This window comes from Oryza glaberrima, chromosome 5, assembly GCF_000147395.1.
Source record: "Oryza glaberrima chromosome 5, OglaRS2, whole genome shotgun sequence".
NCBI classification, from domain to species: Eukaryota; Viridiplantae; Streptophyta; class Magnoliopsida; order Poales; family Poaceae; genus Oryza; species Oryza glaberrima.
In genome coordinates this window covers 20,847,063-20,950,121 of record NC_068330.1, presented here as the reverse complement: position 1 = coordinate 20,950,121, position 103,059 = coordinate 20,847,063, and the positions used below count along the sequence as shown (strand labels likewise).

At 44.6% G+C, this 103,059-nt stretch overlaps 14 protein-coding genes, 2 long non-coding RNA genes and 1 other non-coding gene across 18 annotated transcripts; 8 read left to right on the top strand and 9 right to left on the bottom strand.

Annotated features, from left to right (window-relative positions):
* The first annotated feature begins 8,461 nt into the window (after positions 1-8,461).
* Positions 8,462-9,609, top strand: LOC127773174 (protein LURP-one-related 8-like). The gene has a single exon (XM_052299204.1). The coding sequence runs from the start codon at positions 8,579-8,581 to the stop codon at positions 9,281-9,283; it is 705 nt and encodes a 234-aa protein (XP_052155164.1). The 5' UTR covers positions 8,462-8,578; the 3' UTR covers positions 9,284-9,609.
* A 7,120-nt stretch (positions 9,610-16,729) lies between these two features.
* On the bottom strand, positions 16,730-23,328 carry LOC127774261 (uncharacterized). The gene is made up of 4 exons (XM_052300507.1): positions 22,178-23,328; positions 21,943-22,004; positions 19,230-19,716; positions 16,730-18,293 (listed from the first exon to the last, which is right to left on the bottom strand). Exons 1-4 carry the CDS (start codon positions 23,326-23,328, stop codon positions 16,730-16,732), a joined length of 3,264 nt encoding a protein of 1,087 aa, XP_052156467.1.
* Positions 19,199-20,410, top strand: LOC127772830 (uncharacterized). The gene has a single exon (XM_052298811.1). It carries the CDS (start codon positions 19,220-19,222, stop codon positions 20,408-20,410), a length of 1,191 nt encoding a protein of 396 aa, XP_052154771.1. The 5' UTR covers positions 19,199-19,219.
* A 1,514-nt stretch (positions 23,329-24,842) lies between the features above and the next one.
* LOC127772826 (uncharacterized) lies at positions 24,843-26,036 on the bottom strand. Its single transcript, XM_052298808.1, has one exon. It carries the CDS (start codon positions 26,034-26,036, stop codon positions 24,843-24,845), a length of 1,194 nt encoding a protein of 397 aa, XP_052154768.1.
* A 2,175-nt stretch (positions 26,037-28,211) lies between these two features.
* On the top strand, positions 28,212-29,570 carry LOC127772825 (uncharacterized). Its single transcript, XM_052298807.1, has one exon. The coding sequence runs from the start codon at positions 28,212-28,214 to the stop codon at positions 29,568-29,570; it is 1,359 nt and encodes a 452-aa protein (XP_052154767.1).
* A 2,209-nt stretch (positions 29,571-31,779) lies between these two features.
* LOC127772831 (uncharacterized) lies at positions 31,780-33,267 on the top strand. 2 transcript variants are annotated; one of them, XR_008017473.1, is made up of 4 exons: positions 31,780-32,154; positions 32,239-32,333; positions 32,423-32,492; positions 32,599-33,266. It is a non-coding gene; the product is annotated as an uncharacterized LOC127772831 (long non-coding RNA). The 2 variants fall into 2 exon arrangements; XR_008017472.1 differs by having other exon boundaries at positions 31,784-32,333; positions 32,599-33,267.
* An 11,287-nt stretch (positions 33,268-44,554) lies between these two features.
* LOC127772827 (uncharacterized) lies at positions 44,555-45,745 on the top strand. Its single transcript, XM_052298809.1, has one exon. It carries the CDS (start codon positions 44,555-44,557, stop codon positions 45,743-45,745), a length of 1,191 nt encoding a protein of 396 aa, XP_052154769.1.
* Positions 45,746-48,658: 2,913 nt separating this feature from the next.
* Positions 48,659-49,891, bottom strand: LOC127772828 (uncharacterized). Its single transcript, XM_052298810.1, has one exon. The coding sequence runs from the start codon at positions 49,850-49,852 to the stop codon at positions 48,659-48,661; it is 1,194 nt and encodes a 397-aa protein (XP_052154770.1). The 5' UTR covers positions 49,853-49,891.
* Positions 49,892-50,693: 802 nt separating this feature from the next.
* On the top strand, positions 50,694-54,865 carry LOC127775074 (uncharacterized). Its single transcript, XM_052301387.1, has 3 exons — positions 50,694-51,968; positions 52,996-53,132; positions 53,319-54,865. The coding sequence occupies exons 1-3, from the start codon at positions 50,737-50,739 to the stop codon at positions 54,863-54,865; spliced, it is 2,916 nt and encodes a 971-aa protein (XP_052157347.1). The 5' UTR covers positions 50,694-50,736.
* A 5,642-nt stretch (positions 54,866-60,507) lies between these two features.
* LOC127775275 (small nucleolar RNA Z247) lies at positions 60,508-60,646 on the bottom strand. The gene has a single exon (XR_008017946.1). It is a non-coding gene; the product is annotated as a small nucleolar RNA Z247 (small nucleolar RNA).
* Positions 60,647-61,681: 1,035 nt separating this feature from the next.
* Positions 61,682-63,140, top strand: LOC127774770 (uncharacterized). Its single transcript, XR_008017811.1, has 3 exons — positions 61,682-61,820; positions 62,025-62,175; positions 63,051-63,140. It is a non-coding gene; the product is annotated as an uncharacterized LOC127774770 (long non-coding RNA).
* A 4,394-nt stretch (positions 63,141-67,534) lies between these two features.
* Positions 67,535-69,921, bottom strand: LOC127774260 (uncharacterized). The gene is made up of 2 exons (XM_052300506.1): positions 69,867-69,921; positions 67,535-68,796 (listed from the first exon to the last, which is right to left on the bottom strand). The coding sequence occupies exons 1-2, from the start codon at positions 69,919-69,921 to the stop codon at positions 67,535-67,537; spliced, it is 1,317 nt and encodes a 438-aa protein (XP_052156466.1).
* Positions 69,922-74,473: 4,552 nt separating this feature from the next.
* Positions 74,474-75,694, bottom strand: LOC127775027 (uncharacterized). The gene has a single exon (XM_052301329.1). The coding sequence runs from the start codon at positions 75,692-75,694 to the stop codon at positions 74,504-74,506; it is 1,191 nt and encodes a 396-aa protein (XP_052157289.1). The 3' UTR covers positions 74,474-74,503.
* Positions 75,695-77,087: 1,393 nt separating this feature from the next.
* Positions 77,088-81,799, top strand: LOC127773255 (2,3-bisphosphoglycerate-independent phosphoglycerate mutase-like). The gene is made up of 10 exons (XM_052299287.1): positions 77,088-77,204; positions 78,028-78,201; positions 78,683-78,810; positions 79,418-79,568; positions 79,695-79,898; positions 80,049-80,473; positions 80,716-80,908; positions 80,991-81,086; positions 81,191-81,346; positions 81,464-81,799. The coding sequence occupies exons 2-10, from the start codon at positions 78,040-78,042 to the stop codon at positions 81,626-81,628; spliced, it is 1,680 nt and encodes a 559-aa protein (XP_052155247.1). The 5' UTR covers positions 77,088-77,204; positions 78,028-78,039; the 3' UTR covers positions 81,629-81,799.
* A 738-nt stretch (positions 81,800-82,537) lies between these two features.
* On the bottom strand, positions 82,538-86,654 carry LOC127773256 (uncharacterized). Its single transcript, XM_052299288.1, has 8 exons — positions 86,236-86,654; positions 85,144-85,288; positions 84,922-85,072; positions 84,714-84,839; positions 84,555-84,635; positions 83,990-84,182; positions 83,627-83,897; positions 82,538-83,081 (listed from the first exon to the last, which is right to left on the bottom strand). Exons 1-8 carry the CDS (start codon positions 86,425-86,427, stop codon positions 82,873-82,875), a joined length of 1,368 nt encoding a protein of 455 aa, XP_052155248.1. The 5' UTR covers positions 86,428-86,654; the 3' UTR covers positions 82,538-82,872.
* A 3,667-nt stretch (positions 86,655-90,321) lies between these two features.
* LOC127774259 (uncharacterized) lies at positions 90,322-90,957 on the bottom strand. The gene has a single exon (XM_052300505.1). The coding sequence runs from the start codon at positions 90,955-90,957 to the stop codon at positions 90,322-90,324; it is 636 nt and encodes a 211-aa protein (XP_052156465.1).
* A 721-nt stretch (positions 90,958-91,678) lies between these two features.
* On the bottom strand, positions 91,679-101,647 carry LOC127774994 (cytochrome P450 714D1). The gene is made up of 2 exons (XM_052301291.1): positions 101,009-101,647; positions 91,679-93,223 (listed from the first exon to the last, which is right to left on the bottom strand). The coding sequence occupies exons 1-2, from the start codon at positions 101,373-101,375 to the stop codon at positions 91,836-91,838; spliced, it is 1,755 nt and encodes a 584-aa protein (XP_052157251.1). The 5' UTR covers positions 101,376-101,647; the 3' UTR covers positions 91,679-91,835.
* Between the last annotated feature and the right edge of the window lie 1,412 nt (positions 101,648-103,059).

Sequence of the window (103,059 nt, the reverse complement as noted above, 5' to 3'; positions counted from 1 at the left end):
CACGATGGTACATGCTCTGTAAAGAAGAAAGGGATAACAAAACACCACTCTGAATATCACCAAGGCTCACAACTTCGACGAATTTCACTATAATTTTTTTAATTCGAGCCTCCCGAACCGGATTGAAATGATCTCTTAAAAAAGACTACACAAATATCCAGATTCGCGTACGAAAGATGTTATTCTTCTAGGATTTTCTTAGTAATTTTTCTTGTTTTTTTTATGATCTCTTCTTTATGATTATTTAATCAAAGCTATAATTCTGTAATTCGCAATTATTAGTTCTGCAAACTCTATAATAATTGGTTATAGCTTTTTCGAAGTTAATACCAAAATGAATTATATTATCTAACAAAAAAAGAGGAATTATCTTTCTAGGGCTCGCATTTCGAAGGCTCGACGAGACTGTAAACCCTGAATTGCACGCGACGTGTGTTTTGTCTGAAGGAAACGTGGTACTGCACCTAAGCTAGCTACTGAAGCGACAGAGCGCCGCGCTGCGCTTGTTTCATCTCACCCTACGCGCAAGATGCGTCGAGAAACGCATCTCGCATCATTCGCATGGGGCGCATATACATGCAAACACAAATGCCCAAAGGGAATGTACGTATCATGCCCATATGTAGCTGGGGATATACTGCTTTTATCCGGGCTCAAATCCAGAGCCTTTCTTGGATCACTAAACCCTCTCTGAATCTGATCCCCTTTACCTTTACCGCTTTATCACGTCCATCCTACTACTCCTCCTCTTCATCCCTTTGCATCGATCGATCTCTTTATTTCTATAACCCAATGCACATGGCTTGCTCGATCGATCATCTAGCTTAGCTGCGTGCGCCATCCATGGAGCCCGCCACCGGCCGCGCTTTGTGCACTGCTCCCCGTATTCTCTCGTGGATTTTTGTCCCCTCCCAACCAGATAACCCTAGTGGCACTCGGGCCCAGACACGCATACATACATACCTCCACTCACACACAAACCATGGTGTACCTAGCTACTAGTACTACCAGTTATCGTTCAACCGGAATCTGTTGTAACGCACGGATACTTAGCTGATAGGATGTACTTCCGCTGGTTTCATTTTAATTGACGTTTTGGACAATGATACGGTTTACAAAATATATTTTTGACCTTATTTTTCTATTATAATATATATAATAAATAAATGTATGTTACTTTTATCATAGTGCTTTGAAAGACAAATATATATATGTTGTTCTAATTTCTTTAAACTAAATATTTTTAAAGTTATTGATGGTCAAAGTTATAAAAGTTTGACCTCAACCTTGTCTAAAACGTCAGCTAATATGGAACTGGAGGGAGTATATCCTCTCTCCGTGTAAGGATTAATCCTTAGCCAGTTCCTCCTGCTCTGGGACATGGTACAGCCTATCCAGCTGCAACCTCGGATGGAGGACAACCTTATCTGGCGGTGGTCGAACAATACCGCCTTCTCGATCTACCTCGTCGGCTTATAAAGCTTTCTTCACGGGGCAACACTTGTTCGCATGTACCGACCCCCTCTAGCATGCGCAAGCGCTTGCGAAGTGCTGGTTTTTCCTCTGGCTGGTGCTGCAAAAGTGTTGTTGGATCGCCGATGTCATGTTGCGTCGTGCCATGGAGAGCCACATTGCTTGCCCCTTCTACACCCAGGAGCAGGAGACGCGAACCATATCATCATCGCTTATGTCTTCGACTCTTCGCTCGCTAGGTCTAGTTCCAAATCCTCGCGCCGCTGGATGGGCTGATGTTGCCCTGAACCATCATTTTTGGGTCCAAGACCGGTGGCCGCAAACTTGGCATCGACTTGCGAGGGACCATCACCGCCCCTTTGATTCTATTGTTTCGTTGACATCCTGGCAACTATGGTAGAAGTGTAATGCGTATCTTCGACGCTGTCCTGTCGTCAGTTCCGATCATCGTCGAGAGGATTAAGCAAGAAGGAAGGCTATGGACCACAGCGGACGTATCTCAGTTAGGAGGCTTCTTAGGAGGATATGCTTGTGCTCGTTTGTTTTCCTCTTGTTTTGGGGACCAATCTCGAAATAGCACTTCTTTGTGCGTCTAGCTAGTCCGCCCACCCTTGCGAGTGCTCCGACGTATTCGTGGTATACAAACTTGCTTTCATTTGATCAGAATGACGTGTAATTATTTTGCGCGTTCCCCAAAAACGTGAGGGGAACAAGAGGGCGTGACACAACATGTCATGGTTGGGGGTTGGTTATTCCATCGGCGGAGAGGTATATACGTCGAGGAGACGTTGGTTAATTTGGTTGGGGGTGCATATGAGTATATCATCATCCATGGCCCATGGAAAGGTTTGTAGGGTAAGGGGGGATTAATTGGTGTGTGGAGACTGGAGAGCGACGTTAGCTGTTGCAGTTGGAGACAGGATTGGACTCCTGGGGGGACATGCCGCCTTGTTTCCAGGGCCGTTGAAAAGCCTGGCTCCCCATAGGCTCTCTCCAATATGGACACCATGATGATGATGATGATGATGGTGATCTACTTAATTACTACCACTAATCATGCCATCAAGTGCAGTGTTCCCCCGCCCTAATCACGCAATTAAGTACTAAATGCACTAGTGAGTAGTGACAGATAAAGGTGGGGGGTTTACACATTTGGTGGCTTCAGCCTTCAGGATTGTTCAGATCAGCATGCACGGCTGCACATTTTCTGAAAGAACACTGATGATCTAGTACAATACTACTCCACAATGGCTAGAAGTGAGCACAGAATAGTGTAGTGAGTGACTGAGGTCCAGTTACAGCTTATCCTAGAACCTCCAACTTTCTCAGACCATATTATCATCTACTGGTAGATTAAGTAGAAAATGAACAGAAGTAGAAAGTTCTCACCAGCTAACTATTCATCAAACAAAACCTAAGTTCCGTGCCAAGTTGATATGTCTCAAGCAAATGGCTTGAATCATGATGATTTCAGTAGACTGATACTTGCCTGGATTGGAGTACTACTAACATGGCAGCACTACACTGTTCTTTTTCTTTTTTTCACGCGTTGCCAACTTAAAGGAGAGGAGGCCGTGTGACAATGTGACATGAGTCATCCGGAGACTTAGAAAAACTGCGAGATAGCTTAGCCTCCTTTACGAAGTTTCAGAAAGATAAAATGGATCGAACTGCCTCCACTGAAGCCTGATCTCTTTTTCTTTCCAGGAGATGGTCTACATGTATGGGCAGTGGCGAGCAGGTTGCCTGAATGATGATGCTTCATCTGATCATCTCTGCCTCTGATTGATAGTAACATAAGATGAGCGAGTACATCGAGTTTCTTTTCTCCCTTTTGATGTCAACAGGTTCAGAAAGAAGAAGATGATGAAAAGATTAGTGGGAAAACGCCCACTTTGGATCGATAAACCGGATGACAAATCTCGCTCTGCGAGATCTCAGGAATCAAAATGGATCTGAACCGAACGTGTTCTTGCTTATAGTATACAATTAAGCTTTTCTTTTTCTTTCCTAAAGCTCAAGGAGGAAGAAGTTGCAAAGCATGCATCTGCACCAAGAAAAGTCGCTTAGAGCCCAGACGCAAACACCTGGACTTAAATGCAGCATGGACATCTAGGTTCTAGTCATCTTACTGTTAGTTATTCATATTCATGCTTATACTCTCCTTCCTAAAAAAAGAACAAATTATATTCGTAGCCAAAAATTGATAGCTCTATCTATATTTGTTGCCGGCAACTGTTTTTTATGTGACGGAGGGAGTAAGTGGTTTGCATCTAGTAACTGTCAAAAACTGTCGAGGACTAGTGAAATCCTGAAAATCTTCTCTGTGACTAATGCATGTCTCATCTTCAGGCCTGAAAAGAAAATTGGCAATGTAGATTGCTGACGGATAATGTCTCTTTGTCAGTCCCAATCCACTCCAACCATCTCTGATTGACCGATGTTAAAGGCATTACAGTTTTTCTTGGACTCTTCCAATCATCTGAGCAGCTAGCTAATAGCTGTGGATCAGTGGATAGTATAGTAGGAGTAGAAGGTACTCCAGGGTTGCTCGATCGAATATCATGGACATTAGTCACTTCGCAATGGGCACCACTGTCCCCCCAATAATCTAATCATGCTCGCCCATTCGATGCATTGGCTCGTCAGCGACTGAGACTAGATGCCCCCACTGAGAAACCACAAGGAACAGGAAATTAATGGAAGATTTGATCTGAAAGCGAGTAGCTGCTCAAATGTGACCAGAAATGAAATGTTCCTCTCGTGCTGTTCATGTTCATCCAATCAACTTAATGGCGGGTTTGTATGTGCATCGGTCCACCTACTCTCTCCGTTCTAAAATATAAGCTTTATGATTTGTTTAACAAAGATTAAGGTTGATGAGAAATATTCTTTTTATTCGTCTCATTACTCAAAATTTAAATTTTGAATGGCTTTGGTTCTCTTCCTAAGTTTCTGATTGGTTGAAAATACATGGATTTTCATATACTAAAATCAATGTCCCAAAAATATTTATATTATGGTATAATTTTGAATCCTAGAAAAAAAATGCTAATATCTTGAAATGGAGGTAATAAGTAGTTGAAACCTGTTTGTCCATGATTATCGGACTCTGTCAAATCTTGTAACGGCCGTTTACCGGATTTTACATGATAGAAATTTAAATTCAGTTTTTTTTATTTGGACAAAATAGTTCTTAATTCAATTTTAAAAACAACCATATCCTTTTGGTCACTTGCTCGAACTGATCGTCAACTCCGGACGGTTACCGGCCGGTAACCGCTGGTTTTCAAGAACCATGTGATTGACATCATATAAAGTTATAAACCGTCTAAAAAATTTTGATACCATTCAGAGAGCAGCCAAGAACAAGAGGTTAATGGTTAATGATTGTGTCAACTGCTAAGTCAGCCAACTTGTTTACATCTTCATCGAAAACGAAGAAGCTAACGGGGAAGGGCCGGGGCAACATCAACAGGACAGAAGGTCAGAAGTCATGGCAAATATCCCAACTACCTTCAGAGTTTCAGAGCCCAGGTAAGGAGAATGCTCTGGAACATCGGTGCAAGATCAGTTTATTTAGTCCTGGATATGGACGTGATAAATTGACTTAGAACATCATTTAATCACTTTCATTTGGGGTTTAGGAAAAATACTAAATTCCCTTCAAAGTTCCTGACCAATTCATCAAACCCCCATGATGGAATTATTTTTGCCTGATACGGCTGATAACGTTGCCATCTATTCAGCTAGCAGGTAATCTGTACATTTTTCTGCATATACACTAATGATAAGAGAATATCTAATGATTGGTTATATAGTTAGTAATATTGATTCTTCAAAGATTTGTATCATGGGACTTATATTAAAGAAATGATAATGAGGTCAATTTTTCTTAAGAGGAAGATCTGCCGTAGCAAATTAAACTAATCAATTATTCTCTCATAAAAAAAATCATTTGATCTGTCTGCAGGACAAGAACACCAATTGATCTGCACAAATAAACAACCTGTAAATAAATGCTAATAATTTTCCCCATTACAGGCTACAATAATTTAATTTAGCAACAAGCAAAAGCTAACAAACTGATAGCATATATATAAAAAATACTTTTAAAAGTACTATAATACTAGTTAGCTGGATCTCACTTTCTTTCCTCTGAAAAAAAACAAGTACAGATATCGATCGAACATGTACTACACCTACTAGTTACGATCAGCTACCAGCCGAAGGATCTACGTCGGATGCAACCGAAAAATGCTCTGGTCGAGTCACACCAGATCACCAATGATTAATAATTAGACTATAGTGTTAGCCAAAAATTAGTTAGATTAACTATATTATTAGCTTAGCCGATGGCATCGCTGAGCATTTCTTTTTCTTCTTCTTCTTTAGAGAATCATGTGCAAAAGCATGCGTCGCACTATGTAATTATCGCCGTGTTAATTTGTCCTATATAGCCATCCGTAACCTGGCTTTCTCTGATACCCTGACTAATTCAAGATGATCTTTTTGATGGTTCATGCAGTGCTCGCAATGTGATCTGATCATCATCAGGTTAAAAATATCAGCCTCTTTGCATTATTTTATAATCACGCTGAATGTACGACAGGATGATGTTTAATTGCGTTTTATTAGATTTGTGGATGTGTGGTTTTCAACGGCCAATGTACATATCGGGTTAGTTGCCATTACAAAACAATGTACTTAATAAAGTAAGTTTGAAATCCTGTAATTATGCCCAAGCTGGAATTGTTGTTTTCAGCATTCAATCGACAGGGTGGATGATGCAATGTTGAAGAAGATCTTTTCTGTGCGTGCGTCTTAAAGGTGGTTAACTGTGAGGCCCAGCTGCCCTCTTTGTCCACACTTTCAAATTTAAAAAGTTGTAGGAATTTTTTAGCACGAAAAAGACAATACATTGTTTTAATAAGAGAGAGAAAAACTCGGTCGACACACCTAAAATAATTACATTGTATTAAAAATATAACAAGAGACATGAGTATACTCTAGTAGGAGAAAAAAAACATAAACATGAAAGAAAAAAACATAAAAAAAGAGAAAAATAAAAATATTTTAAATTCCTAGAAGAAATTAAACCAGAATTTGTTGTCGCGGATTCGTACCATTGGACGACTAGACCATTGGTCATTTAGCTTCACCCGATAAAATACGAATTACCAGCTTCCATATTCTTTTAAGTCTAAGCCTCAACTAATGTAATTTACGTAGCTTTGCCTTTAATTTTCTGCTTTTTGAAGTTTTAAAGTACAGTGCTAATGGATATTTAGATTCATGTGTAGGGCTGCAGCCCTAGCTACCTTATTTTTGTCTCTGCCCCTCTGCTAGCTATGACAGTTGCATTTCTGATCGATATAAACTCGTATCATATCGTTGTACTACAAGTTTGATATAGTTGAAATTTATGAATAATTGATGGGTTATTATATGACCGTATGAAGTAACTTTTACAAAACTGAAAAGATATTATTCAAAAAAAGTTCCAGATAATTTTATACAGAAAATATATAAACGAAGAATTAACTTTTACAAGGTTGGCAAGCTTGAAATGAAAATCTAAAATAATAATAATAAAAAGAGCTGCACCTAAATAACAGAAAAAAATCAACGCAACTTGACTACCCGTTCTTGGTCAGCTAACGATATAAATCTCGGACTGTGATTGGGTGTACGAGTCGATTGATGGGATCATTTCCTTGGCTTCCACTGATAATAATAATAATAATCTCCCCTAATAAAAACCATGTTTAGCCATCGTAATCTCCAGCCGACCACGCCGCGTGCTGACGCCGCCGCCGCCGCCCCCACGCGCGTCGTCTACCTCATCGTCGCCACCCGAATCTCCCCCTCGCGCCACGCGTCGACGCCGCGCCGCCCCTCCGGTTTCTATCCGATTCCGCGAGAGAATTTTTGACTTTTCGCCGGTTCGAGACTCTCTTGGGTTCATGTGCACCACAGGATTTTGGGGTGTAGCAGATCCGGCGCCGTAGTCAATTTAAGATTTTCAAACTTCATTTTTGCATTTTTTTCCGTTCATTTCTATATTTGATTTAATTTTTTAGTTACACGACAGACATGTACACGCGCACACACACCAACGCCACACTCACACTCCCACGAATATGTCCCCTTAACACATGCTCTCATAAATGGAAACCAACGTTACATCCCTGCTCTAACTACAATCCTGTTGAAAACTCACTTGAATATGCGTAATATTCGTGTGCATCAAGATTTAAACTCTGATAGATGAAATAACATCATTAGAGGTTTCCCTGTATTCGATTTTAGTTTAGAGCCAATAAAAATAGAAATGTAAACTTTGATATCATGCCTTCGACTAACGAAAATATGAACCGCAACAAATAGGCTCGAACAAACAAGTCCATTGACTTTGACTACTTATCCTTTTCATTGATTTCTATCATAAATAAATATTTAATGTTCAGAATAAGATTTAGTTAAACTTATAATATTTTGAGAATCAAATCTGGTCCTAAACATCAATATTTTTTTTACCTTAAGGAGCATTTTAAGGACTATGATTTTTCATTTTGTAATGCAAAAATAGGGACTAAAGTTTTGAAAAGAAAATAGTAGAATTTAAACAGGGGTTTACTGACTTTGAAACCCTTTTTTGCTAAGTTAAAAAAATCGATATTTTTCTTTTGCTAGAGGCACATTAACATAACGCGAATAAACCTGAATTTTTTTAAAAAATCGTTTCAAAATTGGCAAAAGCCTGGATCTAATATGCTTGTCAGTTAAGCTTCCATCTAGCTAGAGTCCTTTGTCCAAAGCTTCAAAGTACTAATCTTATTAAAAATCTCACTTAGGACTAATCTTCCTTTGCACAAAGGTGAAAGGTCATTATTAGTTGATGGCGTCCCATGTCCCATACACACGTGACAGCCATCAGCCACATAACCCTTCCAACCCAACCTAATTATCCCAGGGGCATTCCTGTCCATCTCCCGTGTATATATACTCACTCACCACCACCCTTCTCGAACCCTGACCTAATCACCACCTCGCTCTTTGCATTTCTTGATTTCTCCTCGATCACCTAGTAGTTGATCGAGCAATGGCGGCCAAGGTGCACCCCAACCTGGCCGTGCCGTCGCTGATCCAGCCGCCGATGGCGCCACCGGCGGCGATGGCGGCGGGGGACAGCGTGATGAAGACGAAGGCGGCGGCGGCGGGCGGGGATGTGGTGCTGACGGTGTGGAGGAAGTCGCTGCTGTTCAACTGCAGGGGGTTCACGGTGTTCGACGCGAGCGGCGACCTGGTGTACCGGGTGGACAGCTACGCGGCGGACTCGCGCGCGGAGGTGGTGCTCATGGACGCCGCGGGCGTGCCCGTGCTCACCGTCCGCCGCAAGAAGGCGATCGGCAGCCAGCTCGGGCTTGGGGGCGACCAGTGGCTGGTCCACCCCGGGGAGGAGACCCGCCTCCCGCCGCTCTACGCCGTGAAGCGGACGCCGCAGTACGTCCGCGGCGGCGGCAGCGTCAAGACCATGGCGCACGTCGCGCCCTGCGGCGTCGCCCTCGGCGGCGGCGGCGGCGGTGGCTACGAGATCGAAGGCTCGTACCTGCGGCGGAGCTGCGCGGTGTACGACTCGCGGCGGCGCGCGGTGGTGGCGGAGGTGCAGGCGAAGGAGGCGGTGGGGACGGACGTGTTCCGGCTGGTGGTGCGGCCGGGGATGGAGGTGTCGGTGGCCATGGCCGTCGTGCTGGCGCTGGAGCAGATGTTCGGCAAGCCCTCCCTGCTCAGGAGCTGGTCCTCCTAATAATTAGCCTGTTTCTTTCTTTCTCTTTTTTTTTCTTTTTTTTTTCTGGCCTTGAATTTCCAACATTGTTTGGGCCTGAGAGCAGAAGAGTTGCTCTTGGCTGCCTCTTTCTCTCTGATCCTGAAATGAAACCTCAAATTGGGTGTCACTGTACACTGAAAAGAAAATCCCTCTTGGTGAGTATGGTTTTGGGTCATTTTTTTAGCAGAAAACCATGCACGCACTTTGTAAAAGAGGGATGAAAGTGTAAATATTTCCAAGAAGAAAAAGAAGAAAAGGGGGTTAATTAAAGCAGGCAATTCTTGGCCTGTCTATCTTTTCCTCTAGCCTTCAAGTGTTGCGAGGCAAAGTTTTCCCCAATTAATACGAGAATTAACTAACAATACATTGTAAAAATTCACCCAAAGATGCACATGCCCAAAACATGGAAACCATTTTAATCGCTACTACTACTTACATTTCTGCATCTTCTTCGCACAGCGTCTAAAACCACAAACTGCATGTCTGAATTGTGAACATCAAAACTCTGTCTGTTCTCCACCTTGCAGAGACTGTACATGCCAACTCTGAACCAGAGAGACTAGACCTACTACTGTCTCTGAACTCTGGAAGGAAAAAAAAAAAAAGAGAAGGCGTTTGGTGCCTTGTTCCTTTCCAGAATACCACGGACCGACGTCGCCGCCTCGCCGGCCAAGCACTCACTCGCACCAGCTCAGCTGCATATGAGCTAAGGATGATATCTGCAAGCAGGCTGATCATCATGAGGCTGGCTCCTCCTCCTCTCCCCTCGCCGAAAGTTTCGCTCAACCACCATCCATGACGACGGACACGGTCAGCATCATCTTCTCGCCTAGCATCACCCTACAAGGATTAATCGCGCACATAAAACGAGATAAATTATTAGCATATGATTAATTAGATTGTAATTATTAAAAATTTGAAAATGGATTTATTTGATTTTTTTTATGGTAACTTCTGTATAGAAAATTTTCGTACGAAACACACTACTTTTTAGTTTGAGAAGCGTGCTAACGGTAATGAAGAAAAAAAATCTGTATCTTGTTAGAGTTTAGAAGGGGACCAGCTTTTGGACTGAACGGTTTGCATCTTGCTCTTGCGAGCACGCAGCAACCACGGCGCGTTAGTGCGTTACGTTGGTACGTACGTACGCTAGGAGCAAACACGGCGCCGGTATTGCCACAGTGAGGCAGTGGTGACCACTTGTTGCTGCTCGCGGTCACGGATCGCGGCGAGGCTGGGTCTATTTGTGAATCTTTAGATTTTGAGAAGTGACGTGTGGGAATTTAAATTGTGAGAATATGCAAAAAAGAAAAGAAAAGAAAAATCAGTTTCATGGATTATGTAACTATATCTTCTCTTAACGAAAAACCGAATTGTTTGGGAGAAACTTTTGATGTTGAAAAAGATGCAACTGTAAGCTATCCATTTGGGACACGGGAATATTTTATCGACGGCAAAATTTGCTACAGAACATTCAAAAAACGTGTAATTAGCTGATGGACACTGCAAGAACGTGAATTTGCTTTCGGACAAAAAAAAAATGGTAATTAGCTGACGGACAATCGCGACCATATTTTATTATTTCTGGAGGAATTGAAAAGAGAAACTGATGTAAGAGTACGATTCTACCCCTGCACGGCTTCAATCCATCTCTGCCCTCGCCGAAGCTGGAAAATGGTTGCTGGTCGCCGGTCGTCGACCACGCCGCCGCTACTACTTCGAAGTGACGTTGCTGGACCCCAAGGCCTCTTGCTCCGGTCGCTGAGCACGTGGTGGGACGCTGAGCCGGTCAGGCTCTGCCTCGTCGACACCCTCGCCGCCGCCGCCAAGTACTGCAGGCTCAGCCCACGCGTCGGGCCGCTCAAGTCTAGCGTCACTGCCCAAGGACCGCGGTGGCGCTGCGCCCGGAGCTCGCCAACACGACGTCCTGCGTGGCGGCGCCGGCGCCGGCCGCCACCACCGCTGTCGGCATGTCCGTGTCGTCTCGTCCGTCACCCACATACACTGTACACACAACAAAACCATAAATTCCCAAAATTACAGAATCAACAGCACACACTACCTCGCTGGAATGGCTCACCACCGACGACCACCACAAGCACAATCAAATACAAGGCTCCAAATCTTTCATATTTGGAAAAGCAAGCAAATTCTTCGAGATAAAAAAAAAACAAATTGAGCCATCCATAAAGTGTAGATGTTTGCAAGATTGATGCTCCCATATGCAGCAGTAGCCATCGCCATTGGAGTATAGGCTACTGCCATCCGGCGGCTACTAACATTGCATGAGGATTGTGCGCCATATCACCGGAATGCACTGTGGCCGCCGCTAATACCGGTGTGCGTCACCACCTCCACGATCTCTATTGCAGCCTAAGAACAAATGCGTTGCTCGTGTTGACTACGGATTTGGATGACCGTTGTAGAGGAGGCAGTGGCAAATCAGGTGGAAATTGATGGGGGCTGTGACGACACTGAGTAGAGCCGTAGAGGGGACAAGCGTTGGTCGATGCTTACTGGTCGGGGAGAGATGATGAGAGTGGCAAGACAGGCAGCATCGACCTGCAACTCAACACGGATGAAGAAAGTTGCAGAACTTGTGGCTGGGATGGCGATGGTGCTCATCGAGGAAGCAGAAGGGTAAAATTGTCTTTAACGTGTGTTTCTCTCTCCAATTCTTCTGAAAATAATAAAATATAGCCGCAAGTGTCCATCAGCTAATTACCAGTTTTTTTTGATGCCCGACAGCAAATTCACGTTTTTACGGTGTCCATCAGCTAATTACATGTTTTTTAGATGCCCTTTGCAAATTTTGCCTTTATCGATTCTCATGGGGAATTTCGGGTGGAATTCCTACGGTTTTTTGAGATGCATGTGGCCCTTTTCACTTTTGTGATCAACTAAGGGCCACTTTGATTTGAAGAAAAAATATAGGAATTTTGGAGGATTTCAATCATATAGGAAAAAATCCTATGAAGCCCTTTGAAATAAAGGATTAAATCCTATCCAATCCTTTGAAATTCCTATGTAATGGACAATTCTATAGAGATTTTGGAGGAAATTTAGCAAGAGCTCCAACCTCTTGGAAAATTTCCTTTGAGTCTATCTCTCCCATCCGTTTCTTGCGTTTTTCCTGTGCTCCAATCAAACGACTATTCCTGTGTTTTTCCTATGTTTTGCGATCCTATGTTTTACACTTACATTCCTATCAGAATTCTGTGTTTTTCCTATTTCTACGTTTTCTCAACCCTACGATTTAAAGAGGGCCTTAATCACTTCTACTTGCTGAATTATTGTAGTCTACGGTAGGATGTTAGGAAACGATAGGCGAACAAACGATAAATAACAATAGATCAATCATAAAAGACACGAGATTTAACGTGGAAAACCCTCCCAAAACAGGAAAAAAAAAAACCACGGGCGCCAACCAGCAAAATATCTTCACTGTATCTGAGGTGAGGTTACATCGCCGCACGGCGGCTTACAAGAGGTATATATATAGTGAAACCCTAAAAGGGATGATGATCCGTACCTTTATTAAGCTGGCCTTTATTAAGTGCAAATGAATTTGGATCACAACTCAACAAACTCCACATTGAGACAAATTCCTTCTTGTAGCATGAATCAATCCTTCACCCTGAACACAACAAAGACAAAAAAAACACTTTCGGCGCCAAATAGCCTCTCGGGCTAAACCACTGTACCAACTAAGCTTGAGCAAAGCTCAAACTTAGCAACAGGAACAGGCTTTGTCATCATATCAGTAGGATTATCATGAGTACTTATCTTGCATACCTTTAGCTTACCTTGCGCGACTACATCGCGAACATAATGGTACTTGATATCAATGTGCTTTGTCCTCTTATGAAACATTTGATCTTTGGTGAGACATATAGCACTTTAACTGTCACAAAACAAGTTAGTGCAAGAATCAACTCCACAAAGCTCAACAAACAATCCTTTCAGCCAAACTGATTCTTTACATGCTTCAGCAATAGCCATGTATTCTGCTTCAGTGATAGACTGGGCAACAACAGGCTGCAATGTTGCCTTCCAACTCACAGCATAACTACCAATGGTAAACACATAACCTGTGAGTGACCTTCTCTTATCCAAATCTGCAGCAAAATCAGAATCCACATATCCAACAAGCCCCTTATCAGTCCTGCCAAACTTCAAGCAAGCATCAGCTGTGCCTCTGAGGTATCTGAAAATCCACTGAACAGCTTTCCAGTGTTCCTTACCAGGATTAGCCATGTATCTACTAACCAAACTCATAGCATGAGATAAATCTGGCCGGGAGCAAACCATGGCATACATCAAAGAACCAACAGCACTAGAATATGGAACTCTAGACATGTATTCTACATCCTCATCAGTACTAGCACATTGTAAAGCTGATAATTTAAAATGAGGTGCAATAGGAGTGCTAACAGGCTTTGCATCATGCATGTTAAAACGCTGAAGAACCTTCTTAATGTAGCTTTGCTGACTAAGAAATAACAAACCAGAATTTCTGTCTCTAGTGATTTCCATACCTAGAATTTTCTTAGCAGCACCAAGATCGTTCATATCAAACTCACTACTCAACTGTTTCTTCAATGTAGTGATTTGTTCCTTGCTCTTGGCAGCAATCAACATATCATCAACATATAACAACAAGTATATAGGTGATCCATTAACAAATTTAATATACACACAGCTATCAAATTCAGACCTCTTAAAGCCATGTAACAACATAAATGAATCAAACCTTTTATACCATTGACGAGGAGACTGTTTCAAACCATACAAAGATCTTTTCAACTTGCAAACATAATCCTCCTTACCAGGTACTATGAACCCTTCTGGCTGGTCCATGTATATCTCCTCCTCAAGCTCTCCATGTAAAAATGCTGTCTTCACATCTAACTGCTCAAGCTCAAGATCATGCATAGCAATAATACTGAAGAATGTGCGAATTGAACTATGCTTTACAACTGGAGAGAACACATCATTATAATCAACACCAGCGATTTGTTAAGTGCAAATGAAGCTGGCCTTTATTAAGTGCAAATGAATTTGGATCACAACTTAACACAGGATAATAGTGTACGATTTCCTGCACTGTTGTTCAGAATCTAGATTTCTGGCAATATCGTACCCAAGTCCCAACACGCTACCAAAATGCTGGTACAATTTTGAAGCGTTAGAAATTAGTTCAAATCTACAAGCTTCAGACTTGAACTTGGCGTCGGCAACTTCTTTTTACTTATGGGCCTAGTTCAGGAGAGTAAGCGGGCCCACATGATAATGTTTCATGGGCTGATCTAAATGGGCCTACAGGACCCATAGAAGAACAGGCCTGAAGAATTGTTTAGGCAGAGAACTGGCGGTCGAAAATACAGTAAAGGCTTCGTTTTTCTAGTCCAATTACCCTGTTCTGCTATTGCTAGAATTGTGACCTTAATGGCCTATAAATTCTATTCGCGATAGCACTCGTAATTCCATCTAATAACAATTTCGTACCCTTAGAAAACAATTTCGTACCCTTCAAAAACAATTTCATACCAAATAGGCAGATCCGCAGATGCTACAAGTTCAGGAAAATGGATGACGAATGCAGATTGCAGATAAACAATGTTTGGAGGGACGTCTCTCCCTCCAAATCTCAGCGTTCCCGGATAAACATCCTCTTCGTGTCTCAACATTTACTCTCATTCCCCCCTTTCTTTAGAGCAGAAAACCATCTGATTACTAGTGAACAGGTTAACATGGTGCTTGTCAAAAGGCTGTACTACTGAAAATTGCTGAGCACTTCAGATTAGTAACTAATAACCATATCTTGACCGTTTAGCCGGTTCATCTGCTACTGAAATATACTCAATATTCTACACCATGCACATAATAGGGGAAAATCAGGGCAGAATAAATTAAGTGTTATCAATAGTAGTCCTACAGAAGAAGAAACAACACAGGACGAATTATTTACTGTACGTTTAAACTTTTTTGTCACCTTTCAACCGATCAGACAATAACGAGTATGAAGAAAGAAAAGATAAATCATGTGCATCTTTCACAGCTAGCTGAAAAGCCTGAAAATAATGTGCAGTGTTATCTCATCTAAGTTTAAATAAACCGAGAGATTGACATGCCAGATTATGAAAATGCGAAGAATACTATAAATCAGTTATGATACTATGTAGCAGCAACTAGAATCCTGCTTAGATCGTCAGAAGAGATGCAGTAGCTTATCCGGTTACCCCAGCCCCATCTTGGACAGTCAACAAGTAACTGAAAGATCCCCGCAAAGAAAAAAAAAACAAGTAACTGAAAGCAGACAGTATTCAGTTGCTTGTTGATTCACAGTCATTCTTAAATCCATTTGATGTAGAGCATACTGCATACTTAATTCTTACTGCTAATTAAGCACATTATGCACTAATGCAATCCAAGTCATGGCTTATGGGTCTTGTGATCTCGTAGGCTTATCGGACTAACCGGTCCAGATGCTTAACAGTCCGATTCTAACCGAATTAACACTGGTAATCAAGCGACCAACCACGAACCATCTCATGAACAATTGACCAACTATTAGACAAATGGTGCTACAAGTTCAGAAAAATGAATATGCAGAGAAACATCTCTCCGTGAATCTAACAAATTTACCACTCATTATGCGCTGTTTGCAGAGCACAATATCTTCTAATCAATCCTTAGTTTGTACAAATTGTCCTCTAATCAGTACTAGTGAACATATTAACAAAAGCCTGTTATCTCTAAATGATTTTGGCGACCAAGAAGCCCTCTGCTACTAAATTGTACTCAACATTCTACATCATGCACACAATCTAGGAATAAATCGTGGCACAGAAAGTAAATTCAGCACCTTCAGTAGTAGAAATCTATAGAAGAACAAATGACATTCAGACGATCATACAACATCGCATGATGAAAGAAAACATAAACGACCTGCATCTTTCACATCTAGCTGAAAGCCTGAAACTGATCAGTTAACAAACTGAAATCAGGCTTCAGAGAAGAAATTCAGCTACATTACAAATCCATTTCATGCAAAGTATTCTTCTATCAAGAAAATTAAGCACGGATAATTGAGCACATTCTCTCATTGCATTATTATTAACTGCATAAACAATGATGCATAGATGCAATCCAAGTACTGAAAGCCAAAACGTTGCTGCATTCATGCAAATCATCAGACCAGAGATCACATCACATGCATTTGCGTTCATGCAAGTCTGACTCAGGAAGGAGAATTATACTGATTGATCAAGAATTATCACATCGGATCTCGATTCGAAACAACAACTACTGACTGATCAGGAAGACTACATCATCCACCCAAACAAGAGGAGAAGGACATCTCGAACAAATCAACAGCGAATCATACCTGTACCAGGACGATCAAAACTAACATGAGCAATCTCAGGGGAGAAGCCACCCCGGCGGTGAGTAGTCCGACGGGCCTTGCTCCGGCAAGAACTTGTCCACACGCGGAACCCCCGCCGCACCCGCCGACGGTAGCCACTTGCCGGTGTCTCTGCAGGGGTATTTCCCCGCGACGGCGCGAGAAGCGAACACAGTCGACTCGCGGTAGAGCCTCCCGTCATCCAGGAAGTAGACGCCCTCGCCGAACTCGTCGCCCGGATAGTCACCCGCGTCGTACGATCTGGAGCAGCCTCGCGCGACGAACAGCATCCGCCCACCCAGCGACTCCAGCTCCTTCCAGCCGTGCAGGGCCTTGTTCCGCTTCCTCGGCGGCGGCTGCACCATCTCGAACACCTTGAACGCCGATGTCGTCGGCGGCGCGGCAAGAGGAGCAGGAACGCGCCTGACCACCATGAGGAGATTGCCGCGGGACTCCACCAGGTAGCGAGCAACGACGTCTCCGCCATAATCGCGCCGGCCACGCCAGAAGCGAAGAATCACCCTGGGCGCCATCTTCATGTTGCCGTCGCCGTCTTCATGGAAATCCCGTGCTGTGAAAACATGGAGGTCTTCTTCTGCGGTGAGGAAAAGGAAGGCTCCCTTGTGGTGTATGACATCCTCCAGAGCTGGCTCGTCGATGGCACTAGGGCCATGCCCCATCGCCGCAACCTGATCCGGGGAAGCATTTGCTGACTGCACGCGCCAGAATGCGTGAGTGCGTCGAGCAGCCTGGAAGGGCCAGTAGGTGATGATGGCGGCGGCGACGCAATCCTCGTCCTCCGGTGGCGAAGAGAGCGTCGCGGCGAGCATGATCACACCAATGTTAGGGACAGGGCCGTCTGGCCGCCCCAATTCAGCAGCCGTCTTGTCCGGGCGGACAAAAAAGGGGAGGTTGAAGCGCAGCTGATGATCGCGGAGGCTGAGGAGCGTGTTGCGGCAGGTCTCGCCGAGGAAGAGCCAGCCGCCGTCGTAGGCGCCGAAGCAGCGCGCGGCGCGCGCGCCGTCCGGGACGCCGAGGCCGTGCCCGCCGCAGCCGCGGAGGGCGCACGAGAAGGAAGGGCCGTCGGCGCGCGGGACGAGGATCCACGGGAGCGGGCGGAGATGCGGCGCGTGCTGCAGCGGCTTGACGGCGACGCGCCAGTCGTGGCAGACGCGGGCCATGGTGCGGCGGTCGACGAGGCACGTGAGGCGGTTGTGGACGAGGCGGAGGGCTTCCGCCATGAAGTCGCGCGCGGGCGCCGCCGCGTCCATGGGAGAGGAGGAGGCGGAGGCGGAGTCGGGGGCGAGGCGTGGCGGTGGCGGTGGCGGTGGCGGTGGCGGTGGCGAGGGTTGGGCGGCGGCGGAGGAGGTGGAACGCGACGAGGACGCTTCGTCGTTGTGCGCCATGTTTGAACTTGGCTTCTGGAAGCAGGGGAAAGTTTGGGTAGTTTGGTTTGGAAGAAGATGCAGAGAAGGCCAGCCTTTTGCCAACCGAGCAAGAAATTGGGCCCAATTTATAGTGCCGGTTTTCTTAGGCCTGAAGTTTGGATCGCTGCTCTTTGCTGAGCATTTCTTCTTGGGCCTAAAGTTTGGATGTACATGGTGCAGAAACAAATGGGAGCAGGGAAGGTTAACCCTTTTTTTTGTTGTTGTTGAGAAAAGGCATTCAGGCAGGTTAACAGTTCAGATGGACGGATGGTTATTAATCCTACCGGTAAAAAGAAAAAAGTTATTGGTCCAATGTGGTCATCATCTTTAGTAACATAGGCACACATGTTTTCTGTAGGCGATATGGTAATCTTTTCATTAGTGCAGAACTGAAGGATGCTCAGTTCACAGCTCGTCCTTTACAGAGAGAAGAGGATGAGGAAATGTTGATAAACACACAGGATGCTTATCTCTGCATTCCTTGTTCACTTTTCTGAACTTGTGCATCAGTCTGATGGTACAATAAAAACACTACTCTCTCTATTTCAGATTATGAGATATTTTGACTTTAGTCAAAATTAATTGTTTTAAGTTTAATTAAATTTATAGATAAATATAGTAATATTTATAATACTAGATTAGTTTCATCAAATCAATAATTGAGTATATTTTCATAATAAATTTGTCTTGGGTTGAAAATGTTACCATTTTTTTTACAAACTTGGTCAAATTTAAAACAGTTTGATTTTGATCAAAGTCAAATTGACTTATAACCTGAAACGGAGGGAGTCAAATCGACTTATAAGTTATAACCTCAAACGAACTCCCAGTTTGAGTTTTAAATTCCCGGAGGGTCACTTATGAAAAAAAAAAAGTAAAGCCTTAATACATTTTAGCCCATTTATTATCCGCCTCATGATTTGGGGCCCAAGAAAGCTGGCCCTATAAATGAGGCCCAGTCCCCCCTCCCCCTTCCAATCCAAGCACGTCTCCTCCTGCTTCCAGAAGCAGAGGAATCCATCGGTTCCTCCATTCCTCCTCCTCGCCTCGCCACCGGCAAGCCGCGCCTCCGCCTCTCCAATGGACTCGCCATGGCGCGACCTCGACGCCGACGTGCTCGGCCTCATCCTCAAGCGTCTCCCGTGCCTCGTCGACCGGCGGCGCATGGCCCGAGTCTGCCGCAACTGGCGCGTCGCCGTCAAGCCTGAGCAGCCGCGGCCGGGGACGAGGCCGCTCCCATCGATCCTCGTCCCGCGCGCCGACGGGCATTCCTTCGCGTGCGCCCTCGCCGGCTGCGCCACCCACGCCTTCCGCCCCCCGCTCCCGGCCGACGCACGCACCGCGCGTTACTTCGGCGCCTACGACGGTGGCTGGGTCTTCGTCGCCATCTACCGCACCATGGACTACGCGCTCTTCAGCCTCCGCACCGACGAGCGGTTCCCCCTCGCTGACATCGACATGCTCACGGACATATTGGCCGCGACCCTCTCTTCGCCACCGGACGACGAACACTGCCTCGCTGCCGCCATCATCAACACCAGCTTCAGCTTGATGGACGATCCACGCGTTCATGTGTTCTGGCGCATGGAGCATCAAGTTGAGGAGAAGGCGACTGCTGTTGAGTTCGTCACCACGTCAGTTCTGGAGGATGTCATACACCACAAGAAAGCCTTCCATTTCCTCACAAGAGAAGAAAACCTCCATGTTTTTCCTGTAGCGGGCTTCCACGAAGACGACGACGGCAATCTGGAGATACCGCCCATGGTGGTTCGCCGCTTCTCGCGTGGTGGGCGAGATTACGGCGGAGCCATCGCTGTTCGTTACCTGGTGGAGTCCGGCGAGAATCTCCTCATGGTCGTCAGGCTCCTTCCTCATCCTCCCCTCTTTCCGCCGACGACATGGGCGTTCAAGGTGTTCGAGATGGTGGAGACGCCCATCAACAACGACGGGGCATCATACGCCTGGAAGGAGCTGGAATCGCTGGGTGGGCGGATGCTGTTCGTCGCGCGAGGCTGCTCCAGATCGTACGACGCGGACAAGTATCCGGGCGCCGAGTTCAACGAGGGCGTCTACTTCCTGGATGACGGGAGACTCTACGATGAGGCGTTCCAAATCCTGAATCCCTTTGCCCAGTTCCCCTGCAGCGACAACGGCAAGTGGCTGCCGCCGGCGGCGGCGGCGGCAGCGGAGGCGGTTACCGGCCACGTGGACAAGCTCTTGCCGGAGCAAGGCCTGTCGATGTACACGTCGCCGGTTTGGATTCTGCCGTGAGACTGCCATGTTCTTAGTTAGATTGTCTGATGACTTGTTGTCGTGCTGATATGGTTTATTGATTTGTCCAGTTAGTGCAATCGATGATGTGTTCTCGAGATCCATGTGTGCTTGCAATTGCTTGATCCATCATAACATCTCTTCAGTACTCTCTGCTATTTTCACCATGCTAGACTAATGCAGAAATTGTTGGTTCTCATGACTCAGATTGCATTAATTAGTGCATCATTATATTGCAACGAACAATGATTCAGTGTGGGGGATCCTGTTCATGCCAATTTTTCAATTTTTCAGGCTAATCCTCCTCTTCCCTCGCCGAAAGTCGCTTAATCAGCATGGCATCTACCGTGACAGTTATGCTCAATCAGCTTGATTCATGTCGAATTTCCCATGGACCAATAACTTGAGACCCGTGTTATTTTAATTTTCCAGAGTCTGTGAGTTCTTATGACTTTTTGTTTATTGAGTTCCAGACTGAACAGTAAAGAATCTGCAAGTGATGCATCAAAGTCGTAGTGAACTGCCAAAATTTTCTCGTGGTTAATGCTGGTGATTAACCAACCAACCATCTAAATTGTACCAACAATTTCTTACCATCAATCACAAGATCCTGCATGCAAATTCAGAAAAATGAACGGGCAATGCAGAGATAATCATCCTCCTCTCCGCGTGTCAACTTTTTCTCTCATTTGATCCACTCTTCTGTAGAGCAGGGAGGGCAGAAGAACATCATCATCTGATCAGTAGTTCAGTACTAGTCAACAGATTACCATGACGCCTAACATCAGGCTGTGTTACTGAAGTAATGCCTAAATGCTGATAACTTTGGATTAATAACCATCTGTAAACTGTTTAACCATTCTTCTGCTACTAAAACATACACAACGTTCTACCTTATGCACAGAATAAAGGAATACATTGTGGTGCAGTAAATAAATTCAGTAGAATCAATAGTACTCCACTAAGATTCAGACGATTATACAACAACAGAACCGAGCAACTAGTATCAAGAACAAACAGGTAAACTATCGGCATCTTTCACAGCTAGCTGAAACCGATGTGTATCAGTAATTTGGTAAACTTAACATGCTACATTATGAGTTAGGAAAATATGTAGCAGCCATCGAAAATTCTGCTAAAATCCACTGAAGAGTGGCACTACCTCAGCCCATCCTGGACTGTCAGCAAGCAACTGAAATTCAGCTAACTTATGAACAAGTGAATAGTTAATTCAGTTAGGAACATGTGTAGCAGCCATTGAAAATTCAGCCAAGTCCATCTTGCACTGTCAGCAAGCAACTGAAAGCAGGCTGCAGAAGCAAATTCAGCTTCACTGTAAAATACATTTGATGCAAAACATGCTTCTATCCTGAAAAATAAGCACTGAAAATTACACATTGCAATCTTACCGACTAATGAAATCCAAGCCAAGAATGGCAACCATTGTAATTCATGTAAAATTCATCAGATCACATATTCATGCTGAGTTGAATATACTGCATTCATTATTCATGTAATTCTGACTTGCATACTCTTTCTGATAGAAGAGGAGAATTTACCAAGTACAAGCTCCACTGCTCCAACATTGTAGCAGCTGTACCAATCCACGATTATGACATCAAATCTGGACTGAAACTACACTAATCGATCGCAGCAAGAGGAGACGGGACAGAGTACAACGGCTGCAAGCTAAACCACATCTCGGGGGATCGAATCGACAGCAAGCAAAAACCTGTAGCTCGACGGCAATCTCAGGGGAGAAGCCACGCCGGCGGCGAGTAGCTCGACGGGGCTTGCTCCGGCAAGAACTCGACCACTCGGGGATTCGCCTCCGCCGCTGGCAACCACTTGCCGGTGTCTCTGCAGGGATACTCCCGGAAATCGGGCTCACCGAGCATCAACTCCTCGTCGTAGAGTCTCCCGTCATCCAGGAAGTAGACGCCCTCGCTGAACTCGGAGCCCGGATTGTTGTTCGCGTCGTACGATCTGGAGCAGCCTCGCGCGACGAACAGCATCCGCCCACCCAGCGATTCCAGCTCGTTCCAGGCGTATGGTGCCTCGTCGTTGTTGATGGGAGTCCCCAGCGGCGGCTCCACCATCTCGAACACCTTGAACGCCGACGTCCTCGGCGGCAATTGGGGAGGATGGGGAACGAGCCTGACGACCATGAGGAGATTCTCGCCGGACTCCACCAGGTAGCGAACAGCGTTGTTTTGGCCGTAATCTCGCCCGCCACGCGAGAAGCGATGAACCTCCACGGGCGGTATCTCCAGATTGCCCTCGTCGTCTTCGCGGAAGCCCGCTACCGGAAAAACATGGAGGTTTTCTTCTCTCGTGAGGAAATGGAAGGCGTCGTCGTGGTGTACGACATCCTCCAGAGCGTGGCCGCTGATGACCTTTGCAGGTTTCGCCGCCTTCTCCGGCGCAGCCGCAGATTGACGCCGCATGGGCCAGAACGCGTGAGTGCGTAGATCGTCAATCAGGAAGGAGAGGTTGATGGCGGCGGCGAGGCAGCGTTCGTCGTCCGGCGGCGAGGAGAGGGTGGCGGCCACCACGGCCATGCCGATGTCGGGGATGTGGAGCCGGTCGCCGTCGCGGAGGCTGAGGAGCGCGTAGCCCACGGTGTGGCCGAAGGCGACGAACGCCCAGCCGCCGTCGTAGGCGCCGAAGTATAGCGCGGCGCGCGCGTCGTCCTTGAGCGGGTGGGCGAAGCCGTGGGTGGCGCAGCAGCTGGCGAGGGCGCACGCGAAGGACGGGCCGTCCGCGCGCGGCACGAAGATCGACGGGAGCTTGCTGCGCTGCCTCTCCGCGACGGCGAGGTGCCAGCTGTGGCAGACCCGGCCCATGCGGCGGCGGTCGACGAGGCACGGCAGGCGGCTGTGGATGAGGCGGATCACGTCGTGGTGGAGCGACTCCATTGGAGAGGAAGCGAAGCGAGGTGAGGCGAGGCGATCGATTGCGACGATGTGGCTGCGTGGGGTTGATTGCTCTGTTTCTCGAAGCGGGAGGTGGGAGATGGGTGGCTTTGGTTTGGAAGAGGCAGGGGGTTGGGCTGGGGAACGAAGCTATCAGACTGGGCATTATTTATTGGGCCAGTTTTCGTGGGCCCCACGGTTTTACTTTTTCACTGGGCCAATAGGGCCAGCCTGCTCGATATTTCAAAACCCATATTCCAATGTACTCGTATAATAATCTCTCAAATTCAACACGCATTTTTTCGGAGTAAAACGAAACAGAAATACTGAAATAGGGTGACCATTGCTATTCTGCATCAACCGGGTGAACAAAAATTATTCAGAATCAAAATTTCAAAACTCAAGCAGGGAGATGGGTGTCAATGTGTCATTCTCGGCAAAAGCATTGCTTGGCATTTTACCATATAGGTACTGAGAAAGGGGAAACAACCGTCTGAAGAACTTTTTTTTAGTGGTACCACTACCATCAGACTATGCTACAATTTCAGAATGACCAAATGAGCAACCAATTTTTCCTGTAGAGCAGATGACCAAATGAGCAGAACATCCTCTGTTCAGTAGCAGTGAACTGATTAATGAAACAGTTATCAACATACATGTATCTGTGTGGTACTATACTGATAGTACCACTGAATTTGTTTTTCCCGTGCCACGATCTATTCCTACAGAAGAACAAATAACACAAGGTAGATTATTTACTACCCCTATGCAACTGATCATAAAGCAACTGAAAATCCGTTTGATCCGAAGCACTGCTGCAAATATGCAATCTAAGCCATTAACACCAACCATTTTCTGGACAGCAACTGAAATCATGAAGTGAAGTATTGAAGAGATGTTATGGCAGATCAAACAATTGCAAGTACACTGCACACATGGACGAAACATCACAGACTGAAGTAACCGGACAATCAACAACTGTCATATCTGAAGTTCAGAACTGGCTCAAAGAAAAAAGTTGCTATGAAACAACTAGTATGAAGAAAGAGAAGAGAAACAATCTGCATGTTTCCCAGCAGCAATTTGAGAAGCCCATTAAAAATTCAGCTAACTTATGGAAAAGTGAATAGATAATAAAGTTATGAAATGTGTGGGAGCCATTGAAAATTCAGCTAACTCCATCTTGGACTGCCAGCAAGCAACTGAAAGCAGGGTGCAGAAGCAAATTCAGCTTCACTGTAAAATCCATTTGATGCAAAACATGCTTCTATCAGGAAAAATAAGCACTGAAAATTACACATTCCATTACTATTGACTGCAATATCATTGCTGCATACATGTAATTCATCAGACCACACTGCATTTCTGCTACAAAAGGAGAATTTACTAGGTAGCTCCAGCATAGTAGCAACTGTACCAACCGACAATTATCACACCAATCTTGACGGAAACATCAAACTGTTGACTGAAACTACACTATAGCACATTTCAGAAAGGTGAAACTAACATGAGCACTCTCAGGGGAGAAGCCAAGCCAGCGGTGAGTAGTTCAACGGGCCTTGCTCCGGCAAGAACTTGTCCATGCTGCTACCCGCCGCCGCCGCCGCCGCCGCCGCCGTCCACTTGCCGTTGTCTCTGCAGGGGTATTCTGGGGAACCGGGAGCCAAGAACGATAACCCCTCACGGTAGAGTCTCCCATCATCCAAGAAGTAGACGCCCTCGTTGAACTCAGCGTCCGGGTAGTTGTTCTTGCTGTACGATCTGGAGCAGCCTCGCGCGACGAACAGCATCAGCCCACCCAGCGATTCCAGCTCCTTCCAAGCGAATGCGGGCTCCTCGTCGTGGATGGGAGTCCCCGTCGGTGGCTCCACCATCTCAAACACCTTGAACGCCGACGTCCTCGTCGGCAAGAGAAGAGGATCGGTGACGAGCCTGACGACCATGAGGAGATTCCCGCCGGACTCCACGAGGTAGCGAACAGCGACGGCTCCGCCGTAATCTCGCTCGCCACGCGAGAAGCGATGAACCTCCACGGGCGGTATCTCAAGATTGCCGTTGACGTCTTCGTGGAAGCCCGCTACAGGAAAAACATGGAGGTTTTCTTCTCTTGTGAGGAATTTGAAGGCTTTGTTGTGGTGTATGACATCCTCCAGAACTGACGTGGTGACGAACTCAGCAGGATCATGAGTCGCCTCCTCCGCAACTCGATGCCTCAGGATCCCGAATGCATGGATTCGAGGATTGTCCATCATGCAGGAATGGCTGATGGCGGCGGCGACGCAGCGTTCGTCGCCCGGTGGCGAAGAGAGGGTCGCGGCCACCATGCCCATGCTCATGTCGGGGACGTGGAATCGCGTGCCGTTGCGGAGGCTGAGTAGCGCGTACTCCAGAATTCGGCCGAAGGCGACGAAGACCCAGCCACCGTCGTAGGCGCCGAAGTAGCGCGCGGCGCGTGCGTCGGCCGGGAGCGGGTGGCCGAAGCCGTGGGTGGCGCAGCCGGCGAGGGCGCACGCGAAGGAAGGCCCGTCGGCGCGCGGGACGAGGATCGACGGGAGCGGCCTCGTCCCCGGCGGCGGCTGCGGCTGCGGCTTGACGGCGACGCGCCAGTTGTGGCAGACTCGGGCCATGCGGCGGCGGTCGACGAGGCACGGGAGGCGCTTGTGGACGAGGCGGAGGACGTCGGCGTTGAGGTTGAACCATGGCGCGTCCATTGGAGAGGGCGAGAGGCGGAGGCGCGGCTTGCCGGTGGCGAGGTGTGTGTGGGATTGATTCCTCTGCTTCTGGAAGCGGGTGGAGATGACGGCTTCGTTTGGAAGAAGAAGGTGGGTGGGCCAGCACGCGATCAGTTTGGACCTCTTTTATAGGGCTAGCTTTCTTGGGCCCCAAGTGTATCTCCCTCGTGAGGCAGATTAATGGGCTCAAATGTATAATGGGCCTCATTTATTCTCTATGGGCTTTTAGATGGCCTTTTAAGTAGCCCACGAGGCCATGAACGCCCAATGCGAGAAGGATCAGACGATCAGTATCATGTCCTCCTACTGATGTGTGCAATTTTTCCTACTCTGAATCAGCCTCGTCTAAGATAATTCCTAATCAAAATTTTCAAAACTAAAACAGGGGAGTGCGGTTGTGACGCCAACTCGTCATGCCTAGTGTTTTGAGGTCGGATGGGTGCCATCATGCCATGTCTAGTGTTTTGTGTAGCACTTTTTTAACGAACCGGCACTTTTGTGTAGCATTGAAAGTAAACATATTGAATGATGGTGAAATAAGAAACTATGCCAAGTAAAACATAAAAAAGACTCCTAACTAAATACAAAGTAATTATACTGGTAGGAGAAAGTAATTTTCTTTATTTGGAAGTAATCACTATAAATGTTTTGGAAAGAGTAATTTAGCGTCATATAGAAAATAACTCTTTAGGTATTTAAAGTAATTACACACTTGGAAGAAAGTAATTTTTTTATAAAAAGAATAGAAGTAACTTTTTATGGTGTTAGATGTAAGTACACTTCTAGAGGAAAGTAAAGCTGATAAGATAGAATTACTTTTTATGGGATTAGAAAAAACTTTGAAGAAATAGAAGTAGCTTTTAACATTACTAGAGTAACTATATTGCTAGAAAAAAAAAAGGTAAGTCTGGAGGAATAGAAGTTACTCTTCACGGTATTAGAAGTAACTTAGTGCTAGAGGAAAGTAACTCTAAAAACAAAATAAAAGCAAATCTTTACCCCACGTTACTAGAAATAACTATATTGCTATAAGAAAGTAACTTTTTATGATATTTAAAGTAACTACACTGCTATAAGAGCTAAGAACAAGAATAAAATTTTAAAATAATTTAAATATATTAAATATTGGACTTGTTTTGTCACATATTTTGAGTAGACTACAATAGGTCAAACGGATGTTAAAAATAATATATCTCTACTATTATAAAAATTAAAGATGTTTTTGCCGGTATTTTGGTAAGTCATCCGTATTTGAGTCGGTTTATAAGTTCGTTCTATTTTGGAAATACATATCCATGTTTGAGTCGGATTTTAAGTTTGTTTGCTTTTGAAAATACAAAAGAAGTCATATAAGAAATTTCTTTTAAAAAATCGCATGCTAACTTTAGAGGAAAGTTGGACTCCTAATTGCAGCTCATGATTTTTTAAAAAAATATCCAAGCGAATTAACACGGTGAATTTCATCCATGTAAATCGTATAACAATAATAACATTAAAATAGCATCCACCCGTTGCAACGCACGGACTTTTTTTTCTAGTAATTTAAAAGATATAAGTGGAGAAGAACAGCAAATTAATAGTTATGAATTTAATATGTAGCATCGACTTAAATGAATCCTGAGAAGAGAAGCAACTGAAACCAATCTCAAGAAGCAATTCATCGATCTTCACTGCAAATTGGTTTTGATGCAATGCAATGCATTCTTTTAACAGAAAAAATGCTAAGTAATGTTGAGTAAACACATCCCAGAAAATGCATTACTACTACAATATGATGATCCACTAATGCAATCGAAGACATGAACACCAACCACCATGAGGCTGGCCTTCTCTGACTCTGCCTCTTCTTCCAAACCAAGCCACTCTGTGTCTCTTCTCTTCCCCTGCTTCCACAAGCCAAGTTCAAACATGGCGCACACGATTCTGCACCATGTACATCCAAACTTTACGTTCTTAAGAAAAAAACATTTAGGCCCAATAAGAAACGCTCAGCAAAGAGCAGCGATCCAAACTTCAGGCCCAAGAAAACCGGCACTATAAATTGGGCCCAACCACTTTCTCGGCTGGCAAAAGGCTCGGCCTTCTCTGCTTCTTCTTCCAAACCAAGCCACTCTGTTCCCCTCTTCCCCTGCTTCCAGAAGCCAAAGTTCAAACATGGCGCACAACGACGAAGCGTCCTCGTCGCGTTCCACCTCCTCCTCCGCCGCGCAACCCTCTCCACCGCCACCGCCACCGCCACGCCTCGCCCCCGCCTCCGCCTCTCCCATGGACGCGGCGGCGCCCGCGCGCGACTTCATGGCGGAAGCCCTCCGCCTCGTCCACAACCGCCTCACGTGCCTCGTCGACCGCCGCACCATGGCCCGCGTCTGCCACGCCTGGCGCGTCGCCGTCGAGCCGCTGCAGCACGCGCCGCATCGCCCCCCGCTCCCGTGGATCCTCGTCCCGCGCGCCGACGGCCCTTCCTTCTCGTGCGCCCTCGGCTGCGGCGGGCACGGCCTCGGCGTCCCGGTCGACGCGCGCGCCGCGCGCTGCTTCGGCGCCTACGACGGCGGCTGGCTCTTCCTCGCCTTCCGCGAGACCTTCCGCCACAACCTCCTCAACCTCCGCGACGTTCAGCTGCGCCTCCGCCTCCCCTTCTTTGTCCGCCAGGACATGACGGCTGCTGAATTGGGGCGGTCTGTCCCTTACATTGGTATGGTCATGCTCGCCGCGACCCTCTCTTCGCCACCGGAGGACGAGGATTGCGTCGGCGCCGCCATCATCACCTACGGGCCCTACGAGGCTGGTCGACGCACTCACGCATTCTGGCGCGTGCAGTCAGCGAAGGCTTTCCCGGATCAGGCTGCGGCGATGGGTCATGGCCCCGATGCCATCGACGAGCCAGCTCTGGAGGATGTCATACACCACAAGGGGGCCTTCCTTTTCCTCACCACTGAAGAAGACCTCCATGTTTTCGCAGTACGGGATTTCCACGAAGACGGCAACGGCAACATGAAGATGGCGCCCAGGGCGATTCGTCGCTCCTCGCGCGGTGGGTGCGATTATGGCGGAGACATCGTTGTTCGCTACCTGGTGGAGTCCCGCGGCAATCTCCTCATGGTGGTCAGGCGCGTTCCTGATCGTCTTTACGCGCCGCCGAGGACATCCGCGTTCAAGGTGTTCGAGATGGTGGATCCGCCGTCGGGAACGCCCATCGAGGCCCAGTACGCGTGGAAGGAGCTGGAATCGCTGGGTGGGCGGATGCTGTTCGTCGCGCGAGGATGCTCCAGATCGTACGACGCGGGCGACTATCAGGGCGATGAGTTCGGCGAGGGCGTCTACTTCCTGGATGACGGGAGGCTCTACCGCGAGTCGGCAGTGTTCACGGCTCGGCGGCGGCGACGGCGATATCCCTGCAGAGACACCGGCAAGTGGCTACCGGCGGCGGATGCGGCGGGGGTTCCGCGTGTGGACAAGTTCTTGCCGGAGCAAGGCCCGTCGGACTACTCACCGCCGGGGTGGCTTCTCCCCTGAGATTGCTCATGTTAGTTTTGATCGTCCTGGTACAGGTATGATTCGCTGTTGATTTGATCCTCCGACATGTGGTTTAGCTTGCAGCCGTTGTACTCTGTCCCGTCCCGTCTACTCTTGCTGCGATGGATTAGTGTAGTTTCAGTCAACAGTTGCAGTTCCAGTCTAGATTTGATGTCATAATCATGGATTGGTAGTTGCTATGATGCTGGAGAAATTCTCCTTTTGTAGCAGAAAATGTTTTCAAGTCAGAACTACATGAATCGTGAACGCAGTATGAAACTATGAATTTGTGTGATCTGATGCTGCAGTGAATCAAGAACGCAATATGCTTCCAATGGTTGCCGTTCGTCATGACTTGGATTGCATTAGTACATCGTTATGCTGCAGTCAATAACAATGCAATGTGTCACTTGCAGTGGCTAGTTTTCCTGATAGAAGTATGTTTTGCATCAAACGGTTTTGCAGTGAATCTGAATTGCTTCTGCGTCCTGTTTTGAGTTTCTTGCTGACAGTCCAAGATGAACTGAGGTAGGCTAGTGCCACTCTTCAGAGGATCTGTTCCTATGTTATGTGCATAATGTAAAATGTGGAGTATATTTCTTCAGTCAAGAGGTATTTCTTCAGATCCTAAGTTATCAGCATTTCTTCAGTAACACAGATGATAGGCAGCGTGTTAATCTGATCACTAGTACTGATCAGATGATGTTATACTATCAGCATTTCTTCGGTAACACAGCCTGATGGCTGATGGTAGGTTGGTAGGCATCATATCTGTTAATCTGTACGGGTAGTTTTACCATCATATCTGTGTTACTAAAGATGATGATCACATTGGACCAATAAATCTCTCCTTTTCTTTTTGCTCTCTTTTTTATTTTTGGCCGGGAGGACCAATAACCATCTGTCCAACTCTACATGCTCCCATGTGTCCATATGAATCAACCTAGTGAATCCGCATGCTTGAATATGAATGCATTTTCCTCAAAATCACGGCTTGGCGTTCCCAGTAAGTAATTAAGCAATGAACTGGTTTTAACTGCACCATTGGACAGGATGCCACAAAGTTGAGAAAAGTAAACAATGAATGCAGAATTTCTGAATTTCTGATTAGATCCTCAGAAGAGATTTGAAGCAAACCGAAAGCAAGCTGCACTGCTGCAGAAGCAGTTTCGTCTTCCCTGCAATCTGAGTCATGAACACCAACAATTTCTGCATTAGTCTAACATGGTGAAAAATAGCAGAGAGTACTGAAGAGATGTTATTATGGATCAAGCAATTGCAAGCACACATGGATCTCGAGAACGCATCATCAACTGCCCTAACTGGGCAAATCAACAACCACCATATCAAATCAAGACGCGAAGGAAGGGCCGTCGGCGCGCGGGACGAGGATCGATGGGAGCGGCCTCGTCTCCGGCAGCGGCTGCTGCGGCGCGACGGCGAGGCGCCAGTTGTGGCAGACTCGTGCCATGCGGCGGCGGTCGACGAGGCGGAGGACGTCGGCGTCGAGGTCGCGCCATGGCGCGTCGTCCATTGGAGAGGCGGAGGCGCGGCTTGCCGGTGGCAAGGCGAGGAGGCGATGCGCTATTCCGCTGTGTGCGCGCCCTCGCCGGGATTGGTTCCTCTGCTTCTCGGCACAGGAGGACATGGAAGAAGTGGGTGGGCTACCGTGCGATCCGACTGGGCTTCATTTATAAGGCCCACTCTCTCGGGCCCCAAGAGTACTCCGTAGCTTCCTCGTGTGGCAGATAAATGGGCTAAAATGTATGAAGGCTTTACTTTTTTTTTAATCACTAGAAAAAGGAATAAGTTCACTTTGGGTTCCTCTATTTGTCGACCAGTCCGATCTTCGTCCCTTGATCGCAAAACCAGATACGACCCGTCCCCCAACTTACGGGGCAAAAGAGGTCCCTTGGCGGTTTTGATAGCGGTTTTGACTGACATGGCGCCTACGTGACTAATTTGACTCGGTCTTCATCTGACGTGGCGGCAATTCAATCCGAAAAAATAATAAAACCGTGGGACTCACGTGTCATCTTCACACATAAAACAATAAAAAAATGGTGGGACCCACGTCAATGTCCATCATCTTCCTCCTCCTCCCTCTCCCTCTCCCCTCTCTCCAACTCTCTCTCCTCCTCTCTCCAGCCTCCAGGCGCCAGGGCCCACGGGGTCACGGGGAGGTCCGGCGGTGGCGGCCGGCGACGCGACAGCCGGCGTCGCCGGCGAGCTCCACCTCTCGGCGCAGCCGTGCAGCCGTTCCCGGCGCCTCCTCGGATGCCGCGCGCGTTTCTGACCCCGCCGCGGCGGACGCGGAGCAGGAACCTTCTTGGCGGTCAGGATGCCGGACCTGGTCACGAACTCGACCATGGCGGCGTGCTGCTGCTTCGCGAGGACGGTGGTGAAGAGGAAGTGGGCGGATGCCAGCGTCGCGTGGCCGCAGAGATCCACCTGAAGACGACGACGCGTGCGGATGAACACACAGAACACGAGTAACAGGAAACCTAGGGTTGGGGGAAGAGGAGGCAACCTCAGCGGCGGGGGTGAACCAGCGGAGGCGTCCGGTTCCTACTTCCTACTAGCAGTCTCTGATCTGCTTGACGATCTGTTTCGCAGGCGTGATTTCTGTTCCTGGATCTCTCTCTGATGAATGGATTGTTTTGCGCAGATCCTGACACTGTGGTACAGGGCTCCCGAGGTTCTTCTTGGCGCAACACACTACTCCACTCCGGTTGACATCTGGTCTGTGGGCTGCATTTTTTGGTATGGTGAACTGATATTTTAGCCACTGTAAATTATCATTTCTTCAGGATTCATGCCTTGACAGTGTTGATATATCTTGTGCATTTCAGCTGAGTTGGTCACTACTCAACCTCTTTTCGCTGGAGATTCCGAGGTTCAGCAGCTTCTGCACATTTTCAAGTACTGTGCCTGTTTCCTCATCAATTGTTCTTTGTGTTCGCTGGCAAACTTAAGGGGCATAATCGTGTATTCATGGTGGTGATTTATCTTGATTGTTTGGTTCCAGGTTGCTGGGCACCCCAAATGAGCAAGTTTGGCCAGGAGTGAGCAAGCTACCGAACTGGCACGAGTACCCCCAGTGGAATCCCTCGAAAGTGTCTGATCTTGTCCATGGTCTCGATGCTGATGCTGTACTCAACGACGTGAACAAGGAGCTCTACTGAACGTCTGCACGGCTGCGCCGAGAGGTGGAGCTCGCCGCCGCCGGCGGCTGTCGCGTCGCCGGCCGCCACCGCCGGACCTCCCCTGACCCCGTGGGCCGTGGTGCTTGGAGGCTGGAGAGAGGAGGGGAGAGAGTTGGAGAGAGGGGAGAGGGAAAGGGAGGAGGAAGATGAGGGGGTGAGTATGACATGTGGGGCCTACGTGGGTCCCACTATTTTTTTTATTGTTTTATGTGTGAAAATGACATGTGGGTCCCACAGCTTTATTATTTTTCCAGATCAAATTGTTACGTAAGCGCCACGTTAGATGAAGACCGAGTCAAATTAGCCACGTAGGCGTCACGTCAGCCAAACCCGTTGAGGGACCTCGTTTGCCTGGTTTTCATAAGTTGGGGGACGGGTCGTACCTGGTTTTGCGGTCAAGGGACGAAAATCGGACTGAACAACAAATAGAGGGACCTAAAGTGAACTTATTCCCTAGAAAAATGTCTGTGCGTTGCAACGGGTGAAGTCTATTTTAATATTATATATTTGGTTTAGTTAAAATGAAATTTAACGTGGGAGTTCGCTTGGATATATATATTTTTAGAAAATCATGAGATGTACTTGGGAGTCCGATCGTCCCAAGTTAGCATGCGAGTTTTTTTAAACATATTTCTTATATGATTCTTTCTGTATTACCAAAAGTGAACGATCTTAAAACCGACTCAAATATACGGATATGTATTTCCAAAAGCAAACGAACTTAAAAACCGACTCATACATGGATAACGTACCAAAATACCGGAAAAAACATCTTCAATTTCAATTTTAATAATAGTAGAGATAGAGATAAGCCTCTTGGTGGCCTTTTGGGTTAAATACTTGAAAATTTTCTATGGTAATTTTAAACCTCAAACTGGGAGTTTGGCACTCGGCAGTGACGCCAGCTTTGCCATGCATATTGTTTTTGAGGTCGGATGGGTGCATGCCTGTATAAGGTACCAAGTGTTTTGATTGTACAGACAGAATTACAGATGCCACAAGTTCAGAAAAGTGAATGGGGGAAAACAGAGATAAGCATCCTCTGCGTGTATCAACATTTGGATCTTATAACAATCACACTATCAGAATATCTCTCCCACTTGTAGGGTGCGCTCGTTTCAGCAGGTGCGGTGGACTGATTAGCCGCACGTAAAACGAGAAATGAGATTAGCATATGATTAATTAAGTATTAATATACATATTTTTAAGAATAAATTTGTTGGCTTTTTAAAACAACTTCTTTATAGAAAGTTTTCGCACGAAATATACCGTTTAGCAGTTTGAAAAGCGTGCTAACGGAAAACGAGGAGAATCTAATCCTATAAGCTGAAAAGAGCGCACCTATAGGCTGATGAATTGATCAGTATTACACTTAGGGGTGGAAACGAAGCCTGGCTCGGCTCTGCTTGCAATGGCTTGCAACAAGCTAAGCTTGGCTTGGCTCGACTCGGTTAGGGAAACGAGCTAAAACATGAGCTCGGCTCGGCTCGTTTCCTAGCTCGAGCTGGCTTGCGAGCCTTTCGTTGAAGCTATATAATTTGTAATCATTAAGAAAAGCAATAACAAATCATCAACATGTAAAATTAAAATAACTTTATATATTAAATTCATCAAAATATAGATAATAAATTACATATTAACAAATAATAACTCCATTAAAAAATAAAATCATCCATATAAATACATGATGGCCTAGGCTCACGAACCAAATCAAGCGGCTCGCCAGCCAGCTCGGGCTCGGCTCGTTTCATAACCGAGCTGAAAAGGAAGCTTGGGCTTGGCTCGTTTGGCATTCAAGCCGAGCCGAGCTTAGCGAACTCGAGCCAAGCCCGAGCTGAGCTCACGAGCCCAAGCTTTTTTTTCCACCCCTAATTACACCCCCATGTACTAGGAGAGGACCAGGAGGACCAGATGAGAATATGATAATGTGGATGTAAATTGATTAGTGTTACACTCCCCGTCTATCCGTATCAGAGCAAGCCGTTCGGGTGGAGGGTCTTGTAAGGTTCATCCCCAAGCTCAATAAGCCTCAACCGGAGCGCTGCGGCACGGACTTGTTTGATAGCCTTAGAAAAGTTGGCCTCGTCTCGTGAACGATGAGCCAGTTCCATTACGTCATTTCTCTATACAGAAGCTAGATTTTGATGGAGACATCTACGTAGATGCGCTCGAGCTTTGCTTGAAGCCACTCCTTCTCGTCCTCCTTTGGGTTTGCAGACCTGTAAACACAAACACACGAATCGACGACGTGATGAGAACATTGATTATCTCGACCATAACTACGTGATAAGAACAACGACAGTAGATTGATTATCGACCGAGATGCATTTCATGGCAAAAGAGTGATATGCAAATAACTGACATAAACCGCGTGATAGATGAGATTGAAATGCATTTTAGTTTGTTAAAGTTACTTTTCGACAAACTATCGTAAATCAACTTTAATAAAAACGTCTGGCTTAATAAATGTTGATTACTTCTACATGGCAAATTTAGTTCATCACACGAATAAATATTGATTACACGAATCAACCATGCGTACATGATAAGAACACACAATTAACCAACAGAGACAGTAGATTGATTATTGATCGAGATGCATTTCATAGCATAGCAGAATGCCCGTGCTTTATAATGGATGAAAATAATTTTAATAATTAATATATCACATGGTAAATTATTTGTTTCACTCATTGACACGTACATGAAAACATTTACAAATACATCAATATTATTGTTTATTAATAATATTTTTCATTTAATAATTTTAACTTGCATTTTATTATATTATCACTTATATATAAATTTATTATTTTCTTTAATCTTTAGTATGAATCGTACTTAAAATTTATAAAAATATTGATTTATATTATCTATAATATTTTATTGCTATTAGATTGTACTTGGCATAAATCATTTTGTTTTTTATTCGAAACTATAGTTGATTTGAACTTATTAATTACCTAATTTAAATATCTATATTATTAGTCTAAATTATTTTTCAGATTAAAAACATTAAAATATTATAGATATATCCATATTTAGAGACAGGAAGACAATATGCTCGATGGTTTCAATTTATAACCTGATAAAGAAAAAAATGTTAAATTAGATTCATGCCAAGTGGCACAATATGTCCTTTAGAAAATTTATAACTTTGATAAAGAAAAAAAATAAATTAGATTGATGCCAAGTGGCACAATATGTCATTTAGAAAATTTATAGCTTGATAAAGAAAAAAAATAAATTTAGATTGATGCCAAGTGGCACAATATGTCATTTAGAGAATTTTGTGGATTGAAAACTTCTTTTAAGAATATAATTTGATAAAAAAAATTTTGTGTGACCAAGAGTAGTTTGTGGTCTAGATTCTGAGAGTTTGGGTGAGTACGAATTACGTGTGCTTACATTTTTCGTTCTAATACAACTATTCTAAGAGTGTTTGGATGAGATTCAGTAACCAAATTACACGTAATATGCCCATGCTAAATGCTACTGTGTAATTCTATTTGTCTTTAATAATTTTTGGCTTTAAAGATTCATCATGCGATTTTTTTTTTGTAAAAAAAAAATCCCGTTGCAACACATGTGCATTTAGCTAGCATCCTGAAATTGACTTACAAACATTTGGTTTATCATAAGACTGTGTCTAGAACTCTAGATTACAACCCGATTGTAGAATGCATGTGATTGGAAGTACTTGAGAGAATAATTAAGAAAACATTGTATACTAATATCTATTGCATTGCTTGAGGAGGTGTAATTGTAATATAAAGTTCTATCAAAAAGTCCTCCGGTCAGCAAATAGTTAATCTATGTAAAGCCCAGGCAAAGTGATCAAATTTAGATAAACTCAGAGCATATCTGGTTCTAACACATGGAAGGACTTTGACTGCAATTTAAGGCCAGTTCATGCACCAATCTTTCCATGCATGAATTGCATCCATCTACGAAATCATTCAGATATTTGAACAAATAGGGTTAATTGAACGCATAATAACTGACATAACTACAAGATAGATGAGATTCAAAGGCATTTTAGTTTGTTAAAGGCACTTTTCGATAACTGCCTTAAATCATTCCCTTTTTAAGTCAACTAGCATGGTGGCCCGCGCAGATTGCGCGGCTAGCATCATTATATTTTTCTCTCATATAATAGCATATATATTTTCTCAATGTATTATTCAAATTATTAAAATGACAACATAATTTTAAATTTTGTACTAACTTTACGAAACTACTAATGTGTAATATTTATATTGTATTTTATATACGTGTTAGTTATTAATTATTTTTAATATCAAATTTTAGTTATTTGTAAATTATATTCCTATATGGACTCTAGACTCGTATTTCAATATTTCGTTTTTTTATTGCGAAATTTTTTTATTTGTAAATTGTATTTCTATATAGACTATAGGCTCTTCTTCCAATATTATTTATTTTTAATTCAGAATTTTTATTATTTCTAATTGTATTTCTATGTGCACTCTAAACTCATCTTTCAATATTCTTTAATTTTTAATTTCCAATTTCAATTACTTCTAAATTGTATTCCTATATTGATTTAGGCTCTTCTTCCCATGTTTTTTTAATTTCGAATTTTAGTTATTTGTAAATTGTATTTTTATACGGACTCTAAACTCTACTTTTAATTTTATTGTGTTTATTATGAATTTTAGTTAGTTTTAAATTCCTACATGGCCTATATACTATATTTCTAATATTCCTTATTTTTAATTCCGAATTTCTATTATTACCTAATTGTATTTATATATGGACTCTATACTCTACTTCTAATATTCCTTATTTTTAATTCCGAATTTCTATTATTTTTAATTGTATTTCTACATGGACTCTATACTCTTCTTTTCTAATATTCCTTATTTTTAATTCCGAATTTTAGTTATTGATAAATTGTATTTCTATATGGACTCTAGTCTCCTCTTCCAATATTCCTTATTTTTTAATTCTGAATTTTAACTATTTCTAAATTGTATTTCTATATGGACTCTGTTTTTCTTTTTCTCTGATTAATATGAGAATTTTTAGGCCGTGAGAGAACATGGAGGCTCCTTTTTTCTATTCCTTTAATAAGTTAATAGATTTTAGCAAATCTATCTATCTATCTATTTAATTATTAGAATAGCTTTGAAAGGAGGCACCACGTTCGTTGTGGGAGCTAAAAATTCGCACATTAATCGGAGAAAAAGAAAAAAAAGAAAAGGAGAGTCCAAGTAGAAATACAATTAAAAATAGCTGAAATTCGGAATTAAAAAAAGCAATATTGAAAGAAGTTTCCCTATAAGAACCCAATACGAGATTAATCAAAATTCAAAATAATAATAAAATAAAATCCAAAATTAGAAAAGGAAAGGAGAGTCTAAGTAGAAATACAATTTAAAAATAGCTGAAATTCGGAATTAAAGATAAGCAATATTGAAAGAAGTTTCTACATAAGAACCCAATACGAGATTAATTAAAATTCGAAATAAAAATAAAATAAAATCCAAAATTAGAAAAGGAAATGAGAGTCCAAGTAGAAATATAATTTAAAAATAGCTGAGATTCGGAATTAAAAATAAGGAATATTAAAAGAAGAGTCCATATAAGAACCCAATACGAGATTAATTAAAATTCGGAATAAAAAGAAATAAATCCAAAATTAGCAAAAGAGAATAAAAGAAGAGTTCAGGTAGGAATACATTTTAAAATTAGCTGAAATTCAGAATTAAAAACAAGCAATATAGAAAGAAGAATTCATATAAGTACCCAATACGAGATTAATCAAAATTTAGAATAAAAAATAAAATAATATAAAAAATTAGAAAAAAAAATAAAAGAGAATTCAAGTAGGAATACAATTTTGAAACAACTAAAATTGAAAATAAAAAATAAAAACATTAAAAGAACAACTACGGTATTAACTAAATTTTTAAAAAAAATTCTGAAATTAGGAAAATAAAAATAAGATTTCAATTAGTAATACAATTTATAAATAACTAAAATTTTTGATAAAAATAAAGATTATTGAAAGAAAAGACTATCTAAAACACATGACGAGATAAATTAAGTAACAGGCCTATAAAGGAGTAGAGTGGTGGCAGTTGATACGACATATAAAAATTGTTAATATAAAACCAAATAGAATCCTAATGACTATTAAAAGGAGGAACGTCAGGCATGCTGTGAAGCAAACGAGTAAGGCGGTTGCCGAGACTTCTAGAAAGTAAAGAAACAAACCCCATTGATAATCATATTCGATTTTTAAAATCTCAATGACAATAAAAATGAGAACCAGCGGGTGGGGTGTATAAGAGTATAGTTGTAGAGCCACCGAAGGTTGATGGGACTTCTAGAAAATAAAAAATGAATTCCAACGATAGTTTTGTTCTATTTTTAGGATGACAATGACAATAAAGAGTATGCGGAGGGCTGTAGAGGGGCATAGTGGCATCGTTTGATGGGACTTCTAAAAATTATAAAAAATGAAACTACAAGTCCAATTTTTAAAGGTTCGGAATTTCTACAAAGTAAAAAAAAACCAATGATAATCATGTTCGATTTTAAAATCTCAACGATAATAAAGAAGGGAGGCAGCGGGCGAGTCATAGAGAAGTACAATGGCAAATCCGCTGACGGTTTCGCGGGACTTGTAGAAAGTAAAAAATGAACTCAAACGATAATTATGTTCGATTTTTAAAATCTCAATGACAATAAAGAGAAGAGACAGTGGACGGACCACAGAGGAGTATAATGCAACGTTTGACAGGACGTCTAGAAATAAAAAAATGAAACCCGACGTGACAATAAACTCTAAAAACTATAAAATCCAATTTTTAAAGGTTACAAGGAGAATGAATAGAAATAGTGGTAGATCAAGCAAGGAAATAAAGAAGGAGATGACATAAGCGGTAACAACTGGTGTGACTTTTAAAAACTATATAATTAGAAACACGAGGATGATAAGATTTGGTATTTCAAAGTCTTAAGACAATGAGATAGCTATTTAACAAATCCTAAGTAAAATCATACTTAAAAAAATATATGATTTTGTTTGGGTGCTAGCCGCGCAATTGCGCGAGCCACCCAGCTAGTTATATTATTAAAACAGCTTTGAAAGGAGGCACCACGTTCGCTATAGGGGCTAGAAATTCCCACATTAATCAGAGAAAAAGAAAAGGAGAGTCCAAGTACGAATATAATTTAAAAATAACTGAAATCCGGAATTAAAAATAAGCAATATTGAAAGAAAAGTTCATATAAGAACCCAATACGAGATTAATCAAAATTCAGAATAAAAATAAAATAAAATACGAAATTAGAAAAGAAAAGAAGAGTCCAAGTAGGAATACAATTTAAAAATAACTAAAATTCAGAATTAAAAATAAGGAATATTGAGAGAAAAGCCTATAAAAAGAACCCAATACGAGATTAATTAATATTCAGAATAAAAATAAAAATAAAATCCGTAATTAGCAAAAAGAATAGAAGAGTTCAAGTAGGAATACAGTTTAAATTTAACTGAAATTCGAAATTAAAAATAAGCAATAATAAATATTGAAAGGAGAACCCAATACGAGATTAATTAAAATTCAGAATAAAAAATAAAATAATATCCAAAATTAGAAAAATTTAAAGGAGAGTTTAAGTAGAAATATACTTTTGAAACAACTGAAATTCAAAAATAAAAAATAAAAATATTAAAAGAACACTATACAGTTTTAATTAAAATTTGAAAAAAAAATCTGAAATTAGAAAAATAAAAAAAATCAAGTAGGAATACAATTTATAAATAACTAAAATTGGTGATAAAAAATAAAGATTATGAAAAGAAAAGACCGTCTAAAACACATGACGAGATAAATTAAGTAGCAGGGTTATAAAGGAGTAGAGTGGTTGCGGTCATATAAAAACTATTAATAAAACACCAAATAGAATCCTAATAACGATTAAAAGGAGACGATAGGCAGCCCGTGAAGTAAACGGGCAAGGCGGTTGTTGGAACTTCTAGAAAGTAAAAAATAAACCCCATTGATAATCATATTCGATTTTTAAAATCTTAATGATAATAAAAAGGAGAAGCAGCGGGTGGGATGTATAGGAGTATGTTGCAGAGCCGCCGACAGTTGGCAGGACTTCTAGAAAATAAAAAATAAATTCCAACGATAGTTATGTTCGATTTTTAGAATCCCAATGACAATAAAGAGTAGGTGGTGGATGGGCCGTAGAGGAGTATAGTGTCATCATTTAACATGACTTCTAGAATTTATAAAAAATGAAACTCAACGAGAAAATAAACTCTAAAAACTACATGGTCCAATTTTTAAAGGTTCAGAACTTCTAAAAAGTTTTTAAAAAAACCAATAGTAATCATGTTCGATTTTAAAATCTCAATGACCATAAAGAAAGAGGCAGCGGGTGAGCCATAAAGGAGTACAATGGCAAAGCCGCTAACTGTTTGGTGTGACTTATAGAAAGTAAAAAAAAATAAACCCGAATGATAATTATATTCGATTTTTCTATTAATCACCAAAATTATTAAAAATAATTATGTTCGAGTGCTTCGTCACCACCGTCTTGGTGGCGCACGGCTGCAACCCCATGATCGTCTTCCCGATCACGAGCAGGAACAGGAACGCCGAGGCCAAGTGCCACGACGTTCAGGGACACCAGGTGCCCGCCTACCAGCAGCAGCACGCGACCTCCAGCGAGTGGTGGTATTGGGTGCTCGCCGCCGATGCGAGCGTAGACGACCCTGGCGCCGCCCCGGACCGCGTCGGCGATGCCTCCCAGGGCTGACGACGGCACGTGCCCTCGTAGGGTGCCGATCTCGTCCACGAAAGGGACCCAGAAGAAGTGCTCGCAATTCTCCGCAGATAGCTTCGGAACATACATCTTCACGGAGGAGGACGACGAGGTCAATTCAACACACAGAACTAACAAGCAATGGTTGCAAGCATTTCGATGCGAGTTGGTGTGTGCGCATACCTGCAAACCGTCGCCGTCGTCGCCGCCACCGCCGCCATCTCCACCGGCATAGGCAGCCAGAGGGGCTACCTCAAGTAGCACCAGCTGTCCCCGGATGCGCGCCACCACGCGACCTCCGCCGAGGCCATCGACGACGTCGGCGTACACGACCCTGGCGCCGTCGCGGACCGCCTCAGCGATGCCGCGAACGTCCGGTAAACGCAGGTCTCCGCGGTGGACTCCCTTCGCGTCGACCAAAGGCAGCCAGAAATAGAGGTCGCTGTTGCAGTTGTTGCCGTGGAGAATTGGGACGGGGACGCCGGTGCGGCGCCGGCGGGGCGGAGTCTGGGGCGGAGGTGGAGGCTCATGGAGAAGAGGAGCGCCTCCCAGCTCGTCCTCCATGTCTTCGAGAGGAGGCCCGAGGTGGACGATGTCCTCCGCGCGCGCGCGCGCGGCGGCAAAGCAGCTCGACGAAGAAGAGAGAGGCGTTACGGCTTGGGTGGGCCCACCGAATCGGCCTTTCCTGCTTCCAGAAGCTTCGAGAGCCAAGTGCGCTCTGCTCGCTGTGCTTGATCATGGCGGTCTCCATCCTCTGCATCAGCTGTCGATTTGATGCCGTTGTACTCTGTCCCGTCTCCTCTTGCTGCGATGGATTAGTGCAGTTTCAGTTTCAGTCCAGATTTGATGTCATAATCATGGATTGGTAGTTGCTATAATGCTGGAGAATTTCTCCTTTTATAGCAGAAAATGTTTTCAAGTCAGAACTACGTGAATCATGAACGCAGTATGAAACTATGAATTTGTGTGATCTGATGCTGCAGTGAATCAAGAACGCAATATGCTTCAAATGGTTGCCGTTCATCACGACTTGGATTGCATTAATATATGCTATGCCGCAATAAAAAAACAATTCAATGTTTAACTAACTTGCAGTGGTTAGTTTTCCTGATAGAAGTATGTTTTGCATCAAACGGTTTTACAGTGAATCTGAATTGCTTCTGCGTCCTGTTTTGAGTTCCTCGCTGACAGTCCAACATGAACTGGGGTAGGATGGTGCCACTCTTTAGAGGATCTTAGCTGAATTTTCAATCTCTGCTATATATTTTCCTTGATTCATTTATAATCTTCTTCCATTGTTCATAATATAGCATGCCAAGCTTCTGACATTACTTGTACATACCGGTTTCAGACTTTTAGCTAGCTGTGAAAGATGCAGATCGTTTACTTTTTGTTTCCTGTTGTTGTACGATCATCTGGATTTTATTTGATCTTCTTAGGGACTACTTGTTTCCGCTACAGAATTTTTTTTCTGTGCCAGGATGGCACGATTTGTTCCTAGATTATGTGCATAATGTAAAATGTTGAGTATATTTCTCTTGTCAAGAGGTATTTCTTCAGATCCCAAGTTATCAGCATTTCTTCAGTAACACAGATGATAGGCATCGTGTTAATCTGATCACTAGTACTGATCAGATGATGTTCTGCTATCAGCATTTCTTCAGTAACACAGCCTGATGGCTGATGGTAGATTGGTAGTAGGTCTGTACACTAATACTGATCAGATGATTTTCTGCTAAATGCTCTACTTAAGTGTAGAAATGAGAGGATAAGTTGGGACACGGAGAGGTGGATGTTTATCTCCGCATTGCCCATTTATTTTTCTGAATTTGCAGCATCTGATGATGACTGATGGTTGGATACTCGTTACTAGTATTAACTTGATTAAAATTGGGAAGTTAGGTAATAACTTGTTTAATTACTGTTCAGGCCGTAACTCGATAAACAAAAGTGATGAACTGATAAGCACTCGCATCAGAGACTCCAGGGTAAGTTCTTAACCGAAAGGAAATTCCACGTGAATGAAGCTATTATTTGAGAATATGCATAAGGATTGCATATCTTTGTATGAGGACTTCATACATCAGCTATAAGCAGAAAAGGAGAGAAAATGTTGTGACTAGAAGGATCCTGCTACTCCACTCCAGGACCTCAACTTGCAAAAATTAGTCATGACTCAGCGGTTTTCTATCGTTTCTCTCTTTGGAGACATCCTCTTGTCGAAACCACTCGAACAATTGGTGCAAGCACGCTCTAGAATAGAGTTGGACTTTGTGTTGATTGTAATGGCATTTTTTTGGGCGTTCTCGTCTGTGTTCCTTTGTTGGCCTAGCGGCGGTCGGTCACACTTAGCGGCGGCCGGTCCGGTGCTAGCCTTCTCCCGAACCTGTGTGTTGGCGCTATCGGTGTGTGGGTGGTGGTATTTTTTTTCCTTTTTCCTGGTTACGACCTTTCAGGGTTGTAATCTTGTAGTTTTTTTCTACTCTATCAAATGAACTTCGCACTGTCTTATGTGAGTCGTTCAAAAAAAAATAGTCATGACTAAATTAATAGTTATGAAACTAATTTGTGTCATCTACTGAGGATTCTGATTGGATCCCGAGAAGAGAAGCAACTGAAACCAGTCTCAAGAAGCTATTAATGCAATCCAAGTCATGAACACCAGCCATTATGTAATCCAAGTACACACATCACACATGGATCTCAGATGAAACATTCCTGTGTGGATAACATTCACTCTTCACGCGACGCTCAAGGGAGAGAACTTGTGGCCCAAGCCAATGGGCCCAATATAAGGCCTAGTCTCATCGCTTGGTGGCCCACGCCTCCCACCTCTGCTTCTTCCAAACCAAAATTCTCTCCTTCCGCTTCTAGAAGGAAGCAGAGGAATCAATCCCCACACACACAGCGCGCCTCTGCCTCCTCGCCGCCGGCCAGCCGCGCCACCGCCTCTCGCCACCGGCCTCTCCAATGGACGCGCGATGGTGCGACCTCAACGCCGACGTCCTCCGCCTCGTCCACAAGCGCCTCCCGTGCCTCGTCGACCGGCGCAACATGCGCCGAGCCTGCAAGTCCTGGCGCGCGGCCGTCGCGGCGCCGGCGCCGCCGCAGCAGCGCCCGCTCACGTGGATCCTCGTGCCGAGCTCCGGCGGCCCTACCTTCTCGTGCGCCGTCGGCGGCTGCCGCAGACACGACTTCGGCGTCCCGGACTACGCGCGCGAGGCACGCTACTTCGGCACGTACAGCGGCGGCTGGCTCTTCCTCGACTTCGGCAACAGCCGCGGCCACGGCCGGCACGGCCTCCTCAACCTCCGCACCAAGTACTGCATCAGCATCCTCGGAATCGTCTGCCTCGACCTGAATCCTAGCATCATCAGGGACATGGTCATGATAGCCGCGACCCTCTCCTCGCCGCCGGAAGACGAGCACTGCATCGGCGCCGCCATCAGCTCGTACTGGCCCGGGATGAATGGTGCACGCATGCACGCGTTCTGGTACATGCGGCGTCAGGTCGCGGTGATGCCGACTGCTAGCGAGGGCGTCTTCGGACCATTTCTGGAGGATGTCATACACCACAAGGAAGCCTTCTATTTCCTCACCGCGCAAGAGCGCCTCCATGCTTTCGCGGTACCGGAGTTCCGAGTAGGCCGCCGCGGCTATCTGGATATACCACCCAGGAAGATTCCCAGCTTCCCGCATGATGGGCGTGATTACGACGGACGCGACGTTGCTCGCTACCTGGTGGAGTCCCGCGAGAATCTCCTGATGGTGGTCAGGTACGTCTCTGATCCTCCCCAAATGCCACCGAGGACGTCGGCGTTCAAGGTGTTCGAGATGGTGGAGCTGGCCATCAACAACGGCGAGGCCCAGTACGCGTGGAACGAGCTGCAATCGCTGGGTGGGAGGATGCTGTTCGTCGCGCGAGGCTGCTCAAAATCATACAATGTGGCCGATTACCCGGGGTTGGGGTTCAGCGCCGGCGTCTACTTCCTGGACGACGACAGAATCTACGACGAGTTCACGGTCCTCCTCGATGGCACCGGACGGCGCTACCCCTGCAGAGACAGCGGCAAGTGGCTGCTGGGGGCGGCCGAGGCGGACAACTTCTTGCCGGAGCAAGCCCCGTCGAGCTACTCACCGCCGGCTTGGCTTCTCCCCTGAGAGCGTGCTCATGTTAGTTTGATCGTCGTGGCACAGGTAATGTTTGCTGCCGATCTTGTTGAGATCTGCTTAGCTTAGAGCGAGTTTTAACAGTTGCTATTTTCATTAGTGAGCTGATTTGGCGGCTGTTGATTTGTGCAGTAACTACAATCTATGATGTTTCATTCGATTTCGAGCCTTCGAGGCCCATGCGTTCTTGCAATTGCTCGGTCATGTTTTCTGTACCTTCTGCTAATTTTCAGAATTGCATTAGTGCATCATTGTATTACAGTCGATTCTGCAGTGTGAGAATGCGTTTAGTTAACACCAGCACTTGGCTTTTTCCTAATCTAAGCATGCTTTGGATCAACTGAATTTCAACGAAGATGAATTGCATTTGCATTGTTAATCCTTCCAACGGGTGCTACAAATTTCATACTATGCAGTCATTTTCACCTGTTCATAATTTCCAACAGGTTCTGAATTTACTGATAATTAACAATGAGATGACATATACAAGGAGTATTAATATTGTTCTTAAGGCTTGCTATTACAGGTATGCTTGTAGTCCCTAGCAGAAAACGCTTCCAAATCAGATTTACATGAATGCAATTTGATATCTGATCTGATGAATTTTTTTTTAGATAATGGGTTAAAAACCCGGCCTCTACATCCAACGGGATGTACACAGCCAACCAAGTTCATACATAAGCATTGAAGCTCCACCCATTACATGGGTAACAAAAACAAAATAACTTGGACCACAAAAAGAGTCAAGAACAACCAACAAAACAGTAAAACCACCATCCAGGCACACCACATCAAACAGACACGAAGTGCCAACCTAATCTTGAATTCTCCTTCTGAAGTTCCAGCCATAGTTGGAGTAGAACTCTAAAACTCTCATCTCTAACATTTTGCAGTATTCTTTCACCAAAGTGCCATCCTCTTCCTTAAGCAACAAGGACCAAAGTCTTGCCCAATATGTCCCCCTGAAAATCACCTGCAAAAAGGAGTAAGCATTTGATCCATTAAAGACCACATCATTTCTACTCAACCACACCGCCCAGCACAACGCCGCTATGCCTACAAAAACTCGATATTTTAGCCTAGGATTAACACCATTTATCCAACTACCAAGAAGATGAGACATATTGAGCAGTGGACGAATGCCAAAGGTAAAATGCACCGCACTCCAAATATATCTTATCATAGGACAATCAAAAAACAGGTGTTGTATCTGATGAATTACATGAAGTCATAAATTTGCTGTTCATGACATGAATTGCATTAGCGCATCATTGTATTGCCGTCAGTTATAATGCAATGTGAAAATGTGGTCAATTAGCAGTGCTTAATTTTCCACATAGAAGCATGTTTTGCATGAAATATATTTGCATTGAAGGTGAATTATTGCTTGTGCTTCTACAGCCTGCTTTCAGTTGCTTGTTAACTGTCCAAGATGGGACTCTGTTTTGAGGGACATGGATTGCATATATTTCATAACTCAACTGCTAGTCTTCTTCATTTGTTCATAATTGCCATGCCAAGCTTCTCAGAATATTCGTACTGAGATATTTTCAGCATCGGTTTCAGCTGGCTGTGCAAGATGCAGATCATTTATCTTTGCTTTCTTGCTACTAGCTGTGCCACTCTTCCTGTGTTATCTGCTCTTGCGATGGCACTACTATTGATGTTACTGAATCTATTTTTCTGTGACACAATTTGTTCATAGATTATGTGTGTGATGTAGAATATTGAGTATATTGTAGCAGCAGAGGAACTGGTTAAGATAGTTATTGATCTAAAGTGATCGAATTTTTTTCAGTAACGCACTGGTATTGGTATGAGAATGATCTGCTCTCTTGTCGACAGGAGAGATAAAATGAGAGTAAATATTGATCCACGGGAGAGTTGTTTAAATCTGCATTTCTCATTCATTTTCTGAACTTGCAGTTGCCGGATCTGTCTAATGAACGATTTTTTTTATTTTTATTTTAGCGGGGAGGTACGAATTTGTTAACTTGTTTCAGATGGTTGGTTGCTTCATTACTAGTGTTAGGATGATTATAATTAGACAGTTAAGTACTACTATCTGGGCTGATCAGCTATAATAGTCCTACAAGTACAAGATCGCTAGGCACAAGTGTAAAGCCAAATTGCCTATGCCGATTCTTTTTATGTAAGAAAAAGGAAAAGGATAACAACAACAACGATAAAACGATTTCTGATTCTGTTCATGCGCCGAGCTGCATGATGCACAGATACGGCACTTTGTTGCCATTCCCGTACGGGATACGTATCTGATACAGGGATACGGCCGATACTCGCGCGATACGGTATCAGAGAAGTATTGGCGAATAAAAAACGAAAAATAATAATATTTTTTTTAAACATAAAAAAAATATTTTTTAAAAAAATTAATAAAAATAATTGCTTCGGCATCCCGGAGACCCGGACGCCGCGCACGAGGCGCGCTACTTCGGCACGTACAGCGGCGGCTGGCTCTTCCTCGCCTTCCGCCAGATCGAGCGCCACGCGCTCCTCAGCCTCCGCCCCGAGCAGCGCTAAAAGCAAGCTGAATTTCTGGCTAGATCCTCAGAAGAGAATTCAGGCAACTGAAAGCAAGCTGCACAAGCAGTTTCGTCTTCACTGCAAATCCGATCCAAAGCATGCATGTGCACTAATGCAATCCCCCACACAGAGTCATTGTTCGTTGCAATCTAATGATGCACTAATTAATGCAATCTGAGTCATGAGCACTAACAATTTCTGTATTAGTTATGATATGATGGATCAAGCAGTTGCAAGCACGCATGGATCTCGAGAAACATAATGTGAATTCGCTGTAAGCCAAGCACAATGCCATGCCAGATCGGCAGCAAGCAAGCAATACCTGTACCACGACAATCTAACTAAGAACATGGCAGTCTCTCACGGGAGAATCCAAACCGGCGGCGTGTAGTGCGACGGGCCTTGCTCCGGCAAGAACTTGTCCACGCGGCCGGTAACCGCCGCCGCCGCCGCCGGCGGCGGCAGCCACTTGCCGTGATCTCTGCAGGGGTATTCTCGGTACTGGGCAAAGGGATTCAAGATTTGGAACGCCTCATCGTAGAGTCTCCCGTCATCCAGGAAGTAGACGCCCTCGTTGAACTCGTCGCCCGGATAGTCGCCCGCGTCGTACGATCTGGAGCAGCCTCGCGCGACGAACAGCATCCGCCCACCCAGCGATTCCAGCTCCTTCCAGGCGTATGGTGCCCCGTCGTTGTTGATGGGCGTCTCCACCATCTCGAACACCTTGAACGCCCATGTCGTCGGCGGAAAGAGGGGAGGATGAGGAAGGAGCCTGACGACCATGAGGAGACTCTCGCCGGACTCCACCAGGTAGCGAACAGCGAAGCATCCGCCGTAATCTCGCCCACCACGCGAGAATCGGCGAACCTCCATGGGCGGTATCTCCAGATTGCCGTCGTCGTCTTCGTGGAAGCCCGCTACAGGAAAAACATGGAGGTTTTCTTCTCTTGTGAGGAAGTGGAAAGCTTTCTTGTGGTGTACGACATCCTCCAGAGCATGGCCGGTGAAGAACTCAGCAGGATCATGAGTCGCCTCCTCCACACCTCGATGCCTCAGGATCCCGAATGCATGGATTCGTGGATTGTTCATCATGCAGGAATGGCTGATGGCGGCGGCGACGCAGCGTTCGTCGCCCGGTGGCGAAGAGAGGGTCGCGGCCACCATGTCCGTGCCCGTGTCGGGGAAGTGGAATCGCGTGCCGTTGCGGAGGCTGAGTAGCGCGTAGTCCAGGATTTGGCCGAAGGCGACGAAGACCCAGCCACCGTCGTAGGCGCCGAAGTAGCGCGCGGCGCGTGCGTCGACCGGGAGCGGGTGGCCGAAGGCGTGGGTGGCGCAGCCGGCGAGAGCGCACGCGAAGCAATGCCCGTCGTCGGCGCGCGGGACGAGTATCGACGGGAGCGGCCTCGTCCCCGGCGGCGGCTGCGGCTGCGGCGCGACGGCGACGCGCCAGTCGTGGCAGACTCGGGCCATGCGGCGCCGGTCGACGAGGCACGGGAGGCGCTTGTGGACGAGGCGGAGGACGTCGCCGACGAGGTCGCGCCACAGCGCGTCCATCTGAGAGGCGGAGGCGCGGCTTGCCGATGGCGAGGAGGCGATGCGCTGTGTGTGCGCGCGGCGGGAATGGTTTGGAATGGTTCCTCTGCTTCTCGAAACGGAAGGAGATGGTGGAATGGTTTGGAAGAAGTGGGTGGGCCACTGTGAGATCGGACTCGGCCTCATTTATAGGGCCAGCTTTCTTGGGGCCCAAAAGTAGCTTCCTCTGGAGGCAGATTAATGGGCTGTACTGTAGAAAGTCTACTTTTCATGACCACATTCTGCATCTAGCTATCCCCATGCAACTGATCACAAAACAACTAGTATGTCAGGAGAACAAAGACAAGGCATCAGCATGTTGACTGGTTAGCTGACACCGATGCACCGTGTTATGTCAGTATGATTGAATTAGTTATGAAACTAATTTGTGTCATACACTGAGGATTCTAATTGGATCCCGAGAAGAGAAGCGACTGAAACCAGTCTCAAGAAGCAATCCATCGATCTTCACTGCAAATTCCGTTTGATGCAACTGATCAAAGAATTCTTCTATGATGAGGAAAACTCATTACTAACAACACAATATGATGGTGCACTAATGCAATCCAAGTCATGAACACCAGCCATTCTGCATTGAGTACACACATGGATCTCAGATGAAACATTATTCCTGTGTGGTGTGGCTAGCATTTTCTCTTAACTCGTGGCCCAAGCCAATTGGCCCAATATATAAGGCCTACATCGTTTGGTGGCCCAAGCAACCCACCTCTGCTTCTTCCAAACCAAATCCCCCCTTTCTCCTTCCGCTTCGAGAAGCAGAGGAGGAATCAATCAATCCCCAACACACAGCAGCGCGCCTCCGCCTCGCCTCCTCGCCACCGGCAAGCGGCGCCTCCGCCTCTCCAATGGACGACGCTTCATGGTGCGGTCTCACCGCCGACGTCCTCCGCCTCGTCCACAAGCGCCTCCCGTGCCTCGTCGACCGGCGCCGCATGGCCCGCGTATGCCGCACCTGGCGCGCCGCCGTCAAGGGGGAGCAGCACCCGCCGGAGAGCCCGCTCCCGTGGATCCTCGTCCCGCGCGGCGCAGACGGGCCTTCCTTCTCGTGCCCCATTGCCGGCTGCCGCGGGCACGGCTTCGGCATCCCGGACGACGCGCGCTACTTCGGCACGTACGGCGGCGGCTGGCTCTTCCTCGCCTTCGGCCAGATCAAGCGCCACGCGCTCCTCAGCCTCCGCACCGAGCAGCGGTTCTACCTACCCGACATCGCCCGCTGGGACTTCGCGGGGAGACCAGCCTTCGACACGGACATCGTCATGGTCGCCGCGACCCTCTCTTCGCCACCGGAGGACAAGGGCTGCGTCGGCGCCGCCATCGTCTTTCACCGGGCCAGCTTGTATAGTCCACGCGTTCATGCATTCTGGTGCATGGGGAAGCAGATTGCAGTGGCGACGACCTGTACTAACACCATTGCTGGGCGACTTCTGGAGGATGTCATACACCACAAGGGAGCCTTCTATTTCCTCACCGCGCAAGAGCACCTCCATGTTTTTGAAGTAGAAGAGTTCTACGAAGACGGCGATGGCAATCTGAAGATAGCACCCATGGTGTTTCGTCGCTTCTCGCGCGGTGGGCGAGATTACGGCGGAGCCATCGCTGTTCGCTACCTGGTGGAGTCCGGCGAGAATCTCCTCATGGTCGTCAGGCTCGTTCCTCATCCTCCCCGACTGCCGCCAAGGACGTCGGCGTTCAAGGTGTTCGAGATGGTGGAGCCGCCGCTGGAAACTCCCATCAACAACGACGAGGCACCATACGGTTGGAACGAGCTGGAGTCGCTGGGTGGGCGGATGCTGTTCGTCGCGCGAGGCTGCTCCAGATCGTACGACGCGAACAAGTATCCGGGCGCCGAGTTCAACGAGGGAGTCTACTTCCTGGACGACGGGAGGCTGTACTGCGAGGCGGCGGTGTTCGTGGATCAGGCTGCCGCCGCCGCCGCCGATGAGCCGCGATGCCCCTGCTGGCCCTGCACAGACAGCGGCAAGTGGCTGGCGGCCGCCGGGGAGGTTCCCCGCGTGGACAAGTTCTTGCCGGAGCAAGGCCCGTCGAACCACTACTCACCGCCGGCTTGGTTTCTCCAGTAAGATCGAGCTTTCTGCCGATCGATCTGGATGAGATGTGCTTGCCTCACATCGACGTGTCCGTGTGATGTTGTTGTGGTGCTGATCAGTGATCAGTGAACAGTTGTTGTTTTCATTCCAGTTCTGAACTTCTTCGGTTTTTCTTTCAGCCAGTTCTGAACTTCAGATATGGCAGTTGTTGTTGATTGTCCAGTTAGTACAATCTGTGATGTTCCATTGTATACTTGCAAGGATCGACCTATGTCACCTATCATAACATCTCTTCAGTACGTTCTGAGTTTCTGGTATGTTTACCATTATATACTTCATGATTACAGAATGCAGAAAACAGTTGGTGTTCATGAGTTGGATTGCATTAGTGCACCATGCTGCATGTATAGAATGTATTTTCAATGAAGAGGAATTGTTTCTGCAGCTTTCTTTCAGTTGCTTCAATTCATTTCTGAGGAGATCTAGTCAGAAATTCTGAATCCTTGGTGGATGCTATAAATTAGTTTCAACACTCAGCTTCTTAATTTGTCATACTGAGATAACATCGTCATCTTGCAAGAATTTGATCGTTTCTTTGCTTTCTTGATAGTACTAGCTGCTTTGTGATCAATTGCATGGTGTTTCACTCAAGTTAATTACCTCGTAGTAGTATATAATATGTCTGTTATTTGTTCTTCTGCAATTACTATTATTGTTACCACTGGATTTATTTTTCCTGTGACATAATTTATTCCTGGACTATGTACATGATGTAAAAAGTTGAGTGTTAGTAACAGGTGAGATGGTTATTTGTTCAATGTGGTCATCATCTTTTGAAACACAGCCATACAGGTATGTGATAGGTGCTTTGTTGCTCTGTTCACTGAATCACAGCTACTGAACAGAGGATGTTCTACTCATCTGTTCAGAAAAAAAGTTAAGTGCTACACAATGAGTATGGTTTTCTCAGCGTTGCCCATTTCATTTCTGATTTCTCTGAAAGTAGTAGCATCTGTCTGATGTCTCTGATGGTACAAAATAGTTCTGCACGTTCATGCCAGGAGACAATTGCGTTAATCCTGAAAAGTTCATACAAGAACACCGCATTGCAGTGGAGCAGGCGGCGGCCACCAATGCAATCCAAGTCATGAACACCAACCATTCTACATTGAGTCATCATGAAGTCCATCATGGTAAAAATGCCAGAAAAGTACTGAAGAGATGTTATGAAAAGGTAGTACTCCTGCATACATGACACATGGATCTCAGATGATGAGATGAAACATTCCCTCAGCACAACATTCCTCTGTAGCTGACATTCATTTCTCGGCATATATAATTACGAAAGAATAAACGGGCCAATTAACTTCATCATACAGATCCAAAGTTCTTTAGGCCCATGAAGAAATGCTCAACAAAGTGCAGCGATCGAAACTTCAGGCCCAAGCAAACCGTCACGATAAACTGGGCCCAAGCCCAACTTCTTGCTCGGCTGGCAAAAGGCTGGCCTTCTCTGCTTTTTCTTCCAAACCAAACCACCCCAAGCTTCCCCTGTTTCCAGAAGCCAAGTTCAAACATGGCGCACAACGACGAAGCGTCCTCGTCGCGTTCCACCACCTCCTCCGCCGCCCAACCCTCGCCACCGCCACCGCCACGCGTCGCCTCCGCCTCCTCCTCTCCCATGGACGCGGTAGCTCCCGCGCGCGATTTCATGGCGGAATCCCTCCGCCTCGTCCACAACCGCCTCACGTGCCTCGTCGACCGCCGCACCATGGCCCGCGTCTGCCACGCCTGGCGCGCCGCCGTCAAGCCGCTGCAGCCTCCGCCGGAGGAGAGGCCTCTCCCGTACATCCTCCTCCTGGGAGATGGGGAGCGCTCCTTCTCGTGCGCTCTCCGCGGCTGCGCCACCCACCGCTTCCACATTCCGGACATCCCGCGCGACGCGCGCTGCTTCGGCGCCCACCCCGGCGGCTGGCTCTTCTTCGCCGTCGCCCAGACAACCAAGAACGCGATCCTCCGCGACGAGTTCCCCTCGGGCATCCCCGACGTCCTCCACCTCGACGATCGGCCGCCGGACAAGGACACGGACGTGGTCATGTTCGCGGCGACCATCTCGTCGCATCCGGAGGACCAACGCTGCATCGGCGCGGCCATCCTCTCCCACTTCCCCGACGTCACCAACCCGTCCATCTACGCGTTCTTCCGCATGGGAGTCTTGCCCGCGATGGTGGCGAACGGCGATGACGCCAGCAACGCGGGGTCGGCATCAGGCCTGGAGGATCTCATACACTACGACGATGCCTTCTACTTCCTCACCGGAGAAGAAGGCCTCCTCGTGTTTCGAGTATCCGAGTTCCACGACTTCAAGGACGAGGAGCTTGACATAGCCCCCATCGAGATTCGCCGCTTCCCTCGCCGCGGGCGCGGCCACTACGGCGAGGACGACGTCGCCGTTGTCCGCTACCTGGTGGAGTCCCGCGGGCGCCTCCTCATGGTGGCCAGGATCGCTGCTGGCGCTGGTCCTCTCCGCCCCTCGCCGCCGTCGCCGACGACGACGTCGGAGTTCAGGGTGTTCGAGATGGCGAGGCGATCGACGGCACTCGCCGCCACCAACAACGATGGCGCCGAGTACGACTGGGTGGAGCTGGACTCGCTGGGAGGCCGCATGCTGTTCGTCGCCCGCGGCTGCTCGACATCGTACGAGGTGGCGAGGCATCCGGGGTTCGAGGAAGGCGTCTACTTCCTGGACGACGGGAGGCTCTACGGCGAGGTGGCAATGTTCAGGGATCCAAATCTGCGGCAATACCCCTGCAGAGACAGCGGCAGGTGGCTGGCGTCGGCGCCGGAGGCGGTTCCACGCGTGGACAACTTCTTGCCGGAGCAAGCCCCGTCGAACTACTCACCGCCGGCTTGGTTTCTTCCCTGAGATTTCCCGTGTTGAGTTTGATCGTCGTGGTACAGGTTTGCTTTGCTGTTGATTTGTCTGAGATGTGCTTAGTCTCCGATCTGATGGATTACATTAGTGCAGAAATTATCTGATTCCATGGCTTTGATTGCATTAATGCTGCATTATATTGAAGTCGATTATAATGTAATGTGAAAATTATATGCTCAATTATTCGTGCTTTTGTTTTCCTGATAAAATCGTGTGCATTGCCTGAAATGGATTTGCAATGAAGCTGAATTGCTTCTGGGGACTGATTTCAGTTAATCAGTTTCAGGCTTTTCAGCTAGATGTGAAAGATGCAGATCGTTTGTGTTTTATTTGTTCTTCTATAGGTACTACTGTAGTACTGTACCAGTACTACTTTTGATGCTACCAATTCTACTTTCTGTGCCACGATTTATTCTTATATTATATGCATGATGTAATGTTGAGTACAATTTAGTAGCTGTGGAATTGGCTAAACAGTTAAGAGTTGGTATTTATCTGATGATATCTGAAGCTTTCAGTAACACCTGAATGGCAAATTTGAGAATCATGGAGAGGATGCTTATCTCTGCATTCCCCATTCATTTTTCTTAACGTGTAGCATCTGTCTAACAGTACATTTTGTGATTTTGTCAGACTGCACGTTCTCTTGAAAAGAGAGAGAACCTTTTCGATGTTCCAAAACTATGAATCATCTGGATGTTGGAAGTGGTTTTCGAAAACGAATGAAAAAACTAATTTCTTAACTTGCCTAAAAACCGTGAGACGAATCTTTTGAGCCTAATTAATCCATCATTAACACATGTGGGTTACTGTAGCACTTATGGCTAATCATAGACTAATTAGGCTCAAAAGATTTGTCTTGCGATTTCCTCCTAACTGTGCAATTAGTTTTTTAATTTATCTATATTTAATACTCCGTGCATGTGTCAAAGATTCGATGTGATGTTTTTGGAACTAAACAGGGCCCTAGTTAACTCGTATGTGTGCATATTCATGTATTTTCCTCAAAAGCACGGCCTGGCGTTCCAAATAAGTAATTAAGCAGCAAACACTCCAATGAACTGTTTTTACTGCACCATTGGCCAGGATGCCTCAAAGTTAAGAAATGTAAACGAGGAAATTCAGAGAAAGCATCCTTTCCTCTATGTGTATCAGCTTTTCTCCTTGTGTCGAAGCAGAGCAGGACATTCTCTGTTCAGTAGTAGTGAGATGATCACAGTGGAACAATAACCCATCTCAAACGTTAACCCATCCGTATGTGTTAGTGCTTACTGACGTACTCAACATTCTGCATCATGTATATGAATGAATCATAGAACGGACAAAAACAAATTCAGTGACTAATTACTTGCTACGAGCGAGGTAACTTGTGTATCCATGAAATCGATCAGAAATAGTATCATCAAGACAGCAAAGATTTTGGGATTTTCATATATATTTCATAACATGGGATATACGGGTGGATGCAACTCTTCCCATATCCTAACTCATATTTCTTTATAGGCTCGGATTCGAAATTGGACAGTATCAGCCATCCCACTTTAATTTCTGTCGCATATTTTTCCCATAAACCTCTCGTCGGACGTGCAGTCGGAAAATACCTGTACCCCTACATATATGGACACGGCAGTTGGCCGGTCAGAAACTCTAAGAGTGTCAAGAGCCAAGTGTAGAAATGAGTGAAGAAATGTGGAAGCGTTATCACCCTCGTGAGGGCCGCGTGTACGTGTTAAATAGAGCCATCAACCGGCTAGGAGATTACAAGTTTGTTGTGTTTAGTTGCTACTAAGGAGGAGATGTAATCTAGATAAGAATACAACAACCAAAGGATAACTACAGCTAACTACTCCTCCTCAGCGTACGAACCAACGGATTACATGATAAGATTTACACACGCACACTGCATTATCTAACATCCTCCCTCAATCTTAACTTTTCTAGGTTTAGATTGTATCTGAACTTTTCAAGCAGTTGCAACGGCAGTGGTTTTGTCAGACCATCCGCTACTTGATCTTGAGTAGGAACAAAAGCAATCTCCAATAATCTTTGAGATACTCGTTCCCGTACAAAATGAAAATCTATCTCAATATGCTTAGTTCTTGCATGAAATACCGGATTTGACGATAAATACGTCACTCCAAGATTATCACACCACAGTCGGGCTGCCTTGGGTGCTTGGACTCCAAGTTCCTGTAAAATGGATTGTACCCACATAATTTCAGCAGTTGCATTAGCCAACGCTTTATATTCAGATTCTGTACTAGAGCGAGACATTGTGGCTTGCTTGCGAGCACTCCATGGTACCAGATTTGTTCCAAGAAATACAGCAAAGCCACCAGTAGAACGCCTGTCATCTAAGCATCCTGCCCAATCAGCATCTGAATAACCACTGACCAACAATGAAGAAGTTCTACTTATCTTGAGACCAAGATCAATAGTATGTTTCAGATATCTAAGGATCCTTTTTACTGCAGCCCAATGAACTGTAGTTGGTGTATGTAAAAACTGACACACTTTATTAACAGAGAAAGAAATATCAGGTCTAGTCAATGTAAGATACTGTAGTGCACCAACAACACTCCTATAATGTGTGGCATCATTTTCTCCAAGAACTGTACCTTCATTGACAGACAATTTTTCACTAGTAGATAAAGGAGTACTTACAGGTTTGCAATCTTCCATTCCAACTCTTTTCAACACATCAGAGGCATATTTCTCCTGTGTCAACAGAATACCATTCTTGCTCTTGTGAACTTCTATTCCCAAGAAATAATGTAAGTCTCCTAAATCTTTCAAGGCAAACTCCTTCTTAAGATCATTTAGCAAGGCTGAAGTAGCATCTGGGGTTGAGCTAGCAACTATAATATCATCAACATAAATAAGCACAAATACTGTGACAGAGCCCTTGTTATAAAAGAACAATGATGTATCTGCCTTTGAGGCTATAAAACCAAGCTCACATAACTTAGTACTAAGACGAGAATACCAGGCTCTAGGTGCTTGTTTCAAACCATATAGTGCCTTATCTAGTTTGCATACATGATTAGGCATAGCCTTGTTTTCATATCCAGGTGGTTGTCTCATATAGACTTCTTCCTCTAGAAGTCCATGCAAGAATGCATTCTGCACATCTAACAGACGAAGAGACCAACCCCTAGATACTGCCAGAGAAAGAACTATTCTTATAGTGGCTGCCTTGACCACTGGACTAAAAGTATCCTCATAATCTATACCATATCTCTGTTTAAAACCCTTTGCTACTAAGCGAGCCTTGTATCTATCTAGACTTCCATCTGCTTTCCTTTTAATCTTATAAACCCATTTACAATCTATAATATTTTGGTCTTTAGAAGAAGGAACCAGATGCCATGTCTCATTTTTCAGTAGTGCCATATATTCTGCATCCATTGCAAGTTTCCAATTTTGGTTTCTTAAAGCTTCATCTAGATTTTGTGGCTCTCCACAAGAAGTAAGACCAGCATATTTATATCTAACTATGCCATCAGTGTATACCTTTTCTTTTCGAATCCCACACTGTAAGCGGGTTCTATGTCTGACCACATCTTCTACCATAGGAGGCGTCGGCACCTCTGATGCCGAGGAAGGTCCCATGGACGCGTTGTGTTGCGCACTAGCAGGCGCACTCACGCCTCGTCTTGGCGACGTGGCTGCTCGCGGCTGACTCGGCGGAGGGGCAGGCGACGTGGCTGCTTGCGGTGAACTCGGCGAAGGAGCAGGCGACGTGGCTGCTTGTAGTTGACTCGGCAAAGGAGCAGGGGTGCCATCGCTGTCCTCCTGTGCCTGTGTTTCCGTTCTGTCGCTGCCTTGACTGACAACACCTGCATCATCATGGTCAGTGTTGCCGGAAGGAGCAAGCTCCAACTCGCCAGATCCTGCATCATCACTTCCATTTGCACCAGAAAAATTATTAGTGGCATTAGTGGTAGCAGCTGAATTAGTCTGTTGATCAGTCACATTATCACCCCCATGATCAGCAGGCTGGAAATTCTGAAGGTGAGATGGAAGGAGAAGGATCTCAGAATGAAGTTTTGCGCCGGCATTAGGATTGAGGTTAGAAAAGGGGAACACCGTGTCATCAAAGGCAACATCTCGAGAGATATAGACACGGCCAGCAGCCACATCAAGACACTTAAACCCCTTGTGAAAGTTGCTATAGCCAAGAAAAACACATTGTTTAGACTGAAATTGAAGCTTATGGGCATTGTATGGTCTAAGATTCGGCCAACATGCACACCCAAAAATGCGCATAGAGGAATAATCCGGTTTTTGTTGGAACAACTTTTCTAGAGGTGTAGCAAAGTTGATAACTCTACTAGGTATGCGATTTATGAGATATGTAGCTGCTAAAAATGCTTCATCCCAGAATTTTAATGGCATACTTGCAAAGGCTAGTAGGGCAAGTCCTACTTCCACTATGTGGCGATGTTTTCGTTCGGCTGAACCATTTTGTTGGTGTGTGTGAGGCCATGATATGTGATGTGTGATGCCGGCTTGGGCAAAAAATTTGTGGAGCTTTTGATACTCGCCACCCCAGTCAGTTTGCATAGTAATAATCTTCCTATTAAACAAGCGTTCAACAAGAGCCTGGAACTCAAGAAATTTGCTAAAAACTTCAGACTTGAACTTTAATAAATAAATCCAAGTAAATTTGCTAAAATCATCAATAAAACTAACATAGTACTTGTATCTCCCTGCAGACTCTGGGGCAACACCCCATACATCAGAGAACACCAATTGCAAGGGATACTCAGACTTATGAATAGACTCAGAATAAGGTAATTGATGACTCTTAGCCTTTTGACAGGCATCACAAACAGACTCTTTATTTGACTGACTTAAACATGGAAGATTATTACTAGCAACGACTTTTGCAACGACTGCGGGTGACGGGTGGCCAAGCCGACTATGCCATCTCTCATAGGAAGGTTTCACAGCACCACAGACTTGCTTTATTCTGGATGAATACTTGGAAGATGGAACGGGATAAAGGCCTTGGTGGCAGCACCCTCTAAGAAGAGGCATCTTCGTGGCTCGGTCCTTTACAGAAAAGAATTTTGAGTGAAGTTCAACATAAGCTAGATTATCATGCGCAAGTTTATGAGCAGAAATTAGATCTTTTGTAGTTTCAGGAACATGTAAGACATTATTCAAGTAAAGATCTCGAGCAGGGGTTTTAATAATGGACTGACCAACATGACTAATAGCCATACCTGCACCACTTGCAGTGTGAACTTGATCATTGCCCTTGTATTTCTCCCGGATGGTGAGCTTGTCTAGATCACTTGTGATGTGATCTGTAGCACTAGTATCAATATACCAGTTGGAGTCCACACCGTACGAGTATGTTGCTGCTGCCACAAACTTTTCATCAGGGACGAAGTCCTCCTCGTATCTGTGCCAGCAGTCGGCCACAACATGGCCGACTTTGAAGCACAGCTGACAGCGCGGCTTGTTGCCACGGCCTCCTCCAGAGTTTTGTGGCGCATTGCCGCGTCCTTTTCCGCGGCCACGATTTGCACCACCGCGGCCACGGTTGAAGCTGCCACCACGGGCCCCTTTGCTCACCGCATTCACGGATGAGTAGGAGCCCTTGCGTTGAAGTTCCAATCTACTTTCAAAGTTTAAAAGCTGGGCATACAACTCAGAAACAGTAATTGGTTCTACCCTAGTAACAAGAGCAGAAACAACTGAATTGTAATCTTCATCTAACCCATTCACTATGTAGGCGACCATATCATCATTGTCCAGTGGTTTTCCAGAGGCAGCAAATTCATCTGCTAAGCTCTTCATCTTTCCAAAGTACTCCGCAATGGAAGACGTACCTTTCTGTGTCGTGGTGAGAGCAAGGCGCACGTTGATGGCGCGCGCTCGCGTCTGGGAGGAAAACATATCCTCGATGGCCCTCCAGGCCTGCGCTGCATTTCTTGATGCAGCAACTTGAGTCATCACCTCCTTTGATAAGGAGGAGAAAAGGTACCCAAGCACCTGCTGGTCCGTGGCCAGCCAGGTCTCGTAAGCAGGATTTGTTGCCGTCATCGTCTTCCCATCTTTGTCAGTGGTGACGAGTTCAGCCATCGGCGGAGCAGCTTCACCGGTGATGTAGCGCTCAAGCCGTGCACCCCGAAGAGTAGCGAGAACTTGCGCTTGCCAGATCGCGTGGTTCTGCTTGTTCAACCTTTCAGGAACCTGAAGGCCGATCAGCGGATTCGCGGTTGTGGTCGAGGATGAGCTCGCCATGGCAGATCGATCTAAGAGCCTATTGCTCTGATACCATGTAGAAATGAGTGAAGAAATGTGGAAGCGTTATCACCCTCGTGAGGGCCGCGTGTACGTGTTAAATAGAGCCATCAACCGGCTAGGAGATTATAAGTTTGTTGTGTTCAGTTGCTACTAAGGAGGAGATGTAATCTAGATAAGAATACAACAACCAAAGGATAACTACAGCTAACTACTCCTCCTCAGCGCACGAACCAACGGATTACATGATAAGATTTACACACGCACACTGCATTATCTAACACCAAGACTACGTACGAACGCACGAAACGCATCCTATCCGGGAACATATCGCACCAACAAACACAATATACGATCGGAAAGGGTAACCGATCGATATATAGTAAGTTCCAATCAGTCTCGCGTCGCGGCCCCCTTAAACCTTACGCACGCTGGCCTCCGCGTTGCGCCGTCGCCGTCGCCGTCGCCGCGGCGGTTGCCGCGGGAGCCCTGGTCATGCGGCCCGGACGACGGGGGGGATACAGGCGCGTCGCGGTCGCATTGGCGGTGTGCGTCCACGCGGCGGTGCTTCTCTCGGCCGTCGTCTACTTGTCCTCCGTCCTCTCTGCAGCTGGGCCTGGGGCTAGCTCCTCGTCCCTGCAGGAAACGGAGATGATGAGACTGACCGCCAAGCTGGAGCAGATCATCGGTAAGTTCATCTCTGTAATTAATTATCATACGCGATCACGGCATCACGCGATCGATCGATATCGATTAAAGCTAGCCGCTAGCTGCAGCCTGCATGCAACAACGGCTAATCAAATTAGTTACCATTGCCATTACGTGTTGATAATTCATCGCGTCCCTATATACTCCTTCCGTTTCTAAATATTTGAGGAGTATGTTTATGCAGAAAACCAAGACAAAATACAACTCTGGGATGATGCATGGCTTCGCAAGTATGCTGTCCAAAAACCCCGGAATCATTAAGGAGATGACTTACAGAATCACCAACCCACACGGTGAGAGTTCAACTGGCGGTGACAATGAGAGACGACGTCCAGGTCCAGCCTCTAAGAATTAATACTTCAATTTATTTCCGTGTGTATATATACTTTTATTAGCAAACGCACTACTTATGACTCCCTCAATTTTATATATAAGATGTTTTGAATTTTTTTAAAAATTAAAATTTGAAAAATATAGTAATATCTATAACACCGAACTAGCTTATTAAACCCATCATTGAATATATTTTAATACTATATTTGTTTTTTAAAAGTATTTAAGAACTATATTTTGTCTATGACATATTATATAGTTTTCGTTTATCTTCATTATAACCGTGTGCATTTTATTAGCCTCTCTATCCCTTGCTTAGATTCACTAATATTCATATAAATTAGACTATAAAATACATAATAGATGTATCTGTTGTTTAGATTCGCCAAACATGCATGCAGTGAGTATAATGTAAAACAGAGGTAGTAGTATTTTAAAATTGCATAAGGCATATTGTAAGTTGGCCTCCCCAGCATGTCGTGCTGTGTGGACCAGGGTTTTCATGTATGTGTCTTTATTCCAAAAGCCATATCATTTTAGCTGACCTCTAAAAAAACATATTTTAAAGTATAAAGTAAACTTATGAGAAAACAACTATGCGGAAACTGATATTAATGAGTAGCTTTACCTTTCTGCCTTTTGTATAATTAAGATTTCATTAATTGAATTCATTTTGTTGTTGAAATTTTGCGACCGCTGATATATAGAGCACGTCTTCTCCCCAAATATCAATCAATATAATGTTAATTATGAGAGTGTTTCAAATATCCGATAAACATGTCCCTTTCGTACGTATTTTCGAAAATTAGCCTATTGATTTCACTGAAACTATACAAATAAATATTTAATTGTTTGCGTCTTTTTCGATCACTCACAGAAGGAGACCCCCAAGAGAAGTGAAGACGAAGTGGCAGGTGCACCAGTGCAGCAAGCCGCATCTCCAACGTCTCACCCTCCACAGGTCGACGAGACGATGAAAAAAGCATCAGCTGGCTCCACACCTCCACCACCAGACCAGGAAGACGAAGACGAGGAGACGACGAGAGCACACAAGCCATGGAGAATGTTCTTGATCCCCGAGGACCACGTGTTCGTGGTCGACTACTGTGCCGGCGACGAGCCCACGGTCCATATCAAGCCACGCTCAGATGCCGATGCCGATGCCGATGCCGATGACGATGACCAGCCGCCGATCACCTATGTCAGGCCGCCGCGACATGAGGCCGCCGGGGTGCCGTCCCTGTTCGACGGTGGTTGGTACCGTGCTCTCTTCTGGTCGGCGCCGGCGCCGGAGGAGGGAGCCATCATCGTACCGGCGCCGTGGTCACGGCCGTTGTCGGAGAAGGTGATCAAGGCGATCTTGAAGGACAATGGGGAGACGAAGACGACGACGACGACTGTGCCAGAATCAGTGAGGCTCTCCCCCGACTTGGTGATGTTCTACCGGCCGGTCGAGGGGAGCACGGAGGTGCTGGTCGCGTCAAGAGACTACATTGAGTATCTAGATCTGACCAAGAAGCCGGGCTGCCACCAGGCGGTGAGCCTTCTCGATCAACGTGCCGTCCTTCCGACGTCTTTTAGTACACATGATGCGTAACTCAGTTCTGGGACGATCTGTAACAACTCAAAAGCAGGGTTTACACTTTTGTTCTACAGCAAAATTTTGGATTTTAGGTGGTCACCACCTAAATTTTGGTAACTTCAAAACTTTTTGAACGAAATTATTTAAATGAATATGACTAAATTCTGACCAAATTAAAAAAAATCGAAAAGAAAAACAACAAAATATTTTGGGCGATATACGTGCTTTCCGGTGGGGGCACACATATCCTAAGCTGACAATTTTAGAATATTTTATAAATCTATAGTGCCAATCTTTGTTCTTTGAGTCAGTGTCAAGGATAAGGGGCATAACTCCTATATACGGATTCATGTAATACTACAAGTCTACGATGCCATATACCCTATTGTATACGAGAAGATATTTTTCTATTAAGAAAATATGTCAAACAAAGAAGTAAGACCCTGTTTAGATGGGACTAAAACTTTTAAGTTCATATTACATTGGATGTTTGGACACTAATTATAAATATTAAACGTAGATTATTAATAAAACACATCCATAATCTTGGACTAATTCGCGAGACGAATCTATTGAGCCTAATTAATCCATGATTAGCCTATGTGATGCTACAGTAAACATTCTCTAATTATGAATTAATTATGCTTAAAAAATTTGTCTCGCAAATTAGCTTTCATTTATATAATTAGTTTTGTAAGTAGTATATATTTAATACTCTAAATTAGTGTCTAAATACAGAGACTAAAGTTAAGTCTCTGGATCCAAACACTACCTAAGCTATCTTCTCAGAATAGGTGTTAGAGTCCTATTCGGGAAAGATAAGGTTTTCTTAGGCTTGTGTCGTGATTTATCTCCGAGTTCTACTTGAAAAAAAGATGATATGATCCACGCTATATATACAATGCCCCTGCGTGCGAGGAGGGGTATTGAGTTACAAGCCATAGCCAAATCCATACTGAGAAATAATCCGAAGGAAGTAAGAGCCATATTCACCGAATAGATCTTGTCGGGCCGTTCTGGCATCTTGAACACCCCCATTGTGTATGTGGGTAATGCTTGGACCACATGCTCTTGACCAAGGCTTCTTTTCCTGCTGCAGATAAATACCTCTCGTTCCAATCATTTAATCTGATAGCAAACCTCTCTTAATTGGATGGAATTGCATAGATTTCATTCTTCCTTGGAGAGTTGGTAGCCCCAGGTATTTGTCCTTAAAACTTGCACGGTCGACCGGCAATATAGCTTCGATTCCCTCCTACTCCCTCCGTTCCTTAATACAGGGCGTGAGTGTTGTATTGCAAAGACCAATAAAACTGTTTCAATTAAGAGCCATGCAGCATGCACCTGACTTCTGCAGCCATGCAGCCATGAAGCAGTGAGAGAGAGGGGCTTTTTAAAAGCCAAACACAGTTAATTCTGCATGCATGCAACAGCTCAACACAGGAGCCCAGGAGTACTAATCAATTTCTGCATGCAACTAGGAGCTGCGCCTTGTATTATGGAACTGGGCTCAAATGCAGTTACGCCCTATATTAAGGAACGGAGGGAGTATATATCTTGAGCACACAATGGTGCAGAGGTCAGTGCCATTGGGGATGGCGCTGACCTTTGATGATCCGATGAATCCGTGCCAACTCAGACAAGATGCTAGCGTTAAAATCAGTGGCGCTTAGATGATGGAGCTCAGCGCCAAATCTGAGGGTTCTAAGATCACGGTTTATTTACAAATAAGTTTTTGGCACAATTTATTTTTATATTAAGTTTTTAGGAAAATTCAAATTATCACAATTTCAAGTGGGTGGAGGAGGGCGAGGATGGGGCTAAGATGGTTACCTTTTGAAAAATTGAGTGAAAAATTAATAAGAACGCAAATAAGAAATAAAAGATGAGACGAAGGGGTAGTAGGAGAGAGAATTTTACAAGGGTACATTCAACTCGGGCAAATAGTGCAGTCGAATTAATTTATCTGTGTTGTGAAAGTCGAACTGAGGTCGATTAAAAGTTAGGCAAAAAGTATGTTGATGTTTAAAGCTTAACAACACCTTTCAAACTGTTTTGAAATTAGTTTACAAAAAAGATAAAATGAATTTCTCGCTTATACTTATGAGTAAATTCACCATATACCCTTGAAAACTCACTTAATCTTTTTTATACTCCTGAAATTTCAACTTGACCCCCTTACATCCCTGCCATTATATTTTCCTTCATTTCACTATTAAGTTTGTTGGCAAATGTCTTTAGGCTGTGTTCGGCAGCCCCTCTTCCCAACTCATCTCTCTCGCTTTCCGCGCGCACGCTTTTCAAACTGCTAAACGGTATGTTTTTTGCAAAATGTTTCTATTCGAAAGTTACTTAAAAAAATCAAATTAATCTATTTTTGAAAAAAATTAACAAATACTTAATTAATCACCCGCTAATCGCTGCTCCATTTTCCGTGCGGGCACTTAGTGTTGGGAACCAAGGGTTCCGAACACACCCCTTAATGATCTTGATGATTTAGGTTTGAATATTAGTTTCAAAAACTATTGAAAATTTCATTTGAGTGCACAGTATGTGCATTTTATGTAACTAATGAGACTAAATAATTAGTACGGAAAATTTTGACATAAGTTTTAAAAATAAACAAATGTAATAAATTAAATTTTTTATTTGAAATTTAATATGATAGTAGATTTTTTATGGGGGCATTTAAAATATCGTGAGCATTGGTAGTCCTATTTTTTTATGAATGCTCCTCATTTTTATGACATTCTAAAAATAAAACAAATACATATTCTTTTATTCCATTATCTAAAAATAAATTTTGTCATAAATAATGTATCGCATAGAAAACTCATAACTATTAATAGTAACGTGCCACGATTTATTCCTATATTATGTGCATGATGTAATGTTGAGTACAATTTAGTAGCAGTGGAATTGGTTAAACAGTTAAGAGTTGGTATTTATCTGAAGATACCTGAAGCTTTCAGTAACACGTGAACGGTAGATTTGGGAATCATGGAGAGGATGCTTATCTCTGCATTCCCAAGACGCGAATATTAGGAAAGGACATAATATTAAATAATTAGAAGAGTTGAGGCTTTAAACTCAGGTCGTCTAATCCACCACCTTGTGGAGCTAGCCGGAAGACGTGTTTCTTTATATCTGTCTCTGCATTCCCATTCACTTTTCTGAACATGTAGCACGGTCAGCATGTTGCACGGCTAGCTGAAACTGATGCGGCTTAGTTATGTCAGTATGATGACTGAATTAGTAGCTCTGGAATTAATTCGTAGCATCCACTGGGGTCTCTCGTTAGATCATCAGAAGAGAAGCAACTGCAAGCAAGCCCAGAAGCAATTCTCCGATTTCCACTTGATGCAAAGCTAGTGATGCACTGACTAATGCAATCCCAGTCACATGAACGCCAACCATTTCTGCATTCAGTAATCATGAAGAGTATCACGGTAAAAACATCAGAAAAAGCACGGAAGAAATGTTGCAAGTACACGTGGATCTCCAAACTGCAATGAAACATCAATACATTCATATTAGTCGTTCAAAAAAAATCAATACATTCATATTGAAACATCAATACAAAAATCAATACATTCATATTGAAACATCAATACATTCATCCAAACTGCAATGAAACTGGACAAATCAACAATCATCAATTCTTCATCATATCAGATTCAGATCACGATCGAAACAGTTATCTCAATCGTGTCAGAAGGAGAACTAACTGTAACATCTGAGGTGAGCCAGATTGGCAGCAAGCACATGAACACGCAGTCTCACGGGAGAATCCAAACCGGCGGCGAGTAGTTCGACGGGGCTTGCTCCGGCAAGAGCTTGTCCACACGCCCAGCCGCCGCCGCCGCCGGCAGCGGCAGCCATTTCCCGCTGTCTCTGCAGGGGTAGCGCCGCTCGGCGGCGGCCCCGATCACTCTCTCCTCGCCGTAGAGCCTCCCGTCGTCCAGGAAGTAGACGCCGGCGGTGAACTCGAGCCCCCGCGGGTAGTCGCCCGCGTCGTACGATCTGGAGCAGCCTCGCGCGACGAACAGCATGCGACCACCCAGCGAATCCAGCTCCTTCCACGAGTACTGGGCCTCGCTGCTGTTGATGGGCGTCGGCGGCGGCGGCTCCACCATCTCGAACACCTTGAACGCCGACGTCCTCGGCGGCGGCGGCGCTTGAAGAGGAGGAAACGGAGCGAGCCTGACCACCATGAGGAGATACCCCCCGGACTCCACCAGGTAGCGCACGACGACTTTCTTCCCGTCGTAATCGCGACCACTACGCGAGAAGCGACGGATCACCATGGGCGGTATCTCCAGGTTGCCGTTGCCGTCTTCGTGGAAGCCCGGCACCGGAAAGACATGGAGGTTTTCTTTTCCGGTGAGGAAATGGAAGGCTCCCCTGTGGTGTATGACATCCTCCAGATTTGTTGCGCTCATGATGGTAGGAACAGAAATCCTCGTCCTCTTCAACGCAGCCTGATGCTGCCCCATGCGCCAGAATCTATGAACTCGCGGGCCGGTCTCCTGGCAGTAGTGGCAGACGGCGGCGGCGAGGCAGTCCTCGTTTTCCGGCGGCGAAGAGAGGGTCGCGGCCACCGTCGCCCAGGACACGTAGGGGTAGGGGATGCGGAGTCGGTGGTGGGTGCGGAGGCTGAGGAGCGCGTAGTCCTTGGTCTGGCCGAACTCGACGAACAGCCACCGGCCGTCGTAGGCGCCGAAGTAGCGCGCGTCGGCCGGGAGCGGGAGGCGGAAGGCGTGGGTGGCGCAGCCGGCGATGGCGCACGCGAAGGAAGGCCCGACGTCGGCGCGCGGGACGAGGATCGACGGGAGCGGCGGCGGCGGCGGCTGCTGCGGCGCGACGGCGACGCGCCAGTTGCGGCAGACTCGGCCCATGCGGCGCCGGTCGACGTGGCACGGGAGGCGGCTGTGGATGAGTCGGAGGACGTCGGCGTCGAGTTCGCGCCATGGCGCATCGTCCATTGGAGAGGCGGGAGGCACGGCTTGCCGGTGGCGAGGAGAGGAGGCGAGACGATGCGCTGTGTGTGCGGGATTCCTCTGCTTTTCGAAGCGGAATGGGATTTTTTTTTTTTTTTTTTGAGAGGGAGAGCGGAATGAGATGGTGGGTTGGTTTGGAAGGAGGAGGAGGTGGGCCACCAAACGATAGAACTAGGCCTTATTTATTGGGCCAGTATTCTTGGGCCCGAAGGTTTGAGTCGCTGCTGTGTGTTTGCTGTGTAGCCTGTGTACTACAAGAATCTCTCAAATTCGACTCATATTTTTTAGAGTAAAACGACACAGAATTAAAGTGATCATTTCATCAGGAATTCAGGATACCGCAGAGCTAAATGTCATTAATCTCTCAAATAATTCTTTTGGTCTTATAAGAAGCCCATAATAAACGCTTAAAATACCAGAAGGATTAGTGTCGCGTGTGACAGCATTTTAGCACATTACACCCTTCTCTCTCTTGAAATAAGGAATTTCTGGGGATTCCAGAGCTATTCTGAAATCTGAATCAACCTCGGTTGTCATGCCATGGCCCCGTGAATCAGTAATTCACGGCAAAAGCATTGCTTGGCATTTTAGTATAATAAGTAATTAAGCAACCAACCGTCTAATGAACTGTTTTGACTGTACCATCAGAGATATCAGACAGATTGCTACAATTTTTAGAGAAGTGATTCTCTGAAAATGGACAACCCTTAACAGATGAGCAGAACATCCTCTGTTCAGTAGCAGTGATTCAGTGAACAAAGCAATAAAGCACCTACCACATACCTGTATGGTTGTGTTTCAAAAGATTGCCGGGTCGGCCGAAAGATTCGGTCGACCAATTTCATTAAGAAAGGAAGGGTACATTACAATTAAAGAGCTTACAACGACAGTATGCTGTCGAAAACAGATTGGGGCAAAAGCCCCAACCCGGTAAGCCAGAAAACTTCTACAAATTACAATGCATATTACGTGATCTCGCTATTGCACGTTGTGAACACTCCTGCCGTCTTCCAGACGATGACCTCTTCCTTGATATTTTGCACAAGCTGTTCTATGCTTCGAAATTTCTGTTCAAAGACACGCGCATTGCGTTCTTCCCACAGCAGCCAACATGTTAGCGCGAATACACTGTCGAAGATGCTCCTGTAGCCCGTCCGAAAAGCCATCCTCGCCTTCATCCACCAATCTGTGCTTCAAAAGATGATGACCACATTGGACAAATAACCATCTCACCTGTTACTAATACTCAACTTTTTACATCATGTACATAGTCCAGGAATAAATAATGTCACAGGAAAAATAAATCCAGTGGTATCAACAATAGTAATTGCAAAAGAACAAATAGCACAGGACAGATCATTTACTACTAGGTAACTTGAGTAACCCCCATATAACTTATCTTAAAGCAGCTAGTGCTATCAAGAAAGCTTTACTTCTTGCACAGGTAGCTCAAACCGGTGCATGATGACGATGTTATCTCAGTATAACAAATTAAGAAGCTGAGTGTTGAAACTAACTTGTAGCATCCACCAAGGATTCTGAATTTCTGACTAGATCTCCTCAGAAGAGAATTGAAGCAACTGAAAGAAAGCTGCAGAAACAATTCCTCCTCATTGAAAATCCACTTTATATATGCAGCATGGTGCACTAATGCAATCCAACCCATACCAGAAACTAAAATACTTGAAGAGATGTTATGATAGGTCCAGCATTGCAAGTACATTGTACTAACTGGATTACTGGACAATCAACAACTGCAAATATGTGAACTTCAGAAGTTGGCTCAAAGAAAAACAGAAAAGGTTCAGAGCTGGAACGGAAACAACAAAAACAGTTCACTGATCAGCACGACAACAACATCACACGGACGCCTCGATGTGAGGCAAGCACATCTCATCCAGATCGATCGGCAGAAAGCTCGATCTTACTTGGGAAACCAAGCCGGCAGTGAGTAGTAGTTCGACGGTGATGCCAAGCTTCTCAAACTGATGCTGAAAATATCTCAGTTCGGATATTTTGAGAAGCTTGGAATCACAATTATGAACAAGTGAAGAAGACTAGCAGTTGAGTTATGAAATATATGCAATCCATGTCCTTCAAAAGAGAGGCTGTAGCCAGCCTCAGTCCCATCTTGGGCAGTTAACAAGCAACTGAAAGCAGGCTGTAGAAGCAATAATTCACCTTCAATGCAAATACATTTCATGCAAAACATGCTTCTATCTTGGAAATTAAGCACTGCTAATTGAGCACATTTTCAAATTGCATTATAACTGACAGCAATACAATGTTGCGCTAATGCAATTCATGTCATGAATAGCAAATTTATGACTTCATGGAATTCATCAGATCAGATATAAAATTGCATTCATGTAAATCTGATTCAGAAGCGTTTTCTGCTATGGACTATAGAGTACAGCTGAAAGAATACCTGTAATAGCAAGTCTTAAGAACAATATTAGTACTCCTTGTATATAGTGTCATCTCATTGTTAATTATCAGTAAATTCAGAACCCGTTGGAAGTTATGAACAGGTGAAAAGGACTGCGTAGTAGTATGAAATTTGTAGCACCCGTTGGAAGGATTCTGCTTGGATCCTCTGAAGAGATGCAATTCATCTTCGTTGAAATTCAGTTGATGCAAAGCATGGTTAGATTAAGAAAAAGCCAAGTACCATCTTGATGTAGCACAGGAGCACCGTGAGCTGACACAAGCAGAGTACAGGCTGCGTATGGGCCTCAAGAGGAGGCTCCTCGGCTTTGCAGTTATTGAGAGAGCAAGGAAGAAGCAAGCCGCGCGCATCACTAACATCAAAGAAGGAGATGCCAACACAAAGTTTTTTCATCGCAAGATTAATGCAAGGAAAAGGAAAAATCACATCCACCGCCTAAAGAAGCAAAATGGTTGGGCTGTCACGCACGCAGAAAAAGAACTTGTCATCGCCGAACACTTCCGACATGTTATGGGGCAACCGGAGCCAAGGTCCTGCGACCTCAACTGGCCGGAATTAGGGTACACACCGCTTGACCTCTCCGGGCTTGATGATCCTTTCACTGAGGCAGAGATTCACAAAGCGATAAAAGAAATGCCTGCCGACAAAGCTCCAAGCCCAGATGGCTTCACGGGGAAGTTCTTCAAGTCGTGTTGGGGCATCATAAAAAACGATGTGGTGGCCGCTTTTAATGCACTGCATGATGCAAGGAACAAGCATTTCAGCCTCCTGAATTCTGCCAATGTGGTCCTAATCCCCAAAAAAGAAGGAGCGGAAGGAATAGGAGATTATAGACCTATAAGCCTTGTTCATGGCTTCGGGAAGCTCTTTTCCAAGGTGCTAGCAATCCGCTTACGGCCCCTAATGCACTCGCTGATTTCGACGAATCAAAGCGCCTTCATTCGAGGGAGAAGCATACATGACAACTTTATGTATGTAAGAAACATGGTCAGGAAGCATCACAGGACCAAACGACCGATCCTCCTCTTCAAGCTAGACATATCCAAAGCCTTCGACTCGGTCAGGTGGGACTACCTCCTCGCACTCTTGCAAAACAGAGGTTTCCCAACAAAATGCGTGAATGGATAACGGGCCTACTTTCAGCTTCCGCCTCAAAGATCGTCCTGAATGGCACACCAGGAGAGGCAATCAAGCATGGCAAAGGATTACGGCAGGGAGACCCTCTATCACCTCTACTCTTCATCCTAGCGATTGACCCCCTCCAACGTTTATTGGACATGGCCACTGAACTAGGGGTGATAAGCAAACTGCGGGGGAGAGCAGTACGCTTCCGTACTTCTATGTACGCAGATGACGCAGCAGTCTTCATAAACCCGAACAAAGAAGATGTACAAGCCTTCACCGATCTCCTTGGTCGCTTTGGTCAAGCAATTGGCTTATGCACGAACCTCCAAAAATCACATGTGGCTCCGATCAGGTGCGAAAACCTGGATTTAGACGACATCCTCCATGACCCGCCAGCAACCAGAGCAAACCTGCCATTGAAGTATCTTGGACTTCCCTTGACAACAGGCCGACTGCGCAAAGTCGATCTCCAACCTCTCTATGACAAATCGATGAGTCGTATTGCTGGCTGGCGGGGGAAGCACGTCGGGCTCGCGGGACGTTCTACCCTGGTAAAGGCGGTGCTCACTTCGCAGCCTGTCTTCCTTCTGACAGGACTAAAAGCGTCCAAGGAGTCCCTCGAGGTTCTAGACAAGCAAAGAAGGAAGTTCCTCTGGGCGGGCGGGGAAGCTTTGACGGGGGGAAAATGTAAAGTCAATTGGACGCGAACCTGCCTTCCCACTGCCTCCGGAGGTCTGGGCATCCTAAACTTAGAAAAGTTCGCGAGAGCTTTGCGTCTGCGTTGGCTTTGGCACGAATGGAAATCACCGGAAAAAGCCTGGGTGGGAACCGGCACACCATGTGACGATACCGACAAACTCCTTTTTGCGGCTGCCACCTCCATAACAATTGGAAACGGTGAAAAGACAAGCTTCTGGGATTCGGCCTGGTGGGAAGGAAGGAGAATGAAAGATGTAGCTCCTCTAGTCTATGCAGCATCCAAGAAAAAGAACAAGACGATCCAGCAGGCCTTGCAATCCGACCAATGGCTTCATGATTTGGACCTGCCGTCAAATGCAGGATGGACGACAGACTTAATTGACCAACTTGTCACAATCTGGACCGCCACTCAGACGCTACAACTAGAAGAGCAAGAGGATGACAAAATAACATGGAAGCTTACCAGCCATGGTGAATACACGGCAACGTCGGCCTACAATGCGCAACTCCTCGGCACCACAGCCACCAACTTTAATAACCTAATTTGGAAGACCTGGGCGCCACGAAAGTGCAAAACCTTCGCATGGCTAATCATCCAAAACAGAGTATGAACCTCCGACAGACTAGCAACCAGAGGATGGCCAAACGGTTCCATATGTCCCTTATGTCGTCGATCTCAAGAAACTTCCCTACACCTTCTCGCGGGTTGTAGATACACAAAGAGAATCTGGGAGGCAATTGCGGAATGGACGGCGTGTGAGGGGTTGAAACCATGTCGGTAGCAGCAAACCTCCACGGTGTTAGAATGGTGGGAGGCTACCTCAAACATCCAGGAGGCACCCAAGAAGGCTCTTCGCACACTGATCCTGCTGGTCGCATGGGAGATCTGGACTGAGAGAAACCGCAGAACCTTTCAGCAAAAAGATCTATCGACCACCTCCCTTCTAGCTAAAATCAAGGAAGAGGCCAAAACTTGGGGCGAAAAATCTTCATAATTGGCTTTCTTTTAGTTAGCTCGGACCAAAGGTCTTGAGCTCGTTTTCGCCTTTGTACAGTTTTACTCCTTCTCTATTCAATGAAAATTGGCAGCTTGCCTTTTCTTCAAAAAAAAAAAGAAAAGAAAAAGCCAAGTGCTGGTGTTAACTAAACGCATTCTCACACTGCAGAATCGACTGTAATACAATGATGCACTAATGCAATCCAAGTCAACCATTTCTCCATTCTGAAATCACGAAGCATCGAAAATTAGCAGAAGGTACAGAAAATATGACCGGGCAATTGCAAGAACGAATGGGCCTCGAAGGCTCGAAATAGAATGAAACATCATGGATTATACTAACTGGACAAATCAACAGCCGCAAAATCAGATCACGAATGAAAATAGCAACTGTTACAACTCGCTGTAAGCAGATTTCAACAAGATCGGCAGCAAACATTACCTGTGCCACGACGATCAAACTAACATGAGCACGCGCTCAGGGGAGAAGCCAAGCCGGCGGTGAGTAGCTCGACAGGGCTTGCTCCGGCAAGAAGTTGTCCGCCTCCGCCGCCCCCAGCAGCCACTTGCCGCTGTCTCTGCAGGGGTAGCGCCGTGCGGTGTCATCGAGGACCGTGAACTCGTCGTAGATTCTCCCGTCGTCCAGGAAGTAGACGCCGGCGCTGAACCCCAACCCCGGGTAATCGGCCACCTCGTAGGATTTTGAGCAGCCTCGCGCGACGAACAGCATCCTCCCACCCAGCGATTCCAGCTCGTTCCACGCGTACCGGGCCTCGCCGTTGTTGATGGGCAGCTCCACCATCTCGAACACCTTGAATGCCGACGTCCTCGGTGGCATTTGGGGAGGATCAGAGACGAACCTGACCACCATCAGGAGATTCTCGCGGGACTCCACCAGGTAGCGAGCAACGGCGCGTCTGTCGTAATCACGACCATCATGCGGGAAGCTGCGAATCTCCATGGGTGCTATATGCAGATGGCCGCGATGGTTTACTCGGAACTCCGGTAGCGCGAAAACATGGAGGTGCTCTTGCGCGGTGAGGAAATAGAAGGCTTCCTTGTGGTGTATGACATCCTCCAGAATTGGTCCGATGACGCCCTCGATAGCAGTCGGCATCACCGCGACCTGACGCCGCATGCGCCAGAACGCGTGCACGCGTGCACCATTCATCCCGGGCGGCCAGTACGAGCTGATGGCGGCGCCGATGCAGTGCTCGTCCTCCGGCGGCGAGGAGAGGGTCGCGGCTATCATGACCATGTCCCTGATGAATTCAGGATTCAGGTGGAGGTAGACAATTCCGGGGAGGCCGATGCGGTACTTGGTGCGGAGGCTGAGGAGGACGTGCTGGCCGTGGCCGCGGGTGTTGCCGAAGTTGAGGAAGAGCCAGCCGCCGCTGTACGTGCCGAAGTAGCGCGCCTCGCGCGCGTAGTCCGGGACGCCGAAGTCGTGTCTGCGGCAGCCGCCGACGGCGCACGAGAAGGTAGGGCCGCCGGCGCTCGGCACGAGGATCCACGGGACCGGGCGCTGCTGCGGCGGCGCCGGCGCCGCGACGGCAGCTCGCCAGGACTTGCAGGCTCGGCGCATGTTGCGCCAGTCGACGAGGCACGGGAGGCGCTTGTGGACGAGGCGGAGGACTTCGGCGTTGAGGTCGCACCATAGCGCGTCCATTGGAGAGGCCGGAGGCAGAGGCGGAGGTGCGGCTTGCCGGTGGCGAGGAGGCGGAGGTGCGCTGCTGCGCTGTGGGGATTGATTTGGAAGCGGAAGGAGGAAAGTTTGGTTTGGAAGATAGCAGAGGTGGGTGGGTGGCTTGGGCCACCAAGCGATGAGATTAGGCCTTTTATATTGGGCCATTTGTCTTGGGCCACAAGTTCTCTCCGTTGAGCGCCTCGCGTGAGGGAAAAATATCTGTGGGCCAAATGTTGTAAGGCGGAATTGAGGCGACCAATTTCATCAGGATGGAGTAGGCCTAATTTGGTTTGGGGGAATGGCCGAATGGACCCTAATCCTGGCCTGTGATTTGCACGCCTTGGACGGATGATGCTTCATTGCACGGCACGGACGCACGGTAAACCAAATTTGCTTAGTTCGTTCGTACACGATTAAGAAATCTATAGAAAAATTATCTTAAAAAGTATTAATTCATTTTTAAATTTTTAAAGCTAATACTTAGATACTATTTGACATTTCACGATGGATTTGAAGTTTGTATATTAAACTGTAGTGATATAAATTCTCATATTTTATTTAAAATAAAAAATAGATTCATACCTGTATTATCAATGTAATCGTAAATTCGGATCCATAGATTCATGGAGTTAAAAATATCCAGCTCTAAAGTATTTTCGATTCGAAGCTATGTCAAATATAATCTTAATTAATCATGTGCTCATCCATTATTTCATTTTACGTAGCGTATTTAGTAATTTACTCGGGTTCGACTGACATAGGGGACTCGGCAACTGTAGGTCTGTAGCGGTGCTGCCGCCAAGGAGGCAATGCGTACGAGACACGAATTTAAGGATAACAGGATAAGTCAATATTTAGAAGTATTTTCTAAAAATTTAAGCTAATATTGCATTGAAAGTAATTCTTGCTATGTTAATTTCATAGTTGTCAATGAGAAATTCAAAATTCAACATTAAAATAACGTGTAAAAACCTCATGCACTTTATATTTTATGAACCGGTAAATACATCATCTCCGATCTAAAGCATGAGGCCAGATAAGCTGGTTTTATAATTGCGTCAAACATTGAATTTAGTAATTATAAGCATTAGTTAACTAATTATGTCGATCATGCATAGCAAGAGATCAAGTCGTCTTTGTGCATCGCATAATAATATTTCCACGAACTCTTTATACAACTCGTACCACATTTCTAATTTCAAAAGTAAAATTAAGGCACAGAGTTCAAAGCTGTTTTCTCATTCTCTAGTCAATTTCGTACGGAGCAGCAGTTAAACATGGTAATTAAGGGCTTTTTTTTTCTCGGAAGGGCGCATTTGCCATCGAGCTAATCTTGTGGGCTAATCTGCAAAAATACCAGAAGAGAATCGCACTCGCTCTATTTATATCGACCTTCCTCCTCTCCAAGCCAAGCGGCTTCATATCATCTGGCATCCAGAGAAAAAAATAGCAACGAAAAAAAATAAGGAGAAAAAAAAACAGTCTCTCTTCGGTAATCTTCTCGATCTCACCTCGCTTTGAACTCTCCGCTCGATTTTTTTTCTATGATTTCTCCAATCTGGTTAACTTGGATTGTTCCCTACCCCCAGAAATCTGTTGTAGTGTAGATCTGGTAAATTTGTTTCCCTCACATTTTTGCGCTCATTTTGCCTTTTTTATTTTTTGGCTTGTTTAACCAAATCGGTGCCTATGCGTGCGCGATAGTCTGATTCCAATGCAGATGCATTTTTGTGCGGTTTAGAGATGGAGATTAAGATTGGAGAATGGTTTGGTTTTGTTCGAGTCGAACGATTCTGGAGAATGTGTGATGCTAAGCCCTATTTGGGAATACCCCTTTTGATCTCTATAGATCGCTTCGAGTAGGATAGGAGATCAGCTGCAGATTAACCAACTACTTCTGTAATTGTTACTAGCAATACAATACACTGTTACTTAGTGAGATGAGCTCGCGAGGAGAGAGATGAGAAGGCACGGACGCGGCGGCGGAGGCGCGCGGCTGCGCGTTGCGGCGTCGAGTAGACGAGAGGATTGGGGGGGGGGGGGGGGGGGGAATTAGGGTTTGGAAGAGAAAGAAATCCAACGGCTGTGATTAACGGTAGTATAATGGCCCATGAATAGCCCATGAAGAGCCCATAAGAAGAGTACCTAGGGTTCGCTCTTGATAGCCACCTTGTTGAGATGTGATGGTTAGAACGGGATTGCTGCGACATTGTTGTTCTTTTTTTTTTTGTGTGTGTGTGTGTGGCAGGTATGTGTTCTGAGATGGTTAATTTCATGTTCTAACTTTGATTTCTTTATGTCTGTGATTTTGGTAGGTTTAGTTGGTGATGGGAAGCTCAGATTTCTCGTGGACATTGCCTGATCACCCAAAGCTCCCTAAGGGGAAGCCGGTGGCCGTGGTTGTACTGGATGGATGGGGTGAGGCTGATGCGGACCAGTATAACTGCATCCATGTTGCTGAGACACCAACAATGGATTCGCTCAAGAAGGTATATTTTCTTAGCTTTTAGTATGTAGTTAAGGCCTTGGAGGTTAGCCACCATAGATGTAATTTGCTGTGTATTGTTTTTGAAGAATCTGTGGTGGTTAGGTGACAGGTGAAACCTGAAGCACAAATTCTTTGTTTCCTCCAACCAATTATCTTCGCCCTACCTTTGCTAGGGGCTTCTCCTTCATGTAGTTGTCGTAGTAAATTGACTCTAGTACATTTTGTGGGTGGTATGGTTGGTATTTTTAGACAAATTGTCACGGTGAAGAAATACTGTACTCGTTAAGTATGGTACCTGGATCACTGTCTTTGCATGTTCCGTGCATACTAACATTCCATTATGAGTTGTAGGCAATGGATTCTGACCTTGTTTGCGACATATATTAGAACAAGTTTAGTATGATATTGTTGAAACGCTTTATGGTGATTGTTCTTACCCTTTTACTTAACTTCATGGTTTATCTTGTTTTCTATGTTTCAAGGGTGCTCCAGAGAAGTGGAAGCTTGTAAAGGCTCATGGAACAGCTGTTGGTCTCCCTTCTGATGATGACATGGGTAACAGTGAGGTTGGGCATAACGCACTTGGTGCTGGTCGGATTTTTGCTCAAGGGTACATGTTTCTCCTGTTCTCTTTTTTATTAGCACACTGTCAGTTATAATCTGTGGATGGCCAAAAAGTATTGCGTTTGTTTCTAAAGGTCTTATTACATCAGGTTTCTGTTGCTTGGCTTATTTGTGTGCCAGATTTAGTAAAATCAAATGGCAACCATTGGTTCCTTTTGTCATCTTAAGTGTTAGATTTACACAGATCTCTCCAAATGATGTGGATTACCACATGAGCATGAAAGAGATATCATCATTACTATCTCATGTTATTATACAAATCATGCACTTCCTTTAGCAGCTACTAGTACTAACTAAAAAGATATCCCGTGTACTGATTTACAAACTTTAGAGATGAAGGGTAGTTCTTTTATGAACAACTGTTTGAGTTGTATGTTATACTTGACATGCAGCGACTTTTTGAAGGCATGCCAACTACTCGTGGTGCTGTGTACTTCAAGTTATTCCAAATTTTCTCTTTAAATTACTAAATCCATGTGGTGCCTTTTAGACATTGCCATTATGCCGTATATGAAATCATTCTTTTAAGAAAGAAGTTAGAAGCCTCAGACTTAAGCCTCTAAATATACCATGTTCTCCATTTTCTTTTGTAGGGCTAAACTTGTGGATACTGCTTTGGCCTCTGGAAAAATTTTTGAAGGAGAAGGGTTTAAGTACATTAAGGAGAGTTTTGACCAAGGCACTCTTCATCTTATTGGGTTGTTGAGCGACGGAGGTGTCCACTCACGGCTTGACCAGTTGCAGGTATAAAAGTACTCTTTTCTATAGTTTGCTATCATCTTGTATAGTATGAGGCACTAATGTTTCTTTACAACATGTTGATCTGTCCAGTATCTAATTCTTTTTGTCTTTTGTCATTCCTGTTTATAGTTGCTCCTGAATGGTGCAAGTGCGAATGGAGCGAAAAAAATCCGTGTTCACATTCTTACTGATGGACGTGATGTTTTGGATGGCACAAGCGTTGGTTTTGTTGAAACGCTAGAGAATGATCTTTCTCAACTGCGTGCCAAGGGCATTGATGCGTGCATTGCATCAGGTGGTGGAAGGATGTATGTTACCATGGACCGATATGAGGTATGAATACCCTCCTTCCTCTCTGTCAGTTTGGATTGCTCATATCTTATCTCTCAGCTGCATTCTGTTTTTATTGCAACTCTTTCTGACTTGGGATAATATGTACTAATGGAAGTATTGAACTATTTGTTTAATATTTCAATTTTGCAGAATGACTGGGATGTTGTTAAACGTGGATGGGATGCTCAGGTGCTTGGAGAAGCACCTCACAAGTTCCAAAACGCTGTTGAAGCTGTGAAAACACTCCGGTCAGAGACCAAGGCTAATGATCAGTATCTTCCCCCATTTGTGATTGTTGACGATAGTGACAAGGCTGTTGGGCCTATAGTAGATGGTGATGCAGTTGTGACCTTCAATTTCCGTGCTGATCGCATGGTTATGATTGCTAAGGCTTTAGAGTATGAAGATTTTGATAAATTTGATCGTGTTCGTGTCCCAAAGATTCGATATGCTGGTATGCTTCAGTATGATGGTGAGCTGAAGCTTCCAAGCCACTACCTTGTTTCACCACCAGAGATTGAGAGGACATCCGGTGAATACTTGGTGAAAAATGGCATCCGCACCTTTGCTTGCAGGCAAGTTTTTTTTTTCACCATTTTCTCAATTGGATACTAAACTGATTGAATCAATTGTGGAATGCTTTTCTCGGGGACATATGGCTGTTTTTATTCAGCCAATCTTGTATTTCAGTATATGAACTATTCAGACAGTATATGAAGTAACATAATTGGAAAATAACTTACAGTTGCACTGTAATTTCTTTCTAACTCTACCAATTTGTCCAACTTTACTTACTGAATTGACTCATTTGTTCCAGTGAAACTGTGAAGTTCGGCCATGTCACATTTTTCTGGAATGGAAACCGCTCTGGATACTTCGATGAAACAAAGGAAGAGTATGTGGAAATCCCTAGTGACAGTGGTATCACATTCAATGTTAAACCCAAGATGAAGGCCCTTGAGATTGCTGAGAAAGCTAGAGATGCTATCCTTAGTGGCAAGTTTGACCAGGTAAAAAACAGCACTTGTGTGCGATTTTGATAGGTTTGTTAAATTATTTACCCCTAAAATTCTTAACATTCTGTTCTTACAGGTCCGCGTTAACCTCCCAAATGGTGATATGGTGGGTCACACTGGTGACATTGAGGCCACAGTGGTTGCTTGCAAAGCTGCTGATGAGGCTGTCAAGGTGAGAACGAAGATGAGAAGATAGTTTCTTCTGTCTTTCTATACTGAATTTGAATTTGAACCACTCAAATTTGACGAGAATGGCTGTTCCTTCTTTTGTGATAGATGATTCTGGATGCCATTGAGCAAGTGGGTGGCATCTATTTGGTCACCGCCGATCATGGCAACGCCGAGGATATGGTGAAGAGGAACAAATCCGGCCAGCCACAGCTTGACAAGAAAGGCGAAATCCAGATTCTTACCTCACACACTCTTCAGCCAGTAAGTGCAGAGCAGGATCTAGGCTTGGACTATGCTCCCTAATCCCAATTTAACCTGCTTTGCTGCATGCCTGTGTTGATTTTAATCTTGCTGGTTTTATGTGTGAATTTATTATAGGTGCCAGTTGCCATTGGAGGCCCTGGCCTACATTCTGGGGTGAGATTCCGCAACGACGTGCAGACCCCTGGCCTCGCCAACGTAGCCGCCACCGTGATGAACCTCCACGGGTTTGAGGCCCCTGCTGACTACGAGCCAACCCTAATTGAAGTAGTTGACAAATAAATTAAATGTAAACAGCGGATTTTGTCGCTGTGATTTTGCTATGGGTCAGAGAAATGGTCTCTGCGATGTTGAATACTCCGTTTTATGAGCAGTCTGCTGGAACCTACGAGGGTTTTGTTAAAAACGAAACTGATTTATGATTTGCAACGTGATGTTGTGAATTATCGCTTAGCTGTGACTCTAGTTATGCGGTCGTTTTAAGCTGCCTTTTTCTTTCTTTATTTGCTTGTTTGGAATTCACAACGCTGCCAATTATGTGCAAATAGGAGTAATACTCGTTGGAGCTTTTGATCAAATTTGAAAAGATGTACCACCATCATTTTAAATTTAAATTGATACTTAAAATTCATTTACTCCTACATAAAAATATGCGCAAAACTTCAACAATATGAATTGTACTGTATTAGCTAAATGTGCATCTGAAAAACCATGTCAGTGTCATACAAGACCAGATGAAATGTTAGGCACCCTATTTGTTTTTAAGGAATTTAAAGTGGAGAAATAGAAATATACACACACTTCAATCCACAGGAATTTTCCAAGAGATTTAAGTAGACGAAAAATTTCTTATGTTTTCTCTCTACAACTTCTAGGAAAGGAAGAATTCCTTTGATTTTCCTATGTCTACATTCCTATAAACCAAATGGCAATGATAGGAATTAATTCTTAAAATTCCAAATCCTCTGAAATTTCTCCAAAACGAATAGGTCCTTAAGGCCTTCAGAATAGAGGATTTTTTTTAAGGATTTTGGCATGAATTGGACTAATTCCTATTGAAAAAATCCCTTAAAATAGTCGTCCCAACAGAGCCCTAATTGTACAGTAAAAACACAACTGGAAGCGACCACCAGAACTGGAAAATAACTTAACGGGAAATAGAATGAGATTTCACAGCTTTCTCCAGGCACCTGTTCAGCAGAAAGAGATATCACTATTTCATCAGATAGCATAGAGGCTACCATGAAGGTACATTACAGCCGTACAGGTTTAAGAACTGACATGAAACTAAGCCGAAAGGTATCATCAACATCTCCCCAATGCTACAGTCTATGTGAAACTAACAACAATTGTTAATTCTACAACAAATGTGGGGGGCTTAGAATGGTAGGAGACCAGTATTCGCCGAAATAAATATTAATCACCTCAACACAGACCTCTTCGTGGCCGGCACCACCTGAGGCAGTCGTTAAATCAATTCAATTACAGATGACCAACACCTTGTTGGCAAAAAGCAGTATTCACGGTCAATTCGACCACACATGAACGAGGCCTTGCCGGTTTCCAGTGTAGATCTCGTCACGCTCTTCGTCATAGTACAGCGCTGTGATGTCCTCGAGGGCCTCCAAGGCTGTACTCTGGAACTTCCAGGCTTTCTTCTGCTTGCACAAATCGCTGGCCTTAATTTTGGCCAAGCATTTCCCAGTCAGTATGTTGCTGATGTTTATTGAGCCAGCTGCATTGGAGTAGACAGAGAAAGTGTCCCAATTAGATTACGGAAGCAATGTTTGCATGTTTAGTTACGTGGTGCTTCTTTACAGAAGTGGAAAAAGGCTATGAACAAACTTATATAAGTTAATGCTATCTAGTTATTTGGTCGAACATTAGAAAGATCCTAAGGCCTTCTCAAACTCATTCAGAGATCAGAAGGTCCAAGGATTCTCTTGTATTGTGCAGTTTGACAAAAAATACAAGAAAAGGAGATGAAGCAAAACAAAAGTTGTAGTACATCTAATCGTAAATATCAGCACCAACAAGAAGCACACTACCAAAGTGAGCAAAACAACAGACTTCCGTATATTTGGTCACAGCAAAGCATGATATCATGCAAAGGTCTAATTAAAATAGTTCGATGTGGCAAGAGGATGGGCACATAAACAAACAAAGATGTCTGAGAGGAAAACATAAGATAAATAGTAAAATACAGCAAGCAGTGATTTCAATTGTATGATGAGTAAAATATATACAAATATGCCAAAAAAAACACCAAAAAAATCATACCATTTTCTTCTGAAGATGAATCGTTGGAATCAGCTTTGCAGTAAGAAATAATTAGATCTTGGTCACTTGTTATGTATATGTTATTGGTATTGCAGTCTGGGTGCCACAACAGGTGGTCCTCAAATGATGTAACTAGTTCACCTCGGAAATTCCAAACTGCTACAGATCGATTCCGGAAAGTCAGGAACAGTTGCAACTCATAGAGAAAGATAAAGGCCGATGGAGTCATGAACTCGGTCCTGCTCACTTCTGTTAATTGGAAGTTCCGTACCTACAATACCGAGTGTTAAAAACCTAAACAATAAAAGTAATTTGTTTCTCTTGATTGTAAATGACAATTGTGGCATTAGGGGAAAAAATTACATCAAGTATTTGAAGATTCTCTCCTTCCTGCTTGACCAGGAGCTTTTCATTGAACTGTTCAATGAAATCAACCTTCTTATTCCGATGGAGGAGGTGGTTGAAGGACTTCAAAACGGTACCATCCTCGATGGAAAGAATCTTCAGAGGAACAGAGCTGCTTGTTCTTGTGTAAATCAATAGCATTATACCAGGACTGCCACAAATTAACACAGGATTATACATATAAAGCCACATCATGTTGCCATTAATAATTAAAAAAATATAATATAAGCTAAGAGTCTATAGAAAAAAGAACAGTTCTGTTAAACTGCATGGCAACACCACAGTTATGATATCACTCTCTCCATTTATATGTGCGCTATAGTGCATTCTGGTCTTACAAGTTCAGTCAATCTAAAGCATGCTTGTTGAGTTTATTGTTAGTTCTACTAAGATGAGGTGAATTCAAATGATGAACAGCCTGTTGAATTCAAAGTAATAAGGTGCATCCAAAAAACTTCTTAGTTAGGGTATCTGCAAGAAATGGGAACAGAAGAAAAAAAAAGGTGGGTCAGAGAGGGGGTACCTTATCTTTATTTCTTGAACATTCTTATCTGATATAGAATACAGCAGAGTGTAGTTTTTCAAGTCAAACACCTTGTAAGTACTGTTTGCAGAATGCAATGGCATCAGTACAGTTTCAGAATAAACATACTTTATAATCATTACAGAAGTTAGTGTGTACCTGTCTTGAGCAGAATAAGTTAAAACCTTCCCATTGACATCATCAAATTCCACGAATCCAGGCCATTTCAAGGACTCACTCTCAAAAAGAGGGAAACCAGCATCTGGTTTTGCTCGGCGTATATACCTTGAAAGAGTTGCCAGTATCTTAAGCAGATGGCATAGCATGGAATTCACAACAACGGAAACTCATAGAACACAAAGCTTACTCTATCCGAGTTGTCCTGCATCGCAAGGCACTGAAATTTTCAGAACCATACACTGATACTGTAATGAGTGACTCATTATTCTTGTTGTAGAATAAACTGCGGATAACTTCATCTGGACTTCCATTCAGAAAGCATATTCTCCTATTTGTCTCTGATAATACATGAAGCTGTTCTTAGTATGATCATAGGAAGCAGAAGTGCACCACAATGACACAAACATACCTCTACTAAAAGCAGCGCACACTCCGGACTGTGATAAAGCAAAAACTATGTCACGTGCTGCAACTATCTCAATAATTTTTGACCTTTTCCTCAAGTAAGGTAGTAGCAAGCTGTTTTCCTTAGGATCATGGGTGTCAAACTCCTCCTGAAAGTGACAGTAAAGTGCATGATTAAAAATACAGATAAAAAGTCAAGAGAAACTACTAAAACAGCCGTGAGGTAAAACCACTACAACATAAACAATGGAAGCAGACCAAAGGTGCAAGCTTGACAGTTTTCATAAGGTGACTGTGGGCCATTATAAGCATGAATTAGTCCAAGCAGGGTCCCACATTGTTTTTTCAATGGAGGATCAAAGCCACTAAGATCGTTATCTGAGCAGCAAAGTGACAGAAGTCATGAACAACAAGTAACCAAGACAACGATACCCGAGGCAAGTACTAAATTTTAACATCTAAAAAAATACTTGCTGCAAAGGGCAAAGACAGCAGATAGAGTCATTCTCTATGTACAATTACACCAATCCTGCAATCTGACAGTTAATCCACACTTCGTTAATTCTGACATTGCAATAAATAATATGCCAACATGATACCATACGAAAACGAAACCCTAAAATTATAAAGTTTGTTGGTGTTAAGCCAGACAAGCAGCTGCACGGTGCGAAACAGGAATTTGCCATGCAGATGGCGGCTGCACATGACTTCCACGAATCAGCAGTGGTCCCTAACCTACTTAACGAAATACGCAGCCTTCTCATCACAATCTGGCAAAATCAGCATTTTTTTAGATAATTGCAAAATCAGCACAGCACAGCATCCATGAACCCACTCCAATTCCAGTTACCACCAACAGATGGCCCAACCTGAACAGATCTCAGGTCCCCATGCGAAGTAATTAATCAATCGTGGCAACCCATCCCGACCACAAATCGGCTAAAACGAAGCCAAGCACGCTCTCCCAGAGCCACAAATTCCCCACACACGGCGAACGAAAAAACTACCTCGCCGCAGGAGCACGCGAACAAAAAAGAAAAAAATCGAAACGAAGCTAGAAACGGTAGGGCAAGGGCAAGGACGCGTGCGGGCGAACCTGGAGCTGTATGTTGCGGAAGCGCTCCTGCGCGGCGCTCATGGAGAAGGCCCGGTCGCGGCAGGAGCTGATCTCCCGCCGCTGCAGCTTCCGCACGCTGTTCACCGCCGCCTCGTGCCTCGGCCTCTTCCTCGCCACCACCCTCCTCCCGCTGCACGGCCGCGGGCTCGCCGAGATCCGCCGCGCCTCCATCCCCTCCCCTCCCCTCCCCTCCACCAATACAGATCGCTTCACGCCTCCACGCGCGCGCCCGAGACGCGGCTCTCCTCCGCGCGGCGGAAGGATTAGGGTTTGGGAGAAGGGCGGGGAGAGCTCGCCTCGAGCTCTCTCTCTCTCTCTCTCTCTCGCTTCGCAGATTGGGAGGAAGAGAGAGAGAGAAAGAGGAGAGAGAAAATGAGGGGGGAGGAGGAGGAGGGAGATGAGATTGCCTCGTGCAGGAAATAGACAGGTGTTAAAGATGAGGCGCGGCGGAGGCGACCCCCTGACATGTGGGGCCCACCCGTCAGTGAGGGAGGCAGCGGGAGGCGCGGGGCGGGATCGAAACGTTGGGCTACTGCTGGTTTGAATATTTTCGGGGTCGTGTCCGAACCAAGCGGGACCAGGCTCCTCCCTCCGAGTTGTCACTGAGGTCTGGGCCCAGAATTTCTTGGGCCCACGTGTCAGTGAGTAATGTAGGGGATGTTAGGGGTAAGGCTTCGATGGGAAACTTGCTGGGCATTTTTCTTTTTCTTTTTTACCTTTTTCTCCAGCGTGGTGAGCTGGAGCTGAATTTGGAAGTAGCGCTGTGGTTTGGACTTTGGACTGCGGAGTGTTTGCCCCTTTTGGAATGGATAGGTTTGGGAATTCGAAATTTGAAATGCAGCGCCTGGTTTCTCCTCTTTGCTGCCGTATAAAAAGGTAACGAAATTTTCGAAACGTGCCTGATCGTGTACCACTACCACACGCCTAGCCATGTTAATTAGCTCTAAAAAGAAAGCTAATTTGAGAAACTTTTGTGAGGCTCATGGTCCAATTCATGCGCAATGAAGCGAATGATGCGATAATCGACGAACTAATCATAGATGTTTTAATCATGTGCGCTGACAGTAGGTGTTTTGTGCGGAAATGTATCAATTGTGCACGTTGTGGTATAGCGAAATTTGGGCAACTACTGTATGACGAATGATTGCCACAGCGTCGGTACAGCATTGACAAAGACAAGAAAATAATACCTTATTTTTGTAAAGTTCTCCTTCTCTATTCAATGAAATTGGCGCTCGTCGATTCGTTCAAAAAAAAATTAACTTATAACTAGCAGTGATGTTCTGCTTATGCATACAACAAGCTCTAGCATACAAGTGTTATATTTGTGCATCGGTACAAAGTGTTAGAATTAATAGATAGGTCTTAGCACATTTGAAAATTAATTCTTTAAAAAAATAACAAAAGCTCACCATATGGTGGGATGACATGTATGAGCACGTTTAGTACCATCTTTCCTATTTTAAGAGAGAGGGAGGGATTTCCTTAAGGGGAGAATACTCTCCTAACCACTCGAGACGTGTAGTGGAGAGAACTAGAGGAATATGCGTACGCTCGTCTCGCCTAGCTAGGCAGGCGGTGCGTATATGTCATGGAGTCTAGTTAAGTTACGTGTGACTTATCCAGTTTGGTTCTGCAAAGTGTGTAGGATCGCACAAGTTCAAACAAACCTACCAGAGAGGGGTGAATGGTAGGGAAAACCAAAAACCCAAAAATCTTTTGCGGAATTAAAGATTACCCTCGAACGAAGACGACGATGAAGTCCTGTTGCCGCCGGTCGAACCGCCGAAGCCTCGCCGGTCAGACCGCCGCTATCCCACCGGTCAGACCGCGCGCACACCTGCGGTTAGACCGTCGGGACCCAGAAACACCGGTAGATGACAAACTCGAAGATGTAGATTGAAACTTTTCAACTTTATTGCATCAACTAGTGTTTACAAAGTGCACCAACATCACTCCTCACCAAAATCTCGAACTAAACTCGAAACCCTAACTTTCTCTCAACTCTAGTCTCTCTAAACTCGATACCGGGATGTCTCACCCTCCCTCTCTATTTATACATGAAGTAGGTTGTGCAAAGCTCACGAATCTAACACAACTTAGGACTCCTAACCATGTATGAAACCCTCTCTTGCAAGTAAATATCTTATCTCTTTCCTTATCTCAATCAAACTTCCCGAATTCGGACTCTCTTCCAAATTCGACTCCTCTTTCCATACGTACACAAATCCCTCTTGTATACCATATGGATTTCTTCATCACCACGTGCATTGTCCTCTAGCCTTTAGTATCCCGCATGATCTCATGATCCCTAGACATCAACTTCTCCCAAGTTGACTCCGATCTATCACCTGCACATGCAACAACCAAGAAGCCATATTCCGAGCCCAAGTTTGTCCCAACTTGACTCACGTTAGTACAACAACAGTATCCATACGCATAGAAACCATCTAGAAGCCAAATCCTTGAAGGAAATATCTAAATCCAACAAAACAACCCGAAACCGACATCGATCAGGATCCTACCGGTCAGACCGTCGGGCCGGCCGGTCTGACCGCCGCAACACCTACGGTCTGACCGGCGGCACTCAGCCGGTCTGACCACCAGGGTCAACCGAAACTGCACACTTCACAAAATCAACCATCTTATAAAAATCTCCAAATTAACATTAGCAAACCACCAATATTTTCATAACAAAATCTAAATCAACTCCTTGATTCTACGAAGTGGAGATCGTGCTGGCACTTCCTCGCAACACACGTGAAATCAACATCACGTGCCCACTCGTTGTGCACGGTTACTCTAGGGGGAGGTCATGCAGGCGCCTCCTCGCAACACACATGAAATCAAAATCACGCACCTCGCTCATCGGCGTGCACCGGCCATCGCTTGTAGTCTACTTCGTCCCACTCACCGGCGTGCGCCGACGATCCGGAGAGCAGGTCTCCGTAACCTTTGGCTTCGATGTCCTGCACCTCTATGCTCGAGGGTTGCGTGCCGACGACAACATCCGACACCACAGAGTTGTTCCTATGGCGCGTGCCGCTCCTTGTCAACTCAGTTTACAATAGAACCAGAACCCTTGGTACGTGTTCACCGTGTTTCGTTTATTTGATCTATTCATTATTTACATGTTTGGATTGTATGATGTGATTTTGCTAGTTTATACGTTAAATATTATGATTTATTTACAGAATGAATTAAATCTATATGTGCTCATATTTTCATCTCAAAGTTCCAGCACGCTCGTGTAATTTCACCCTATTTTTGTTAATTTGTAATACATGACAACAAATAGTTTTGTGGTTCTTACATTGTCACGGCAAAAGGTTGAATCTTTGACTTCCTACGGTTCTCAAATTTGTTGCCGTAGGAGCAACCTAGACGTGTTTGTTGAATATTTTCTCCTTGTTGTGCCTCTGTTGCATTAAGAGCAAAAATTTCTCACAAGTTTGAGAGCTATATGTTGTTCTAATCTACCTTTTTGTTTTACAGACTCTCCTTTGAAACGTAGGAATATTATAAAAATAAAAAAAGAAATATACAACTCGGAATGTTACAGCATATATGCAATGCCACGGGAAATAAAACACACGTGAATTACTCAAAACATATATTCAGGTAGAAAAATGTAATCTAACATTAGGCCAACCAATGACAACGAGAGTAGTTCAATAGTCCATCCGTTTCACAGTAGCTTTCTGCAATGTGCACCACAGACCAAGTTTAATTATCTCTTTGAAAAAATGGAAGAAAAACACACAGTGCGACCACTTTATCTACTTGAATAATATATTTAGGGGTTGCAAATGTAAATTGAATAACCATATTGTTGATTTCTCCAAAATTTTGGAAACACAACAATGACAATGAGGCTGCAGTAACTTTTAACAATATACATATACAGTCTACCAAAGAAACAGCTTATGAATAGCCTAAACATTTATTGCCACGACAAATTCGTGCACATATATCAGAGTACGTACAAATCGACTGTCTTCAGCACACGTATACATGTACAAATACAAAGACAGCGTACATACGTATAATACGTATCAGAGTCAGTCACAGCTTGGACTCGTTGTGGCACTCCTGGCGCCGGACCTTCACGTCGGCGACGCCGATCACGACGCGGCACAGCGACCTCGCCACGGCGCTCCGCCGGACGAGCCCGAGCAGCTTCACCCGCCCGCGCACCTCCGTCCTCGCCTCGAACTCCATCTCGCCGGCGAGCACGTCCGCGAGGAGGCCGCCCGCCCCGGCCGCCGCCACCACCCTGTCCGCCCGCACCGTCATGTTCAGCCTCAGCGTCGCCGCGCCGCGGCTCGGCACCGTCCCCGCGGGCACGCCGGCGGCGCCCACCTCGGCGCCGCGGTACAGGAGCGCCGTCGTGGCGGCGCCGTGGCGGAACTCCGCCCGGTTCGGGTTGCGCACGCGGACGACGAGGAGGAAGGTGACGTTGAGCTGGACGGAGACGGCCGGCAGCGCGGCGACGCGCGGGGTGGCGCCCGTGGCGTTCACGGACAGGAGCTCCGTGGTCGGGTCCCGCGGCCGGAGCACGGCGAGCGCGGCGATGGCGGCCGCCGCGGCGACGAGCAGCAGGACCAGCGCGGCGAAGCTGGCCCAGACGAGGACGCGCCGTCGTCGCCGACCGTGGCCCGCGTTGTGCCGCGCCGGCGCGGCGTCGCCGGACCCCGACATGGCTGCTGGCCTTTCTTGGCGCGCGCTGCTGGCGAGCTGATGGTGCACACGCTGGCTCACCGAGTCACCGAGCGTGGCGTCGTATGTGACAACGCTAATGGCTTCTCGGTTCAGGTTTTTCTTATAAGACAGGCACGTACTGTATTTCAGCAAAAAATTCCGTAGGCTTGATTCACAATTTAAACTACACAAGCCCACAATATGGCATCACTAGATTTGTATTTCACTGTACTTTCAAAAGTTGAATTTAAAAGACCATACCAGGTCTATCAAAAAATTGAACTAATTCAGTACTTCTGATCGTTTTGCTTACAGAGACCATTAGACCAGATACAACAAGTCTACAGGATAACATCGCGATCTCCACTCCACTTTGGTGATTTTAACTCAGCAACCAACATGTTTTTATTAGTGCCAGAAATTAGAAAGCAGAAACGAAAAGACACCTGTTCGTCGGCGTCCCAATCAAACGGCCGCTCACTCAACCACAGGCCTATAGCATAAGAGAATGGCACAACAATTTTCCCAAAGAAATCATACTTTTCCATGTGCTTCTGAAACTTGATTTTGCCTTTTGCTCTGCTCTGTTGCTTTCAGAGAGGAACAGGCTACAGACTATCTAAATTCAACAAATTAATTACTAGATTCTGAATTAAACACTGTAATCACTTGACAAACAGTTAATCGGCTTAATCCATTTATCGCAGAAAAATGCATGTCCTTTTATACTGTGTATATCATCATGTTAATTATAATGTATAGTAAATTGTTTTGGTATGCCATGGATGTATGCTGGTAAAATGGTAATCCTCTGTTGTCTCTGTATGTGTGATGTATTTTTTTCAGTTCACGACTTACTAGCTGTTTACAGAAGCCAATTAATTATGAGAACTATGCACGGGTGCAGTAGATGTGTCAGCTTGTGACGTGGCGTCCTGACCGCCGGCGCGGCGGATGCGGAGGCGGAGGCCGAACTCCGGCTCGATGATGAGCCGGAACGCCGGCGAGTGCCTGTACTCCGGCGAGAGCGTGAACTCGAACCGGGCGAGGACGACGGCGACGAGCGTCTTGACCTCGACGAGCGCGAGGTTCTGGCCGAGGCAGGTGCGAGCGCCGAGGCCGAACGGCATGAACGACGCCTGCGGGTGCTTGCACGCCGCCGCCACGCCGTCGCGGAAGCGGGACGGGTCGAACAGCCTCGCCGTCGGGCCCCAGGCGGCGACGTCGTGGTGCATGGTGGACACCGGGACGAACAGGTAGGTGCCCTTGGGCGCCAGCAGCCTACCCAACTGCATGTCCCGGAACGTCTCCCGCACCACGAACGACGACGGCGGGAACAGCCGCAGCGTCTCCTGCACCACCATCCCCACCATCCGCATCCGGGACACCATGTCGAAGTCCGGCGCGGCGGCGGCGGCGGCGGCGCCGTCGCCGCCGCAGACCTCGAGCACCTCGGCGCGGGCGCGGTCCTGCCACTCCGGGTGCGCGGCGAGCAGCATGAGGCACCACGTCGCGGTGACCGCGCTCGTCTCGTGCCCGGCGAAGTAGATGTTCTTGCAGTTGTCCACCACGAAGTCGTCCGGCCGCGGCTGCCCGCCGCTGTTCTCGATGATGGAGCCGAGGAAGTCGCGCTCCGGCGGCGACGGCAGCGCCGCCTTCCCGCCGTGCTCCCTCGCCGCCCTCGCCGCGCACCTCCGCTCCCTGACGAGCTCCATGATCAGCGACCGGATCTCCCCCGTGAGCCTCCAGATCCTCCGGTTCTTCCCCGTCGGCAGGTGCCTCAGCGAAGGGATGCTGAAGATGACGCTGGTCTCCGACATGAGCCCGGACAGCTCACGGAGGCGGAGGAAGATCTCCCTCCCCCTCGAGTAATCACTCCCAAAGCAAGCCCGCGATATCACATCGAAGGAGAAGCTCCGGAGGTCGCCGTCGACGACGACCTCCGCCGCCGCCGCCGCCGCGCCTCCAGCGGCGTCGATCCTGGATTCCCAGGAGGCGATCAGCGGCTGCGCGGCGTCGACCATGAGCTGGACCATGGCCCTGACACGGGCCATGTAGAACTCCGGCGCGATGACCTTGCGCTGGCGCGCCCAGCACGCGCCGTTGGCCTTGAGGACGCCGCCGCCGAAGAGTGGCTCCTGGCCTTTCTGGAGGTACTTGGGCTTGCCCATGTCGAGCGACACGCACCGCCCGATCTCGCCGATGAGCTCCGGGTCCGTCACGTACAGCGCCGGCCGCCGCCGCAGCCAGTACAGGTACGTCTCGCCTGCAAAATTTTGCCGCCACCGCGCGCGAGTCAGAATTTGAAATTTGCTCATGGGCCTCCGTTTTTGGTGGGCCTCGGCCCAGCCTTTAACATGTTCAAGAGACGTCGCCGAATGATGAATCAAGTTAAACGTCATTAAATTTCTATTGAAAATAATCAAAGATTAAAGTAAGCTAGCTAGGATTAAAAAGCTCTTGATGCGTGCCTATGTGATCTATGCACATATAGGCATGTGGATATATACGTGATCTGTGTGCACTTGCAGGGTATCTCTCCAAGGGTACAGGGGAACCTATTGACCGGGCTTACAAAAATCCCAGTCAATAGCTACTGCACTACTTCCACTGATTCCGGAGAATCTTCTCCTCTTTCCTGGAGGTTTGGGAGAATCTTCTTGCCAAGATTCTACGGATTCTTTACAACATTGACCAAGGAAAATGAAAAAAAAAACAACCGGATCCTTAAAAAAATTTCTGAACCAAACACCACGAGCCTATGCAAATTGCAAAGCAACACTGCCAACACACACGTCTCTAGCGCGCTATATCTTCACGTTTAGCCACAGTTGAAACGCCTAATTAAATTTCACATAAGTTCTGCAAAAAATCTCTAGCATCTCAACAATTCCACACTGCAAATTAAACATGCTGAAACCATCCAAAAAACCAGATTTGCCAAACTGTACCACCAGTACTAGAAAGAGTAGGATTTTGAAAATTCCGATGCAAATACGTACATACGAGTATACGAATATCACGTAACTTTCCGCTATTAGACTCTGTTTAGATGAGACTAAGACCCTATTTAGATGGGATTAAAACTTTTAAGTCCCTATCACATCGGATGTTTGGACACTAATTATAAATATTAAACGTAGACTATTAATAAAACTCATCCATAATCTTGGACTAATTCGCGAGACGAATCTATTGAGCCTAATTAATCCATGATTAGCCTATATGATGCTACAGTAAACATTCTCTAATTATATATTAATTAGGCTTAAAAAATTTATCTCACGAATTAGCTTTTATTTATGTAATTAGTTTTGTAAGTAGTCTATATTTAATACTGTAAATTAGTGTCTAAATATAGGGACTAAAGTTAAGTCCCTAGATCTAAACACCAACTAAAACTTTTAAGTCCCTATCTTATCGGATGTTTGGACACTAATTATATATATTAAACGTAGACTATTAATAAAAACTATCCATAATCTTACACTAATTCGCGAGACGATTCTATTGAGCCTAATTAATCCATGATTATCCTATGTGATGCTATAGTAAATATTTTCTAACTATAGATTAATTAGGCTTAAAAAATTATCTCACAAATAAATTTTTATTATGTAATTAGTTTTGTAATTAGTCTATATTTAATACTCTAAATTAGTGTATAAATATAGAGACTAAAGTTAAGTCTCTAGATCCAAACACCACCTTAATCATCATCAACGTACATATCGCCACAGAGACAGACTTAATTACAACAGTAATCGCGACACATCGAACCGGCTAATAACTCTTCATCAGAGTAATAAGTGCACGAGTTGACCAAAGCACACAAGCGTGGGCTCTTAACCCTCCTAGCCCGGCCCACACCGCGCCACGTAGACCTGTGACGTGGCCGGCGTACGTGTCCCAGTTGGCAACCGGGTAAATTAACTATTTTCTGTACGTTGGATTTGCTTAGCTCGTACGTGAAAACGACGTGTACATGTGTTAATGTGTACGTGTCGCCGTCTGACGTGGACATGGGGAGCGGGGTGCAAGTGGGCAATTGTGTGTACGTGTGCATGTGTTGGCCTGCGTACGTTTTGTCGACCGATGGATGACACGTCGGCGTCGCAGATGGTTAGTGCAGGTAGGCAGGTACTCTCTTCGTTCTAAAATAAACCAATCTCATAATAGGATTTAATCAATAAATTTGAACATATTCTATATCTAAATTCGTTGTATGAGATTGATTTATTTCATGATGAAGGGAGGTGGCTAGCCATATATCGTGGTCATTGACTTATACATGGTACAAGCTAGATAGCGTGTGTATCCACTCCGAAAATAAATATGCTTTTATTATGACTTGCTTTGAATAATTGTTCTCAGAAACAATTAATATTGTTGATTCCCCCTTGAAGTCTTATATTCCTACTCAATTAATGATCTTGGTATGATTAACTAAAAAAATATCATATAATTTGGATTCAGACGGCTCAAAGATATATTGTTTAATAGACTATATATAAAAAAGTTCCATACATAGTGTGTCTGTATTTGTATTGGAAATTGCCAAGGATTGAATAACTCACATACTTGATTAGTCTGTTATACTTTATGCTCATTATTATATTCAGCATATATTAAAAGAATTCCAATACTCACAATCACAAGCACGAAAAGAATTATTGTTAGATGATAAAATATGATTAATACTTTATGCGTGATTTGTCTTTTAATTTTTTTTCATATTTTTTTCAAATAAGATATACGATCAAACGTTGGACACGAAAACCTAAAATTTATTTTTTTGAGACGGAGGGAGTATGTTTCTAAAGTCATAAAAGCTAGTCACGTCATCTCCAATCTCTACACAGAGAATGATGTGTCTGGTTTGAGGAATCCAACAAAACCATCCAAAATGAGTTGGTTAATCATGGCCAGTCCATGATTTTTGGTGAAATGATCATATTCTTCATTTTTTCAAGAATATGTTTTTGAGGTAAAAGGTGGTGACGAGGAAATTATTGAAGCCAGTGTAATATTGTCCCCTTGAACTAGCTAGCTAGGCTGCTGCTAATTATCATGATAGTAGCACAGCTGGACATTGAACTTTTGCCAACTAGGCAACCACCATGACAACCATCAAGCTATAGCATGTGTGTGAGCCTATCACAATCGACCATACGTGTAGCTAGGTGTATCTAGTGGTACTGTTCAGATCAAGAAACGAGGGTAAATTTCAAACAAAAAAAATATTATCTGACTCAAAATTTGTCATTTTATATCTGACAAATGAAAGTTAAATTTGGAAAAGATCTTTACATGGTTGTTCACTATCATCTTATCTACTTATGAGATTGTTTGTGTGATTTCAGAACTTTCTTTTTTTGTCTTGGTACACATGAATTTTCACCTCAGTTAGGGTTTCCGCCATATAATTTCTGAACAGACAACTAGTCAACAGAAAGGCAAGATATGTATATGCACATTTACATTCATCTACTTAATTATCTTAACTTTGTTTTTTTTATTCAATCTGGATGATCTTTTATGACTTGAAGGGTATACGCTCTTATTTCATTCATACCATTTCAAAATAACTAAAGAAATTATTTAAAATTTTTAACCCAAACTTTTAACATGCTATATGAACACTTGAAGGGAATAAAATCGAGGAATGCATATTATTCCTGCTATATATGTTCATAGAAAATATGTTTTTTAATTCATTTGTGCCCATATATATTTAGATTAAATTTAGGCTTACATATTTGTGAAGAGGTATATTCAAATGAAAATTTTCCAGTACAACCCCATACTGTAATTTTATTTTTGCCATTTTTCCCCATAGCTACTAGACTTAATTTCCACCATCTAAACTATACTACCTCCATCCTAAAATATAATAACTTTTAGCTACGAATCTGGATAACTATCTATCTGGATTTATAACTAAAAATGCTTATATTTTGGGATGGATAGAGTACAATATATAGAGATCTAGCTAGCACCTTCAATCCATAGAGTGTGGGCTGCACTTTTAATTGGTGTAACCCCATGCATATGCACATCTCCATGTGGAATCCTTGTAGGAGAGACAATGCACAAGAAATATATTGCAGTCCCCACACGTCCTAGCTAGCTTTAAAAGGTGCAAGAGAGGGGGGAGGAATGCATGCATGGTTGGTGGAGTGGTGGTAGTACGTAGTACACACTCTACAGTGTCATGCATGCATGATATGATCATATTGATCGTCATGGCTTACCATCTATCGATCGACCTGTTGCTTTCATGCTCGATCGATTCGATCGAGCTGCATGCTTAGCTAGCTAGGGTTAGGAGTAATTACCTAGTCAATGGCACGGTGTAGGAGAGAAGCTAGTAGCATCAAGCAGCATGTGGAATTAATTATTGATTTGTAATTATATATCGTATGGTTTCGTTTAATTTTGTCAAACTAAACTCGGCCTAACTGAAAACAAATCAAGTTCAGTTAGACCGAGTTTAGTTCCAAACTTCTAAATTTTCCATCACATCAAAACTTTCCCACACACACAAATTTTCAACTTTTCCGTCACATCGTTCCAATTTCAACCAAACTTTCAATTTTAGCGTGAACTAAACACACCCTTAGCTCACTAGTCCTAAGTCTTATGTAGGAGTCGGGAGTTTTGTCCTATCACTTCTTTTTTTATTATTATTTGTACGATATTCGTTGGATGTGTGCATTTGTGATGCAGAGGCCGGGACCATGTATCATCGAAAAAAAAACATATCTAAAGTTAGCTATTGTCACACACACACACACACACACACACACACACACACACATATATATATCCATGCATATCAACATATATATGTATACATGCTAGCCAAATTAAATATTTAAATTAATTTCTTGTGTGCCTTTTTAGTTAATGGCCTTTAAATATTTCAGAACGAAGCATTCAAATTAAATATGGAGAAAATGTAGTTTATGACTAGGTAATTAATATAAGTACTGGGCCTGGAAGATCAATTTAATTATTTGTTTCCCGTTGGTCAAACCGGCCTTTGCTTAAATTAGGGGAGAACATGTAACATAAGTTGAATAATAGCGAACGCGATTAGATGTTCAAGTAAAATAATTAATGTTGCCATATCGATCCTACGTGCAATGCATCATGAGATGGTCTAGTGGGAGTCTTCTAATTATTGGTGTTTTTAGATAGTTAAACAATAGCCATTTTGACATTAAAGAAGAAATAAAAACCTTAAATAAGATTGACACTAGCATCATGTGATCGATGTAGGCAAGTACTAGTATTCAGGCCCTTTGGTTCTTGAAATATATTATATAGTTTTTGCTCCAAGTTTCTGTGTCAAGATGCATGACTTCAACATAATATACTTATTAAGGGCCAAGCAAATAAAATATCATACACATGCATGCATTTGTCAAACTAAAACAACGCATGCAGTGAGGCAACCAGGTTGAATATTTGTCCTATTAATTGAACGGTTTATGGTTTCAACTACAGTGCCATATGACAAGCACTAAATTAGTTTAAAATATCATATTTACATACTCTGCTTAAACTCTAGCTTATAGTAGTTATATAAATTACAGAATAATTAGTTAGCTAAGTACTGCTGCTGATCAAACTCTGTTAGACGAAAACATGCATATAGAATTTCTAATCCATTACATGGATAGCTAAAGGCAAATTGATAGGAGGTACACTGTTAATTCTTGGATTAATTATCTAAGCACCACATACCGGTTGCTTGCAAAAAGGGATAAGGATCGGGGAGATCGAGTTGATGTGATCACGAGGGTTGAGCTTTGGCCGGCGTGCTCGGACAGCTAATGGCAACATGCATGGCCTGATGGCCGTTTTGGGAAAGCCTAACTGACCGGCTTAAATAGTTTAGTCAGGTCAAATGCTAACCACGCTTAATTATATGGGTGATTAGCACATGACGGCCACAATAATTATTCAGCTTAATTTCAATCGAAGCTGGGCCGGCCGTCAGGCCACCGATTGATCTAAAAAGAAAGGAAAACCGCCACAATAATGTGCATATATATGCATCTGTGGGTCGGTCTCAGAAAACATTTTTCTGGAGTAGCAAATACACAGATATCGATCGATATGATGGATGTTTTCGTAATAATCGACGAAGGTGATGTACTAAATTACTTCCTCCGTTTTATAATGTAAGTCATTCTGGCATTTTTTATATTCATATTGATGTTAATGAATCTAGACATATTAACATTAATATGCATGTAGAAAATGCTAGAATGTCTTAGGAAATATACAATTATGTTCACTAAAAATGGCATATTAATTAACTGTTAGATTTGTACGTAACTAAAAGTAATTCCCTACCTAGAGTACTGCTCAGAGCTATTCGATCACTTTCGATGTACACTTCATAAGAACAGTGAAAAAACATACTTCCTTCGTACTCATAAAGGAAATCGTTTAGAACAATGTTTAAGTCAAATCTTGAGAATATAAATTATGAATAACTCCCAAGTTGTTAAGTTTTAAAATGTAAAAATTATATGAATATATTTGTCTCGAAAAATATTTTCATAAAAGTATACATATATCACTTTTCAATAAATATTTTTATAAAAATAAGAAGTTAAAGTTGTATTTTGGAGACCGTGCTGCTGTCTAAAACGACTTCCTTACCAAGTACGGATGGAGTACTTGTCAAAGTCAAAAATCGATAATTATTCACGTACGGAGAGACCAATTATTAATGACATCGAGTACTACCACTAGTATAGCTAATTAATCAAGCTGTTCGTGAAGAAGAACAGGTAGGGGCAGTCTGCGTCCATGATAAACTCTACTAGGTCAAACTGCGGGGTCCCCCAAAACAACGGTATTGCTAGCCTATTAACCTCAGCAAACAGCAATTAATACATGCATTCATACGCACAGTTATAACTCAAAAATGTCGCCTCATTGCACCGGCAGAGAGAAAAAGAAAGAGAGAAGAAATTAATTCCAGTCGGTATTTGGTAACACGTCACCACCAGGGGCAAGATCTGGTATATGAAAATTATTATGAAGCATATACTTTTGTCATGGATGCATTATTCCTCTCCTTCCAAATAGTTTTGTTAACTAAAATTGTTAGCAACTTAAAAAAACAATCCAAAACTGAAGAAAAATTACGATAAGAAAACACCAAAATCAATTTAACACTAAGTTTTTTAAGTTGATTGATAGGCTGAAGAAACGATAGCACGCTGAATAGATATATTGTTAAATTATACTAAATATATTATAGTTATATATAGTTATTATTGATTAAAGTTTCATTAATTCGCAAAATAAGAGCACTAATGTGCTATTAAGTGAGTAGTACGAGTGTACTGCAGTCATAGCCTACCTAGACAGGTACCTAGGCATGGCTTTGCTGTTGTCTAATTGGACCAACGACCGATTAATATATGTGGGGGAGTATATATATTTATATACTGCAGTTAATTAATTATTAATCCATAGCTTAATGATGCAGGACGGTTGACTGGAAGCAAACCGAGTAGTTCGTCCCAACCACGGTTTCCATCCTGCATTAATTTTGTTTATTCTCTCTTTTCTCGTTTGCCCCCTCTCTTCCCCTGATGCTGACTTGATTGACAACCCAACCCCTCTCGCTGTTTGGGACAGTATTAATTATTCTCCCCCACTGTTCTTTTGATATGGAGCTCTTGACATTTTAGCAGCTTTTATACTCTAGTCAACTTGTTACTAGGGCAACCACAAATTTCTTGTATCATCGTCACAGAGAGATCGAGAGAGCTTTTCTTTTCTTTTTTTTATTTTTTTATTAAATTTACTGTAAATATATATATTCTGGTATATACTCATCTCAATTGATAGCTGATTAATTGTGGGTTTTGCATGACTTGATTAACCGGAGTGTGAATTAATTAAGCTAATTAAGCACACATGAGCGGAGTAATTAACAGGCAAAGCAAGCAAGCATCATGCATGTAGCTAGTGATGTGAAATCGAGCAGTAGAGAGGAGAGAGGCTTGTGTACACGTACCGTAGGCTTTCCTCCACTTGTGGAAGTAAGGGAAGATCCTGGTGCAGTAGTCGTCGAACCCGTCCTTCTCGAAGTCCCGGCCACCGCCGCCGCCGCCGGCGGAGGCGGTCTCCTCCCCGTCCGCCGTTGGCGCCGCCGCCGACGCCGCGGCGGCCACCCTCGCCTTCATCTCCGGGAGGTTCCCCGCCAGGAACGACGACGGCGGCGGGCCGTCGATCCCCTGCCTCCGGAACACCTCCGCCACGCTCCGCGGCCTCGCCAGCCACGCCGCCGTAATGCACAGCCCGGCGATCACCGCCGCCGCCACCACCACCGGCAACGCCGCCGCCGCCGCCGCCGCCGTGAAGAAGACGAAGAAGCTCTCCATGGCAGCCTACTCTCTCTTTCCCCGGAGATAGCTACCTAGCTATAGCGTGCAGCTTGCGATTTCTGGATCTTCTCCTCTCTCTCGAGTCTCGCCTCGCTCACCTCGCCCTTCTTCTTCTTCTCCCTCTTGCGGGGGTTTATATTCCACCTGGGATGGGGGATTAGCGGATATGTTTAGGAAGAAAATTAATTAATTAAAAGCGTGATTTATAAGTCAATTGTGTCACCCTGGACGGTTACACACTGCGCCGCGCTAGCTGTGCAAAACCGCGAGTGGTTTTATATCCTTATTGGGTTGGGTTGGGCTGCAAGAGGGTGGCATATGGCAGGTTTACATGGTGCTATATATATGTCATCTCTCCGGCGTGCAGTTGCTTCATTTGGCATGTAATTAATTGGGCGTACGTAATTCGTGCAGTTTAATCTGGCTGATTTTGTTGAATAGATATTTAGGAAAGCAATCTTTCCATACACGTTTCAAACTAATCGTGGAACATGTTCACACCATGCCCAAGATGAATCATTTAGGCTGTATTTTTGAATGGTCGAGAAATCTTTTTCTAAATACTGTAAAATGGAGCGATAGATTAGTATATTATTAAATAAATATTAGCTAAAAGAACTTTAAAAAAGTAATATGATTTTTAAAACAGTTTTTGTAAATTTTTTTTCCTAAAAACGTCCTTGTGGGTGGGTGGATGATGAAAAAGTAGAGTTAATAAAGGAGAAAAGAACACACTGGAAACCGTAGTTTGGTCATATGCTTAGTTTTTAACAAAACGTGTTCGACACTTGATTATTAATTAATCATTAATATAAAAAAGTCATCACGAGTCCAAAACCACATTATTTGTACGTAAAATTAATATTTAATACTTTGAAATTATATAAATTAACATTAAAATTTTAACCAATCCAATTGTGAATCATTTACATACGGATGTATAATTGTATATCGTGATTGGCTAGCTAGCTGGTACGTACTAGCTCTATCACCTCGCGTAGAGTAATACCACTAGGTTAGGTTAGATACTATGTGCTTATTTTTCTAGTTTTCATCAAACATAGTTGCTTTCACACAAGGGCTTATTGTTCCAGGCAAATTTGTTTTCTATCTTTATATATATATTACAAGGCCAGAAAGGCCGGAGATGCGCCACATCACTCTCAGTTTTCTTTAAGTGATGATTTAAACAAAAAAAAAGTAATTTACAAATATTTGGCAACACATGGAAATCAATGTTCAATTTCCCATTTTTACCCATACATGGAAAGCTTTATGTTCACCAACACTAATCTAGAATATCTTTCATAACATGCTATCCACTTACCACCCACATTCCAAACAAATTAATACTCCACCCATTACAAAAAAAAAGTGTGGTTTTAGTATAAGAATTTTTACCTAAAACTTTTTAGTTTTAGAGCAAATTCTTAGACTAAAATACTATTGGCGTACTAATAAGTGTACCTCTAAAATACTACTATATCTTTTCCGTCTTATTTTTAGTCATTGTACACCAATAGTAAAACCTCATCTTCCTCGTTTTCTTTCCATATATAAAGGACATAATAGTTTTTTTAAACTCTTTCATACATAAGATGTTTTTGACTAAATTATTTAAGGACAAAGGGAGTATCTTCCGGGTAAAATGATCTAATCTAAGACCATTGTAATTTAAACC

Bases quoted from the DNA above. Each gene is read 5' to 3' on its own strand.
- LOC127773174 (XM_052299204.1), top strand. From the start codon at position 8,579: ATGGCGGCCAAGGTGCACCCCAACCTGGCCGTGCCGTCGCTGATCCAG.
- LOC127772830 (XM_052298811.1), top strand. From the start codon at position 19,220: ATGGACTCGCCATGGCGCGACCTCGACGCCGACGTGCTCGGCCTCATC.
- LOC127774261 (XM_052300507.1), bottom strand. From the start codon at position 23,328: ATGGAGTCGCTCCACCACGACGTGATCCGCCTCATCCACAGCCGCCTG. The intron at 22,005-22,177 runs GTGGCTTCTCCC...GGATTGGTACAG, and splicing joins TCGAGCTACTCGCCGCCGGC to CTGCTACAATGTTGGAGCAG. The intron at 18,294-19,229 runs GCGAGTCCATTG...TCCAAACTTTAG, and splicing joins GGCGTCGAGGTCGCGCCATG to GCCCAAGAAGAAATGCTCAG.
- LOC127772826 (XM_052298808.1), bottom strand. From the start codon at position 26,036: ATGGACGCGCCATGGTTCAACCTCAACGCCGACGTCCTCCGCCTCGTC.
- LOC127772825 (XM_052298807.1), top strand. From the start codon at position 28,212: ATGGCGCACAACGACGAAGCGTCCTCGTCGCGTTCCACCTCCTCCTCC.
- LOC127772827 (XM_052298809.1), top strand. From the start codon at position 44,555: ATGGACGCGCGATGGTGCGACCTCAACGCCGACGTCCTCCGCCTCGTC.
- LOC127772828 (XM_052298810.1), bottom strand. From the start codon at position 49,852: ATGGACGCGCTGTGGCGCGACCTCGTCGGCGACGTCCTCCGCCTCGTC.
- LOC127775074 (XM_052301387.1), top strand. From the start codon at position 50,737: ATGGACGACGCTTCATGGTGCGGTCTCACCGCCGACGTCCTCCGCCTC. The intron at 51,969-52,995 runs GTAAGATCGAGC...CTGCACGTTCAT, and splicing joins CCGCCGGCTTGGTTTCTCCA to GCCAGGAGACAATTGCGTTA. The intron at 53,133-53,318 runs GTAAAAATGCCA...TTCATCATACAG, and splicing joins TCATCATGAAGTCCATCATG to ATCCAAAGTTCTTTAGGCCC.
- LOC127774260 (XM_052300506.1), bottom strand. From the start codon at position 69,921: ATGGCTTTTCGGACGGGCTACAGGAGCATCTTCGACAGTGTATTCGCG. The intron at 68,797-69,866 runs GTTGGCTGCTGT...CCGCACACACAG, and splicing joins CAGTGTATTCGCGCTAACAT to CGCATCGTCTCGCCTCCTCT.
- LOC127775027 (XM_052301329.1), bottom strand. From the start codon at position 75,694: ATGGACGCGCTATGGTGCGACCTCAACGCCGAAGTCCTCCGCCTCGTC.
- LOC127773255 (XM_052299287.1), top strand. From the start codon at position 78,040: ATGGGAAGCTCAGATTTCTCGTGGACATTGCCTGATCACCCAAAGCTC. The intron at 78,811-79,417 runs GTACATGTTTCT...TTTCTTTTGTAG, and splicing joins GGTCGGATTTTTGCTCAAGG to GGCTAAACTTGTGGATACTG. The intron at 81,347-81,463 runs GTAAGTGCAGAG...AATTTATTATAG, and splicing joins CCTCACACACTCTTCAGCCA to GTGCCAGTTGCCATTGGAGG.
- LOC127773256 (XM_052299288.1), bottom strand. From the start codon at position 86,427: ATGGAGGCGCGGCGGATCTCGGCGAGCCCGCGGCCGTGCAGCGGGAGG. The intron at 84,840-84,921 runs GTAAGCTTTGTG...AACTCTTTCAAG, and splicing joins TGCAGGACAACTCGGATAGA to GTATATACGCCGAGCAAAAC. The intron at 84,183-84,554 runs GTACCCCCTCTC...AATTTGTGGCAG, and splicing joins GTTCAAGAAATAAAGATAAG to TCCTGGTATAATGCTATTGA.
- LOC127774259 (XM_052300505.1), bottom strand. From the start codon at position 90,957: ATGTCGGGGTCCGGCGACGCCGCGCCGGCGCGGCACAACGCGGGCCAC.
- LOC127774994 (XM_052301291.1), bottom strand. From the start codon at position 101,375: ATGGAGAGCTTCTTCGTCTTCTTCACGGCGGCGGCGGCGGCGGCGGCG. The intron at 93,224-101,008 runs GTACGTGTACAC...AAAATTTTGCAG, and splicing joins CAAGTGGAGGAAAGCCTACG to GCGAGACGTACCTGTACTGG.